General features: G+C 32.8%; 1 protein-coding gene across 1 annotated transcript; it reads right to left on the reverse strand.

The window, feature by feature from the left end:
- Positions 1-4362: 4362 nt before the first annotated feature.
- LOC143047358 (uncharacterized) lies at positions 4363-90590 on the reverse strand. Its single transcript, XM_076220388.1, has 5 exons — positions 90492-90590; positions 78936-79016; positions 77720-77842; positions 75931-76002; positions 4363-5107 (listed from the first exon to the last, which is right to left on the reverse strand). The coding sequence occupies exons 1-5, from the start codon at positions 90499-90501 to the stop codon at positions 4671-4673; spliced, it is 723 nt and encodes a 240-aa protein (XP_076076503.1). The 5' UTR covers positions 90502-90590; the 3' UTR covers positions 4363-4670.
- Positions 90591-124064: the final 33474 nt, after the last annotated feature.

The raw sequence follows: 124064 nt of genomic DNA on the forward strand, positions 1-124064 counted from the left end.
ATGGTCATTTTCAGAATATTTTTCGATTTCATAACGACCTTGAGAGGTAAGCATTGATCAAACTGTGCTTCTTTCTAATTCAATTGCAACCTTATCAGCAGTCCATCCATTCTGACTGGAAATAAATATGACAAGTGTCTTGCTGGGGAATTATTATTGGTAAGCCAGTGTTCGTTTTTACAGATTTCTGACAAAACGGTAACATATTTTTTACAAATCAGATTTCTTTTTGTTATCATATCCCTCTTGGTGTTCCTGTACCAGCTATACATGCATTTATGGTAGTCATCACGACTACAGGCAAGATTGGGCGAAGAGGTTTATCAAAATATACCGAATTTTACAGTCTCAAAATCATAGTTGTTAATATTAGTAATGTAAATAACACAAACAACATGTTTTTTTTATATTTATTCTCAAAACTTGTTATATCATCAACATAATATGATACTAATAAATAATGGCAGAATCATGTATATAACAACAGTATCGGCATTTTTCAACAATTTCATATTTCAATACATACAAATTTTAAGTAAAAAAAATATTCACATATCAACTTATGGGAATAAATTTCTTTCTTAACGCCCAAACGAATAATAAAAGGAAATCTCTGCCATAATATTTACATGCCTGGGAGGGCATAGGTATACAAAATTAAATATTGAGTTCTTCCATCTTATTGTTTATTTGAACACATTAATTCAAAATAAAACTATTTTTCCACTAAAAGACTTGTAACCAAAAAAGACAAAAGTCAAGTTCAAGAGACAAAACTTTATGAGAACCATAACAATGTGGTGTAGAATGGTAGCAGACGTTTTCACACTTATCATGTTTGGCAACGGACTTATTACGTTTTTGTTTCAAGACAGCAGGACAGACATTGAATGAGCCACATGAAAGATAAGAAGTTTTAAATGTTTGTATTTATATGATTACGGAAGCACCAATGATCTAAGTTTGAAATACTCTTCATTTTACTTCATTTTCACTAATACCTTTTCAATTAGCTTCACACAAAACAGGACACCAGCCAAACACTGTTGCCAATGATGTAGCCTCAGTTCAAATACACATTATTTGAGATTGTAGACTTTTTCATCTCTTTTATATAAAGATATATAGGAACAACTTGTGTGCATACAAAAACAAAAACATCTTCTATACTGTGTATTTGTTTTAAACATTCAGTATTAGTAACACTAACAGTGGTCAGCCAGTTGTTCATTGCAAAACCTTATTAATGCAGAAACGCCGAAACAAACCTCAATAAGGCTGTTACTATAATCAAAGACAAAACAATGAGAGCACATTTTAAGATGATATAATTTACTGAAATTGGGATGACAAAACAAAATTTACATTTATAATACAAAATACTTTTCTAAACGCTGCCATTTTAAAGAGTGTGATAAAAACATATATGAACATGACTGTAATCAATACAGATTAAAATATTTAATAGACCAATTTTTGATAGTCATGATTCATTGTTCCTGAGGAGATGTGAAATTTTCTTCCATGGTTATTACCTGTAAGATTATGTCAGTATTTTGAAAACAGGGAGTTAATGGATTGAATGTGAAAATACATTCCCTGCTAAAGCTTTATCAAATGCAAGGGGATATCAAATCTGATGAGTAGTTACAAATTAAAGTGATGAACCTATTATGAAACAGACAGAAGTAAACAGTTATTCCCTTCCTTAAGAGCGATATATAATAATAAAACAACATTAGATGTTTATCCAGTTATTAACTTTTGAGTATTAAAATGGATTTCAATTTTAAAGTATTTAAAAAACATTTCATGATACAATAATCAATGATAATAGCATGCAACAATATTCAAAGCAAATCTTTTTAAATCATTAATTATTCTAAATATGCATTATGTACATGGTTAAGATAATATCATTTGATAAAACATAAAAACATAAAAATATTTAAAAACAAATATCAGATCATGATTTGTAAAAAATTATAACCAAAATATTAAAAAGGAGGCAACATTTATATAAAACAAAACTGTCATTTTAGGGATTGATAAAACTAAACTAAATTAAGTATGACATTTCTAAAATACTTTGCAATTCATGATTTACTAAGCTGAATTGATGCAGCAGTACTAACCTTTTACAACTAACAAGTTTTACCTTGCAACAAAACATTCAGACATTAGCGATTTGATAATTTAAACAATACCAATAAATAATAAACTAACATGACAAAAACAGACATATACAACAATATTAATAGACAAAATACACAATTGATGTACGATAATCCCATATGGCCTAGCTAGCTGCTAATCTTCACATCTTCAAATGCCATGAACTGTATTTACACTGATATGTGTAAACAAATCATTAGGGAGCAACTATTTAACTCCAAAAAAGGGGGGTGTATGTTTTATTTCTGAGTAAAATTCCGAGTTTTGTTCATGCAGAATGCAAACATTTATATTAAGTTTTTTTTAACACATTTAATCATAAAAAAAATTGTCGCTTAATACTATTAAGTATGGGGAAAAACTGGTATCAGACTTTTTTAGTCATCTGCTTGACGAGAATTTTTATTATGATTTTTTTTTTAAACGTATCCCCTTCCCCCTCCCCCTTGAAGTTAAATGATGATTCCCTTAGCACTATTTTTTTCATTAAACATAATAATTCTTTATACACAAAATTTAGTGCAATTGAAGATTTGCAATATCTTCTGACTTTTTTAATGCTGACCACATGAATAAACATACCATTGTTTTCATTAACTGACCTTTACAAGTATAAATATATATAGAAAAATAAATATATAACAAAATGTTCACCGGTAATATTATACAATTACTGTCTTTTGATGAGGTAAATATGCGGTTTTATTGACTTTTGAAAAAATGATATTCACTGAGGCCGACGGCCGAAGTGAATATCAGTTTTTCAAAAGTCAATAAAACCCCATATTTACCGAAACAAAAGACAGTAATTGTTTTATTCCATATTCCGAGAAAAGAAAATGTATTTAATGACAAACATATACCAAAACAAATTTTTACACGAAACATTTTACCATAACGTTGCATGTAAAAGCGCGTGACGTTTAGCGCGGTGAATAACACTTTCTCAGGTGAATATGCTTTTTTATTCAAAATCCAATTCATATAGAGAAACCTACTAAAATAATTCCAATATAGAATAAATACCTTTTAACAGCATATAACTTTTATACTGTTTAATGTTAATTGCATAGTAAAACAGTTCCATTGTTCTATATATTGAAGAAACTTGAAACAAACTTCTGCACATGCCCTTTTGATTATTCCTTTTACCTGCAAGGAAGAAAATAAAAATATGTTATTTTTGGCAAAACATTTTACACAAAAATGGAGTGGGTTTATTAATGTTACATTTGGAACTAATCATTATTTATTTATTTATTTATTTAAACTAATATGAAACTACTTTTAACATTCAAGAGCTACAGAACCTGAGACTATTCATACTGCATACAGCATGACATTCCAAAGTGTACTTTTACTTGAGAGTTTTGTATGATAACTGGATTACAAGTAACAGATGATTCCTGGACAGCACTGTTAGATAATAACAAGAACATGTATTCCTAGAACATCATTCTTGGCTTGCATTATCACATATATCATCTTCAATGTATTTATTGTTGAAATCAGCATGGTTTTTCACAAATTAAGATTCTATTTGAACTAAAAGCAGCAATTTGCATCATCATCAAGGGCTATTACTCTTATAATAATGTATCATTGGTCATTTTGTTACTTTTTAATCATTTAGTGACGCTTTTGAATTGCAGATAATATTGCTGTTTAGTCTCTTTCTATGTATCTATTACTGTATTCAAGAAATATAAAAAAATTGGTACGCTTGGTCAAAGTTGGCAATAACTCCTTTAAATGATTGATAAGTGGTGGCAGAAAAATTTGTAGTATTACGTACAGGTTGTATTTACTGTTTATAGTTTTGTTAGTCTACAAAATATCAAGATTGGAGGAAAAGACTATGAGGCTGAGTAATCTACAGTGATCACAAGCACTAATGTCAACACACAGATATGAATTTAATCCCAATTTAGAGGGATTTTCTTTGATGTGATCAGTTTTTAACACAGGAAATGGTTTTTTTTTTAAATGACAACAGTAGACACTCAGTTATATTGAAATCTCACCATGTAAAATTTCCATTCTCAATTTTATTAGCTAACTTAAAGATAGGTTAAATAAGAAAACTATATCAACTTAAATATACATATATGCTGCTGTATGTTTTGTTAAAGGATGAATGCATTTGAATGACTTTAACAATTACTTTCAAATGTTAAACAATATGCATACCCTTCAAAGTATGTTGTTATATGTATCCTCCATCTAAAGAACATCTCTTTCATACCAGCTATCAAGTTACCAATAGTTCCATTCTTTTTAGTTTTCTCAGCTTTCAGTTTGGATATCTCATTAGCCATTTGCTCATTTTGGATAGCAAGCTGGTCCTTTTCAGTAGAAAGCTGTCCATATTTGGTAGCAAGCTGGTCATTTTCAGTAGCAAGCTGTCCATATTGGGTAGCAAGCTGATCCTTTTCAGTAGCAAGCTGTCCATATTGGGTAGCAAGCTGGTCCTTTTCAGTAGAAAGCTGTCCATATTAGGTAGCAAGCTGGTCCTTTTCAGTAGCAAACTGTCCATATTGGGTGGCAAGCTGGTCCTTTTCAGTAGCAAGCTGTCCATATTGGGTAGCAAGCTGGTCCATTTCAGTAGCAAGCTGTCCATATTGGGTATCAAGCTGTCCATTTTGGGTAGCAAGCTGGTCCTTTTCAGTAGCAAGCTGTCCATATTGGGTAGCAAGCTGTCCATATTGGGTATCAAGCTGTCCATTTAGGGTAGTAACCTGGTCCTTTTCTGTAATGAGCTGTCCATTTTCTGTAATGAGATGTCCATTTTGGGTAGCAAGCTGTCTATTTTGGTTACCAAGCTGCGTCTTTTCTGTAGTTAGCTGCTCAATAATCTTAAACAAAGCTTTTAAACACCTCTTGTCACTCTCCTTCTCAATTCTTAGATTCATGTTCTCCCCTGTAATCTCAGCTAAAAAATAAATATACTCTGTAGTAAAACTAAGAACATACATTGACTGACAAATCTTCTGAACAAAATGGCAAGTTTTATAGTTGTTGAATTTTGCAATCTTAGCCAGGCCCTTTAAACAACTCTAGCTTTTTCTTTCTTTTCAATAAACTGGTATAAGCCAAAAGCATACATTTTTTAGGTATAATAACAGAAAAATTTGACCATCTTGCAAAAGAAATTAAAAAGCTATACTATACCAAACATTAAATAAGTGTATGTTGTCATTTTATCGGTTTAGCTAAACAGTGAAAACTCTGGTCAAATATAAATTTAGAAATCATCTGGACACTAAGGTTTTTACACACTCATGCAAAGTTGACCTAACATAGATTTGCTATTATTTAGATCCTTTTTGGCTCTTCAGCTATTTCGATTCTTATACATCTTTGGCTTTCTAATATTTGGCATTGAGTGTTCCTTTGTTACTGGTATGATTTATAACAAACCTTTCTAAAATTGTCCTTATATAACTTTTGAATTTATTATAAACTGACATGACTAAGGTTTCAACTCTCTCAGGCAAAGTTGACATAAGATGGATAATCCGATTTGGCTATTTTTAGGTTCTTTTTGGTTATATAGCTTTTCAAATATTTTTGTTCTTATACATCCTTCGCTTTCAAATATTTGGCATTGAGCGATTTGGATGGAGGTAAACCCAGAATAGAGGTTCTGACACACGGAATTTATAACATGTTGTTTTCATTTCTTAAATACTTCCTGGATACAAAGCATTGTATAGTGTATGATGTTAATTTGTCCTCTTGATATACAGTTATACCTTTTTAGAGTCCCTTACCAATAGATTTCTTTAAGCATTTTATACCTTCATGAGTATGTATGAAATGCCAAAACTGTTGAAAGGTAGGTCCTGAAAAAAAATTGAATATTAAACATACTTCAATAAACAGCTGCATGCGCAAGGGCGCATCATATGCCCGTCATGCATGTCACATTTTCTAAGTAAAAACATGATAAAGTTCAATAACTTCACAAAATATGTCATATCAGAAATTTATGAAAAATAAAAGGGAAATTATCTTAATAAGATATATACCGGGCAACGAAGTTTAATGAAAACTATTTCAAGTATTGTAAAGGTTTTGTCTGAAAAATGGAAAATAACCCCTTCTTGATGAATAAAATCCTGTTACTAGGAAATGTAAAATGTAAAATCTATAAAATTTAAGGAAGCTTATGTCAATTTATGCAAACATTTCATCAAAGTTTCATAAGAATTGTTGAAAGCATTTTTGAGTTGTTGTCCGAAAACTGGAAAATCCCCCTTTTTTAATGTATGAAACTCCACAACTTGGAAACGTAAAATCTAAAAAAAGGGAGCTCATGTCAATAGATATAAACAATTCACCAAATTAAAGCTTCTTGCAAATTGGTAAAAGCATTTTTGTGTCTAAAAAACCTGGAAATCTCCCCTTTTTTATGAATAAAACCCCAAAACTTGAAAAAGTAACAAAAAATATAGGCTCTAAAGAGCCTGTGTCGCTCACCTTGGTCTATGTTATACTAAACAAAGAACATAAGTACATGTAATAGATCAGAATAGAATTCATGACAAAATAATGTTGATGTGTTTTTTCAATCTTACTTTACTGAACATTCTTGTTATTTACAATTTTCTCTATCTATAATGAACTTGGTTCAGTAGTATCAAAGGAAAATATCTTGTAAAGTTTACAAAAATTTACATAATTTATGAAAATTGTTTTAATTCTACTATAAAGAGCAATAACTCGTTAAGGAGTCAATTGCCTGTTTTGGTCAAGTTGACTTATTTGTAGATCTTACTTTGCTTTATATAGTTGCTGTTTACAGCTTATCTTAAATTTATCTAAGATAATATTGAAGTTAATAACCAAAAACTGAAATTTTGTCTTAAAATAACCAATTCAGGGGCAGGAACCCAACAACAGGTTGCTTGATTTGTCATAAAATTTCAGGACAGTTAGATTTTGACTAAATGAACATATTTTAATGAATGAGACTTGCTCTAAATGCTTTGAATTTAGAGATATAAGACAATAATTGCATTTTCCACCTATGTACTTTTTTTAGCCATGTCGGCCATACTTGTTCGTGGATGTGATCATTAGACACATTTTAAAACTACATACCCTTAAGATGGTGGTTGCCAAGTTTGGTTAAATTTGTCTATGTAGTTTCAGAAGAGAAGATTTCTTAAAAGATTACTAACATTTTAGAAAAATGGTTAAAAATTTACTATAAAGGGCAATAACTCCTTAAGGGGGTAAACTGACAATTTGGTCATGTTTGGCTTATTTGTAGATCTTACTTAGCTGAACATTATTGCTGTTTACAGTTTATTTCTATCTTTTATAATATTCAAAAATAACCTAAAAATGGTGCCCGTCTTTGTTTGTTGGTCATCGGACACACTTTTTAAACTAGTTACCCCAATGATGATTGTGGCCAAGTTTGGTTAAATTTGGTCCAGTAGTTTTAGAGGAGAATATTTTTGTAAAAGTTTACGGATGACGGATGATGGACGCGGGACGACAGACACCAAGTTTCAAAGGGTTCCTAAACATAGGCTTACTGTATGGCGTCCCATAAACTAGTTTGTTGTTGAACCATCGGACCAGCGTTACATGTTGTAGTTAATGTAGCATGTTGTAGTTTATGGATAACCAGGAGCTGATCAAGAATTTCCTTTCAGCTTTAAGGACTGAGACATGAGTTTATGTGAATGAATGATCTTTTGACAATCTGTCTAGATTTTAAATGCATGACCCTAATGTTATGGATCTACTGGTTTTGTTGTGTAGCAATTTTGTTTTGTAGCAAGAAAACGAGTTCTGTGACATTATTTCTATTTTATACTTCATTTGGAAAGTCCATTATAAGAGCCATTTTCTCAAATTTTACCTTAACAATTTCTATGATTTAGTTTTCTTTCTATCACACAAAATTGTGTTTTTCATGAATAATCTATACAAAATCTGACAATTTTGCACAACCTATACATGCTATAGTCCAAATATTTATGACTTCTTGAAAGGCTATTTTATTTTTTTTACTTTGATACCTATTAAACTGCACAGAGCAAAAAATCAAAATGTCATTTCAAGATGTCATAATTATTTGGACTACACCCCTGTAACTTCGAAAAAATCCATGTAACCCATACTTTTTATTATAGATTTAAGAAACCTATGAACTACATTTGGCCAGTTATTAAAAGTAGAGGCTCTAAAGAGCCTGTGTTGCTCACCCTGGTCTATGTGCATATTAAATGAACGACACCAGATGGATTCATGACAAGTGTGTTTTGGTGATGGTGATGTGTTTGTAGATTTTACATTACTGAAATTCTTGCTGCTTCCAATTATCTCAATCTATAATGAACTTGACCCAGTAGTTACAGTGGAAAATATTTTGTAAAAATTTACAAAATTTATGAAAATTGTTAAAAATTATGTATAAAGGGCAATAACTCATTAAGGGTTCAATTGACCGTTTTGGTCATGTAACTTATTTTTAGGAACTACTTTGCTGTACATTATTGCTGTTTATAGCTTATCTCTCTCTATAATAATATTCAAGAATTATACATGTTATAAGATAATAACCAGATATATTATAGTCAAAAACTGCATTTAACCATGTGTACTATTCATGCTATTTTTAGCCTTGTTGGACATCTTGGTACGCAGGCGGGGTCATCAGACACAATTCCAAAACTAGATACCCTATTGATGATTGTGGACAAGATTGGGTAAATTTGGCCCGGTTGTTTCACAGAAGAAGATTTTTGTAAAAGATAACAAATGAAAAATTGTTAAAAATTGACTATAAAGAGCAAAACGTAAAATCACAAAAATACTGAACTTAGAGGAAAATTAAGTCGGAAATCCATAATCACATGGCAAAATCAAATAACAAAACGCATCAAAAAGGAATAGGCAAGAACTGTCGTATTCCTGACTTGGTACAGGCATTTTCAATGGAGACAAGAGGCTGTCACAACGACAGCAAACCGGATTTATTAACATTTATTTGTGTCCTGGCAATATCACAAGAACCATTACTGATGAATGGTGAAAGTGAAAATCGACAATATCAAATTTGACCTCCATTTTGTCATCAGTATCAACATATTAAAATTTGAAAAGCTAAGATTGAATGGTTCATGAGTAAATGCAACAACGTGAATGGAAACGCCATTTTACGATCTTTCAAGAACCATAACTCCTGAACGGTAAAAGTCAAAATCGTCATTATTGAACTTGACCTCCATTTTGTCATCAGTAACAGCATATTAAAATTTGGGAAGCTTTGGTAGAACAGTTCATGCATAAATGCACGGACACGACTGGAAACTCCATTTTTCAATCTTTCAAGAACCATAACTCCTGAACGGTAAAAGTCAAAATCGTCATTATTGAACTTGACCTCCATTCTGTCATCAGTAACAACATATTAAAATTTGGGAAGCTTTGGTAGAACAGTTCATGTGTAAATGCACGGACACGACTGGAAACTCCATTTTTCAATCTTTCAAGAACCATAACTCCTGAACGGTAAAAGTCAAAATCGCCATTATTGAACTTGACCTTCGTATAGTTGACAGTAATAACATATTACAATTTTAAAAGCTTTGGTTGAACGGTTCATGAGGTAATGCACGGACATTATTTGATTGCCGCCCGGCCGCCCGCCGTACATCCCCAAATCAATAACCGACATTTTTGTCACAAAAATCCGGTTAAAAATGGTGGATTAAACCTGGTTTTATAGGCCTAACCCTCTCACTTTGATGACAGTCTCATCATATTTCGTTATATTTACATTGATGTGTTAACTAAACAGACACAATAAATAAAATAGTCAAAATATGAGTACATCAGTCATCATCGTATAACAATTTTAAAAGGAATAATTTAACAGAACACAAAAACATCTATCTACAAACACATTCATTGATTTGTGTGTCTGACGTCAGAAAATTTTATACGTCACATAGTTTTGTCGTTCAATGTGCATACAAACAATTTTAAAATTTACATAGGCAATGTTAGCATATATAGGGTTAAAAAATCAAAAGAATGTAAGAATAAATTTCAGAAATAGACCGAGATTGACTCTTGAGCATTTTTAAGGGGTCAATTGATCATTTAGGTCATTTGACTTATTTGTAGATCTTACTCTGCTGAACAAAATTGCTATTTACAGTTTATCTCTATCTATAATAATATTCTTGATAATAACCAAAAACGGCAAAATTTCTGTAAAATTACCAATTCAGGGGTAGCAACATAACAACGGGTTGTCCGATTCATCTGAAAATTTCAGGGCAGATAGATCTTCACCTGATAAACAATTTGAACTATGTCAGATTTGCTCTAAATGCTTTGGTTTCAGAGATATAAGCCACAAGAGTGCACACGCTGAACACACAAATTTAACTATAACCACTGAACCATGAAAATGAGGTCAAGGTCAGATGACACCTGCCAGTTGGACATGTACACCTTACAGTCCTTCCATACACCGAATATACTAGCCCTATTGCTTATAGTATCTGAGATATGGACTTGACCACAAAACTTAACCTTGTTCACTGATCCATGAAATGAGGTCGAGGTCAAGAGAAAACTGTCTGACAGACACGAGGACCTTGCAAGGTACGCACATATCAAATAAAGTTATCCTATTACTTATAATAAGAGAGAATTCAACATTACAAAAAATTTTAACTTTTTTTTCAAGTGGTCACTGAACCATGAAAATGAGGTCAAGGACATTGGACATGTGACTGACAGAAACTTCGTAACATGAAGCATCTATATACAAAGTATGAAGCATCCAGGTCTTCCACCTTCTAAAATATAAAGCTTTTAAGAAGTGAGCTAACGCTGCCGCCGTAGCCGCCGCCGGATCACTATCCCTATGTCGAGCTTTCTGCAACAAAAGTTGCAGACTCGACAAAAATCTACATTTTACCCCTGTTTTACTTTTAGCCAGGGCGGCCATCTTGATTTGTTGTTGTCGCCGGACACATTTTTGAAACATGATACCCCAATAATGATTGTGGCCAAGTTTGTTTAAATTTAACCTAGTAGTTTCAGAGTAGAAGATTTTTGTAAAAGTTAACGACGACGGGTGCCAAGTGATGAGAAAAGGTCACTTGAGGTGAGCTAAAAAAAACTCTTGTTTTCTTATAATGACCATTTTATTAAGTTACTGAATCTGATTAGTTCAAAGTGTATGATTTTGATGTTTGGTACTAAGTATGAGTGATACTTTATTATTCATTTACTTGTTGACATACCTGATCATGCAAATTATGACCTGGTATGAGAATGGCAATTTACAAAAATATGATTTTTATGGAATAAGTTGGTACCAAACACCTTGATCATGTTAAAAAGTAATATCCCAGTCATATCTTAATGGATAGTGGGAACAGACACTGAACGGATAACTATTTTTTTCAATCCGTTTACGTCCATTAGACGTCCATTCTTATCAGTTAGACGTTTGTTGATGTCTGTTCAGCATCTGTTTTATATGTCGACTTCCATTCTGTCCAGAGGAAAATTTTGAGCATGTTCAAAACTTTGCACGGATGTTCAACTAAAGAAGTGTCTGTTGTACATCCAGTAGGCATTTTTTACGTTGCTTGTCTGTTCAGTTTCTGTTTTGTATCAGTTTATTGTCTGTATTCATCTGTTAGAGGTCTTGTAGACAAATTCACCAACGGACTTCTACAGGACGTATAACAGATTATACGGATATTGAACAGATGAATGCCAATTGAAAATTTCACGTCAGAAATGTTAATTATTGGTATCTTAGATTTCTTGAGTGTCATGAATTTTTATTATTCATAACTGGCCTTCGAGTAAGAGCATGTCTTCACTATCAAGCAGGTCTTATTCAGGCCAGACCGTACCCTTTGGTGGTATTTTGAAGAACAAACCAAAACCAGTTACACAGAAACTTTTTGAATATTTATATGATTTACATGTATTATTATTATCGCCTTTGATTTTTCTACAACTTTTTTATTCGGTACGCTTCCATTAGGTGTCCATTTTATGTGGTACTTGTTTGTTGGATGTATGTTCTACATCCGTTCTGTCCAGTAAGTTTCCGTTTCTTGTACGTTGCATATTCTGCGGTGACCATTATGCATTCGTTACATGTTTGTTTTATTTGATCAGTACATCAACAGACTTCCAACGGATAACAATCTTGTCAACGAAAATTATTTTTTTCATCAGTTTAGTGTCCGTTTGTTCTATCTGGTAAGGAGTGACCACAGCTTTAGCATGTTTAGGCAATAATTTTACTTTATCATCATGATCATGTTTATCTGTACTGTACATTATAAAAAAGAAAATGTGGTATGATTGCCAATGAGACAACTATCCACAAAAGACCAAAATGACACAGACATTAACAACTATAGGTCACCATAGGGCCTCCAATGCATTGAACACATATATTCCATTTCAGCCATAGTGTCTACGTTTTTTGACGTACAAGGAAATACAATACAAAATTTATACAAGATTCATTTGAAAAGATTTTTAAATTTAAAAAACATAAACAACTTGTGTAAAATTATCCGTAGGAGCAATAACTCTTTAAGGGGTCATTGACAATTTTGTTTATATGAAACTTTTTTGCAGTTCTTACTTTGCTGAACATTTTTGCTGTTTACAGTGTATCTCAGATCAGTCTGTCTTCAATAATATTCAACAAGATAACAACCACAAGAGTGCACACACTGAAATGTCTCGCCTTCTTTACTAATCATTGATATTATGTTGATAGTCCTAAGTATAAAGCGTTATTACAACTGTCACATAAACTTAACATTAAACAAGATAGTTAAACGAAGACCAATGATGTAAAATTGTGTTTAAAGTGCAACAACTCCAATTGACATTTTGGTCATATTTTTTGTAGATCTTAATTTGCTGAACATTTATATTGTTCTTTACAGTTTATATATATAATATATATCTACAATAACATTCAAGATTATAACAAAAAAATGCAAAATTTCCTTAAAACTACCAATTTAGTGGCAGCAACCCAACAATCGGTTGTCTGTTTTATATGAAAATTTCAGGGCTGATAGATTTTGATTGAACTCTTTTACCCCCACATCAGATTTCCTCTAAAAGCTTAAGTTTTTGAGATATTACGCCAAAACTGCATTTGACACCTATGTTCTATTATTGTAAAAGTTAACCACGACAGAAGAAGGACGCCAAGTGATGAGACCAGGTGAGCTAAAAATACATGTATTGGTCTGAGTGGACATAGCAAGATAATCCCTATAATCTAAACTATAACAGTTTAATTTTTTTCTTATTTTAAAGCATGACTTTAATGGTTTCCATAATAAAACATGTTCTTAAATTCTAAGTGTTCTCACATGGGTAAAATAACCAACTGTTTATCAATTTTCAAGTTCTTCTCACAATAGCTGAAATTGACATAATGTTTTAAGTTTATTTCATCCGCCACATATCTCTTTGGCATCCTTTCTTTGCATTTTAATATTTACATTATCTAACTATTATTCTCGAGCATGAAATTCCCTCAACTATACTATAGTGAGCAATAATTTAACTTGGACTTCAAGTTGAAGGAGGGAGATTTTGTTTGTTTTTTTCTGAGATCAAAATATTTTTCAGTACAGGTGCAAACATTTTTATTTAGTCCATTGAGGCTTCCAATAAAATTATTTTTCTCTAAATTTAACAATTTAAAGCATAGAAAAAAATCAAGATTCAGTAAATTTTTTTTGTCATCTGCTTGTCCAGAATATTTGTTTTCATCAAATTGGGGATTGGATTTTTTTTATGAAAAAAACTTGACATCCCCACATTCTTGAAATTAAATGGTGGATCCCTTAATATAGGTATTAATGTTACAGGATTTGTAATATATGGTTAACATTTGTGATCTTCCTAATTTAAATACTTTTTGATCCACAGATATTTGACATTGTACTTATTTCACGTAGGTCCTCACAGAAGCATCTGTTTAACACACTTAAGGTGGTACCCAACACTTTCACTAAAATTAATTTGGCTCGTTTAATTTTCATAAAATTTTGTCAAAGTATTTACTTTGACCCTTTAACAAAAATATAAAAATTTCAAAAATTTTGAACCAACCATTTTGTCAGAAAAATTACACTTAGTCTGGTTATATAGCAGTTTGACAACACCAATTTTGATCATTGAGAAGCTTTATATTCCCTTAATTGTTTTTGCCCTATATCATAAGAACTTTGGTAGATGAGTAAAATCCTGTCTTTATTTTCCCTGTATTATGCCCGTTGCCATGGTAACCATCAAATCAACATTTTGCCTGAATATGTGAAAAAAGACCCTTTTGAAAATATAAAATAAGGGAATTTAAAGTCCGATAGAAATAAAGTTAATCAATTCAAACAATATGAATATTTACAGTATTGACAAACTAAACCCCAAACTATACAAAAACGTTAAAATTTTGAATTTACTAAATAGTTTGTTTCCATTTAAAAATGTGTTAAAATTCGAAAATGAAAAATTTCAAAAACACCTAAATTTTAAATCTGTTTATCTCCCAAGACCAACAATATTATGACATGTCATTGACAAATTTTGAAAGACCACATTCAATATATTAATAAAATAGAAAGAAAGTTGTGTGTGTTTTTTTTTTTTTTTCTTTAAAAAAATAATTTTAGTCAAAAATTGTCAATTTTCACCAAAATTTAGATTACCAAACAGATGAATACTGAAACATTTTGAACTTAAAAAGCTAAAACTTTGCATTTATACGTACATTTCTGACACAAATATGGTAATTTTAAACGAAAATATATGATAAATGAAGATATACTTGTACAAAATGAAAAGTCATTACTCTAGGTATGTGCAACTCCCTTTTTTTCGATTTTTTTTTTCAAATTATAAAATTTTTTGAAAAAATTGTGGTATCTCATAGTGTTTACTTGTGAACTAAGTATTTTAAGAATTTAAGCATAACACATCTTCTAAAGTTGAGGGCAGCATATGTACATGTACCCCTCCCTTCAATCTTATATGTAAGATTTGTCATAAGTTTTTTAAAAATGGTAATACGCAAAACCCGTTATCTTGCCTTAGACTGATGCTGTCAGTGAAAAAGAATAATGTTGAATCCAAAACTTAATTACTGGTAAGTCTATGTATAAAAATCAGAGGATATGTTTTAATTGTCAATGAAACAATTAACTCTCCACCAGAGACAAAGACATAGAAATAAGCAACCACAGGTCACCGTATAGCCTTCAACAATGAGCATAGCATGATTATCTATAAAACAAATCTTAATGAACATTTAAAAAAATAGCTCAGGATACTTTCTCTTTCAAAATGGTTATAAAGAAGTTACAGTAACAATTTAATGCAACTCATTGTTGGTTTTTGAAACAGATTGATTCTTTAAAAACTTTAACCCTAGGCTAAGATCTGCTAAACAAGAAGGCTCACCCTGAAATGTCTGATTGGTTTTATTTATCATTGAATTACTTTTACAACTCTGTAAGTGTTATGTAAAGATTATAGTACAATTATCATAAAACTTAACATTATCAATGTTCTAAGAAAATGAGGTCAGGGTAAGATTGACAGATGAAAAAGAGAGAACGGAAACGGAAAATTCAGCACCTTTTCCATTTTTAAAGGGCATAACTTCTTGACAGTACAAATAACACCAATAACATTCTTACTCTTCTGCATTTTATTGAAATAAGCATTGTGTATAAGTTTCAAAACATTTGGTTGTGGCAAACTTAAGTAAGAGAACGTAAACAAAAAAATCAGGATTTTTTTCCATTTGTATAAGGGTATAACTCTGGAACGGACGTACTTATGGACAAAGGTACAACGTAATGCCCCTTTTGCAACGGTGGGGGCATACACATTCTATATGTTCTATCTGAGGAAATATACACCAACGATTTACATTAAATTGTGCAAGAATTTGTCAATGTTTCTATTGTATATGGTGGAAAAGGACAGCTTGTCTATTATTTTTTTTAATAACCTAACTGAATTATTATTGGTATACAGCAGAATAATCGCATCTTTTATGGTCCTAACTATTATATACTGTTTTGATTCTAAAACCTTCATGACAACCATGTGCAATGACCATTCATTGAATTTTGCCTAATTTAATCAATTGTTATATATACACATTTTTATGCGCCGTCGTGGCGGAGTAGTCCGGCGGCTACAAGCATATTTCAGACGAATTGTACACATCCTGCTACAAGCATTAAATTTGGCATAGACCTTCCTCAACTATTACTCTTTCATTTCAGATAGGGAGGCATTTGAAAAACATGTCTCACTTCCGGAAAATCCCAAATGGCGGACATCATACTTGAATCAGCCTAATATCGAAGGCTAGTATCTGAACAGGTGTTATTATCATGCTACTAGCATAATATTTGGTACAAACCTTCGTTATGTACTACTTTTGGATATATTATATAGTTTAGATGTCTTCAAAAACCCTACTTCCGGTTAAAATCCAACATGGCGGACATTGTACTTAAATAAGCTTATTTTTTAGTGAGGGTAATTGAAATGTGTTTTAACGTATTGCTACTATCATAACATTTTGCAGGAACCTTTCTTTGTTGCTTCTGATGGATACAATATATAAGACATATGTCTTAAAAACCCTTACTACCGGTAATATCCAAAATGGCTGACATAGAAATATCAATTTATTATTAAAATATTCAACTTTATATGCCCCACCTACGATAGTAGAGGGGCATTATGTTTTTTGGTCTGTGCCTCCGTTCGTCCGTGCGTCCGTCCGTTCGCTTCAGGTTAAAGTTTTTGGTCAAGGTAGTTTTTGAAGAAGTTGAAGTCCAAACTTGAAACTTAGTACACATGTTTCCCATGATATGATCTTTCTAATTTTAATGCCAAATTATATTTTTGACCCCAATTTCATGGTCCACTGAACATAGAAAATGATAGTGCGAAGTTCAGGTTAAAGTTTTTGGTCAAGGTAGTTTTTGATGAAGTTAAAGTTACATCAACTTGAAACTTAGTACACATGTTCCCCATGATATGATCTTTCTAATTTTAATGCCAAATTATTGTTTTGACCCCAATTTCATGGCCCACTTAACATAGAAAATGATAGTGCGAAGTTCAGGTTAAAGTTTTTGGTCAAGGTAGTTTTTGATGAAGTTAAAGTTACATCAACTTGAAACTTAGTACACATGTTCCCTATGATATGATCTTTCTAATTATAATTCCAAATTATAATTTTGACCCCAATTTCACGGTCCACTGAACATAGAAAATGATAGTGGGGCATCCGTGTACTATGGACACATTCTTGTTTTAAAATGTAAAGAAAATTATTTTTTTTTTTGTGCTGGTCATTAAACTTTAGGCTTTAAGTTATCCCCAAAACCACTAATTCTATCATGTTGTAAATGTTTAAATACAAAGTTGACATTTCTGGTAAAAATATGACGTAAATTTCAAAGATGAGTCCTCAATCCATTTCTTCGATGTAGAGTTTTGGATAGATTGATTAAAACAAAATAAAATCACTATTGGACTAAAACATCTTTAAAATTAATATTATTTCGCCAAGAATACATGTTTATTCACAGTCACCACCACATGCACACAAGGCAGTGCACGGGAGACCCGATTTTCCACATTAACAATGACCGCGGCATCCTTTCTTACATCCACCATGTACCAAGCTTCTGACAAAATGATAAGACATCAGAAAGAGTTTTTTTTTAAGGGATCCTCTTTGTCCCTTCGCCATCCATGAGTGCCTGGACTGGGTAGCATAAGAGCCAGTCCCAAGCTCGTCCCCTAAACACCTGCATTAGTATATTGCACGTTTTACATGATTGAAAAGACTAGACCAAGTTGAGGGAACAGCCTCAATTATAATTACCCTTCCCTTTTGTGCAAACAGTTATTTTCTTGCTTCGTTAATCATGTTAGCTCCATCTTAAAAGTTTCTGCGATCTTACAGTAAAACCCCGGTGATTTAGGCTGATCAATCATCATTCTTTATTTTAAAGTCACATCTTCAAATGCCATTCAATGTCTCCCACGCAGTCATTTTTCCTTTTCAAGCAAAGAGAGAACCGTATCACAACCGGCAAAGGTATGGGTCACAATAAATGTGTGTGATCACTCATTGCCTAGTGTATTTGAAAGGCCATTGATAGATATTAATCCAAAGATTAGCAACAAATGCTCAGGATATTCTATCTTATCCACCACGTGATGTATTTCAAATTTAGCAACCAAGTTCACATTTAGAGGCAGACACTAGAATCATGGTGCATGTGTCTGATGCAGTGAAACACGAACTTACACGAGTCATGATTCGAACAGTCGTTAATAATGATGCTGTCATTACTGTTTCGCTATTCTGTGACATAGGGGTAGACGAACTATGGATTGTGTTTAGGAGGGCAAAAGACTTTGGATTAATATCTATCAATGGCCTTTCAAATACACTAGGCAATGAGTGATCACACACACTTATTGTTATCCATGTCTTTACCAGTTGTGATATGGTTCTCTCTTTGCTTGAAAAGGAAAGAAAAGACTGCGTGGGAGACATTGATGGCATTTGAAGATGTGACTTTAACATAAAGAATGATGATTGATCAGCCTAAATCACCGAGGTTTTGTTGTAAGATCGCACAAACTTAACAGATGGGTATAACATGGTTAACGAAGCAAGAAAATAACGATTTGCGCAAAAGGGAAGGCTTTTGAGGCTATTCCCTCAACTTGGTCTAGTCTTTTCCAGCATGTAAAAAATGCAATATACTTAGGTAGGTGTTTAGAGAGACGAGCTTGGGATTGGCTCTTATGCTACCCAGTCCAGGCGGGGACAAAAAGGATAACTTTTAAAAAACTATTTTTGAGGCCTCATCTTTTTGTCAGAAGCTTGTACATGTTGAATGTAAGAAAGGATGCCGCGGTCATTGTTAATGTGGAAAATAAGGTTTCCCGTGCACTGCGATGTGTGCATGTAGTGGTGACCGTTATTTTTGTCCGAAAATTGTAGTAATTTAAAAAAATGTTTTAGTACTTTAGTGATTTTATTTTGTTTTAATCAATCTATCCAAAACTCTACAACGAAGATATGGATTGAGGACTCATCTTTGAAATTTACGCCATAGTGTGTTTTTTTTTACCGGAAGTGTTACCTTTGTTTTTAAACATTTACAACAGAATAGAATTAGTGGTTTTGAGAATATAACTAAAGCCAAAAATTGAATGAACAGAAAAAACATTTTGAAAAAAAGTTGAATATTACAATAAGAAATTGATAATTCTATGTCAGCCATTTTGGATATAACCGGAAGTAAGGGAATTAAAATCATATGTCTTATATATTGTATCAATGTGAGAAGCACCAAAGAAAGGTTCCTGCACAATGTAATGATAGTAGCAATACGTTAAAATACATTTATTACCCTCCCTAAAAAAATAAGCTTATTTTAGTACAATGTCCGCCATTTTGGATTTTACCGGAAGTAGGGTTATAAAAGACTTCTTATCTTTTTAATGTATCCAAAAGTAGTAAAAAAAAAGTTTGTACCAAATCTGATGATAGTAGCATGATAATAACACCTTATTACACCCTAGCCTTCGATATTGGACTGATTTACGTATGATGTCCGCCATTTTGGATTTTACCGGAAGTGAGACATTTTTTTCCAAATGCCTCCCTATCTGAAATAAAAGAGTAACAGTTGAGGAAAGTCTATGCCAAATTTCATGCTTGTAGCAGGATGTGTACAATTTTTCACAAAGCAGCCGTACTAGAGGGGGTATTAAGGTTTATCCTTGTCCGTCTGTCAGTATGTCCCAAAGTTGGTTTCTGTTCTCTATCTTTATAAAAAGAAGATGTGGTATGATTGCAAATGAGACAACTGTCCACAAAAGACCAAAATTACACAGACATTAACAACTATAGGTCACCGTGCCTCAACCAAATGTTATGAAACTTGATCACATTACTTATTACCATAAAACACAGACTAAGGTTGAATTTTGGTGGTGTCACTTAAACCGTCCAAGAGTTATGCCCCTTTACAAATAGAAATATTACTGAATTTCCCGTTTCTGTTCTCTAACTTTAGTTTGTCTTTACCAAATGCTATTAAAATTATACACAATGCTTAAAACCACCAAATAAAGATCAAGTTTGAATTTTGGTGGTGTCACTTTAACTGTTCTATGCCATGCCTCTTTATAGAGGGAAAAAAGTTGCTGAATTTCTTGTTTTGTATTTATTTCTTTATTTTGACTCAACCAAATGTTATGAAACTTTTATACAATACTTATCACCATAAACGTTAGTACACAATTGGTGAGGGTCACTTTTACCGTACTTTAGTTATGTCCGTTTATAACTTTTATGATATGCAAGCGGGAGCATCATCTGTGTTCAATGGACACATTTCGCATTTATTTCAAATCTTTTGCATAAGTTAAGATTATTATATATTATAATAGAAAGAAAGGGTTTGTAGTTCTTCAATTTCTATTTTAACACAGTTAAATCGACATAGTGACAAATAAGTGTTTGCATAAAGGTTTCGATACATGTCGATTTACATGGGAGGTAAATTATAGTAACAGCCATTATGGGTACATAATCTGACTCTGCGCAAGAGTAAGTATACTAGTCAACAAAAGAAATGATACAAGGCAATGCATTTTCCATAGAGAATGAAATTGGATACACTGTACTAAACTTAAACTGTCCCATTGGTCTAATCTTTACAGAGTGTTATTTTCTTATCAAAACCACTGATTAAAGACCCCAAAAAATATTTGATTTTTTAAAATTTTTGTTAAATCAAAAATAGTATTTTTATAAACAAAAAATTCTAAATTAGAACGAATTTTTTAAAATTTAAACATGGTCTGCTTAACATTTTGATTGCCATCTGTCCTTGCGTCCATCGGGCTGTCCGTGTGTTTGTCTGTCCGGTCCTTGCAGCGCTCGCACAAGTACAAATCCTGTCAGATTTTTACGAAACTAATACTTTAGGTATAAGCAATATCTCAAACAAGTAATACATTGGTGGCCAATCGACTTTTATAAAAGCAGTTATAACCCTTGAAAATAATAAATTTATGGAAAATAGCCCCTAGCGCTCCCACAGGTACAATTCTTGTCAGATTTTAAATAAAACTTATAAACTAGTTTAACATCAACAATATCGCGGATAAGTTCTATAATGATGGACAATCATTTTGTGAACTTTTTTAAAAGAGTTATGATCCTTAAACATATTTAAATTTATGGAAAGTGGCCTCGTTAGCGCTCTCAATGGTACAAGTTTTTCATTTTTTATTTTCAGTTTATTTCTGATAGAACGGACATATTTTTTTTTTTAGATCACCGTTTCAAAGGAACTGTGATTTTTGCCATCACTTGGCGTCCGTCTTCTGTACGGTGTTAAATATTTGAAACATTTCCTCTGAAACTACTTAACCAATTCCAATGAAACTTAAACTGAATGATCCTTAGGATATCTAGAATAAAGTGTGTGTTTTATTTTCTATTTTGTAAAAAAACATGGCCGCTATGGGTTAAAATAGAACATAGGGGTAAAATGCAGTGTGTGGCTTATATCTCAAACACTAAAGCCTTAAGAGCAAATTTTCAGATGAATCTAACAACCCATTGTTGGGTTGCTGTCACTAAATTGTTGAGTGTACAGAAATTTAGCAGTTTTTGGTTATTATCTTGAATATTATTAATGACAAAGATAAACTGTAAACAGCAAACAATTCATCCTCTGCCATTAAAGCGGGAGGTTTGGCGTGCCACAAAACCAGGTTCAACCCACCATTTTTTCATAAAATGCCCTGTACCAAGTCAGGATAATGGCCATTGTTACATTATTATAGTTCGTTTCTGTGTGTGTTACATTTCGGTATTGTGTCTCTGTTATATCGTAGTTCTCTTATATTTGATATATTTCCCTCAGTTTTAGTTTGTAACCCGGATTTGTTTTTTCTCTATCAATTTATGAATTTTGAACAGCGGTATACTACTGTTGCCTTTATTATTCAGCAAAGTAAATAGTTATCAAAGGTACCAGGATCAAAATTTGGTACGCCAGACGCGCGTTTCGTCTACATAAGACTCATCAGTGACGCTCATATCAAAATATTTATAAAGCCAAACAAGTACAAAGTTGAAGAGCATTGAGGATCCAAAATTCCAAAAAGTTGAACCAAAGTAATATCTACAAATAAGTTTATATGACCAAAATTGTCAATTGAATCCATATGAAGTTATTGCACTTCAAAGAAATTTTTCACAATTTGTTCTAGTTTGCTTACTTTAAAAAAAATCTTCTTAATCTGAATATGCTAAATCAATATCAGCCCAACTTGGGAGTATCTTGTATAAATTTTGTATTTTATTTCCTTGGACTTCAAGAAACTTAGCCACTATGGCTAAAATGGAACATCGGGGTAAAATGCATTTTTTGCCTTTGAAGAAAAAACGACAGATACAAAGAACATTTAAATGGAATTTTTAAGCCACTCATTGATATATATTGAAAAGCACAGATAATCATTAATACAAGATTTAACCAAAAAATTACAGGTGATCGATTCAGTCTCTTTAAAGCCTGTTGTTTAGAATAAAAATTTAAAGACAGTCTGAGACTAAGTTTTTTTTTTAAATAGATTGAAATGAAACTTGGACAGAGTCTAATTTAAAAAACCATAAAATAGCATATAGAAGTTTTTAATTTCAATTTGCACAAAACAAGTGTATTTAGGGACGCAGCTATCCTTCATTCAGTCATCAGCTTTTCAGCTTTTTTCAGTTGTTTGTTTGGGTTGTTGTCTCTTTGACACATTCCAAATTTCTAAAAAAAAATCTTAAGATATAAAAATGGTGTAGGGGGTTCTATTGTTGCCCTCACCCTTTGAAGAAATTTCATGTTTTAAATTTTTAATATTTTTTTTAATTTTGAAAAAAAATGATTTTATTTTCAAAAAAAAGAGGGGCCCCATGCCCAGAGAGAAACATTTTCCTTCTCCACCAAAATATCTCTATCAATCATATATTTTCATTTATTTATTACCAAACTTATGTCAGAAATGCACGTATAAATGGAATGATTTACCTTTTTAAGTTCAAAATGTTTCAGTATTCATCTGTTTGGTAATCTGAATTTATGTGAAAATTGACAATTTTTGACTGAAATTATTTTTTTAAAGAAAAAAAAACACACGACTTTCTTTTTATTTTATCAATATATAGAATGTGGTCTTTCAAAATTTGTCAATGACATGTCATAGTATTGTTAGTCTTGGGAGATAAACAGATTTAAAATTTAAGTTTTTAAAAATTTTCATTTTCGAATTTTTACACATTTTTAAATGATTGCTATGGAAACAAACTATTTAGTAAATTCAAAATTTTAACGTTTTTGTATAGTTTGGTGTTTAGTTTGTCAATACTGTAAATATACATATTGTTTGTATTGATTAACTTTATTTCTATGGTTTTTTAAAATCCCTAATATTTCATTTTTCAAAGGCTACTTATTTACATATTTAGGCAAAATTTTGTAAGGATGGTTTCCATGGCAACCAAAGTTCAAAAGAAAAAAAATAATACATAAAACTTATTTTCATACCTTACCTTCTTTATAAACAAAATATAAAGACATTTGAAGAGAGGTCATGAATCGCCTATCAACAGGAACCTGCATGATTCTTACAAAGACCGGTACTTAAAACGTAAAGCTGACTTTACAGAGTTATCTCCCTGTAGTGTTAGGTACCACCTTAAATCATATCATGAACATATTACTCACAAATTCAGCCACTTATTACTATCCAATAAGAAAGATTGGTCGATTGATTTTTTCTCAATGTTCAATTGCAAATTAATATCATGCATGTTCAGCTCGAGAATAAATAAACAATAAGATATCTAGGTCATGTAATATAGGTATATAAGAGAGGGCCGAAGTTACATCTATCAACAGGCCACCTCTGGACCTCTAAAAGAGTTGTTGCAACGGATCTTTCCAATAGAAAAGTGAGGTGAAGGGTGTTACAATAATCCAGGCTTACTTAGCAAACTGAAAGAGAAATTTGTGTTGTTCTCTCCAGAACATACATTGAGTAGAACAAAATAGGAAATCTTAAAAATCAAATTAGAAGAATTGCACACCAGATAAAAGTTGCAGCATATGGTGAAATAAAAATAATAAAGCGTCAATGTATAAATTTGATGAATTTATTTAAATAAAACAACAGCACATTATATCTGGCAAATAAGCCTAAAAATATCATGTTAATAAATAAGGAAAAAATACATATATTATCAATAACTAAAAACAAAATAAGGTTTTACAATTCATAAAAATACTGAAATCTTATCAATATGAGAAATAAATAGTGCACATGCTGAAATATCTTGCCAGCATAAATATTATAATTAAATTCTGTGTTGTTAGTCTTTAGGCACAATGCCTTATTTCAGTTAAAACACAAAATCAACATTATAAATGATACATGGAAATAAGGTCACAAAAATGCTGTCAGATGGACACATTATAAACTTATTTCATTTTTACTCAAAATATATTTGACCTATTTATTATAGTATCAGAGTAACAGACATACCGGTAACCATGAAAAAAAACAATGTTGACAAAAGTACCATGAAAATGAGGTGAAAATCAGATGTACACCTTGAGACAGTTCCTATTCCTTATCAATTACGTTTGATGTGTATATATTATATATAGTGAATAATTCATATATACACATCAAAAATAATTGATAAGGAATAGTTAATGACATAATGATTGTATACTACCAAATATATTTAAGGAATGATTAAATATTTTTCTGTCTATGAAGAAATAACATAAAAAATGTGTTGCACACTGAATAACTTATTTTAAAGTAGGCACCACATTTTTTCTGTTATTTCGAATTGATAGAAAAAATATTACAAGCATTTCTTAGAATCTAATTCTAAATTCCATTTCAAATCGGAGTTAAACATGAAAAAACGTTGATGATGACACGGTCACATGACAAAATTATGTCTATGAGCTATTATACGGTTGAAACACTGTCAGCCAATCAGAAGATGTATTTCTTCCAGAATTAAATTATTCATAAACAATAAATAAAATCATGTGATAAATAATATGTATGAAAATGAGGTTAGAGAAGAAATATATATATATATGCAAGGCTAAAACCACTCACTATGCTGTATACCACATATGGGATTTTAAACCTTTCCACCTTCTGAAGCAGGACAAAACATTAAAGGTACCAATGTTTCCTAACCAGATGAACATTTCCACAATAAATATTTTCATGCTAGAACAATAGTACTGGCTACTAGGCTGGTGGCTGGTGATATCCTAAGAGACTAACAGTCCGCCAGGAGAGGTATCGAACCAGTCGTAGTTATAAAATTGATAGTACCAATTTTGTTTATGTGCATTTTTGACAATAAATGTCTCGTCATTGATGCATAAGGCCAACATATTTTAAAATCCAAAACTTTTCATAGAAATAAAGAACTTAAAAAGACAAAAATTATAGCTAAAGTGGACAAAGAAGCTTTATACAAAATTGGGTTGACTAAACTGACTAAGGATAAGAAATCTCTGTTTTCTCAAAATGTGAATTTAATGAAGAAAGAAACAACAAGAGTGCACATCCTGAAACGTCTTGCCTGTTTTACTGATCAATTATTTTATGTTGAAACTATCACATAAACCTATTTCTTATATTATTTTAAAAACAAATCAAACCACAAAAACTTACATTGACCAATGAACCATGAACATGAGGTTGAGGTCATATGAAACTTGCCAGACTCCATACACCAAATAGTGTTGACCTACAATGTACTGCTTAAGGTTTCTAAGAAACAAACTGAATCTCATAAATTTGACCTTTATCGCTAATCCATGAATTAAGGTTGAGGTCAGCTGAACCCTATCTGAGCAACAAGTAAACGTAGCAAGGAACCCATATACCAAATATAATTATCCTCATTATAAGGTAGAAATTCACGACAAAATGTTTTAGTTTTTCAAGCGGTCACTGAACTATGAAAATGTGGTCAAGGACAATGGAAACTTTGTAACATCAGGTATCTGCATACAAGGTAAGAAGCACCCATGTCTTCTTCCTTTTGGACTATAAATCTTTTAAGAAGAAGTTTAAATTGCTACATTGTACAGCTACAGTTTAGTAATAAATATGTCTCGCTTACTGTCTTCAACAATTAGAAACCCCTAAAAATGAAAAGCAACACCTTATACATAGGCTAGCACATACATAATTTGGAAGCAATTAAACATATTAAATTAAATATCATGATATCCATGTATAACCTTCTTTTTCACAAGTTAGTTCATGTATACAGGTAAGTCTGTCTGCTATACATTGTTTACTAAAAAATGAATTATACATTTTATCCTCCCTTTAAAATGACCGTATGCAATTTTCAACAATATTTTCATCACCATGTGGACATTTGACATTAAATGGCTGAGAAGGTTCGTGTGTATTGAAAGTCAAACTAAAGTCCTGGTTTTGAGTCCGATGTAAGAGAGATGATATGGTTTGTACATGATGTGGAAGAACTGGCCCGCCACCTCTAAAATGTGGACTTGTCTTATATTACCATCGACATCTGGTTGTCTGGCTATGAAATGTTTAACCTGAAAGATATAAATTTTCATGAATTGATTATACAACAAAAATAATTTGTAAGTATTGCAAAAGTATGCACAGAAGCAAATTGAAAAATATTTTGAGAAAGCTTTTTAAAAAAACAAGTTGGATGTGTAACTTTTAGAAATGAGATATTATAAACGCAAGGAATTTCATAGATTCCCTTTTTAACAAATATCATTAGTTCAGATTTCTGTTTGCCTACATTCATTTGGTCATACAAATTTTTTTTTTATATACATTGGATTCATTTATTTTCCTGGATTTAGCATTTTTAGGGAAAATTACATTTTTGATAGATAAATAAGTCATATCAGACTTTGACATGTTTTAAACATTTTTAATAATGGTATAAGACTTTTCCAACAAATTGTCGGCATTCCTATGGGAACAAACTGTGCGCCTCTTCTTGCCGACCTCTTCTTATTTTCTTATGAATCGGAGTTCCTCCAGACACTTGTCAAAAACAAGAGGATCAAATAAGCCAGATTATTTAATTTCACTTTCAGATATATTGATGATGTTCTTTCCATAAACAATCCGAACTTTTCTGATTGGGTTTCATTAAAATATCCCCCAGAACTAGAGATTGGAGAAACAACAGACACGGCTTCCTCCGCCTCACTTTTAGACTTATATCTCGAATTTGACTTACACAGTCATCTCAGTACCAGAATCTATGACAAACGAGACGATTTTAATTTTGAAATTTTTAATTTTTCCCCCACCTTAGTAGCAATATACCAACTTCACCTGCATATGGGATATATATTTCCCAACTTATTCGATATTCAAGAGCTTGCAGCTCCTACTCAGACTTTGTACAACGTCATCAGTGTCTGAGTAGAAGGTTGATGAACCAGGGGTATGTCAAAGAACGTCTCCTCCTTTTTCTACAAAAGTTCATCGGAAGGTACCAAGACTTTGTTGATAAATATTCCGTATCAACTTCACAAATAATACACGATGGTCTTGATGTATAGATTCTGAGTACTGATGTTGTTTATCATCTTAACAACGTGTTTTATAGTTCTTTCATTTGTCTTTGTTCTATTATTAATACTACTTCTACTGTTGAATGGTTTTATGTGATATCCGTTTGACGTGGCTCGGTACTTATACATCTCGTCAATGTGTTTGTATTGTCTTTCATTTGTTGGGGGCGTGTTTTGTATATGCGACTTTTTGTATTTCTTTGTTTCTTGTAACGTGACTCTGTACTTTAAAAGATCCTGTCAGTATGATATTGTTCTATTTTATGTCATTATGATATATTTCTATTATGAATTACAAAATACGTTGAACCATAAACGTCAAAATCATTCAATCGCGTAGTGGAATTAACTATTTGTGGATTCTTATAAATTCTATATATAACTTTTGGACTATTTTCAATCTCGGTCTATTTCTGAAATTTATTCTTACATACTTCTTTTAACCCTATATGCTAACATTGTCTATGTAAATTTTAAAATTGTTTGTATTCACATTGAACGACAAATCTATGTGACGTATAAAATTTTCTGAGGTCAGACACACAAATCAATGAATGTGTTTGTAGATAGATGTTTTTGTGTTCTGTTAAATTGTTCCTTTTAAAATTGTTATACGATGATGACTGATGTACCCATATTTTGACTATTTTATTTATTGTGTCTGTTTAGTTAACGCATCAATGTAAATATAACGGAATTTGATGAGACTGTCATCAAAGTGAGATGGTTAGCGCTATAAAACCAGGTTTAATCCACCATTTTCTACATTTGAAAATGTCTGTACCAAGTCAGGAATATGACAGTTCTTGTCCATTCGTTTTTGATGCGTTTTGTTATTTGATTTTGTCATGTGATTATGGACTTTCCGAATTGATTTTCCTCTAAGTACAGTTTTTTTGTGATTTTACTTTTTAATCAGATCTGCAATTCTCAGAACTAACAGTGTTCGTACGACTTGACCGATCGTCAAACTTTATTCGCTAGAGATTAACGAAGAGAAGCTTCCAAATAAAGCAGATGAGACGAATGAAGTCGATACCAGAAAAAAAGTGCGTATGCGAAAGGAAGCTATGCGTGCAAAGGAAAACATTATAACTTGGACAAATTCGAAGACATTAATTTTGTGTCCGATTTTTAAATCGTTATAGAGACTGCTAATTTTCAGTTTTATCATAGTGATTTCTGGAGACAGTATGTTTAGAATATAATGCAAATATTTAACATTATGTTTCCCGTATTTACATCTTATTTTTATGACGTTACTTTGTACCTTTGTATGGGCGCCTTAGATATAGATTCTGATTATAAAAGTAACATAACGCAAAGTATAGAGATTTATTCGTTTATTACAATACACTTACAGTGTTGTTCTGATGCTGTCAGCAGCAGCAGCTGATGTTGCTAAAAAAATAGTACTTTGTCCGCAAATTTTCTGTAATGAATGATGTCTAGAGTTTTGTGTTGGACGCCACAATACAAATAAGCAGTTATCTGCACACCACAATTTGCAATATCTTCTACAGATGATCACCTTCTAAGAAATGGTAATGCTAATTTACGAAGATCTTCATTTTTTGACATTTTTTTTAGTACGGACCTCTTTCAATAACATAGAGTCTCGAGGTAGTGTAATTTCCTGTCATTGAGTGAATGAATGGAAGTAAATAGCACACTTCTGGTCCCAACAATAGCTTATTTTTTTGTATATCCAAAACTTTAATCGAACTAAGTTTTTGATTGCTCTCATTAGATCTGTAAAAAGGTTCATGTGAACTAAGTCTACCGTGAAATACAAGAAAGAGTAGAAATTATGTGCCTCCCCCGATGACCACAGTAGGGAGTGATATTGATTGTTTGACAACCGTCTTTGCTATAAGATCATCAGCATCAGCATTTGCATCTGCATGTTCTGTTTATAAGTTGTTTCTTTTGCTAAGGCACAATTAGCATATTTATTAGATTTTGTTTATTTTAATTGTTAGTAAAAAATATGGATCGTTGTTTTGAAAACGATGTTAGCACCTTCTACTCCTTTTGGCCGGCATGTGTATATGATCCTTTGTGCGAGGTCTTGATGTGTAGACATCAAGTACAATAACTGCTTGGTCATATCTACGTTTTATGTAATCTACATACTTATCTCTCCAAAAGTTTTTACTTTATTCCATTGGAGGCGTTAAATAAATGAACCTACATCAATGACATAACGTAGCTCAAAGTCAAGTTTTCTGCTCACAGCACATTTTCCAATGTTACATACGGCATCAGTTAATGTTGCCTTTTGAGCTTGCCGCATTAGTCCTGACGGTTCAAATAATGCAGATGGAGTACTCGAAAGTTCAAAATTTCCGAAATATCTTGGGAAATGTTGTTTACCGTAGGAACAACACGTTGAAATAAAACTGGGGGTCAACAACCACTTCTTCGCCATCAATCTATATATTTGTTTTACTGGATAAAATTACCACCTGTTTGATATTCTTGAAAGCAAAATCATCTGCATTCTGATCCTCTATAGACTTTAAAATGTCTTTTATCTTTTCCATTGATCTGTCAAACTTACTTTTTCATCAGCAATGGTACCAGTCTCAACGTTCCGTAATATATCAAAACTCAAGGGATTTCTTTCCTCTAGAAATGACTTAGAAATTTGGTCATGCTTTTTCTCTTGGTCGATTCTTCTTTCCCCAAGTTCTTTATGCTGTTCATTTGTATTATAGTTCAGCTCAGTAAGCTTCTGCATTGCTTCATTCTTGTTTCAGTTGATTCTGTTGTTTTCAAACTTCGCGAAAGTAGCAACCCTCTATCAAAGAAGTCATAATTGAATTCGCATTCTTTTTTTTTAATTTGAGTGTATCATTTACCAGTTTTTCATAAAAATGCTTCAATTTTAATTTTATTAGTTCTCTTATATTTTTAGTTATCTTTTGAGAGGAATATGTTTACAAAGTGTCCAAATCCATACCAGTTTCTTCTACTATATGTTTCATAAATGAGAACCAAGGATAAATTCCTGCACAGTCTAAGTGTTGAGACAAAATAAAGGATTCTTTTAAGAGAGGATTAATTTCATCAGAATATAATCTAATAAGATACAATATAGATTGAAATTTAATATTTAGTCCAAGAGGAAATCTACCCAGAATCCCTTGCACCCAAATTTGATGCAGTTTTTCTTATACCAAGTGTATATTTACAAAACTGTAGGTGTAATAGTACGGTGACCAGACACAATATTGTTTAGATTTAATCGTCAAACATACTATATGGCTATATTATATATCATTGGATTCGAAAAAATGAGTACATTTCAAATATTGATGTCGTCAAAAGGGAATGTGGTAACAGTTTTGCATAAAATAAGATCAAAGATCAAATTCTGTTAATAATTTTTTTCTCTCTATATTTTCAAAATTTTAAGATTTCTAGGTTTTATTTTAGGTTAAATTTCAGAAACAGACATTTTTTTCAAATCAATTAGCAATGAATTATTTCGAAAATGTAAAAATAAAGAAATAAGGACGTTGACTTATTCTGAAAATTGGCGTTTTTCAAACACTTATTTTATTGCAAAAAAAAACCAACACCTATTCTATTAAAGTTAAAGTTGTTACCTTGCTGGCTGATATTCAACATCAGCAATACACAATACATATTATTTTTACCTGAAGCCTACTATCATGAAGGTGTATTTTGTAGTTCATTCAAACTAAAAACCACTCAATACCTCGAAAAAAGTTACAATTCAAAAATCCAATCAAAGAGATCCACACAACAAAATTAAGCCGTAGTATGCTCTTGTTCGTCTGTCAAGTAACGTGATTTGAAATAATTTCTACATCATTCTAATCCTTTACAGGAGCTAAGCTCTGTACATATAAGGTTTTATTGTGAACCAACTAATGACTTTTATAAAAAAAAAATCCCTCACATGAAAACACAAGATTCTGCAAGAATTCTGCTGACACCTGACTTTTAAAATACACGGGGTGTAATGAATCATATAACTCGCACCGATCGTATATATTCTAAGCGTGACGGAATAGGGGGCTCAGCAATGTGTAATGCGGTCCAAATATTAGTTTGAAACGAACCACGTAAAACATGCTGTTTCAGTTCCGCTTCACAGGGAGGTAACCTGACTTAACTTACATCTTCACTGGTGGCAACCTTGACGCACATTGTATAAATATCATGATGGAATGATTTAAAGAGATTTTTCTGATAATAAAGCTTTGAAATTAACTTTCAAGCCCAAACAAAGGCTTTATATCTATCAATATTAACGAAGCTCTGAAAACCAACGAAATAGTCGTGCGTGTTCTTCAACGTCTTGTAGACAGTTTGTTTACCTACTCAAAACAGAGACAAAGCTGTGTATCATTTGGTAAGTGCATGTTCAGGAGGCAATAGTTTACAAATGGTTGGGGAAAGTCACTAAGTTGGAATATGAGAAAAAATATCCCCCACCCTTTACTCTGCTTATGATCCCGATGTGCGCCCATAGCTCGTTTGTATATATGTGTCATATGTTGGTAGTACATGTAGTGAACGCACAAAGCAATCACATTCGTTCGTATGATTGTTTTTCCGCTCTTTCCCATTCCTTAAACTTCTGTCAAAGTTGTGTTGAGATTTAAACTTTGACTATTTCGGGACTTACAAACGTTCCGGCTAGGTATATGTCACAATCAAGTAGAATCATAGGGGATTTGTCAAAGTTTTGACGAATAAAAAGAAATTAAGGAGAGCCTGTTTGTGTTCTTTAACAGAAAGAAACTTCTTCCAATTAGGAATACTTCTCCCTTAAATACTTTAGTACTAGTAATCTGATACACTTTGGTGGAAGCTGTAGTCTATGTTCGTAGTTTTCTTTCAACAGACTTCAAAGAGTTGTTCATGTCGTAGCGGTCAAAAATATCTGCTACTGTGTGCGCTATAGAAAAGTATTGGCACACATTTTTGTGATTGTCAGCTGCAAGTCACCGAATGTTTTATTTTTTTTAACATCAATACATTGAACCAACTCCATACCATCTCTGCTGATAGTTTGAGTGATGGTACAAAAGAAGGTCGAGAAAGAAGCGCACAATCTGTGAGCACAAAATCTTGAATATCTATTGTAGTATGCGTTCCAGAAGAGATATTGATAAAACATAGAGAATGGGACACCACCTCAAAAGGATAAGTCATGGTTCAACCAGATGGTTTAAAATGGCAATAACATTTTTTTTCCGAAAAGGGAGAGGGTTTAGTACCTTTAAACCGTTATATCCCGCCGCAACTATTTGAATCTGTCTTAAGTCAGGAATCTGATGTTTAGTGGTTGTCGTCTGTTCATGTGGTTCATGTGTGTTTCTCGTTTCTCGTTTTTATATAGATTAGACCGTTGGTCTTCCCGTTTGGATGGTTTTACACTAGTAATTTGTGTTGGCATTTGTAACTTGATGTTCGATGTGATCCAAGGCTCCGTGTTAACGGCCATAAATTGACCTATAATGCTTAACTTTTAATTGTTACTTGGATAGAGAGTTGCCTCATTGGCATGTATACCACATCGTCCTTTATCTATCTTCATCTCCTTTCATTGCTGTTGGTTTTGCTTCCTCGTGTGAATTTGCATCTTACCAGCATTACACGACTAAGGGATTTTAGGAAATGTCTAGTAAGGGTCCATCTAACAAGCGCATACTTTTGATTTGATAAGCCTATACATCGCCACCGGATCCCCTTGAGACTATTATAATGGTCTTTTGTTTTCCATGTCGGTCCATATACCGTTGAAATGTCTAGGAGTCTGTCTAATAGCAAGATCACCATCTATAAAAGGTGTTCAATATTCTCAGAAAGTTAAAGCATATCGAGTATGTAAACTGGCATACACGTTCAGTAATTGGTACGGTTCGTTACAAAACAAATACGGTAACATTTGAAATGAGGATCTCAAACAAGTGACCAGCTACCCTCCCGTTATATTTGTTATTCTCATCGGATTGTGTCTAATGCTTAGTTCGTTTCTGTGTGTCGTATATTTTAATGTTGTGTCATCATTCTCGTATATTTAATGCCTTTCCCTCGGTTTTGGTTTGTGACCTGGATTTATTTTTTTCTATCGATTTATGAGTTTTGAACATCGGTATACTATATATATATATATAGCTACTGTTGCCTTTATTCTGCTCTAACATTTGACAGCAAACTGTTTATTGCTTCGAGGAACACATTTCAGTATTTGAATATAAGTGATACAACACAATCAAATGGCTTATATGTAACAATAAGAGGATGTATACGAGCTTAGAATAGCTCCCTATCTGACTGTTTGTGCCTGGCTTGAATTGCTGAAATAATGCTTCTGAGAGAAATGAAGTTGGTATTATTGATTATTAAAAGGTATGAAATATCACATAAATGTTGATTATTTGACATTTTGCGTAAAAACGAATGATGAAATTGAGTTGAAACGTACTCTAGTAAATGCCCAATATTCTTAGTGGCAAATTTTTACAAAAACTCCTTAATAACGGATTAATTTTTCTAAACTTTGTTTGAAATAGTTTAAATAAGGTGTAACAACAAAGTATATATTAACAGAAACCATATCACGGATGTTATTGTACAATGGGAACCTCAAAACTCTTCAAAGTCGATTTTTCTTTCAAGTAAATTAACTTACTTAAAAGCCCATTTTACCAAAATTGCACCGTACGATTTGTTGACGACAAGTCAAAATGTAAAGTTTAATCTTTGAACTACCAATACTGTGATTTGTAGCCATATAGTCCGAATGACGATTAAAGTCCTTAAATAAGCGACTTTTCCTTACTTGGTCACCGTACTATAACTTTTCTAAAGGTGTTTTATCAATTAACCGATCACTAGAAACAGTATATCGTAATATGATTTCTTATTTGAAACAGCTCTACAAAGTTGTCGACATTTATCATTTATTAATTACAACAACGTACGGTACAATTAACAATTTTAGAAAACACATTTTCAAATACGTATGTGTAGTCAATGAGAGGCTTGAAAAGTTAAAACAATGAATGTATATGACAACAAATTGAAACGTCAATTGGCAATACAAGCAGGGCAACTGCTAAGGTTCCAATTTCAATAATTCTATATGCATTGTCATTGACTGAATGTACAATAAGTCATCCAAATTCTCTTCATATTGATTTATAATTTCTCAATAGGCGTGATAATAATTAACTATGAACACAATTAATATTGTCTTAGTGAAATTATGATAATACGTATTGAAATATAAAGAAATATTCTTATGCGCATTGTGAAGAATATATGCTGACTTATAACAAACAACCTTAATAGGTTTCTGTACAGAAATGTTCCTAAACGCATTGGAAAGAATTCATGCTGACTCATAACAAACGACCTTAATATGTTTCTATAAAGAAATGTTCTTAAGCGCATTCGAAAGAATATATGCTGAACTATAACAAACAACCTTAATAGGTTTCTGTAAAGAAATGTTCTTAAACGCATTGGAAAGAATACATGCTGACTTATAAGAAACGACCTTAATATGTTTCTCTAAAGAAATGTTCTTAAGCGCATTGGAAAGAATATATGCTGACTTATAATAAACGACTTTAATAGGTTTCTCTAAAGAAATGTTAATAAGCGCATTGGAAAGAATAAATGCTGACTTATAACAAACGACCTTAATAGGTTTCTGTAAAGAAATGTTCTTAAGGGCATTGCAAAGAATATATGCTGAACTATAACAAACAACCTTAATAGGTTTCTGTAAAGAAATGTTCTTAAACGCATTGGAAAGAATACATGCTGACTTATAAGAAACGACCTTAATATGTTTCTCTAAAGAAATGTTCTTAAGCGCATTCGAAAGAATATATGCTGACCTATAATAAACGACTTTAATAGGTTTCTCTAACAAATTGTTAATAATCACATTGGAAAGATATATGCTGACTTATAACAAACGACCTTAATAGGTTTCTCTAAAGAAATGTTCTTAAGGGCATTGCAAAGAATATATGCTGAACTATAACAAACAACCTTAATAGGTTTCTGTAAAGAAATGTTCTTAAACGCATTGGAAAGAATACATGCTGACTTATAAGAAACGACCTTAATATGTTTCTCTAAAGAAATGTTCTTTAACGCATTCGAAAGAATATATACTGACTTTAATATAATTAACGACTTTAATACGTTTCTCTAAAGAAATGTTAATAAGCGCATTGGAAAGAATATATGCTGACTTATAACAAACGACCTTAATAGGTTTCTCTAAAGAAATGTTCTTAAGCGCATTGGAAAGAATATATGCTGACTCATAACAAACGACCTTAATTGTTTTTTCTAGGGAAATGTTCTTAAGTGCATTGTAAAGACTATATGCTGACTTATAACAAACGACCTTCATATGTTTCTCAAAAGAAATGAATTATTTTTCTTGTTAGCCTAGAACACAAAAAAATACATGTTACTTTATTTTGAATAAAAACCGCACAAATATACATCAATCAATCGGTTACCTGAATTTTAACATATAATATTAAATAAAAATGAGGTATAATTATTATGATAAGGGAATAACTCTAATTTGTGGATTTCGAAATTTTAATATTTTAAACAGAAACACGTACATTATATTATTATAATACATTATTATCCATATTTACTGATCACATTAAAATGGAAGATTCTGATCTGATACGATAAGACATAACCACGCCCAACATGCTCTAGATATAAGTTTAACATCGCACGATTGTTCTCGTCAAACCTTTATTTAACCTATGTACGCAACTCATAGTATACCCGGATATCTGTGAAGGCAGTGAAAGAGCCATTTTTTATTACTTTTCATATACAAGACAATCGATCATATTGTACGAAAAAAACTTCGACAGCTGAAGAACGATGCACAGAACCAAATTGATAAATGACACTGATAATGTTTACTCAACTCCAAAAGAAGTTGGTATACCAATGATCGTTATTACATTTTGTAGTATAGTTATTTCCTCTATAGTCTTAATTGTCCTATTGAAGACAAAAAAGGGAAATTTCTTCAAATGGAAAGTCATTGATAGATTTAGTGGATATACAGTTATCTGTGACATCCTGTTTTATCTTTCTCAAACAGCGTATGGAACTCATGATTGGTTAGAAAGATTCCTAAACATTGAAATCAGCAAGTTAGAATGCACAATTTACGGGGTATTCATCATGGAGTTTCAGCTTTCACAAGTGATTTTAAATACAACAACAGCCATTTATGCATTTAATCTTGTGATGAGAAGTCGAAATATGCCGTTAGGGAAGTGGGATGCTTATCTCCTGTGTCCTGCTTTCGGAATCCCTTTGGTTTTACTTACCATAGCAGCATTCTTTGATCAATTTGAAAGAAACCCAGTCTCGTAAGTACAGTAATTTTCTGATATTTGACCAATGTTATAAAAAAATATATGTCATTCCTATGTAAGATGCTGAATGAATTTATTCCAGATTGAAATGGACAGCATATTAACTTTTTAATGAAAATATATATGTTGAATGTGGTTTTTGGGGGGAAACGATTGATTAATGGCAATTGTTTGTTGTAATATACGGACGTATGAAGTAACAACTTATTTTAAAAGTCTATGTCACAAATAGATTCCAAATTTGGTAATGAAATATAATAATAATTAAAACATGATTGTAAATCTACCAAATAACATCATTCATGTGTTCATAAGACACGAGTCGGAGATATGTTAGTATTCAGTTTGGAATATTGTCTTACGTATTTGTATTATGGCTTAACACTTCTTCAATTGATTATAAAGCTGAAAAACTGCAAAAATGGCCTCATTTTGAGATCATGGAATTAATTTTCTATATTAGCCTAGGCTTTGTCAAAAAAGATAAGTAGATAAAGAATGTGTTTTTACAAATGTATTAATATAATAAAATCCTTCAGATGAACAAAAGACATTAGTCAGTCAGACATCAGTATTTAGATTTTTGAATTCTGTCTGAAATATTAGTTTTAAGGCTTTAAATGACTTCAGAGGTAAAAAGTAAAATCACAAAAATACTGAACTTAGTGGAAAATCAATTCGGAAAGTCTATAATCACATGGCAAAATCAAATAACAAAACGCATCAAAAACGAATGGACAAAAACTGTCATATTCCTGACTTAGTACAGGCATTTTCTAATGTAGAAAATGGTGGATTAAACCAGGTTCTATAACGCTAACCGTCTCACTTTGATGACAGTCTCATCAAATTCCGTTATATTTACATTGATGCGTTAAATAAACAGACACAATAAATAAAATAGTCAAAATATGGGTACATCAGTCATCATCGTATAACAATTTTAAAAGGAACAATTTAACAGAACACAAAAACATCTACGAACACATTGATTGATTTGAGTGTCTGACGTCAGAATTTTTTTTATACGTCACATACATTTGTCGTTCAATGTGCATACAAACAATTTTAAAATTTATATAGGCAATCTTAGCATACAGGGTTAAAAAAATCAAAAGTATGTAAGAATAAATTTCAGAAATAGACCGAGATTTAAACTAGTCCAAAGGTTATATAAAGAATTTATAAGAATCCAAAAAATAGTTGATTCCACTACGCGATTGAATGATTTTGACGTTTGTGGTTCAACGTATATAGTAATTCATAATAGAAATATATCATAATGATATATAATAGAACAATATCGTACTGACGGGATCTTTTAAAGTACAGAGTCACGTTATAAGAACAAAAGAAATACAAAAAGTCCCATATACAAAACAAACCACTAAAAAATGAAAGCCAATACAAACACATTGACGAGATGTATAAGTACCGAGCCACGTCAAACGGATATCACATAAAATCATTCAACAGTAAAAGTAATATTAATAATAGAACAAAGACAAATGAAAGAACAATAAAACACGTTGTTAAGATGGTAAACAACATCAGTACGCAGAATCTATACATCAAAACCATCGTGTATTATTTGAGAAGTTGATACGGAATATTTATCAACAAGGTCTTGGTACCTTCCGATGAACCTTTTTAGAAAAAGGACGAGACGTTCTTTGACATACCCCTGGTTCATCAACTTTCTACTCATACACTGATGACGTTTTACAAAGTCTGAGTAGGAGCTGCAAGCTCTTGAATATCGAATAAGTTGGGAAATATATATCCCATATGCAGGTGAAGTTGGTATATTGCTACTAGAGTGGGGGGATTTATAATTTCAAAATTAAAATCGTCTCGTTTGTCATAGCTACACTGTCAAAATAGACTCATTTTGGAATCGTGTCATTCATATTAAGATATGAGCAACAGATTTTCCCATAAAAGATATTTTGCCACAAGATGTATTTTACAAAGGTGTAAATATTTCAACATATCTGTTTTGGTTAAAGGATTGCTCATATATAATTTTACCAAAACATATATGTGAAAAGGACATTTAACAAAATCAAAAACTCATTTGATATACCAGGCTTATAGTTGGTACGCCGGACGTCCATGTTTTGACATGCGTATGACGTCATAGTGACATGAGTCGTCAACTTTATGCACTGAAGTATCCAGTTAAAGTAACCTGCTCATCTATCAATGAAATTGAAATAAATTTGAAAGGTTTGGATAAGTTTACTATTTTTGCTTTTTCAGGGGCCAAAACAAGGCTCGTATTTAACATGGTCCTTTCTGTTGAATTGTTAAATGTTGTAACAATGATCTATTTGATTAATAGAAGTTTTAAATTCATGAAGGGACAATTTTGCCTATTTGACTGTTGGTTTTCCAGTTTGAATGGCTTTACACTAGTAATTTTGTGGACCTATATAGCTTTTTGTTCGGTGTGAGCCAAGGCTCCGTGTTGAAGGCCGTACGTTGACCTATAGTTGTTTACTATTATAAATTGTTATGTAATGGAGAGTTGTCTCTTTGGCATTCACACCACATCTTCCTATATCTATAGATTAGAACATTCGTTTTCCTGATTTGATTTAAAATTTTATTTTTTTCAGTTGTTTATTGAAAGAAGAGCGTGGATTTTTGACCTCCCATTTTCTACAAATTGGACTGTTATTCCTTGTTTCACTAGTCTTAATTACGGCTTTGTACATAATTATAATGATTTATATTATAAGACAAACAACTGCGATGAATGCATCTTTCGGGCAACAATCAGCTGTCAACGCTAGACGTCTTGCTCTAAAGCTGTCCCTTTATGTGTTGATCCACGTGATCCAGTTTGGTGCGGGTGTCGTCGAAGCAGTATGGATAGCGATTGAGGAACCACCAATTGGTGTTCGATATGCAACAGTATTTATTGGTGCAACCGGGGGTATGATGAATGGAGCTGTGTATCTGAGAGTGTATAAAAACTAAATTGAAATGACAATTTGATTTCAGACAATGACTCAAAGTCAAATATGTGTTGCTGCGGCTGTCGTCTACAAAAAAAAATCTGTTTAAATGTCTGCATGTTAAACACGTGTCTGAAGAATACATTTAAGTCGTGTTTGTGACGGAAACATTCATTGGTCCGTTTATTCGTGACCACACTGTACATTGATGTTGGTCACGTGACTATAATGTATATCTATGTTGTTAATTTGAAGGTAGTGTGCACTGATGTTGGACACGTGACAGTAGTGTATATTCATGATGTTAATGAGAAAGTAGTGTGCACTGATATTGGTCACGTGACTGTAGTGTATTTCCATGTTGTTAATGTGAAGGTAGTGTGCACTGATGTTGAATGAGAAACGACTGTGTAAATTATCATAGGGCAATGGGCGAAAATGGCCATTTGTGGCCACATCCCAAAATTTCATTTTATTTGTCATGTTGTAACTTTATACCAATCTGAAAAATGTGGACTTTTGGGTCTATCTCGTATATCGTTTTGCCTAGCAACGGATTAATGGCGCTGATAAACTTAAGAAATACGCAAAAAGATAATATTAATATTTCAAATCCAACTTGTTTAATAGGAAATTTATACATTTATTTGCTGTAAAAATATTAGTTAAATGCACATTTTATAAAACAAAATCATTGCTATTGCTACCTAGCAACCACATTTTGTCCAATGACAATGCATTTTATATTTTACAAGATATAATTTTAATATTTTGCATTAAAACAGATAAATTTAAGATGCATATCGTAAACTATACCAAACATGCCGAAGTCAAAGGAAATGTCAAATATAAAAACCATATATCAATATTATCAACAAACAAAACTACACGTAAATAACTGTAACATTCAAGAAAATTTAGTAACGTGATGGGCTTCATTAGGCCCTCTTTGGACTTGAATATATTCCTTTGCTCTTATTGTAAAATCGCTCGTCATTACATTAGTTTCATGAATTATTACATGATCACAATATCATTTATATTATAGTCTTTTAATTATAATCGTGAGATGGAAGATTTTGTCGCTCGTGCTAGGTGTTGTCCCTTTCAAATCTTCTCATGCTCGAGGTTTATACTCTTGTTTTTTTCTACTGTTCTTTCTCTCTTTCGACCTATTAGTTTATCAACAATGTAATTAAACCACTATATAAACAAATTATATTAATTTCCCTTTTCATTATTTCTATCCAGAGTTGACTGAGGTATAGAACTATGTTGATTCCTTGTCTTCTCCCGTCCGGCAGTGAAACCTTTCTAAAGTCGGGCATCAGGTTGTTTAAAAACGCAGCCACATAAAATATTAACATATTATATTAATATGTCAATACTGTTGAATATTTTATCAGTTTTTGTGTATTTTATTAAGTTAAATACGTTGAATAAAAGTCCAAAACAAATTTTGTGTAAGTATTTGGTATGTATTGCCCTCTAAAATTTCAACTTTTTTGCTTTGTTAGTTGTCCCCATTTTCAGTTAGATTTTTTTTATGGGCACCATTTGTGTCATACATTTGGGTAAATATTTTTTTGACATTGTATTCGAAATCGTATTATTGAACACGTTTGTGTTCGTTATCGTACGTAAGGTTGTTGTATGTTGTCTTTTGTAGTTTTTACCTTTTGACTTCCAATAAAGATGTGATCGAAGAACAGTGTGCTTTTTTCAATGCATGTTGGATTGACAAGGTTTAACTAACTGTCATCCCCGGTATAGGACAGACGATTCCAACTTTTGGAAATATGTTGTTTTCTTTCTATTCATACAAAAAAGATTTGTTAATCTCTTTTGCCAATTCATTTCAGATACTTTCGGCAGTGATTAAAATTCTTTATTACAGTATCAAAACAAATAGTAGGGTGCCCAATCATCAAATTTGATCGATTTGCCTTAACGGAATAACAAACGGCTATATTTTATATCATTGGAAAGAGGAGAACAAACCTCATCGAAATACCATTGTCGTCGTTGTCTGCCGTGGTCACGTTTTTTTTAATTAGGGTCAAAGGTGAAAGCAAAAATTCCATAAAAATGCACAGTCACATTTAGATAGCTTATTTCTCCTACATATATGCGTTTAGAGCAAAATAAAAACAACTGATTTATAGCAAAATATCTTTTGTATCTACATTTAGAACTTATTTTATATTTTCATCGCCAAAAATGACTTTAGATTGACTTTTCTTGCATATAGGGTGCAAATTTGACCTTGACCTACTTCATTTCTAAATTTGAAATTTTTGTGTTCAATTCATTACAAGTAAGATCTAAAGATGTTTTTAGATCTTATCTTTAATAATTTGTCGAAAACAAAAAGTGTTTTTCACGTCTTTTGATAGTAAGGTGTTCGTCAATTTCTAGGTAAATATCAAATTTCTGTTATTGAGTGTGAAAAAATATATATATCAAATGATTTGTTTCGAAATTTGTGTAACATTAACGTCGAAGTTGGTTGAATTTAAAGCTCTGTGTATAGCTTTGCTTTACAGAAGTAAAAATTACTGCAAACGGGAAAAAAAGAGGGTTAAAGTTATGAAAACAAAACGTCTATTAGAAACAGGTAAATCACCCCATCCTACATAAACAGATGACTAAATGAGCATCAATTATCCATAATGTTTACAAGTATTCCAAAATATTATGAGGGAGAGGGTTATGTACAGCACCGATGAATTTTACAAACAATTGCAAACAAAAAAGGCTTGTTAAACCAAAGGGACATTAAAAACTTATAAAATGAGATAGACTGACAACAGCATGACAAAAACACGAAAAAAAAGAACAAATGCAAATAGAAAATTATGATCGAAGCTAGTATTACCTACTACCTTCTATGGTCTCCTGTAGTTTAAGCCCACCAAATACGTTAAGGTCAGAGACCATATGACAGGGTTTTTTGTTGTTGTTTTTTAACATATCTTTCCCCACTAGATAGATTATTACTATATTTCCCACGATTTCAAAATTGAGTAGATGTTTTATTTATTGTTTAGAAAATATTATGGACTGCTTAATTTTCATTCAATAGCTAACAATTATTCATAAGGTACAAACAGAAAAATGAAATCTAATACATCGTCATCTTCGTCGTCATCAATGTTTTTACCTGCAACCAGACGAGTATTTACATTTACACATGTGTAATTTGCCAGACATGGGCATAAATATGTGCATGATAGATTTTGTTCGAAGCAAATGCAACCCTTTGAAAACACAGATTTCCCCTTACAAGTATAAACTAAATCTTACAGAAATCCATAAGACATCTGACCTTCGAGATAGACAAGAACAAGTCATTTTTCTTTTCTCATCCGAACTGAAGAGGAGAATGTAGGGTTATTTTGCTATATGGGAAGACATCAATTATGTCTCGAGTGAAGCTCTTATTACATGTTGTTTGAAAGTAGATTCACAAGGAGGAAGTTTGACAAGGTAGAAATTTTAAATTGTAAAATTGAGAATGGAAATGGGGAATGTGTCAAAGAAACAACAACCGGACCATAGACAGACAATTTTAGCCATGTTTTCGCTCAATTGGTTTAGGTCACAATGATCTATTTTGAGTTATGACTTGAGATCATTCAACCTAACAAAACGATCTCGAGCTGCATCTATCGATTCATCAATGTCAAACTTCGAAAGGTTTGACAAATCTATGAAATCATCTGGGTTGTCCTTCAAGACTGAGAAACAGTGCGCTTACCGATCCTAACCAGGGATGACGTTGTATCGCATCATGTTACAGTATATGCGGCAGGTAGAATGTTACAGATGGCAAACCCCAGAATTTTACATATTTTGTGGACCAGTATATAGTGGCACAAATCTTGTGTTCAAGTGATAGTGCCTGTTTGAAACCATATCTCATGCGTATGCTGCATGGAGGGGAAGTAATGAACGCATAAGCTCAGAACATCTGTATCTTGTGACTTTATTATCATTATCCTAGTACCGTTGATTCCTTTCACATCGAACTCTTTGTCTACATGAATAGCATGTAAACTCATGCTGGTATTTACCTCATTGGGCATACAAAACAATTCTTAAAACCTGAATACTCCTTCTGAGCAGATTTATGGTCCTTTGAAGTGCTAGCTAGATAAATGACTTCCTCATATATCATAGAAAATGTTGATCTACCTCGATGCTGAACAATCGATTCGCCAAGAAATCTGATTCAGGCCTGCTGGTTCTCACTGACAAAAATAAACTTTTTCTAGACCGGAATTTGACGACCTTCTATAAATGACCTGAAACACTTTTACAGACGAACAAGAACTCGATTCAGCTTTAAAATAACCACAGTTGTGTCTGCTAGTGTAAGATTTATAGCAGGAATGGTGGTACAATATTTTGTAATCATCAGTACGAAGATGGTCTAGGTCTGAAGCATCATGCAATATACTATGATCTTTCCGTGCTCCCATAGCCTCGATAAAACTTTTGTTTGTGCTAATTCCTCGCATATTAATAAGCAATTCAGTAGAATAACTCTGACATATAACACACATCATCTCATTGTATTTCATTCCTACTTCATTTAGGGCTTGTTGCGCATAGTTTAACAGGAATGTGAATGTGTGCTATATTCCCGGTCTGAAACGTGACCGAAGGATTTGATTTGTATATTACAATTATAGCAAAACTATAAATTAAAAAAACAATTAAAGTTATAAAAACCAACAAAAAGAATATTTCGTAAAACAAAAAAACGAGCTTCAAACCAACTGGACTATTCAAAATATACAAATCGACCATACATCAAGCAAAAAAGAGAAATTAAGTTAGTGACAATTGTCCTAGTTAATGACCTGATAGTGTAAGTTACAAAACGATTAACGGCACGAGAAAGGCGTGTTTGAATCATGGCAGAATTATCACTAAATTTGTGTTTTGTGCTGGTTCATATTCTGGACGCCAGTCTTTGCTCCTTTCTTATAAAATCCACATACCAAAAAACAAATATTAAGCTTAGAAATGGAAAAATATTAAATACTAAACTCGTTCAAAGGATATCTACACGTCTCAATCTTCAAAATCGCTTATCTAAAAATACTACCATCGCTAACATTTTTAACAAAAATCGTGGTTACCCTTCTATCGATAAGTGTCATGCCAAAAAATGACTTACATGTCCCCGTCTTTCCACCAACAATACGGTTAGGTCCACGTTTAATGGTCGCACATTTATTTTCTTTAAATTTTGAAACTGATATTACTTGAAAAACAAACAGTATTATTTATTTACTCACATGAAACAAACCGGGATGCGGTATTCAGTACGTAGGTGAAACTGGACGATATTTATCTAAACGCACGCAAGAACACCTGTATCGTTTTATATATCATATATGTCATATAATATCAACATCTTAAGAAGCAAAATCATCCTATTAAATATTTAACAGTTCAACCTTTAGAAGTAGTAAATAAGTAGCCTGGTGAATATCATTCAACTTTTATACGATCACGGAAAATAATTGAATTAAATTGGATTAAAAAATTACAGACAGTATACCCTCTCGATCTTAATGATAATATCATGGGATTTGGTAATATATCAAAAACCGATTCTGTTAACACTTTGGATATAGTTGCTAAAACTGTTCGTAAAAATCTTTTTTCATGGAAGTAGAAAAAAATCGCAATCAAAAAAATGTTTGTACCAACCATACAAATATTTCGGACTCAATTTCTATTTCAAAAAAGAACGGCAGACATTATCTGTTAAGGTTTATGTACCCTTCTGTAGCCATTTTTGTACGAATTTTTCAAACCTCAATTGTATCAAAACTAAAGATATAATAAATAATAGAGATAGGCCGTTTAGTACATGTTCCAAGGGGAAACTTGATGCAAAGCATTATTTTTTACTGTTTCATTGCATTTGATAGAAAAAGAGGACTTTGTGGCAAATAAATCAAGATTTTTATAGAAAATCCACAGCCTTTAATACAGAGATTTTTGTTATAAAATTTGAAACATAAATTACTCATTTGATTTTCTATGATGTGCTAGTATTTATTTTTTACAAAAAGCTTATAAGTAACCTGTAAATTCCAAAACACCTCGTGCTGAGTCATTAAAGTCGGGTGCACCCTAAAAGGTGTACTAGATTTTGGCCATATTTATACTTGTCTTAACCAATAACTACATTTATAAACTTGTTTTAAGGAAATCAATGCTAGCACTGCATGCAATAATCCTATATCTATCAGTCATCAAATTGCCAAATATGGGAGTACAAGGATAAAGGCTGTGGATTTTCTATAAAAATCTTGATTTATTTGCCACAAAGTCCTCTTTTTCTATTAAATGCAACGGCACAGTAAAAAATAATGCTTTGCATCAAGTTTCCCCTTGGAATATGTACAAAATGGCCTATCTCTATTATTCATTATATCTGTAGTTTTGATACAATTGAAGTTTGAAAAGTTCGTACAAAAATGGCTACAGAAGGATACATAAACCTTAACCAAACTCTGATCTTTACCTATAAATAAATTAAATAAAATTTTAGAGGATTGCAACACAATTCTATATTGCAGTCCTACGTATGAAATCGTTCAAATTATAATGGCATATTGTTATTCCAAACTGTTTTCCAAAATTGATCGACCTGAAGATCATAAAAAACATTTCATTAAAATAAAGTATGTCAATAATGTTTTGATTTTGTAAATATTGCCGGCATTTTTAACGAGCATTCTGTTAAAGATCAAATTCATGGATATTTTGATAATACTGAACTCCCTCTTATTTGTTATATTTACAAGAAATCTACCCGGAAATATGTGTTTAATTATAGCCAATTGTGTAAAGATGTAAATATCAGTGAAAATACACCTATGTCATGTAATTGCAGTAATTCCGAATACACTTTACACTTACACGAATGACCCCATTTCCCATGTCATAAGAGGAGACCTGAACATCGTTCGCGACCGAGAGTTAAAATAACTCCTCAGTAAAGGACCTATATATCGTCCCCCGTCAATTATTAATTGGAATGAGTGTCGTAATATCATCCACGACTCACTCCGTACCTACTGCTTGAAATGGGTAAAATGGGAAAAAGCTGACAAAAAATCTTTGGACTCTTTTTTTAATTCAGTAATGAAGATAATTGATATTCGAATACAACATTTTAAAGAACCTTTTACTCTTAACAACAACCATAAAAACTCTATTTCGCGTATCAAACATAAACAAAAATAACTAGCCAAGGAATTTGTGTTTGTCCCGGCTGATAAAGCTGCTAATAATATCATTATTGTTTGACGAAAATTTTATATTGAGGTTCTGCAAAAGGAAATCACGAATTCACCAACATTCCAACTCGCTTCATTTTCAGAAAACGACACCTGTAACAAACACAAACTTTTAACTACTTCTTCACAAGCAGAACCAAATACAATGAAAGTCCCAACTATGAACTGGCTTCTGAAGCTACACAAAAAAAGCTTACAAATATCGATTTATTTCATCTTCAAGCCATTATTCCACTTCTAAATTGTCTATTCTACTTACTAGTACACTTGGTACAATAAAATACCTGATAAAACATTGTTCAAATAAGGCCTTTGCAAATAGTGGAATTTATTACTTTTGGAGTGTCAAAAACGCGTTGGAAGTACTTGATAAATTGCATGCATATATTGGTTTGAATCTGTTCAAAGTTTTGATTTTTCTACCCTATATACCACTTTGCCTCATATTCTTATTAAGAAAAAATTCACATCCCTAATTAACTGGGCGAGTACATATGTTCAAACTCTTTTAGGTCATTTTTTAGTAGCAATAAACAATAGAACTATGTCAATTGGACATGCTTTGATACTATATATGCGCTTGAATTTTTACTTGATAACATTTTTGTTCGCTTTGAAGATTCCGTATATCGTCAAGTTATTGAAATTCCAATGGGTGACTAAGTGTGCACCACTTATTGCAGACCTGTTTTTGTATTGTTATCAGTTACAATTTATGACTAAAATTAGCAAAGACCCATCGAAACAACATTTGATACAAGAATGTAACAATACCTTTAGATATTTGGATGATATATTGGCTCTCAATAATGACGACTTCAGTACGTTTACTAAAGAAATGTATCCTGTTGAACTTCCTTTAAATACAGATAATACTAACAATGACCACTGCCCTTTCCTCGATCTTGATATCTATATCATTAACGGGAAGCTTAATACAAAAAATGTATGATAAAAGAGATGATTTTTCATTTCCTATCGTTAATTATCCATTTTTAGATGCTGACGTTCCCTTGTCACCATCTTATGGTGTTTGTATATCTCATCTTGTACGATTCGCTTGTGTATGTAACAACGTATTCGATTTTAGCGAGAGAAATTTATGTATTACTGAAAAATTATTACACCAGGGTTTTCGATATCACAAATTAGTCAAAATATTTACTAAATTTTATCATCGGTATAAGGAAAAAATTCGTAAATATAACTTAACATGCAGACATCTTATACGTTCATGTATTTCACATCCAATCTTTTATGGTTATATTCTTTAACAAGCACAAAAATGTAAGTATTCACCTCAAAAGCTTACAAAACCTTTAAACAGACTTATTAAGAAGAGATATACATTTAGTTACGATACTGTTGTCAGGTCATTAAAGATTGCATATTTTGGCTTTAATATTGGTTCACTTATAGGGTCTTTGCATCGGACCTAAAACACATTTATTTAAAAAAAAATACATGTTGGCATGACACGGGTTATGTTCTTCTCATATATTTTATGATAGTATGATACTAAACCCCTAACGGGAGGGATTGTGTCTGATATTCATATGATGAAGATATAATCTTTCAATCAGTTTAATTGAGGTCTGGAACTGGCATGTCAGTTAACTGCTAGTAGTCTGTTGTTATTTATGTATTATTGTCATTTTATTTATTTTCTTTTGTTACATCTTCTGACATCGGACTCGGACTTCTCTTGAACTGAATATTAATCTGCGTATTGTTATGCCTTTTACTTTTGTATATTGGCTAAATGTAAAGGGGGAGGGTCGAGATGTTTAACCCCGCCGCAATTTTGCGCCTGTCCCAAGTAAGGAGTCTCTGGCCTTTGTTAGTCTTGTATGCTTTTTAATTTTAGTTTCTTGTGTATAATTCGAAGTTTAGTATGACGTCCATTATCACTGTACTAGTATACATATTTTTTAAGGTGCCAGCTGAGGGACGCCTTCGGCTGTTGTCTGCTCTATGGTCGGGTTGTTGTCGCTTTGACACATTCCCCATTTCCTTTCTCAATTTTGTGAAATATTGACATGCAAGCAAAATGCAAAACAACGCTTGAGCGTATGTTGTCAATCTGAACCAAACTAGCTATTACGAGCACAATAGTATTTCACAATAATCATTTTTTATAAATGTTTGAAACTAAAAGAATCATATGTATATGTTAGTTTTAGTGTTGGTTAATGTCTCTTTTGAAAAAAATAATCAAAATCAAAGAAATGAACAAAAGAGAACACATAAATATCTGATATAAGTAAAATGATTTATGACTTTACATTGCACAACACTTAAGCTAACCAAAATTAACCATATCATTTTTTATTTTATTTTTTAAATTTCTTCATATGAAAATTGTACCAATTCAGAAATTAGACCGTTGTTTTCTATTCAGTTGATGTGTTTGTGCTTTTGATTTTAACATTTGATAATGGATCGATTTGAATTTTCCTTGAATTTCGGTATTTTGTTATTTTTGTATTTTAAGGTAGATCATAAGTATAGTCTTTTTGAGAGAGAATTTTCTTATAATTTGCCAAAATGAAGATTTTACTATGCTTTTTTCAAAAATATATTAAAAAGTATGGGTCACAGTGCTATTTTTCAAGCTATGAGCCGTTGAAAATTGCCTAAATTTGGTTAGATTTTTCATAAAATACACATTTGTGTGCATAAAAAAAATTCTATGAGATAGAATTTTGAAATAAATTGTGAGAAGATATGTTTTATCATATGTTTTAAGAAAATAAAAAGAAAAAAATGGTGTCACCAAACTTGTTTTCTTGCTACAAGTAAAAATTAAGAATTTCCCTATTAGTCGAGTATATTATATTTACTAAAAGAGTTATCTCCCCTTAAATAACTCATTTGAAAAAATGTTTCTAAAAACAAACAAAAATCAAATTGTTTAAGTATTTTTTATAATACAATAAATCACCGAGTTTTCTTAAATAAATAAACAGTATTACCGTTAAATTGCAAATCTGTCTCCAAATTTGCAGATTTGGGCAAATAACTAGACCGATTTTGTAATGTGATTGTACAATCCAAGATGGCGGGATACCATTAATCTACTTTAACTGATCACGTGCATAATGATTTTCTTTGTTTTACCATGGATGAATATCCATTGCAGAATCTAATTCAAAATTTGAAATACTGTAGACTCATATTACAAATTGTTATTATAGAAAAGACAAAGGAATAAGTACAAAAGATTTGTTTTTAAATAGAAATCAAATGATTACAAAATACGTTTAAATTATTAGTTCCACGTTTGAAAGGGAGCACTAATAACCGAAAATCAAATTGGAGATGCAAACTCGTTAGCTGTTATTATCTTAATATGCTATAGATAAGTAAGAAGGTCATGTTGATCTCAGTTATATGAGTACAATGTGGTTGCTCTTTGAAACATAATATTTTATTAAAATAATTAAGGTAGCATTTCCAATTGTCATAATTAACTTGAATGTTGTCATTTGATAATATAATCGTTTTAAAGCAAATGAGTAACATAGATTTGCATTGAACTGAGTTTGTCAAGGGTTCTATTTCATGAATTGAATTTCAAAGAATCAATTCCAATCAATTTCAATTCTCTTAAGATTTTCAAATTTTAAAATACAGTTATAAAATAAACTTCTTTGATATCTGGCACTAGGCATTACTATTTCTAGCTGTTGACTTGTTAAAAAAAACTAATGTTGTATAAAGTTACGCAACAGAACGACGGCATTCCCGATATTCAGTTAGAATGTAATACACCCAAAAATAGCATGACATCTGGTAGAAGTTTAGTTTTGGTGTCGAATATTGCCTTATCGTTATGTTTTAATTCACGCATAATAATCAAATGAAAAATTGCAATAAAAAGCCTAAATAAGATTAATGTGTAATAATTGTTTATGCGACTTTCGTCACTGTGGTCTTTTTGAGGGAGGACAGGTTTTTTTATGAAGGAATACATAGTACGTTCATAGACTCGTTGACTTTTGTCGGTGGAAATGTCCCATGGCAACCCAGGAAAATTTACATTGAGCTGGGTTCAACCTCACAACATCAGCAGATTAGTGATCACTGTAGTAATTGAAATAATTAGAATACATGCAATATATGGCAACCAAAGCCAGTCGAAATCTTACGCATTTACAATGTGTTCTGATATATGACGTATTTGAATTAACGTTTTACTATATCAATTAATCACATGAATCTGCGATACTGTCAATTTGTGTTATTAAAATTGAAAGCGTTCTGAAAACGGTGTTTGAGTAGGTTTTTTTGTAGTTCTTTTTAGTATTACTTTGAGCGATAGCAAAAAGAATGGTATTTACCAAAAAAACATACTAGATAGATTTAAGATATAGGCTACAAAGTATAAGTACTTATAACTATGTACGTATTCTGTAATTATCAACTTTTGTTTTGTTTTATTATACCCCCGCTTTAAAAAGGGGGTATACTGTTTTACCTCTGTCTGTCCTTCCGTCAGTCCGTCAGTCCGTCCGTCCCATGAATATTTTTCGTCGCATTTTTCTCAGGAACTACAATATAAGGATTTCTGAAATTTGGTTTCAGGGTTTATCTAAGTCAGCTATAGCGTGTGATGCGTTTTCAGATTGATCACTTGACAACTTCCTGTTTACCGAACACTTGTATGATTTTACACATGATAGCCAAGTTGAAAATTTTCGTCACCTTTTTCTCAGGAACTACAATACAAGGATTTATGAAATTTGGTTTCTGGATTTATATAAGTCAGCTATACCGTGTGATGCGTTTTCAGATTCATCACTTGACAACTTCCTGTTTACCGAACACTTGCATATTTTTACACTATTAATATTATCCACTTGCGGCGGGGGTATCATCAGTGAGCAGTAGCTCGCAGTTTCACTTGTTTTTATTCAGGGTTTAGTTTTTTTCACATCATTATCTTGAACTTTGATGGATAGTTGTCTCACTGGCAATCATACCACATTTCCTTACTATCATATTTGTATAATTTGTTTCATTATTTAGAGAAGTCCGAATAACTCCAATGTCAATTGTTTTTTCTTTCTTAATCACACAGCCATTATTTTTACAGATAAAAGGCAATCTCACATTTCAACCTTTTTGTCTAGATACAACGAAAAACCTTACTTAAATTAAAAAGACAAAGCAAAATTATCTTTTTAGCTACTTATAGCTTATGTTCCCTGTGATGAACGTACGGTGACCTTTATAGTCATAAACATCTACATCATGTGAACTGTGCTGGATAGTTGTAACAATAGCAATAATGCCACTTGTCCATTTGATTTGAAAATAAATATTCTAGTTCTTCAGGTCTATTATTTATGTTTCATTACAACGTACAATTATCCTTAAATTAATATAAGTTTTTAATGCGTAACGATTAGTTTCTGAAATTACAACTTCTTCTTGGTTTCCCAGGACTTATTGTTTAACTGGTGATAAGCTAACAGTTTTCCAGATGTGAAATCTATTGACTAGTATTACAGTGTCGGATTACTTTTAAGCACCTTAAACCGTCAACCTGTCATTTGTAGGATGCATATATCTACTATGAACAAAAGCAATCAAACAACGAGTAAAGATATAAGAGGTCAAGACATTATGAGTATGGTCGACAAAAACTTAATTGTAAACTGCAAATGTTCAAGCCATCGTCTATTTTGATCTACTAAAACAAATCTAAGTGCATTGAATAATTTGATAACAAGATTATCAAAAATCTGAAATAAACGCAAAATTTTCAATAAATAAACTCATTATAGATACCGGGATTGAAATTTTATATTGACGTCTGACGCGCATTTTGTCTACAAAAGACTCATAAGTGACGCTCGAATAAAAAAATGTTAAAAAGGCCAAATAAAGTACGAAGTTAAAGAGCTATCTATCCCTGAGGTAGAAAAGCCTTAGTATTTCAAAATTTTGAAAATAAATATGTGTCATGTAATGTTCTTTGTTGCCATGTAATGTTCTATGTTGCCATGGTATGTTCTATGTTGCCATGTAATGTTCTATGTTGCCATGTAATGTTCTCTGTTGCCATGTAATGTTCTACGTGCCATGTTATGTTCTATGTTGCCATGTAATGTTCTATGTTGCCATGTAATATTCTATGTGCTATGTAATGTTCTATGTTGCCATGTAATGTTCTATGTGCCATTTTATGTTCTTCTATGTGCCATGTTATGTTTATGTTGCCATGTAATGTTTTATGTGCCATTTTATGTTCTATGTTACCATGTTATGTTCTATGTTGCCACGTAATGTTCTATGTGCCATTTTATGTTCTATGTTGCCATGTAATGTTCTATGTTGCCATGTAAAGTTCTATGTTGCCATGTAATGTTCCATGTTGCCATGTTATGTTCTTTGTGCCATGTGATGTTCTTTGTGCCATGTAATGTTCTATGTTGCAATGTAATGTTCTTTGTTGTCACGTAATGTTCTATGTGCCATGTAATGTTCTATGTTGCCATGTCATGTTCTGTGTTGCCATGTAATGTTCTATGTTGCCATGTAATGTTCTATGTTGCCATGTAATGTTCTATGTGCCATGTTATGTTCTAAGTTGACTGTTAATATCACATGAATTCAACACTAAATTAAATAAAAGGTTTTGGAAAACTGTAAATTTTATAATGTAATCGCACAGAGAATCGACAGTCATTAATCACATAATTACTCTAAATACTGTATATGTTTGTCGGCTAGATATCTATATGTCGTTTACACATTGCGATTTTGCACATGTTATGACATATGCAGAAATATGGTACATGTTATCAATGCTCTTCAATTTTGTACTTATTTGGCTTTCTATCTATTTTGACCTGAGTGTCACTGATGATTCTTATGTTGACGAAACACGCGTTTGGCGTATTAAATTATAAGCCTTGTACCTTTGATAACTAATTATGACATGTATCGAAAGATTGTACATGTTATAACTTTCACTTCCGACGTATGAAATTATTAAACGTGTTGTTTATAATTTTTAACTTCACTGGGTCGATACCTCTACTGGTGAACTATCAGTCCCCGAGAGTATCACCAGCTCTGTATCAGTACTTCGATACTGACATGATTTATAACAAACCTTTCTAAAATGTCCGTTTATAAACTAAGGTTTCAACTCCCTCAGGCAAAGTTGACCTTAGATGAATTTGGCTATTTGATTTAGGTATTTTTGTCATATAGCTCTTCAACGGTTTTAGTACTCATACATCCTTCAAATGTTTGGCTTTGAGCGTTCCTGGTGACAGTAACTCCATAAAAGTGCTTCGGACGGATGCTATCATTAAACGTGTTGTTTTCAATTTTTTACACTATGCATCAATACAATTGTGTTTTTATTTTCTTTGGTAGTGAGCCAGAATAGGTCCATTCCTGATTATATTAGTTTTCCTTTGGAGGATCTTCTTCTCTTCAAATAGCTAACTTAGACGGCAGACGCACATAATTATATATACGGAGTATATATCTCCCAATTGATACGATATTCTCGGGCTTGCATTTAAGCTATTAAACGAAGAGTTCCAAATCTGGTTGGATAGTTATCAAAGGTACCAGGATTATCCCTTCGTTAATTTTACGGATGCCATCACGAGTTAGTTGACCATTATGGAATAACCGTTTCAAGAAGATATCCGATGTTCCTTATGTCGTAACTACAATCACTTACCCTTTTAACGAATGTGACCTACCGAATTAGACTAATTACAGGGTGTGTAATAACATGAGCAACGCGACGGGTGCCACATGTGGAGCAGGATCTGCTAAACCCTCCGGAACATCTGAGATCACCACCAGTTTTGGCGGGGTTCGTGTTGCTTAGTTTTAAGATTTCTCTATGCTGTGTCTTGTGTATTATTTGTCTGTTTGTCATTTTCTTTTTTAGCCATGGCGTGTTCAGTTTTTTTTTTATCTATGAGGTCGTCTATCCCTCTGGTATCTTTCTCTCCTCTTCTTTAACAAACATGGAAACATGGGGTCGTTTAATTCTAATTGACATTAAAACATTTATGACCGCTGATATATTTAAATGATAGTTGTGTGATAAACATTTTTAATTAATATATCCTCAAAAAATATTAAGACACGGCTTCCATTGCTTCATTTTTACACATATACCTTAAGCTTGAATTGACATAAGCGGTCACTTCAGTACCTGAATCGATGACAAACGAGACGATTTTAATTTTGAAATTATTAATTTCCTTCACACATATTGAATATACATTTTCCAACTCATTCAAAAGCTTACAGCCACTGTTCAGACTTTGTAATAAGTGACAAGAATCTAGGCAGAAAGTTGATGAACAAAGGCCATGTCAAAGAACGTATCGTCCTTTTTTTTTAAAAAAAGGAAAATAACCAATACCTTGTTGATAACTATTCGGGACTAACTTCACAAATAATACACGATGGTCTTAAAGTGTAAATTATTTTAATGAATTGTTATAGTTTTCTTTGATTTGTCTTTGCAAATTATTACTTTTACTGTTTAGTCTATTTTTAGATATACCAATTTGATGTGGCTCAGTACTTATACATCCCGTCATTGTGTTATTTGCTACGGTTGTACCCAAGTACTGACTACTGAGCTGATGATACCCTCGGGGAGTGAAAGTCCACTAGCAAAGGTATCGCCCCAGTGATGTAAACAATTTAAAACAACGTTTAATAATTTCTTGCGTCCGAAGCGCTTTTCTGGATTAACCTTCATCAGGAACGCTCAAAGTCAAACATTTGAATCCGAAAGTGTATACGTATCGAAAATGTTGAAGAGCTATATGTCAAAAATACCTTAAATGAATAGCCAAATTCATCTAAAGTCAACTTTACCTTCGGGAGATTGCTTTGTCTATAAGAATGGTTTTTTTCTCTGTTGACATATAAGATTATATACAATTATGAGTGCTGTAACCCTATTTTGACATATTATGTCTATTGTTTTTTGTTCACACATCGTTGTCAATATAATGGGATTGTATTCGACTGTCATACAAGTGAGAGGCTTAGCAAGCTTTAAAACCAGGTTTAATCCGCCAAGTTCTAAATAAGAAAATGTCTGTACCCAGTCAGTAATATGACAGTTGTTATCTATTCGTTTGATGCGTTTAAGATTCTGATTTGCATTTGATAAGGGAGTTTCCGTTTTGAATTGTATTCGGAGTTCGGTATTTTTGTTATTTCATTTTTGCTTATCTTCCCATCAGTTTTAATCCATATCTCATCCTAAATTTTTCTGCGCATTCTCCTCTATTTCTCTTGCTGTTTTCTAATGTAGAAAATAGTGGATTGAACCGGTTTTTATATCTAGCTTAACCTCTCACCAAACAGCGAGAAGATGAAGGAGCTAGGCTTGGATGATCAAGAATACTTCTAAATCTTTTTTCAGAAACAACCCATCATCTGTTTTATAGAAAATGGTGACATCAACTAGAATAATCAGGGATGCAACATACAATCACACTGTATCGTATGGCAACAGTAAATGCCTACACAACCTGCATTATAATTCACGGGTTACCAGAAATGCCACGCTTATAAGTTATAGAAGTCGGTAATGCACTGGTGATGGCGCTCAGGAATAAAATCTTCACTTGGCTGTTGAAAAGGCTCATGGGGAACAATTCCAAAGGAATTCATGATGCATTGGAATATTCCACCTGCCCCTGACGCACTGCAGATAGGATATATTTTTTGATTTATGAAAGTTAAATAAGACTGAAAAAGTGTATCACAACTACAATGGCTTTCATTCAATAATCATAATGGACCTAGGCCTTGTAGATGCAGATTATAATTTCTGTGGAACGACGTTTAATTTCGTGGCTTTGGATGGTTCTCCATAATCTTAGCTGTAAAGATATGCAAGCTCCTTTAGAACGATGTTAGTCAATCTGTATACATGATTTTGTTATGATTTATGAGTTTGTCCTAGTTTCATATTTCTTCAACTTTGCTGGCTTCAATTGGTTTCTAGATTTGTTCATTTCTTTCGGCTATATTATAACTCGTGGCGTTCCTGTACCGCCCATGATTGCATTTATGAAAATAGGTAATACCTACAGCCTTTACCATTTACGTAGGACCATCAAAAGATTCCAACCACATGATTTTGGCTACTTTTCAGTTTTTTTTTCCAGATTTTGAACTCTATAAAGGCCATTAAGGTTGTCATATTTTCACAAAACACATTTGAGAAGGGTTTATGAACTATGAATAGCATGCTTAAAGTCCCTGCTGTCAGGACACTTCAGTTGGAAAAAGTATGGAGGGTCAAATGGGCCATTAAAGAATAGTGGTAGCCATCACGACTACAGGCAAGATTGGGCGAAGAGGTTAATCAAAATATACCAAATTTTACTGACTCATGTGACTCAAAATCATAATTTCTTCTTAATCATGTTAATATTAGTAATCAAAATCAAAACGACATGTTTTTCTCATTTAATCTCAATTTGTTTTTATATCATCAACATAATATGATACATATAAACAATGGCAGTATCATGTAATTATATAACAATAGTATAGGCATTTTTCAACAACTTCATATTTCAATATTAACAAATTTAAAAAGTAAAAAAAAATTCCTTCTTATCGCCAAAATAAATAATAAATGAAGGAAATCTCTGCCATAATATTTACATGCCTGGGAGGGCATAGGTATACAAAATATTGAGTTCTTCCATCAAAAGACAAAAGTCAAGTTCAAGAGACAAAACTTTATATGAGTACCATAACAATGTGTAGAATGGTAGAAGACTTTTTTTCAGCGATTTCACACTAATCATGTTTGGCAACAGACTTATTATGTTTTTGATTCAAAACAGCATGACACAATGAGCCACAAAAAAAATCAGAAGTTGTAAGTTTATATGCTTACAGAAGGCACCAATGATCTTAGTTAACAATATTCTACACTTTGCTTCATTTCCACTCATGGCTTTTCAAACAGCTTCACATTAAACAGAACACTAGCCAAACACAGTTACAAATGGTATAGTCAAATACACAGTATTTGAGAATGTAGACTTTTTATTCTTCTTTATTTTATGCAAAATACATATATGAACTACTTGTGTGCATAAAAAACACAAAATATTATATACTGTGTATTAGTATTTGATTTGAACATATACCATTTGTAAAACTAACAGTGTTTGGCCAGTTGTCCATTGCCGAACCAGATTAGTGCAGAAACGCCAAAAAAAAAATAAGTCTGTTACCATAATCAAAGACAGAACAATGAGAGCACCTTTTAAGATGATATAATTAACTGAAATTTGGATGACACAACAAAATTTACATTTACAATACAAATTACTTATCTAAATGCTGCCATTTTAAGGAGTTTGATTAAAATATATATGAACATGATTGCAATCAATACAGGTTAAAAATAATTAATAGACGGAATTAAAAAAAAAAGAAAAACAGATTGTTTCGAAAAAATTAAAGAAATAATCTTTTGCTGATCATTTGTGAACTTTTTATTTTAAAATGCATCACAGTACTAGAGCAAAGATTGAAATGTGTACAAAAATTATAATAAAAAGTAAGTGCATTATTGATATAAAAATCATAAACAACCTTGAAAATGTATCTCAGTAAGAAATATTAAAGAAATTTTTAGATAAGCATTCATTAATGATACTGTAAAAAACTCATCATAAATACATTTATCAAAATTATGTACACTTGACACTTTTTGTTAACAAAAGATGCTCAGGTAAAAAAAGTTTTTAAAAAAAGTACAAAGTTGAAGAGCATTGAAGACCAAAAGTTCTGAAAGTTTAAATTAACTTATTTTTAGGGATATGTTTTTGCATTTAACAGTTTCAAGCTAACTTCATAGCAATTTAATTTCTAGTCAATTTGCTTTGTCAAATTATTCTTCAAAAAAACATCAATTCATAGAAAATAAGTTTGTTGACAGTTCTCCAAAAATAATAACGAAAAGCATATTTGAGTAAAATTGACTGTTAGCTATTGCCAATAAAATTGAGAAAGGAAATGGGGAATGTGTCAAAGAGACAACAACCTGACCATAGAGCAGAGCAGACAACAATACATTTCTTCTTAGAATTTGGTAAACAGGATGTTGATGAGAAATATAAGAATTCATCACAGTGTATAGAATGCAGAAAGCAGCTTATGGCCAATTTTTTGATTCATTGTTCCTGAGAAAATGTGAAGAAATTTTCTTCCATGGTCATTACATGTAAGATGATGTCTGTACTTTGAAAACAAGGATTTAATGGATGATTGAATGTAAAAATACATTACGTGCTAAAGCTTTATCAAATGCAAGGTGATATCAAATTTCAGATCAATCTTATGTGTAGTCTCAAAGTAGGTTAGGGTTAGGGTTATGTTTAGTGTTAGTGTTAGGGTTAGGGTTAGGGTTAGGGTAAATACGATGAAAATTTATGAAACATTACCACAATTTTTCCCTTCCTTAAGATCCAATATATAGTAAAAACAGCAATAGATGAATATCATATTATCAACCTTTGAGTATTAAAATGGATTTCAATTTCAAAGAATTTAAAAAAAAAAAAAGAGTGAAAACTGAATCAACAGTTCATGATACAATATAAGCATGCAACAATACTAAAAAAAAGATCTTATTAAATCAAATCTTCTAAATATGCATATGTACATGGTTAAGATAATATCATTTGATAAAACATAAAAATATCAAAATATTTTTAAAACAAAATATCAGATCATGATTTCTAAAAAATTATAACAAAAATATTAAAAATGAGGCAGCGTTTATATAAAATAAAACTGTCGTTTTAGGGATTGATAAAACTAAACTAAATTAGGTATGACATTTCCAAAATACTTTGAAATTCATGATTTACTTAGCTGAATTAATGCAGCACTAACCTTTTACAACTAACAACTTTTACCTTGCAACAAAACATTCAAAAATAACGATTTTATAATTTAAACAATACCAATAAATAATATACGAACAGGACATAAACAGAAATATACAACAATATTAATGGACAAAATATACAATTGATGTATGTTAATCCCATATGACCTAGCTAGCTGCTAATCTTCACATCTTCACATGCCATAAACTGTATATACACTGATATGTGTAAACAAATCATTAGGGAGCAACTATTTAACTCCAAAAGGGAGGGGGGTGTATGTTTTTTTTCTGAGTAATTTTTTCTGAGTCAGAGTTTTGTTTGTGCAGAATGCAAACATTTATATTTAGTTCTTTTTTACGCATTTAATCCAAAAAATATTATTGTCGCTAAATACTATAAAGTATTGGGAAAAACTGGAATCAGACTTTTTTTGTCATCTGCTTGACCAGAATATTTTTTATGAATTTATTTTTTTGTTAAAAAACGTATCCCCTTCCCCCTCCCCTTGAAGTTAAATGATCATTCCCTAAGCACTATTTTTCAGTAAACATAATATTTCTTTATACATAAAATTTAGTGCAATTGAAGATTTGCAATATCTTCTGACCTTTGTAATGCTGACAACATAAATAAACACACCATTGTTTTCATCAACTGACCTTTACAAGTATAAATATATATAGAAAAATAAATATATAACAAAATGTTCACCGGTAATATATACTTTTTTAACAGCATATAACTTTTATACTGTTTAACATGTTTAATGCTAATTGCATAAAAAATCAGTTTCTTTGTTCTATATATTGAAGAAACTTCTGCACATGCCCTTTTGATTATTCTTTTTACCTGCAAAAAAGAAAATAAAAATATATTATTTTTGGCAAAACATTGGATTTATTCAAGAGCTAAAGAACCTGGGACTATTTATACTGCATACAGCGTGTACTTTGACCTGAGAGTTCTGTATGATAACTGGATAACAAGTAACAGATGCTTCCTGGACAACACTAACAGAAAATTTAAGCATTATGCGCGTATTGCATGGCAATACCAGTTAAAAATTCTTTGTAATTGAACAAAATTCCAACTTGATCTATAACTTTGTGTATAAAAATATCAAATCAAAATCTTCAAACATGACGAAAAAAACTTGAAAACTTATTATTTCAGTGCATTTTTTGTGTCCAAAGACCATAACTCTGCACAAATTATCAGACCAGAACAAAATTCCAACTTGATCTGTAACTTGTCATGATAAAACTATATACTAGTTATCAAATCATTATCTTCAAGAATGACGAACAATCCTAACACTTAATTCTTAAAACAATTTACCAAAGAAAAGGAAAAAAATACAAAATGTCATTTTGTCTTTTTTTTTAAATTTGTTATTTACCTTTGAACAGAAATTTACTAATTAATAATAAGTATTTCTTCAAAAATTTAATTCTAGGTAAGGGTATTAACTTAACAAAGAGAAAATCTAAAATCTTGAAATTGAACTTGACCTGAACTTGACCTGAACTTGTCATGATAAAACAATACACTGAATATCAAACCAATATCTTCAAGCATGAAGAAAAAAGTCTGTAAAACTGATTTGCGAGACTGATAGATGGATAGACTGACTGAAAGAGAGACAGACAGAGTGCGAACCTAAAGTTCCCTTCAATTTTGTCAGTAGGGGACCAATAAAAAAAAATTATGACACGGGTTATGTTCTTCTCATATATGTTATGATGGTATGATACTAAACCCCTCACGGGAAGGATTGTGCCTGATATTCATATGATGAAGACATAATCTTTCAATCAGTTTAATTGAAGTCTGGAGCTGGCATGTCAGTTAACTGCTAGTAGTCTGATGTTATTTATGTATTATTGTCATTTTGTTTATTTTCTTTGGTTACATCTTCTGACATCAGACTCAGACTTCTCTTGAACTGAATTTTAATGTGCATATTGTTATGCGTTTACTTTTCTGCATTGGCTAGAGGTAAAGGGGGAGGGTTGAGATCTCATAAACATGTTTAACCCCTGTCCCAAGTCAGGAGCCTCTGGCCTTTGTTAGTCTTGTATTATTTTTAATTTTAGTTTCTTGTGTACAATTTGGAGTTTAGTATCTGGCGTTCTTTATCACTGAACTAGTATATATATATGTAGGACTCTAAAGTGTGATGGTACTCTTAAGGGCAATGGTCACACTAAAGTGCGATGGTCTACGCTAAAGTATGATGGTGTTTCACGCTAAAGTGCGATGGTTGTTTGTTCGCTTAAGTACGTCAATGGTATATCGCGCTTAAGTGCGATTGACCTAACCAAAAGGGTACGAATCGTGGGATTAAAACATTGAAGTTAAAAAATAGTCTTTTTACAAAAGATAATTGGTGTAGATTGCCGTTCACATAGTCTATCACTAATGGGAACACCTCCTCATATAGTCGTCATTGTTAATTACAAATACAAAATTAGATTATTGTCGGAATATGCAATATTTTTTTTAAAGCTTGAATCTAAGAGAGAGAGAGAGGCGATGTTCGCTGACTTTTCTTCTTTTTTATAGTGACATTACAAACAAGTAATATTTTCCTTCAATATACGAACTAACGTTTTAGCCGACTATATTTCAAGGGGAACAGTTTCACTGAAAAGTAAACTGCAACATAAAAATGATTCAAATGTATCTGTTTGCTTCCAACAAAAGCAACTTACATGATATCCATGCGAATACTATTTTTATTTATATACTAGAACTAAATAGGTGGACTGCAGGATAGAATAAAATTGAGAATGGAAATGGGGAATGTGTCAAAGAGAAAACAACCCGACCATAGAAAAAACAACAGCAGAAGGTCACTAACAGGTCTTCAATGTAGCGAGACATTCCCGCACCCGGAGGCGTCCTTCAGCTGGCCCCTAAACAAATATATACTAGGTCAGTGATAATGAATGCCATACTAATTTCCGAATTGTACACAAGAAATTAAAATTAAAAAAATACAAGACTAACAAAGGCCAAAGGCTCCTGACTTGGGACAGGCGCAAAAATGCGGCGGGGTTAAACATGTTTATGAGATCTCAACCCTCCCCCTATACCTCTAGCCAATGTAGAAAAGTAAATGCATAACAATACGCACATTTAAAATTCAATTCAAGAGAAGTCCGAGTCTGATGTCAGAAGATGTAACCAAAGAAAATAAACAAAATGACAATAATACATAAATAACAACAGACTACTAGCAGTTAACTGACATGCCAGCTCCAGACTTCAATTAAACTGATTGAAAGATTATGATTTCATCATATGAATATCAGGCACAATCCTTCCCGTTAGGGGTTTAGTACCATACCATCATAAGTTCTTCCAGCTACAGAAAGAAAAAAAAACCACATGTGCCTCAGCCGACAAAGCACGGTCAGGTTTAAATAAATTCAGTCATTGACATTTGGTTTAAAAGGTGTTTTAAAACAACATATTTGTAATTTATCTTCCAACGTGTTCAATTTTTAGTTTGTATAAACTCGACTGTTAACGTCATAATCAAACCACGTTTTTACGTCTATATTTTCCCGTACCATCGCACTTTAGCGTACGGAAGAATCGTACTTTAGCGTGACCATCGTACTTTAGCGTCCCCATCGCACTTTAGAGTCCTACATATATATTTGTTTAGGGGCCAGCTGAAGGACCCCTCCAGGTGCGGGAATTTCTCGCTGCATTTAAGACCTGTTGGTGACCTTCTGTTGTTGTTTTTTCTATGGTCGGGTTGTTGTCTCTTTGACACATTCCCCATTTCCTTTCTCAATTTTATATCAACTTTGTATGAACAACTTCAATGTATACTGCTGAATGTTTTGTTAAAAGTAGATTGCATTGGAATGACTTAAAAAATTACTTTCAAATGTCAAACAATTGTGAATACCTTTCAAAGAAAGTTGTAACATATGTCTTCCATCTAAAGAACATGTCAGTCATACCAGCTAGCAAATTACCAATACATGTATTCTTAGCTTTCAGCTTGTTAATCTCATTAGCCATTTGCTCCATTTGGGTGGCAAGCTGATTCTTTTCAGCAGTTAGCTGCTCATTTCCCATTAAAAGCAGCTCATTTTCTGTAGTTAGCTGCTCGTTTCCTATTACAAACTGCTCAATAACCTCATTATTATGCACAGTTCTATTTTGGAGCTCCTTAAATAAAGCTTTCAAACACCTCTTGTCACTCTCCCTCTCGAGTCTTAAATTAATGTTCTCTCTTGTAATCTCCGCTAAAAAATAAAAATACTCTGTTACAGATATTGTAGGAAGTATCATTTAGCACATGGCATGATGGTGAATGCCAACATCTGATTACCAACTGAAAAATGTCTCACTTGTGTTGTATGTGTGTTTTTCTTAAATCAATTTGTTTAAGAATTAATTGATGCAAGCTATACTTTATTGTAGTTTTAACATTGGTAGGCATTACATTTGTGATTATTTTTGCCCTAGCGATAGTGAGGGCTAAAATAACAGGAATATAATACCTAACCATGTTAAAACTACAATAAAGTATAGCTTGCATCAATTATTTCACTTCTGAATAGGACAATTAAGGTAATTTCCATGTCCAATGTGTATAAGTGTAGATCATGTATGTAGGCTCATCCATAAACCTCCCTTTCCTTGTTTGTAAAAAAGCAAACAACTGTGATTTTTCAGAGGGAGGAGTTTGAACAGCCAACATGAAACCTTGTCGTATCTAGGTCAAATATGTCAACTTCGTAATGCAACACATAACAGTCATAATAAATAAATTAGTAACAACATGTGCATCATTTAAGAGATTGGAAGTGTTTTACTGTGAGTTGACTATGGGTGTTACTGTAAACTTTACCTATTAGCTCAACCTGTTTTTAAAATTGACAATACAATAGGGACATTTAAATTAACCAGTTGGTATTGTTAGATTTAAATCTATCTTGATTCTACCTGTATTTTTTTTATTTACCAGTTCCAACCTTACAGCATATGCTTTTTTCATGAAGTTTTTCTTTACCTAGGATTATTCCATTCAAAAATTGATAGGGAAGAAAATAGTTTTGGTTTACATTGTTTTAAATCCACGATATATATGATTTATCTAATTTTTACCTAAATTTCCAAATCAGTAAAAGATTGGAAATGAAATAAAAATTGAATTGATGCAGTGGATATAGTCTTAATCTAGTGATAAAGTGAAAAATGAAAGTAAAATATTATACAATTACTGCCTTTTGATGAGGTAAATGTGTAGTTTTATTGACTTTTGAAAAACTGATATTCACTGAGGCCAACGGCCGAAGTGAATATCAGTTTTTCAAAAGTCCATAAAACCACATATTTACCGAAACAAAAGACAGTAATTGTTTTATTCCATATTCCGAGAGAAATGTATGTAATGGCAGTTATTAACCAAAACCAATTGTACATCAATCGTTTTTTTTACCAAAATAGTGCAGGTAAAAGCACGCGACGTTCTGCACGGTGAATATCCTTTTCCGCAGGTGAATATGCTTATTTATTCAAAATCCCATTCATATAGAAAAACCTACTAAAATAATACCAATATGGAATAATCTAAAATATTCCTAACGTGAGGATATGTTTTAAGTGAATGTGAAATTGGAAATAGTCATAATAAAATTCTGGATCAAATACTGTTTATTATTTGGAAATTTATCATAGGAAATGAAATAAAAATGTATACTTTGGATATAGTAAAATCAAGTGATATAGTAAAAGTATGAATGATATTTAACAAAATATTTGTAAAGTGAGGATAACTATTTGAAATATAGTAATGGAAATGATAAAAAAAATTACAAGATTCTGAATAATGTAAAGATTCTGCACCTGTTTAATTAGGACATATATCATGGGAAGTTAATCAGAATATATACTATGGATTTAGAAAAAAATCAAGTGACGTAGTGAGAAATGAATAAAATTGGGAATTATTTTAAACCTTTGGAATTCTGGAAGAGATGTCAAATATCAGTGCATTAAATAAATAAAATAGTTTTGGTTTACATTGTTTTAAATCCCTGATATATATGATTTATCTAATTTTTACCTAAATTTCCAAATCAGTAAAAGATTAAATTAACTACATGTTAATATGTTTGAAAATTTTAACTGTTTTTACATGCTAAATATTTCTTTAAAATCCCTGATATATATGATTTATCTAATTTGTACCTAAATTTCCAAATCAGTAAAAGATTAAATTAACTACGTGTTAATATGTTTGAAAATTTAAACTGTTTTTACATGCTAAATATTTCTTTAAATATTCTTTAATATTCTAATGTTTATTCAACTATGATTTTGATACAATGTATTTCAATATGCATAAACAATTTGTACAAGGAAGATGTCAATAAGTTATTCATCAAATTATGGAAATAATAAATTTATTAAGATTTCCACAAGAGCAAAAGCAAATTATATTGAGTTATCTCCCATTAGAAAAGGCCAAGAAAAGATAAAAAAAGAAGGTTTTTTTCAACAATACAAATGAAATAATGTAGCGATTAAAGTGAGTGAAATATTACGACTGGATTATTCGGGGTATTAAACACTGCTAGTATCTGGCTATGAAAACATTAAGATGAAGTGTAGTGCCTTTTAGGCCATGCAATTTTAAATACACTGCAAGAAAATAACATATAGACGTTCTTGTTTGGCTTGATCACTCCTAATATTTTAAATGACAGTAAAATAAAAATCTCTCTATTTCCTTCTAAATATTGTTTCTTTGGCAATTGTATGACCAATTACTTCTAGGAATACACGCATTTCAATAATAAAAAGATTGTAATTGCAATGTTTATTTGCTTTACTTGTTTAAGGATTCTAAAAACAAAAACATGGAAAATGATTTTTTTTTTTAAATCTGACACACAGAAATATTTATCAAATCTTTTACTGATTTAGAATTTTAGGTAAAATATAGATAAATCATATATATTGGGGATTTAAAACAATGAAAACCAAAACTTTTTTCTTTCCTATCAAAAAGAAAAATCTTAGGTAAAGAAAAAATTCATGAAAAAAGCATGCTGTAAGGTTGGAACTGGTAAATAAAAAACTAAAATACAGGTAGAATCAAGGTAAATTTAAATCTAACAATACCAACTGGTCAATTTAAATGTCCCTATTGTATTGTCAATTTTAAAAACAGGTTGAGCTATAGGTAAAGTTTTACAGTAACACCCATAGTCAACTCACTGTAAGTTATTGAAATATATTAAATCCATGCCAATTTGATAAAATTCATTATTCTGCAGTAGTCAATGTACACATGTGCAAACAAATTTTATTGGATTTGAGTATGGGTTTGTTCACAAAGGGAAAGAAGCACATCATATTAGAATTTAAATTAGGCCGTGTCTGCATCATTTATGTCGAGACCTTTTATAGCAAACTATGATGTTTGGGTTTTTCTCACTGTTAAATGGCTGTATAAGGTAACTCTTACTTCATTTGAACTCTGATGAATAGTTCTCTCATTGGCAATCATACAACATCTCCTCATTTTAATATTATATATCTGCATTTCATGGAATCTTGTGTATCTTTATCATTAAAAGGAACCTGTTTCAATTGATGCCTAAACCAAAAGCTTTTCAGATAAAATAATAATTCCATAAGGCATGTAAAGAAACTTATATTTAGTTATGTTAAATGTTTGTTGTCAAGAATGATCAAACATGTCATTACTATGCTAATGTTTTACACATCATTATATTCAAAAGGCAATGAAAAAGTGAAATATATGTGCAAAATAAATGAAGAATGTGTCAGTTGGAAACAGATGATGCCCCCCCTTTTTTTCCATATAACGTTATGAAGGGACATTGCTAAAGAACCGTAAATGTAACGGCACCCAATTTCAATTTGATCTGAGGTTTGTGGTAATAAGCAGTGTGTTAAGTTCATAACATTTGGTTGAGGCAAACTAAATTCAAAGAACGAAAACCAATTTTGATATAATTTGATATAAAAAATGGGTACCATCATGCATGTTATTAATGTTTATAGTGATTTCCTTATAGGCTCTTTGGTTTATAATAGATATTTGGCATTAAAAACAGAAGTTTTTTTGCTATTCATAGTAGGTCTGAAAACATAATTACTGTCCTTTAATTTTACCTATTGTGGACAGTGTATAACTTTCTTTAATTTTGTTATCATTTGTCTGAAATTTAGTACACTACAGGTTGAAAATCTTATGAAGAAATTGCAGGTGGGCTTCTTTTTTATTTACATTTATTCATGTAAACCTGGTAAATGTTCTAAAGAAATGCACTATAAAATAACTGTTTTTCAGATGTACATATTTTCACACAGAATAAACCTGATACTTGTTCTGACATTTTTTTTAACATGGAACAGAGAATGATTTATAACAGTATTTAAAAGCAATCAAGTGTTTATTTTATATGTATTTCATGATTTTCTGGTTTCTTGTTCTTCAGTCAATTAGCTATTATTGATAGAAATACATTCATGTGATATTACTCTTATGCTACAAAAGGAAAAAGGGTTGTATTATCTTTACATTTGGGAGGCATCAGCAATGCACAGGTGGTTGTGCTAACCATACTCCCACTGTTAATTTAAAGCATCAGCAAAGAGGAAGTACAATGCAACTGTTATAATAACAGATCTGCAAAAACACACACCCATAACAAGGTATCACTGTTGAGCTGCTGAATCTTTTTTAATAGAATGAACTTTTTCCGAAATATTTGGTGACTACGGACATGTCAACAAAACATTGCCAAATTCTCTTCCTGAACTTTAGATACGAAGATACTTGGACAAACTTAAACTAAGATATGCCTTTTCATAAAACTAGAGGCTCTAAAGAGCCTGTGTCGCTCACCTTGGTATATGTGAATATTAAACAAAGGAAGCAGATGGATTCATGACAAAATTGTGTTTTGGTGATGGTGATGTGTTTGTACATCTTACTTTACTGAACATTCTTGCTGCTTACAATTATCTCTATCTATAATGATCTTGGCCCAGTAGTTTCAGTGGAAAATGTTAGTAAAAATTTACAAATTTTATGAAAATTGTTAACCAGGTGCTCCGCAGGGCGCAGCTTTATACGACCGCAGAGGTCGAACCCTGAACAGTTGGGGCAAGTATGGACAAAACATTCAAGCGTGATACAGCTCTGAATTTGGATTGTGATCAAATTTTTGACATTATATGTTTTTTTTTTACACAAAACAAATGTCAAGATGTTACAAATCAATTAAAGATTTCTTCAAACTTTTTAAATCTAAAATTAAATAGTTGACACAGCATAGGTTTCTGACACAGAATGAATGTGGTCTAATGAACTTAAAAGGTTTTTTTTTTGCCTTTGAGCAATTCACTATGCTGTTGAATATTAATCCTCTCAAAAAAATGTTTGAAGAAATTTTCTTTTTATTTATGAAATCTGAAATGAGAAAAATTTAAACCCCCCCCCCCTTTTTTCACATCCCCGTTTCCCTTTTTCCAAAACTGATATCAATTCAAATTTCTAATGGAGTTTGCAACAATAACTACTCTTTTAAATACATCATAAGATATTAAAATGTAAAATAAAGTGCTTGTTATCACTGAATGGTAAAGATTGGTTGGTAGTAAAAGTGAATATACATTGTTTATTGTATAAAACAATAAAAAAAACTTCATCAGCAACATTTTATATTGGCAAATTTCCAATGAAGTTATTTACATAAAGTTATTGGCAAATAAAAATAGAAAATGACATCATAGTCATGTCTGGCAAATGTCCAACATACATTATCTAAAAACATTTTAGATAAGATAAGGAAAAAAAGCTTCATCAGCAACATTTTATATTGGCAAATTTCCAATGAAGTTATTTACATAAAGTTATTGGCAAATAAAAATAGAAAATGACATCATAGTCATGTCTGGTAAATTTCCAACATATATTATCAACTACTATTCTATACAAAGAAAGATAACTCCAATTGAAAATTAATTGCTATTGCACAATATTGTGCAATTAGATATTTCTTGCTATTGTGCAATACTGTGCAATTGAAAATTTCTTGCTATTGCACAATACTTGATATGGAATCCTGATTTGGACCAACTTGAAAACTGGGCCCATAATCAAAAATCAAAGTACATATTTAAATAAAGCATATCAAATAAGCCCAAGAATTTAATTTTTGTTAAAATCAAACTTAGTTTAATTTTGGACCCTTTGGACGTTAATGTAAACCAATTTGAAAACGGGACCAAAAATTAAGAATCTACATACACAGTTAGATTTGGCATATCAAAGAACCCCAATTATTCAATTTTTGATGAAATCAAACAAAGTTTAATTTTGGACCCCGATTTGGACCAACTTGAAAACTGGGCCAATAATAAAAAATCTAAGTACATTTTTAGATTCAGCATATCAAAGAACCCCAAGGATTCAATTTTTGTTAAAATCAAACTAAGTTTTATTTTGGACCCTTTGGACCTTAATGTAGACCAATTTGAAAACGGGACCAAAAATTAAGAATCTACATACACAGTTAGATTCGGCATATCAAAGAACCCCAATTATTCAATTTTTGATAAAATCAAACAAAGTTTAAATCTGGACCCTTTGGGCCCTTTATTCCTAAACTGTTGGGACCAAAACTCCCAAAATCAATACCAACCTTCCTTTTATGGTCATAAACCTTGTGTTTAAATTTCATAGATTTCTATTTACTTATACTAAAGTTATGGTGCGAAAACCAAAAAAAATGCTTATTTGGGTCCCTTTTTGGCCCCTAATTCCTAAACTGTTGGGACCTTAACTCCCAAAATCAATACCAACCTTCCTTTTGTGGTCATAAACATTGTGTTTAAATTTCATTGATTTCTATTTACTTAAACTAAAGTTATTGTGCGAAAACCAAGAATAATGCTTATTTGGGCCCTTTTTTGGCCCCTAATTCCTAAACTGTTGGAACCAAAACTCCCAAAATCAATCCCAACCTTTCTTTTGTGGTCATAAACCTTATGTCAAAATTTCATAGATTTCTATTTACTTAAACTAAAGTTATAGTGCGAAAACCAAGAAAATGCTTATTTGGGCCCTTTTTGGCCCCTAATTCCTAAAATGTTGGGACTAAAACTCCCAAAATCAATCCCAATCTTCCTTTTGTGGTCATAAACCTTGTGTTAAAATTTCATAGATTTCTATTCACTTTTACTAAAGTTAGAGTGCGAAAACTAAAAGTATTTGGACGACGACGACGACGACGATGATGACGCCAACGTGATAGCAATATACGACGAAAAATTTTTCAAATTTTGCGGTCGTATAAAAATTGACTATAAAGGACAATAACTCCTTAGGGGTCAACTGACCATTTTGGTCATTTTGACTTATTTTTAGGTCTTACTTTGCTGTACATTATTGCTGTTTACAGTTTATCTCTATCTATAATAATATTCAAGATAATAACAAAAAATGTCAAAATTTCCTTAAAATTACCAATTTAGGGGCAGCAACCCAACAACCGGTTGTCGGATCCATCTGACAATTTCAGGGCAGATAGATCTTGACATGATAAACAATTTCACTCCATCAGATTTGCTCTAAATGCTTTGATTTTTGAGTTATAAGCCAAAAACTGCATTTTACCCCTATGTTCTATATTTAGCCGTGGCGGCCATCTTGGTTGGATGGCCAGGTCACTGGACACATTTTTTAAACTACATACCCCAAAGATGATTGTGGCCAAGTTTGGATTAATTTAGCCCAGTAGTTTCTGAGGAGAAGATTTTTGTAAAAGATTACTAAGATTTACGAAAAATGGTTAAAAATTGACTATAAAGGGCAATAGTTATCAAAGGTACCAGGATTATAACTCCTTAAGGGGTCAACTGATCATTTCGGTCATGTTGACTTATTTGTAAATCTTACTTTGCTGAACATTATTGCTGTTTACAGTTTATCTCTATCTATAATAATATTCAAGATAATAACCAAAAACAGCAAAATTTCCATAAAATTACCAATTCAGGGGCAGCACCCATCAACGGGTTGTCCGATTCATCTGAAAATTTCTGGGCATATAGATCTTGACCTGATAAACAATTTTACCCCATGTCAGATTTGCTCTAAATGCTTTGGTTTTTGAGTTATAAGCCAAAAACTGCATTTTACCCCTATGTTCTATTTTTAGCCATGGTGGCCATCTTGGTTGGTTGGCCGGGTCACCAGACACATATTTTAAACTAGATACCCCAATGATGATTGTGGCCAAGTTTGATTAAATTTGGCCTAGTAGTTTCAGAGAAGAAGATTTTTGTAAAAGTTAACGACGACGGACGCAGGAAGACACTGGACGACGCCGGACGCTGGACGCAAAGTGATGGGAAAAGCTCACTTGGCCCTTCAGGCCAGGTGAGCTCAATAACCATTACCCTGCAGAGCAATGCAGAGGCGGATTTAGTTTTTTAGGGGGCCAGGGGGAAAAATTGAATTATTATATATTATATCCCTGAAGCATGTCTGGAGTGGGCCACTCTTAGGCAGTAAGTGACCCCCCACCCCCTTTATGACAAATTTTGGATCCACCCCTGCCCTGTGTTAGAACATAAACTTCTGAATCATATCTAAGTGATTTTTTAAATCAGCAACTTCCAGTTTAACAGAGGTGACCTTGAACTTGATGTTTAACCTTTATTATGGTTTCATAAAGAAGTCCCTACAATTATCAGTACCTTAGCCATTTACTTTCTTGAACATTGAAAGTATTTATCTTGGTCAAGCCAAAACAACAGGCTGAAAGGAACTCACATTATTCACTTGATACGTTAGCAGACCAGGTCATTTCAGAAACAATTATGGTAAACATCAAGTCTGCATTAGAAGTAAAAACTAAAGGCTCTAACTAGCCTGCTTCACTCAACTATCTGTGTTAATCTTTAACAAGTACCATTCTCCAACATTGTTGACTAAAAACAAATAAATGACAATAACCTCTTTTTTGGTGATCTTGTACTGCTTACCATTTATTCTGTTATCATTTTTATCTATCTTGCATAAATTTTGCCCAAAGCACACAAAAGGGTAAAACAAAATTGAAATTTATAAAGGGTAATCAAAAAGAGTCTACCAATGACTACTGCAAAATTTCAATTATGCAATAAGGTAGATCTTGTATGGCTGATCATTATTGCATTTTTAAATTATTAATCTAACTTAAATAGTTTAAAGATAACATGCAAACATGCAAATTTTGGTAAAATCTGGCATAAAAGAGCAAGAATTCCAATAAGTAGATGACTGACGATTTCAGATCTTCTCTTGAGGATCATTAATGATCTTAATATTTCTTTATCTGTAATAGTTTTTTAGAGATAGGCCAAAAATTTGTTAAAGATCTTAATCAAAGGGCAATAACTCTAATATGAAGTCATAATTTTTTTTTTAGCCATGATGATCATTTCTGCAGTCTCACCATCTCCTAAAGGTTTCAGGAAATAGGCAAAAATGAAAATTAAATGATAAATTTTGTAATTTAAGGCAATAACTCCTAAATTAAGTCATCTGGTAGTTTCCATGTAAATGTACAATAGGTAGATCTAAACTTTCTAAACATTTCTGTAACATTCAAGATTTTCTCTATTCATAGGTGTTTTCAAGACAAAAGGCAAAACTTGCATTTCACCTAGATATGTTCTATTTCTATATGTAGCCATGTTGGCCATACTGATTGGCAAGTAGCACTGTCTTAGAACAAATTTTCAAAACCAGTTACCTTAATGATCATTGTGGCAAAGTTTGGTTAAATTTGGCTCAGTCCTTTCAGGAGATGATTTTTGTTGCAGTTAACAACAACAAAAGAAGGTAAACAACAGATGATTAACGCTAAGTGATGTAGAAAGGTTCACATGGCCTTTGGACCTAGGTGTGCTAATAAGCATTTTTTAAAAAGGCAACAACTCCTTAATTTTTTTTCTTTCCCTTCCTAACTCATTTCTTAGATTTTTTTTTGGTGGAAATGAAAGAAGAGAGGTGAAATAAATTTTTGGATGTTGTATTTTAACTGATTTTGATTTGGAATGAGTGATTAGGCCAAGTGCAAAAAGGTAATATTTACAGTTTTCGGAACATCTCTTGACTTGTCAATAGGGGTATGGATGTGTATTGGCTAAATTTGTAAAAGTGCTTGCGTCAATCTTTCTTAATTTTGGATATATATTTGGACTAGGACTATACATTACACACACAAAAAATTGGACAAAAGTGCATGGTGCAATTTTTTTAATGATGCAAAAGGTTATAAAGAACTGATAGAGGAATTAATTGTGGTCTGTGGCCAGTAACAAAACTTGGTCATCACCTCATAAGGAACATTCATGCTATGTTTGGTTTCATTCCATTCAGTTGTTCTCTAAAAGAAGTCATTTGTATGAATTTCCCATAGAGTCCTATGTTAAACTAAGTCCCCTGCTGGCGGCCATCTGGGATGACAGATCGGCTACACAGTAACAACAATTGGTCAGCACCTCATAAGGAACATTCATGCTATGTTTGGTTTCATTCCATTCAGTTGTTCTCTAAAAGAAGACATTTGTATGTATTTCCCATTGGGTCCTATGTTAAACTAAGCCCCCCACTGGCGCCCATCTTTGATGATGGATCGGCTACAAAGTAACAACACTTGGTCATCACCTCATAGGGAATATTCATACTATGTTTGGTTTCTTTCCATTTAGTGGTTCTCTAAAAGTCATTTGTATGCATTTCCCATAGGGTCCTATGTTAAACTAAGCCCCCAGCTGGCGGCCATCTTGGATGATGGATCGGCTACAAAGTAATAAAACTTGGTTACCACCTCATAAGGAACATTCATGCCATGTTTGGTTTCATTCCATTCAGTGGTTCTCTAAAAGAAGTCATTTGTATGCATTTCCCATAAGGTCCTATGTTAAACTAAGTCCCCTGCTGGCGGCCATCTTGAATGATGGATCGGCTACAAAGTAACAACAGTTGGTCAGCACCTCATAAGGAACATTCATGCCATGTTTAGTTTCATTCCATTCAGTGGTTCTCTAAAGAAGTTCAAAATGTAAAAAGTTAACGATGATGACGGATGACGAAGACGGACGCCAAGTGATGAGAAAGGTTTTGGTAAATAGTTGTTTTTTGGGGATTTTTTTTCCTTTGACTAGCCTCTTATATTTTCAATCAACCTATCTTTCTGGGTTTCTTCTTGATATCGTATATAATACAACTATATTTCTTTTTTGTAGTCCCTTACCAATAGATTTCTTTAAGTATTTTATACCTTCATAATCATGTATGAATTTCCAATACTGTTGTAAGGTAGGATCTGGAAAAAAAATCAGATTATCAAACATATTTCAAAAACATTCTCAAAGTAAATTACTGTAAATTTAGAAATTAGTGTGTGCATTTATGTTGCAATATAGTCATTTTAGACTAAAATGTGATTTTAATATTTTGCGATACAGAGACAAATTTTGTTCAACACTTAGAAAAAAATTCAAAATGCAAGTTTTAATTATTGAGATTATAACCCTGTTGCTTTTTTGGCAATAATAAAAACATCTAAATAATTTCTGAATTTACAGTATATGATATATATATATATATATTTTGTTATATTTTATTGTAGTTATTGAATCATTACCTTTTTAAGTTTCATCAAACAAACAAACACAATTAATCATTTATCTACTCGGTTGCAGACTAGTTTGTTTTTATTACGAAATATTATCTTGTCAAATATTCCAGGGGAAGTTTGTTTTGAAACATTGTAACTAACAATCCTGTAGACAAACATTATTTGCTTTAAAGGAACCTGGGGTACAGTTGGGTGGCAGACCAAGCATTACTTAGAGTAAATGCAAGTTAACGCTGTGTGCACATATTTCTTTATTTAACTTTAATATTTCGCAATCATACTACATCTTCTTTTTTATATTTTACTTCATATTTCACAACTTTATCTTTATGTGCACTTAAAAGTAAACAGGCGTTTACACAAGATTTCACAAGTGTATTTTAACGTGCAATTGAAAGTTAACTGTGTTCAAATATTGCTGTCATTTGTATCCTGATAAAAATATAACTGATTCACTATGCCGCTATTCAGATTTACATAATAAAGGGCAAATATGGTGAGTTTTGGTTGGTGCGGACAAATAATTTTGTTATACCAGTCAGTCAGCGCTATTCCAAATTGTTTATGATTCAATTTTGAATAAAACAAGGACATGCTGGCACTATAAATTGATGCAAACAAAGTTTTGTGGTCATTGTTTTCTAATAGTACTGTCATTTATATTATACCATCCCTCCTGACCTAAAAATATAACTGATTTAGTATGCAGCTATATAGATTTGCATGATATAGTGCAAATATGGTCAGTTTTGGTTGATGCAGACAAATAATTTTGTTATGAGTCAGTTTGTATACAATTCAATATTTTGAATAAAATAAGGACGTGCTGGCACTATAAATTGATGGGATCCAAATGTTTTAGTCATAGGTATTGGACTAAAACTAGAGGCTCTAAAGAACCTGTGTCGCTCACCTTGGTCTATGTGTATATTAAACAAAGGACACAGATGGATTCATGACAAAATTGTGTTATTGTGATGGTGATGTGTTTGTAGATCTTACTCCGCAACTTCGTTGCATGGGATATAATTAGGATCTGTAGTTATATGGCTGCGGGTCTGCACTATTGTTGCAAGTTCAAGTGTAAGGCACCGAAGGGATGCATACCCCTTCAGAAAACCCAGTTTTATCCGATTTCAATTTTCCAAATCGATTGATTATAAGAAGGATTCTGACGATCTCTTAACAGAAATCTGAAGATTAAAGTGTAGGTTTTTGTTATTTGGTACTAATATATACTATCAGAGATACTTGAATATTAAATACTTGCTGACAACCCTAATGACCTAGTATGAGACTGACAATATATATATATGGATTATAAAGTATGGCAATTATTATGCTTTATCTGTACTGTACATTGCATTTTTCTAAAAAATAAAATAAAATAAAGATTATGTACCCAGCTGTATTTCCTGTATCTTATGGAGTAAAAATATAAGACTTTCATCGGTGAATCTAGTTTGCATCAATCTTTTCATCATCTCTACGTTTTGATCAGTCATCTGGAGATTCCGATCTACCACTGAAAAAAATTGTTATATTTAGTAACTAATAAATCATTGTTAAAGAAGTGGTATGCATTCTTTCTAAATTGTATTTCAGTAAATTATAACTAGCATGATTTTTTGTAATCAAATCAAGATTTATTCTCAAGGTTTCAACTTTTTATTAATCAAGATTTGTCATAGTAAGGACAAATGAAATAAACAAATTGTAATGGTTCTGCAGACCCAGTGTCTCACCTACTTTTGCTTTTAATCGCAGGCCCAAAAAAAAATGAGGAAAAAAAACAATAAAATTATTCCTCTTGACATGCTAGATATCATCTTTTGATTGTATGAAGATTTTGTCCAAATTTGGTAAAAATCCTGGACAGTTTATGAATCTAACAAATGTTTTAAAATCTTTAACAGCAGACTGTATGTAATATATGTTAACTGGAAGAAATAATAATAAGTAAAATATGGGAAAAATGGAATTTTATTTTTTTCAAAATTTACTTCTGGATACTTTCTTGGATCACAAATAAGCGGCTGTCCAAGTTTGGTACAAACCCAGAATAGTTTAAGAAAGTTATTAGAATTTCAAAAACTTTATCCACAGAGTGAATGCAATGTTTCCTGACAGAAAAACTAAGTCCTTTTATAAGTAAAATATTATATGAATTAAAACAGGATTTTTCTCAATATCGCAATAATAATTACATGAACACAATTAATTCTGAATTTACAGTAATAAAATACTGATTTTAAGTTGATGCTACCAATGCCGTTGGAAAAATTATACCAAAGTCTCACGTTTTGACTCTGTCAAGAAAGGTAAAACAAAAACTATAGGTTATCTAAGAGCCTGTGTTGCTCATCTAGGTCAATGTACATCTTCACCAATGGACACTTTTCTACATTGTGGACTTGAATAGAATTCATGATAAAATCTCTTTCTGTTCAACTTAATATATTGCTGATAATTTTTTCTGTACACATTATATTGAATGCTACAACCATGAAATTACAAAAATTTCTATGCATTATTCATATATTTGAAAATACTACTGTCTTCAGTGGATAAATATCGTATTTCACTCAATGCAGTGGTAGAATATACATTTTACTCACATAAATGATCTAATAACTCCCTTCCTGCATCAATATCAGCTGGATTGACGCTTCCACTTGAATCAGGCAGTACTACATTTCCTAAAATGATTTATACATGTGATTTAAATGTGTTGTATTACGCGACATGAGATTAAATAAATGGGGAATGTATCCATAGGACAGTGCAAATGATGCCCCCTCTTGAAATTATAAACATGATAAAGTTATAAAGGGAGTCTGGACATAACTCAAGAAGGGCAAAAGTGACGCTAACCAAAATGTCATTGTGTATCAGTTTCATAACCTTTAGTTGATTCAAATTAAATTTTGGGATGTACACACGTACAATGTACGTTCAAATGGACAGGGGTAAAATTTCATGCCCCATTGGCAACGGCAACACAGCAAGAAAATCCTGCATCTGGAGGTAGACTTCAGCTGTTCCCTAAACAAAAAAGTGTACTAGTTCAGAGAAAATGGACTTCATATTAAACTCCAAAATATATAAATGACCTAAAATCAATAATAATACAAGACTTACAAAGACCAGAGGCTTCTGACTTGGGACAGACACACAAATGTGACGGGGTTAAACATGTTTGGTGAGATCTCAACCCTCCCCCTTTATATCTAGCCAATGAACATGATGTAGTAGATTAAACAAACCCACATCAATGCACACCGTTAAACTCAGTTAAAAAGAAGTCTGAGTCTGATGTCAAAACAAAAGACCTAAGCTTAATGACAATGATGTATGCAGGCGCGTAGCTTCCTATACGCTTACAGGCAGTTGCGTGCACATCGATTCGGCATGCAAAAAATAAAAATGACCAAAAAAAAATATATAAATTGAATGTTAAAGGAAACACCTATCTTCTCTCATTTTTAATTGATGAAATATCATTAAATAACAGCATTTGGTTTCAAAATAAAAGTTTTATTGGAGATTATGACAAAATCGGACAGGAACTTGTATCTTTTTTTTTATTTTGCAAGATTTGAATTTGTAATACTCAGTCTAAGACATGTAGTTATGGAGCACATTTTTCAGTGTAAGGTTCATCAGTTTGGAATGAGATGTACCTATCGAAATTAGAATTATCAGAACCCTTTAATATCGTTAAAAATATGAACACTCTGAGGCGATGTGGTCGACAGACTAACGGAGCCAATCACCCTGCAAACACGCCAAAAAAAGTATTGGAAAGTCTCATTATTTGTTGCGTTCATAGACCACATGATAACGGTAACTGGAAACTGGAGAGTGGAGTCGCATCTAGTACTGGTATTATCAGGAAATCGATTATTTGCGCTGTATCTGCTGCATCATGTAATTGTAGGAAATATAACAAACGAACAGATCTCAACATTGTCTGAGACATGTATAAGAAACTGACCTTGCATGTAATTTTGACAAATTCGATTGGGAGGTCGCTCGATGCCGAACACGTACGCTGTTTTATAACATCTTGCGAGTGCTGCCATGGAGATCTATCAGTGTACTACGTATGTTGAAAACAAATGTACGATCAACAATGAACAACGACAGTTACTAGCATTACTGCATATTCATCAGGATTTCAGTGTGAATATTGACAAAGTAAAAGAGAAGTTTGTTTCTGCCTAGACCCGAAGAGCAGATTTTGGACAGTTTTGAGTAAATTCTGTATCACATATGTGGGTCATTTTAAAACTAGAGGCTCTAAAGAGCCTGTGTCGCTCACCTTGGTCTATGTGACTATTAAACAAAGGAAGCAGATGGATTCATGACAAAATTGTATTTTGGTGATGGTGATGTGTTTGTACATCTTACTTTACTGAACATCCTTGCTGCTTACAATTATCTCTATCTATATAGAACTTGGCCCAGTAGTTTCAGTGGAAAATGTTAGTAAAAATTTACAAATTTTATAAAAATTGTTGAAAATTGACAATAAAGGACAATAACTCCTTAGGGGGTCAATTGAACATTTCGGTCATGTTGACTTATTTGTAAATCTTACTTTGCAGAACATTATTGCTGTTTACAGTTTATCTCTATCTATAATAATATTCAAGACAATAACCAAAAACAGCAAAATTTCCTTAAAATTACCAATTCAGGGGCAGCAACCCAACAACGGGTTGACCGATTCATCTGAAAATTTTGGGGCAGATAGATTTTGACCTGATAAATGTCAGATTTGCTCTAAATGCTTTGGTTTTTGAGTTATAAGCCAAAAACTGCATTTTACCCCTATGTTCTATTTTTAGCCATGGCGGCCATCTTGGTTGGATGGCCAGGTCATAGAACACATATCTTAAACAAGATACCCCAAAGATAATTGTGGCCAAGTTTGGATAAATTTGGCCCAGTAGTTTCAGAGGAGAAGATTTTTGTAAAAGATTACTAAGATTTACGAAAAATGGTTAAAAATTGACTATAAAGGACAATAACTCCTATATGGGTCAACTGACCATTTCGGTCATGTTGACTTATTTGTAAATCTTACTTTGCTGAACATTATTGCTGTTTACAGTTTATTTCTATCTATAATAATTTTCAAGATAATAACCAAAAACAGTAAAATTTCCTTAAAATTACCAATTCAGGGGCAGGAACCCAACAACGGGTTGTCCAATTTATCTGAAAATTTCAGGGCAGTTATATCTTGACCTGATAAACAATTTAACTCGGTCAGATTTGCTCTAAATGCTTTGGTTTTTGAGTTATAAGCCAAAAACTGCATTTTACCCCTATGTTCTATTTTTAGCCATGGCGGCCATCTTGGTTGGATGGCCAGGTCATAGAACACATATCTTAAACAAGATACCCCAAAGATAATTGTGGCCAAGTTTGGATAAATTTGGCCCAGTAGTTTCAGAGGAGAAGATTTTTGTAAAAGATTACTAAGATTTACGAAAAATGGTTAAAAATTGACTATAAAGGACAATAACTCCTATATGGGTCAACTGACCATTTCGGTCATGTTGACTTATTTGTAAATCTTACTTTGCTGAACATTATTGCTGTTTACAGTTTATTTCTATCTATAATAATTTTCAAGATAATAACCAAAAACAGTAAAATTTCCTTAAAATTACCAATTCAGGGGCAGGAACCCAACAACGGGTTGTCCAATTTATCTGAAAATTTCAGGGCAGTTATATCTTGACCTGATAAACAATTTAACTCGGTCAGATTTTCTCTTAACGCTTTGGTTTTTGAGATATAAGCCAAAAACTGCATTTTACCCATATGTTCTATTTTTAGCCATGGCGGCCATCTTGGTTGGATGGCCAGGTCATCGGACACATTTTTTAAACTAGATACCCCAAAGATGATTGTGCATAAGTTTGGATTAATTTGGCCCTGGAGTTTCAGAGGAGAAGATTTTTGTAAAAGATAACTAAGATATACGAAAAATGGTTAAAAATTGACTAGAAAGGGCAATAACTCCTAAAGAGGTCAACTGACCATTTCGATCATGTTGACTTATTTGTAAATCTTACTTTGCTGAACATTATTGCTGTTTACAGTTTATTTCTATCTATAATAATTTTCAAGATAATAACCAAAAACAGCAAAATTTCCTTAAAATTACCAATTCAGGGGCAGCAACCCAACAACAGGTTGTCAGATTCATCTGAAAATTTCAGGGTAGATAGATCTTGACCTGATAAACAATTTAACCCCCAGGTCAGATTTTCTCTTAACGCTTTGGTTTTTGAGATATAAGCCAAAAACTGCATTTTACCCGGGTCCCCTATGTTCTATTTTTAGCCATGGTGGCCATCTTGGTTGGATGGCCAGGTCATCAGACACATTTTTTAAACTAAATACCCCAAAGATGATTGTGCATAAGTTTGGATTAATTTGGCCCTGGAGTTTCAGAGGAGAAGATTTTTGTAAAAGATTACTAAGATATACGAACTAGAGGCTCTAAAGAGCCTGTGTCGCTCACCTTGGTCTATGTGCATATTAAACAAAGGACACAAATGAATTCATGACAAAATTGTATTTTGGTGATGGTGATGTGTTTGAAGTTCTTACTTTACTGAACGATTTTGCTTCTTACAATTATATCTATAATGAACTTTGCCCATTAGTAACAGAGAACTATATTTGGTAAAAATTTACATAAATTTACCAAATTAATGAAAATTGTTAAAAATTGACTATAAAGGGCAATAACTCCTTAAGGGGTCAATTGACCATTTAGGTCATGTTGACTTATTTGTAGATCTTACTTTGCTGAACATTATTGCTGTTTACAGTTTATCGCTATCTATAATAGTATTCAAGATAACCAAAAACCGCAAAATTTCTTTAAAAATTACCAATTGGAGGGCAGCAACCCAACAACCAGTTGTCCAATTCATCTGAAAAATTCAGGGCAGATAGATATTGACTTGATTAACAATTTAACTTCTTGTCAGATTTGCTCTAGATGCTTTGGTTTCATAGTTATAAGCCAAAAACTGCATTTTACCCCTATGTTCTATTTTTAGCCGTGGCGGCCATCTTGGTTGAATAGCCAGGTCATCGGACACATTTTTCAAACTAGATACCCCAAAGATGATTGTGGCCTAGTAGTTTCAGTGGAGATTTTGTAAAAGATTACTTAGATTTATGAAAAATGGTTAAAGATTGACTATAAAGGGCAATAACTCCTAAAGGGGTCAACTGACCATTTTGGTCATGTTGACTTATTTGTAGATCTTACTTTGCTGAACATTATTGCTGTTAACAGTTTATCTCTATCTATAATAATATTCAAGATAATAACCAAAAACAGCAAAATTTCCTCAAAATTACCAATTGAGGGGCAGCAACCCAACAACCGATTGACCGATTCATCTGAAAATTTCAGGGCAGATAGATCTTGACCTGATAAACATTTTTATTCCATGTCAGATTTCCTCAAAATGCTTTGGTTTTTGAGTTATAAGCCAAAAACTGCATTTTACCCCTTTGTTCTATTTTTAGCCGTGGCGGCCATCTTGGTTGGTTGACCAAGTCACGCCACACATTTTTTAAACTAGATACCCCAAAGATGATTGTAGCCAAGTTTGGATTAATTTGGCCCAGTAGTTTCAGAGGAGAAGATTTTTGTAAAAGACTACTTTAATTAACGAAAAATGGTTAAAAATTGACTATAAAGGGCAATAACTCCTAAACGGGTCAACTGACCATTTTGGTCATGTCGACTTATTTGTAGATCTTACTTTGCTGAACATTATTGCTGTTTACAGTTTATCTCTATCTATAATAATATTCAAGATAATAACCAAAAACAGCAAAATTTCCTCAAAATTACCAATTCAGGGGCAGCAACCCAACAACCGATTGACCGATTCATCTAAAAATTTCAGGGCAGATAGATCTTGACCTGATAAACATTTTTACCCCATGTCAGATTTGCTCTAAATGCTTTGGTTTTTGAGTTATAAGCCAAAAACTGCATTTTACCCCTATGTTCTATTTTTAGCCGTGGCGGCCATCTTGGTTGGTTGACCGGGTCACGCCACACATTTTTTAAACTAGATACCCCAATGATGATTGTGGCCAAGTTTGGTTTGATTTGGCCCAGTAGTTTCAGAGGAGAAGATTTTTGTAAAAGTTAACGACGACGGACGACGACGGACGACGGACGCCGGACGCAAAGTGATGGGAATAGCTCACTTGGCCCTTTGGGCCAGGTGAGCTAAAAATGGTTAAAAATTGACTAGAAAGGGCAATAACTCCTAAAGAGGTCAACTGACCATTTCGATCATGTTGACTTATTTGTAAATCTTACTTTGCTGAACATTATTGTTGTTTACAGTTTATTTCTATTTATAATAATTTTCAAGATAACAACCAAAAACAGTAAATTTCCTTAATATTACCAATTCAGGAGCAAGAACCCAACAATGGGTTGTCCTATTTATCTGAAAATTTCAGGGTAGATAGATCTTGACCTGATAAACAATTTTGCCAATCGTCAGATTTGCTCTAAATGCTTTTGTTTTTGAGTTATAAGCCAAAAACTGCATTTTACCCCTATGTTCTATTTTTAGCCATGGCGGCCATCTTGGTTGGATGGCCAGGTCATAGAACACATATCTTAAACAAGATACCCCAAAGATAATTGTGGCCAAGTTTGGATAAATTTGGCCAAGTAGTTTCAGAGGAGAAGATTTTTGTAAAAGATTACTAAGATTTACGAAAAATGGTTAAAAATTGACTATAAAGGACAATAACTCCTATATGGGTCAACTGACCATTTCGGTCATGTTGACTTATTTGTAAATCTTACTTTGCTGAACATTATTGCTGTTTACAGTTTATTTCTATCTATAATAATTTTCAAGATAATAACCAAAAACAGTAAAATTTCCTTAAAATTACCAATTCAGGGGCAGGAACCCAACAACGGGTTGTCCAATTTATCTGAAAATTTCAGGGCAGTTATATCTTGACCTGATAAACAATTTAACTCGGTCAGATTTTCTCTTAACGCTTTGGTTTTTGAGATATAAGCCAAAAACTGCATTTTACCCATATGTTCTATTTTTAGCCATGGCGGCCATCTTGGTTGGATGGCCAGGTCATCGGACACATTTTTTAAACTAGATACCCCAAAGATGATTGTGCATAAGTTTGGATTAATTTGGCCCTGGAGTTTCAGAGGAGAAGATTTTTGTAAAAGATAACTAAGATATACGAAAAATGGTTAAAAATTGACTAGAAAGGGCAATAACTCCTAAAGAGGTCAACTGACCATTTCGATCATGTTGACTTATTTGTAAATCTTACTTTGCTGAACATTATTGCTGTTTACAGTTTATTTCTATCTATAATAATTTTCAAGATAATAACCAAAAACAGCAAAATTTCCTTAAAATTACCAATTCAGGGGCAGCAACCCAACAACAGGTTGTCAGATTCATCTGAAAATTTCAGGGTAGATAGATCTTGACCTGATAAACAATTTAACCCCCAGGTCAGATTTTCTCTTAACGCTTTGGTTTTTGAGATATAAGCCAAAAACTGCATTTTACCCGGGTCCCCTATGTTCTATTTTTAGCCATGGCGGCCATCTTGGTTGGATGGCCAGGTCATCAGACACATTTTTTAAACTAAATACCCCAAAGATGATTGTGCATAAGTTTGGATTAATTTGGCCCTGGAGTTTCAGAGGAGAAGATTTTTGTAAAAGATTACTAAGATATACGAACTAGAGGCTCTAAAGAGCCTGTGTCGCTCACCTTGGTCTATGTGCATATTAAACAAAGGACACAAATGAATTCATGACAAAATTGTATTTTGGTGATGGTGATGTGTTTGAAGTTCTTACTTTACTGAACGATTTTGCTTCTTACAATTATATCTATAATGAACTTTGCCCATTAGTAACAGAGAACTATATTTGGTAAAAATTTACATAAATTTACCAAATTAATGAAAATTGTTAAAAATTGACTATAAAGGGCAATAACTCCTTAAGGGGTCAATTGACCATTTAGGTCATGTTGACTTATTTGTAGATCTTACTTTGCTGAACATTATTGCTGTTTACAGTTTATCGCTATCTATAATAGTATTCAAGATAACCAAAAACCGCAAAATTTCTTTAAAAATTACCAATTGGAGGGCAGCAACCCAACAACCAGTTGTCCAATTCATCTGAAAAATTCAGGGCAGATAGATATTGACTTGATTAACAATTTAACTTCTTGTCAGATTTGCTCTAGATGCTTTGGTTTCATAGTTATAAGCCAAAAACTGCATTTTACCCCTATGTTCTATTTTTAGCCGTGGCGGCCATCTTGGTTGAATAGCCAGGTCATCGGACACATTTTTCAAACTAGATACCCCAAAGATGATTGTGGCCTAGTAGTTTCAGTGGAGATTTTGTAAAAGATTACTTAGATTTATGAAAAATGGTTAAAGATTGACTATAAAGGGCAATAACTCCTAAAGGGGTCAACTGACCATTTTGGTCATGTTGACTTATTTGTAGATCTTACTTTGCTGAACATTATTGCTGTTAACAGTTTATCTCTATCTATAATAATATTCAAGATAATAACCAAAAACAGCAAAATTTCCTCAAAATTACCAATTGAGGGGCAGCAACCCAACAACCGATTGACCGATTCATCTGAAAATTTCAGGGCAGATAGATCTTGACCTGATAAACATTTTTATTCCATGTCAGATTTCCTCAAAATGCTTTGGTTTTTGAGTTATAAGCCAAAAACTGCATTTTACCCCTTTGTTCTATTTTTAGCCGTGGCGGCCATCTTGGTTGGTTGACCAAGTCACGCCACACATTTTTTAAACTAGATACCCCAAAGATGATTGTAGCCAAGTTTGGATTAATTTGGCCCAGTAGTTTCAGAGGAGAAGATTTTTGTAAAAGACTACTTTAATTAACGAAAAATGGTTAAAAATTGACTATAAAGGGCAATAACTCCTAAACGGGTCAACTGACCATTTTGGTCATGTCGACTTATTTGTAGATCTTACTTTGCTGAACATTATTGCTGTTTACAGTTTATCTCTATCTATAATAATATTCAAGATAATAACCAAAAACAGCAAAATTTCCTCAAAATTACCAATTCAGGGGCAGCAACCCAACAACCGATTGACCGATTCATCTAAAAATTTCAGGGCAGATAGATCTTGACCTGATAAACATTTTTACCCCATGTCAGATTTGCTCTAAATGCTTTGGTTTTTGAGTTATAAGCCAAAAACTGCATTTTACCCCTATGTTCTATTTTTAGCCGTGGCGGCCATCTTGGTTGGTTGACCGGGTCACGCCACACATTTTTTAAACTAGATACCCCAATGATGATTGTGGCCAAGTTTGGTTTGATTTGGCCCAGTAGTTTCAGAGGAGAAGATTTTTGTAAAAGTTAACGACGACGGACGACGACGGACGACGGACGCCGGACGCAAAGTGATGGGAATAGCTCACTTGGCCCTTTGGGCCAGGTGAGCTAAAAATGGTTAAAAATTGACTAGAAAGGGCAATAACTCCTAAAGAGGTCAACTGACCATTTCGATCATGTTGACTTATTTGTAAATCTTACTTTGCTGAACATTATTGTTGTTTACAGTTTATTTCTATTTATAATAATTTTCAAGATAACAACCAAAAACAGTAAATTTCCTTAATATTACCAATTCAGGAGCAAGAACCCAACAATGGGTTGTCCTATTTATCTGAAAATTTCAGGGTAGATAGATCTTGACCTGATAAACAATTTTGCCAATCGTCAGATTTGCTCTAAATGCTTTTGTTTTTGAGTTATAAGCCAAAAACTGCATTTTACCCCTATGTTCTATTTTTAGCCATGGCAGCCATATTGGTTGGATGGCTGGGTCATCGGACACATTTTTTAAACTAGATACCCTAAAGATAATTGTGGCCAAGTTTGGATAAATTTGGCCCAGTAGTTTCAGAGGAGAAGATTTTTGTAAAAGATTACTAAGATTTACGAAAAATGGTTAAAAATTGACTATAAAGGGCAATAACTCCTATATGGGTCAACTGACCATTTCGGTCATGTTGACTTATTTGTAAATCTTACTTTGCTGAACATTATTGCTGTTTACAGTTTATTTCTATCTATAATAATTTTCAAGATAATAACCAAAAACAGTAAAATTTCCTTAAAATTACCAATTCAGGGGCAGCAACCCAACAACAGGTTGTCAGATTCATCTGAAAATTTCAGGGTAGATAGATCTTGACCTGATAAACAATTTTACCAATTGTCAGATTTGCTCTAAATGTTTTGGTTTTTAAGTTATAAGCCAAAAACTGCATTTTACCCCTATGTTCTATTTTTAGCCGTGGCGGCCATCTTGGTTGGTTGGCCGGGTCATCGGACACATTTTTTAAACTAGATACCCAAAAGATAATTGTGGCCAAGTTTGGATAAATTTGGCCCAGTAGTTTCAGAGGAGAAGATTTTTGTAAAAGATAACCAAGATTTACGAAAAATGGTTAAAAAGTGACTATAAAGGGCAATAACTCCTATATGGGTCAACTAACCATTTCGGTCATGTTGACTTATTTGTAAATCTTACTTTGCTGAACATTATTGCTGCTTACAATTTATTTCTATCTATAATAATTTTCAAGATAATAACCAAAAACAGTAAAATTTCCTTAAAATTACCAATTCAGGGGCAGCAACCCAACAACAGGTTGTCAGATTCATCTTAAAATTTCAGGGTAGATAGATCTTACCCTGATAAACAATTTTACCAATTGTCAGATTTGCTCTTAATGCTTTGGTTTTTAAGTTATAAGCCAAAAACTGCAATTTACCCCTATGTTCTATTTTTAGCCGTGGCGGCCATCTTGGTTGGTTGGCCGGATCATCGGACACATTTTTAAAACTAGATACCCAAAAGATAATTGTGGCCAAGTTTGGATAAATTTGGCCCAGTAGTTTCAGAGAAGAAGATTTTTGTAAAAGATTACTAAGATTTACGAAAAATGGTTAAAAATCGACTATAAAGGACAATAACTCCTATATGGGTCAACTGACCATTTCGGTCATGTTGACTTATTTGTAGATCTTACTTTGCTGAACATTATTGCGGTTTACAGTTTATCTCTATCTATAATAATATTCAAGATAATAACCATATAACGGCAAAATTTCCTTAAAATTGCCAATTCAGGGGCAGCAACCCAACAACTGGTTTTAAGATTCATCTGAAAATTTCAGGGTAGATAGATCTTGCAATTCTAATAACAGTGTTATAATAGTTTGTTTTGATTTGCTTGTGTAGAGGGTTGTTTGAATAAGTAACTTTTAATAATTTTTTCAATTTCAAAATTCAACATTTTTTGAAAATGACCCACATGTGTTGTTTATGTATTACTCAATTCAAAAGATTTATCTAATAGTTTTACATTCATAAATTTTTTATAAGTCCTATCTACATATAGCTCCTCTTTTAACCGTCCTATGACCAAAAACCGAAAGAAAAATAATTGCTGTATAAAAGGGTCCAAAATTTTTTTAGTAGTTGCTTGCACATCATTTCTTTCTAGCTACACCCTTGGTATGAATTAACAAAGGACTACAAGCACTGTAGCAGTAACTGACATGCCAGCTCCAGACTTCAATATAAATTGAAAGAAAGGTTATGTTTCCATCATATGATAGACAAGCACAATACCTCCTGTTACACATATTAGGGGTTTAGTATTATACCATCAAAAATTGTGTGAGAAAAACATAACCAGTATCATGCAAACAACTAGTCTTAGAATAAATGTGTTTTTTTCCAATGCAAAGACCTTATGAGTGAATCAATATTAATACTAAATTTTCCATCTTTAATGACTTAACAACAGTTTCATAACTACCATGACTACTGTATATCCCTTCTGAAAAAGTGTGTTTAAAGGTTTGGTTAGCTTTGGAGGTGAATGCAGACATTTAGTGTTTAAAGCTGTCACTGAAGACAGTTAAATGCATGAATGTATATACATGTACATTCATATAAATTTGCACATGAAATGCTACTTCAAAAATGATTAATAAAATATAAATGTTACACATGTTACATACCTGAGTTCATAGCTCAACTTCAGATAATTTCAGATAACCACTAAAACAGTTAAAGAGATTTCTTAGCCTTTCAGGTATAGTGTTTGGTCTGGAATCTCCTGTAGAATATCATGAATATAATGAGTTGGATTGCCATATTATAACACTGTTATTAGAATTGCAAATTTTATAAAAATAAATACATTCTATTCTAAACTTGAAATAAACTGAATAAAATGAATTGTATCTTTGTGTCCTTTATATATTTGAACAATAATACTTACATGGTAACCTAGTAAACCAAATCAATCAACATGCTAAACAGCTTATTCCATTAAAATAATAAAGATAAATGAGAGTGTACATACTGAAATGTCTCTCACAGAGGCTGATTAAGAGGGGGGCCCAGGGGGTCTTGGCCCCCCTTTTTCTGGGAAAAATTTGGTTGATTATATAGAGAATCACTGAAGCATGACCGGAGCTGGCCCCCTCAGTGGGCCCGCATTTATGAAAATTTCTGGATCCGCCACTGTTTTAGATGAACCCTGCTGTACAGATATTCCCCCTTTCATGCCTTTACAATCATTGAATATATACCAAAATTAAGTATGTGAGAAACTGACTTGACCAGGAAAACTCAACCTTACACAAGCATTCTGAGAGTATTGCATTGCAAAATTGATTAATTACATGAAATTTATTAGTCCAAAAACCATAACTCTGCACAAAATCATCAGACTGAAAACAAATATACAAAACACTAACAATTTTCACCATGTTCACCAGGCATAATTAATGTTCTTTTTGACAATTTTTATTACATTCCTTAGTGATAAAAAATCTTTAAAATTTCTGATATTAAAGTTTGACACCGGAGAGGGACAGATGACGTCATAATGGAATTTGTAAAAGGATAGATCACCGATTTCGCTAAATTTTTAATTCAAATAGACTACATTTTATTTTCATATTACCAACTTTTGACTCATTTTTTCAATTGACTGTTGTGATCTCAAAAATCTGTTACGAAAGTATCAGTTCATTATGTAAAGCCTTTATTATAGCATTTTTTCAACTAAAATAGAATTTGTAGCCAAATGATAGCATCAAAGGCATAAACTTTACTACTTAAAAGAAGCAAAAAGTTCATTTTTTTAATTTTACTAATGAAAAGATATTATTTAAGCCTATATGTGTTTAAACTTTTAGATAAAACTACAAAATCACAATTTGTGACAAAACTTTGAATTTGCTACTCAAATAAGTGATTTAAAAATCACTTATTTCAATAAGTCCCCTGACTGGCTATATAGTACATGATATATATTTCAACCAAATTAAATTGAAATTTTATATTATCTGTGTTCACAGCAAGAGAAAACAAAAACAACTGTAGACAAAACTATGAACAAATAAACAAATATGCTCTAGACAGTTCTCTAATTCAACAATTAATTCCTTCAAAATATTTTTTTGTAAAAAAATGCTTTTACCATGTTTACAATGTACAAATATATATGAATTATCAGAGCCAAAAAATATGCAGGTGGCGAATGTACTCTTGGTCATGGAACTGTAGCTCCAATTAGAAGTCTAGTATCAACTGTTTATAAATCTTGTCTTTCATCATGTTCATTTAACATTTGTATAATTATACAAGTAACATATATATGAGGTAAGGTTCCATAACTATAGAAATTTAGATAAGATTTACATGTATATATATATATATATATATATATATCATATATCATTTTTGTATATATACAAGTCTAAATTGAAAACAATGTTCAAACCTATGATTGCATTGGATAAAAACCGCAATTTTAATATGTGTGCATGTAAAACAAATTTCGTGGTAGATGGGTCTAAATACAGCGCAAAGCAACATTTTCCAAAAGACCAAAAATGTGAAAAAGTATATGTTCTTAAACCCTGCTGACTGCCATTGACAATTGCCAAATAGATTTATCTTTATACCACTAATTAATAACCTAATAGAAAACAATAAATATTCAACAGGTCAGGAATAACCATTAATTGGTGGATTATATCTTTTTTTTTTTCAATTAGTCCAAAACCTGACATTTCTTAACACATAATTTACAAGAAGTGTAAGGGAGGTAAATCAGAACATACCTAACATTGTAATGTTAAATGTTTTTGAATTACCTCCCTAACACTGCTTTTAAATTGTCTTAATTGTCCATTGACCAGAAAAACCTAGTTTTTCCCCTTTTTTGGCCCTTTTGGCAGATTCCAAACATGAGGCTCTAAAGAGCCTGTGTCGCTCACCTTGGTGTTTGTGAATATTAAACAAAGGAAGAGGGTGAATTTATGACAAAATTGTGTTTTGGTGATGGTGATGTGTTTGTACATCTTACTTTACTGAACATTCTTGCTGCTTAAAATTGTCTCTATCTATAATGAACTTGGCCCAGTAGTTTCAGAGGAAAATGTTAGTAAAAATTTACAAATTTTATGAAAAATAACTCCTTAGGGGGTCAATTGACCATTTCAGTCATGTTGACTTATTTGTAAATCTTACTTTGCTGAACATTATTGCTGTTTTACAGTTTATCTCTATCTATAATAATATTCAAGATAACAGCCAAAAAAAAACGGTATAATTTCCTTAAAATTGCCAATTCAGGGGCAGCAACCCAACAACCGGATGTCCGATTTGTCTGAAAATTTCAGGGTAGATAGATCTTTACCCGATATACAATTTTACCCCCGTGTCAGATTTGCTCTAAATGCTTTGATTTCAGAGTTATAAGCCAAAATCTACATTTTACCCCTATGTTCTATTTTTAGCCATGGCAGCCATCTTGGTTGGTTGGCCGGGTCACGCCACACATTTTTTAAACTAGATACCCCAATGATGATTGTGGCCAAGTTTGGTTTAATTTGGCCCAGTAGTTTCAGAGGAGAAGATTTTTGTAAAAGCTAACGATGGACGACGGACGACGGACGTCAAGTGATGAGAAAAGCTCACTTGGCCCTTCGGGCCAGGTTAGCTAAAAAGGAATTGTAATAACTTTAACTAGAGGCTCTTTGTGTCGATCGTCTAGGACACAGATGGATTCATAACAAAATTGTGTTTTTCTGATGGTGATATGTTTGTAGATCTTACTTTACCATTGTTTACTGAACATTCATGCTGCTTGCAATTATCTCTATAATGAACTTGGCCCAGTAGTTACAGTAGATAATGTTAGTGAAAATTTACAAATTTTAAATTGTTAAAAATTGACTATAAAGGGCAATAACTCCTTAAGGGGTCAATTGACCTTTTTGGTCATGATGACTTAAATTTAGGTTTTACTTTGCTGTACATTATTACTGTTTATAGTTTATCTCTGTCTATAATAATATTCAAGATAGGGGTCAATTGACCTTTTTGGTCATGATGACTTAAATTTAGGTTTTACTTTGCTGTACATTATTACTGTTTATAGTTTATCTCTATCTAGATAGGGGTCAATTGACCTTTTTGGTCATGATGACTTAAATTTAGGTTTTACTTTGCTGTACATTATTACTGTTTATAGTTTATCTCTATCTATAATAATATTCAAGATAGGGGTCAATTGACCTTTTTGGTCATGATGACTTAAATTTAGGTTTTACTTTGCTGTACATTATTACTGTTTATAGTTTATCTCTATCTATAATAATATTCAAGATAATAACAAAAAACAGCGAAATTTCCTTAATATTACCAATTCAGGGGCAGCAACCAAACAATGGGTTGTCTGATTCATCTGAAAATTTCAGGGCAGATAGATCTTGACCTGATAAACCATTTAAAATGTTTCACCCATGTCAGATTTGGTCTAAATGCTTTGGTTTTTGAGTTATAAGCCAAAAACTGATTTACCCCTATGTTCTATTTTTAGCCATGGTGGCCATCTTGGTTGGTTGGTCGGGTCACCGGACACAATTTTTAAACTAGATACCCCAAAGATGATTGTGGCCAAGTTTGGAATAATTTGGCGCAGTAGTTTCAGAGAAGTTTCACGGACGACGGACGACAGACGACGGAGGCCAGACGACGATGGACACCGGACGCCAAGTGATGAGAAAAGCTCACTTGACCCTTTGGGCCAGGTGAGCTAAAAAAGGATTATCTTGGATTTGCTAGCATAAGATTTGACAGACATGAACAATGCTGCTAACATAAGATTTGACAGAAATGAAATTGTTGCTAACATAATTTTTGGCAGACTTTTTTGTTGCTAACTGTTTAACATAATATTTGACAGATTTTTTTGTTGCCAACATAAGATTTGACGGACTTTTTTGATGCTAACATAAGATTTGACGGACATTATTGTTGCTAACATAAGATTTGTCAGACTAAATAGTGTTGCTAACATAAGATTGTGCTAACATAAATGAATTTGACGGACAATATATATTAGAGATTTTTAACTACATTGTAACAGTGGAGATCTTATCCTAGTTGAAAGTCATATTAAGAACTCCTGCAAAATACCGCCGCCTGACATTTAACAAGATTTCAACCCAGGACAGATAACTCTAATTTTTAGCACATCCAAATGTTGCTAACATAAGATGACAAGTTTGACAGAACTTATGTTCATGATGTTAGCAACAGATTTGATAAAACTATTGATTAAATAAAGTGAATTGAAAGATCCAAAATGTGTATGTTTAATGTACATTATGAAATACAATTTTAACAGGCTTATATACATTTTGTAAGTACCTACAATGATGTGGCAAGGTTTTATGAACATGTTGCTATCATAACATTTATTGACAGACGAGCATCTAATAAGCAAGGTTTTTGAAACTGAAAAAAATAAATATCACAGATGTTTTTAACAAAAGAAACTCAAACGATTTGGAAACTGGGATGTTTGAATAATCAGACTACACTAATAAAAACCATTATACCAGTGTCAACTAAAAGCATTGTAAAACATAAACTGTGTGTCAAAAAAGGGGAAGTAATTTCTGTCAAACATACATGTATCACATTTTTCAACTTGTTTTGATCATTTCTACTTTTAAAGGAAACAAGCATATCCAATGATTGGTCTTCTTGCTTTATTTAACATTACTATTCAATAAAACATTCAAATATTATCATTCAAATAACAGTTAGTATTATTTTTCTTAATTTGTTCTTTTTGACTTTCTTTATGGAATCTGCCTTTTGCCCCTACTTCTAAAAAATGTTGAATGATAACCCCCAAAGTCAATACTAACCATCCTGATATGGAAACTTGTGGTATAATGTCAAAGAGATTCATACACTTAAACACAAGTTATTGTTTAAAAACTTCAAAAATGCTTATTTTGGGCCCCCTTTTTGGCCCCTAATTCCTAAACTATTGGGACCAAAATCAATCCCAACCTTCCTTTAATGGTATTGAACCTTCTGGTAAAAATTATAGATCCATTCGCTAAAACAAAAATTATTGTATGTACTCGAGATTCCGCCAATGTAGACGCACCCCTTGATTGACTGCAAGGGTACAGCGGATCCATGTACACTCCCTAAGGATTAATGGAGATGTGTCCTTTACAATATTATCCCACCACCAGAACAATCCCCACCCAACACCGCCCAAGGGAGCGTGTAGGACACCGGGAAGTCTGTTATTATGGTGGAGGAAGCCGAAGTACTCGGAGAGAACCACCGGGCCACTCGGTGGAAACAGACAAACCAGAGAGATATCAGAAGATTGATCTCCTGGTCAAAGTAGGGGACAACTTTGACCAACCGAGGCCCCCAAAGTACCCATTCTAGTTTAAACTGCGGTGTGGGTACCAGAGATGTGTGTGAGAGGGTGAAAATTACCCTTCTGATGTACTGATATTTTTAGCACCCCGAGTGAGAATCGAACTCGGGACCTTCAGCACTGTAGCCATCGGTCTTAACCACTAGACCACGAACTCACACAAGTTTCCATATCAGGATGGTTAGTATCGACTTTGGGGGTTATTGTGCAGAAACAAAATGTGTTTTCAGACAACGCCGCAGACGACGATGTAGACAACATGATACCATTATACGACAATTTTTTGGGGTCTTATAAAAAGCAGACGTGTAGGAAAGTAGCATACATATCCCTAGTCCAAATAATTATCACGTCTGGCAAGGCTATTTTGCCATAGTCATAATTATTTGGACTAACATATCCCTAGTAAGATCAACAATGTAATATGGACGGGGACATAGAAACTGAGTATAGAAAAACTCACATTTTCACAAAACGCAGCACTGGAAGTCAGAAGCAATTACATGTCACTAATGAGTACTTATCAAAGCTTTATAAAGTTGGTAACTTATAAATATTGCATTATACATCAATTGGTCTATCTCGCTATAATATGGTGACAACAAATGAAAAATGAGACGTTCAACGTACCTAGCTGTTAATTCCGAATAAATGTGATAATTATTCAATTTCTTCAGACGATATATTCACAATCTGTTTGAATTTGTTGTCATTAATCTTTATTTCAACAAGAAAACATGGAAAAAGCTAGTTCTGTTGTATGGTGTTCAGTCTTCAATCCTTTTTATAGCTGGTAACCTGCTGCTTGATACTTCAGATAACAGCGAAACATCAACAGTGATCCAGTTTGTTATTTAATTTTAGTTGGGGTTCAACTGAAGCAAGTGAACCGTGTGTAAAGAATAGCAGACGCTAAATGTCAATAATTTATTTAGTTCTAAATATAATTACACCTTATGTAAGAATTCGGGGTTTTGATTGGTTAATAGCCAGTGTATTTTTCACCAATTTACTGTTATCAAATGAATATCGTTCATTTTTAACGCCGCCGGGGTTTTTGCTAAAAGGATATGCCTTTTTTACCCTCTCTGCCGTGGTATTTGCCAAAAAATACTCTATCCGACTGGACGCTTGTAACGTCACGATCATCAATGCGTTTTAGTACATTAACATTCGGTGTAATTAAACAGATATACATTGTATCTATATCATGTTATTGAGGGTTATTTGCGAAAAATACCAGTCTTGAGAATGAATTCCCTGGGGGCCTCGCCTTACGGCTCGTGAAATTTAACATTCTCTCGACTGGTATTTTTCGCAAATACCCCTCCTTAACATCATATATCTGTTCAATATGATATCTAACTTGGTTTAATGTGTTCTCAACTAAAATTTGTAATTCTCATATGCTTAAAGAGAATTTTTTGACAATTTTTGAATTTTTAAGGTAAAATTATGTTGTATTCTAATAAATTTTTCAATGTCCAGAGAAAATGTTACGGCCATGTTCCATATTCAGAATATTTCTACTATATTGCATTTGTCTAAGTATCAACATATGCTCATTTTACCAAAAATCATAAAGATTCATTTATTTCTATGAATAGTAGATGCTACATAATGAATTTTATTGGGTCTTGAAGATTATGGATGCTCTCTCGATTATATTAACAACTTTTGTAGTTGTGAAATTGTTTTGTATAAAAAGCACTTCTTATTTCTGTACATAGCATATTTCAAAAATGTGCCTGCGGATAATGAAGAAAACGATTAAAATTGCATCTTCGCCTTTGATAGATGCTGATGTAATTCTTTTAATTTCATATTGAATACCTCAACGTTTGGATGCTGACTTCCAATTATTTATAGATTCTGGCATCCCAACATATCCGGAAACTGACATCCCAACATATCTGGATGCTGACATCCCAAAATATCCGGATGCTGGCATCCCAATATATCTGGATGCTGGCATCCCAATACTTTTGGATGCTGGCATCCCAAAATATCCGGATGCTGGCATCCCAATATATCTGGATGCTGGCATCCCAAAATATCTGGATGCTGGCATCCCAAAATATCGGGATGCTGGCATCTCAATATATTTGGAAGCTGGCATCCCAAAATATCCGGATGCTGGCATCCCAATACTGTTGGATGCTGGCATCCCAAAATATCTGGATGCTGGCATCCCAAAATATCGGGATGCTGGCATCCCAAAATATTCGGATGCTGGCATCCCAATATATCTGGATGCTGGCATCCCAAAATATCTGGATGCGGGCATCCCAAAATATCGGGATGCTGGCATCTCAATATATCTGGATGCTGACATACCAAAATATCCGGATGCTGGCTTCCCAAAATATAGGGATTCTGGCATCACAACCTTGCAGACATGTACCATTTTTCATTATGACACGAATCTAAATGCTGCTTTCTAATCAATTGGATTTTAGTATTAATCCACCAATATATCACGCAGTACATTTCCTCAGGTTTTGATGTGTGTTGAATGCATATGAAAACAATCAAGTAAACATAAAAAAAAGCTACTGATGAATGCCGGGAAGATTATATTTTTAGTCTTTGTTCATGTCCAGTGGCCAGTTAAATGCATATTGAGAATGTGACATCATAGGTCAGAGTGTGAAATGTATACTTGACCAACAAACTGAGTCTGAATTGTAAAGTGCGAGTTAACCATGTGAATGCTGATGTCAACAATTTGATATTTATAAAACTATGTCAATGTACTACCGGTAAGTTTCCAATAATTAGCCAATTTTAATGTTATTTTTCTGAATTTGATTACCATTATGTAAGACATGAGGTATACATGTTATTGACTATTGTGGTCTCGAGACAATACATTTATATATGATGACATCAGGACTATAATTTTCAAATCTGATATGCTCATGTTTCGAATGTTCATAGAATTTTTTTTTTTTAAATAAGCTTATTGCAATTGCCAGCTAAAATCATATCAAGTTTAGTAGTTTCCAAGGCTTTCAGAAATCAACTGGAAAATATTTAAAAAAAAATGCTGCTCATCTTGTATGGCATTTTATCAATCAAATGAATTTGCCCAATGACCATCAACCTTTGGAATTTCTGATGAACTAAGTCATCCAGGACAAACACTCTTCAAACCGGATTGGTGACTGTACCTTTATTAAAATGCTAAATATGAGGTGCGTTATATTTAAACCTGCATAATAATTTTGTTTTGTGTCTATGAGAAACCCCATTGGCATCCAATGTATAAATTAAAGATATTTGTTTCCCGCAATTGCCTGTATACAATAAAACGGGTACCACAATGCAATATTTAAAAATAATCTATTATTGATACTAGTGCACAGTGTATATGATCTGTACGTACTGGATATTGTCAGTATCTCTGGACTTGCTGTATACATCTTCCAATGAGTCAGTACATCATGTCAGGATCTTCTAGTACTTGAGCCTTTCATTTTATTAAAAAAACTTACATTTTCTTTATTACAATCATTATTAAACTTGTATCTTTTTTCTGTATTTTAAAATTTCAATATTTGTTAATCATTTAATCAAATCAGTTACATGAACTGGAACTTTCAAACTTTCTATTATCATGTATTGCTAGTTATCTAAAATCAGCTGGAATCACAAAAGATCTGGTGCTGTTTGGATGATTCGTCGTCTGAGTTTAACCTGTCCAATAACTATAAAGTGTTGCGATACATTAATACACAACACATGAATAGTAACCAGAAAGGTGAAGCCACTTCTTTACAAATGCTGAAAAGAGAAATAAATAATCATATGAAATATTATCAACAATAAATTTTCGTTGTAACATCACACCACTAGGGAACGAAAAAACGCATTATTATTCGAAGAAAACCTTCATTTAAACTTCTTTTAAATTAAGTTTTCCACACAAATATATGCCTGTTGTTACTATTCAAAACACATACATTTGACATATGAACCACTAGTTCAATTGATTTTTTTATGGAACAACATCAAGGTCTATACTGTACATTATGAAAGGGAGAAAAGTGTTTTTTTTAGAAATACATCCTACATGTATTTAGCGACTTTCGTGAAATTTAATTCCCATCTAAGGGTGTATTCGGTTAACACCTTTTTTGAATTTGTGTGGTTTTTTTTTTTATTTTAGCCTAGTCCTGGAACACAAAACTCTTGTAGCGATATTTACATTTTCCTTAATTTTCGTATTTTCTTTTCATTTATTTTGCAAATTTGCTATATATATGCATTGCTTTTATTATCAAGCTTCCACCGAACTTCGTTTAAAAAAAAGAAATAAATCACGAAAATATCAGCTTAAAATCATTTATGAAAAGATGACTCCGAGGCATATTTGTAAGACTAGCTTGACCCATAAAACTATACATGTAACCTATTATTATTAATTACTGCCAGTAAGCTAAGTACAAAATGTATATATATTAGAGTAAATTTATTTTGAAATCGGTAAAGCTGTTATGTATGATAAGCGTTTCTTTTTTTTAAAACATAGTATTTCAAATTTTACATTCAATCTGATTCATATATGACTATGCAGTATGAGTTTTGTTCATTGTTGGAGGCCATATGCCGACATTTAATTGTAAACTGCTTAGTCATATTAGTGCTATATTATTTGGTCTCAGTCCGGTGGAGAGTTGTCTCGTTAGCAATCATACCATTACTCAAATATTACTCGGACTCCAAACTGCTGTTTTGCAAGACAAGCTAGGCCCATGAGCGTAGGAAGTCAAGACTCCGAGTAATCTCGGACGGGCACAAGTTAACTGGTTTTAGACCCTTGCAAAAAAAAGGCAAACACATTCAATTTTCTAGACCGAAAATCAATCTGAAATTAAGTTTTTCATACTTTATTTTTCTTGAACTCAAAGGACTCTTACCAGTGATGCATTTTAATGGTTTTCTTATAGGTTGTCTAGGGGTAAACAAATTAATTTTGCGGACCCAATATTTTTACTGGCCATGGCCATATTGATGGTGGTTAATCGTCTCGGTGGGGTTTATGTCGATAATATTTTTGTCAAAACTATTCATAACTTCATGAAAAAGTACATATTTCCATAATGCAAAATAAAAAAAAATATATGTGTATTTCCTATTTCCATACCTACTCTAAAATAGAAATAGTCTTCCTTCAAGTTTTTTTTGTAATTTGGCACTAAGCACTGTTACAGTCATAATTTCTATCTCATAGACTCGATGGGAAAAAAATGGTAAAAACTCTCATAGTCATATTAAAGTATGTCCGTCTTGGAGGCTCATCGCTACCATAGGCGGATCCAGCCCCCCTCCTTTTTCGTGTGAAAAAAATTGGTTTATTATACAGACTGAGGTAAACACTAAAAGATGACTTTAGCGGGTCCCTTTGTTATGGCAGTCAGTGCCCCCCCCCCCCCCCCAAAAAAAAAATCTCATTTATAGAAAGTTCTGGAATCACCATTGGCTACCACAAACGGATCGAAACTTGTGCATCGGCCTCCCCGCAACATGGGAGAATCTGGCGACTGACATTAATCATTGTTGCCTAACCATTTAAGCCTGTAATTTTCCCTCTGGAAGTAATCAGAATTATATTATCCGGCTGGCGTTAAAGTCACTGAAATGCGTCCGAGATTGCTCGGACTTCAAACAGCTGTTTTGCAAGACAAGCTAGGCCCATGAGCGTAGGACGACAGAGTAATCTCGGACGGGCACAAGTCAAATCGTCTCCTATAGAAAAATTCGACATCTGATAATATATATATGAAACCATTACAGACATACAGTTGTCGAGTTGAGTAGAATATTCCTTATGAATGGCTAAATCTGAGAAATCTCGGACTACGAAGTGCATGTAAAATATAAGCAAATCTACTTTGTCTTACCTGTATGAGTAGCGTTCTAGTGCGTATATGTTTCTGTTATATCAAAATGATAATAAATTGCGGCATACTGGCCAAAGAAGTGTTTCTCGTCCTTCCCCTTGCAACCATGTCCACTTCGCCGATTTTAAACATTCTTTTTACATGACGTCATGCGGGTGGGATTTGCCGCAATAAGCGTAGAAAAATAGTGCAAGCGCTTTCAGTATTAAACAAAAGAAAAACTAACAAATAAGAGAATATTAAAAGGTTTACCTGTTTTTATTACTTTTCAAAAAATATTTATATCGGTATAAGTGATTCTTGAGATTTGATTTCTTATCATGTTTACTGTCTCTGCATGAATCTCTACGCATGATGGTAAAACACCTCTTACGTCATAATATCCCTGACGTCATTAGATAAAGTGTTGGGAGGAAAACAACAAACGGATTTTTGTTGTTGTTTTATTTTTTGCATTACACAAAATTATGCAATGGAGTACATCTATAGAAATTCGGCCAACAGTATATCAAACATAACTTGTAGGATTACTGCATTCGGATATTTTGCGATGTCTGCACTCCTACAGTTTTGGATGCCAGCATCTCAATATAACGGGATGCCAGCATCCCAATAAAACGGGATGCCAGCATCTCAATAAAACGGGATGCCAGCATCCCAATATGACTGGATGCCAGCATCCCAATATGACTGGATGCCAGCATCCCAATATGACTGGATGCCAGCATCCCAATATGACTGGATGCCAGCATCCCAATAAAACGGGATGCCAGCATCCCAAAATAACGGGATGCCAGCATCTCAGTAAAACGGGATGCCAGCATCCCAATATGACTGGATGCCAGCATCTCAATAAAACGGGATGCCAGTATCCCAATATGACTGGATGCCAGCATCCCAATAAAACGGGATGCCAGCATCCCAAAATAACGGGATGCCAGAATCCCAATATATAGGAAATCCAGCATCCCCAAAAAATAAAAAAATATTTAAAAAAAAATATATGCAAAACTAGCATCCTAGTAAAAGTAAGATGCTCCAGTACATTATTATTTTAACAACAGCATCTACATCAAATTTTAATGCTGGAAGCATATAAAATCAAACAGACAGCACATGTACTATAAAAAGATGCTACCTTATACAAAATATGAAAGCAATTAAAAAATTGAGAGATACTTTGACAAATAATTCAAAATTAGCATCTTTTCATTGACATATGCTATTTCCTAGTTATTTCACGGAATGTATGAAAAAAACTGTACATGAGAATTTGAAATTTTAGTTGAGAACGCATTGTTTAGTACTTCGATTTTGTAAACAAAAGAAGAAAAAAAACATTTAAACTTTATCTAGTATTGCATATATTATAAAACCACTGATGTTTTAAAAACACATGTTATGAAATAAACGTATAATTATGTATACATTCATTTGTTTTTTTAACTTATCTTTTATCTGAGACTACTATAACTTGATCTGTAGCTTGATCTGACCACTTTTTTTACTTTCAACCATGATATATATATATTTATATTCTTTGGTTTAATAGCCATCAACTGTTTTTCACTTATAGTGTTTGAAATATCCTCTCCTTTGGAATTGGAAGGAAATCATCGTTTGTTTGCTGTCTATTTCTATCTTCTTCCCCTCAGGACCTGTATGGACAATGTTTGTATTTTTCTTTTAATGAGAGTTTGTATTTTTATGAGTTTTATCACTATACCTCTTTTACAAAGTTTTTAATAATTTTTACAGGTTTTGTAATGAAAAAAATAGAGGATTATTATGCCAAGTGTAAATAAATTGACATTATACCAGATGTTTTATAGCTTTGAATTTGGAATGAAATCTTAACTGCTTCTATTTTTCTGTCAATCAATTGATACAATTTTATCAGTCCTTTTGTATGGAAATAGGAATCACTGCCCTAGTACGTGTATTTTGTTTTTTACTCATCTAATAGCCAACACCTGAACTTTTTGCTGTTTGTAATAATATTTATACAACTCAGAATAATACCAACACAGTTATAACATTAACTTTAATTTTAACTATTTGTTTTAGCGGTATTTTAATGACTTTGATGCTGATAGAGGCGGATTTAGGGGGGACAGGGGGCCCGCCCCCCCCCCCCCTTTTTAGGAAAAAATGTTGGTTGCTTATATAGGGAATCACTGAAGCGTGACTGGAGCAGGCCCCCTCTTAGGTCAGTCAGTGGGCCCCCACTTATGAAAATTTCTGGATCCGCCACTGGCTAGAGTTGGACCTGTATATACTCATAAATATGTCTGCATGCATGGGAACAGTTCTGTAAACAAAGTTTTACTTTCAGAGACATAAACCAAAATTTATATGTGTAACATCTCCAGTGTATTAGGCCATATTCAAGCCTTTTCTATTTAAATAGCACATCCGAGCTCATCCATGAGCATGAATGTTACGGGCCCGGTGCAGGGCAGGCAATTTACGGCCTTATCATTTCCCTCAAAATATATATATGGAAAAACACGAACGAGTTTTAACAGCCAGGTACTTAAAAATAGGTCATCATCTATACATTTATTACTACAATGTACTTTGAAACCACCAATGAGTAAACTCAAAGCAATGGCGGATCCAGAGGGGGCGTAGAGGGCGTACGCCCCCCTTTTTTTTTTTTTTTAGCTTGGACTGATTTTAAATCAGACAAGACTTCGAGAAATTTACCATTTCCCGTGTATTTATTTTTTATGCGACAATTCTTTACTTATAATGATATTTTTTGCTGGTATTTACTGATTATGTCAAACTCATGTTATTCGCTATGGTGGAGTTGACCAGTTCGCCGTAAAAACGTCACTCAGTAATTTTGAAATTCAAATTACAGTAACACATGGATAGACTGAGGATGAAAATCATGACACATTCAAAGCGAAACAGGATTGAGCAAGAGCGTATTGACTTCTATTTCACAATTCCACGAGACAGAAAGTTATACTCTATTAAACTTTGTTGATAAAAAGTACACAGCAATATTATTTACCTACGAAAACATGTGTAAAATTGAGAAAGGAAATGGGGAATGTGTCAACACAGTGTGTGTCAAAGCGACAACAACCCGACCATAGAGCAGATAACAGTCGAAGGCCACCAATGGGTCTTCAATGTAGCTAGAAACTTCCGCACCCGGAGGCGTCCTTCAGCTGACCCCTTAAAAAATATGTACACTAGTACAGTGATAATGGACGTCATACTAAACTAAAACTAACCCCAAACGCCCCAGCCTGTTTAAATTAGAAATAACATAGCTGAATGATGATCCCCAGTCAGTATAAGCTCTAGATAGATTTAAAGTCTAAGGTACGAACCATTTGTTTGAGAAGGCAGTCTGGAATATTTGAAAGAAAAAATCTGACTCTAGTTATTGTCCCTTTAAAAAAAAAAGGGCTGGCCGTATCTGGATTGAAAACAATAATCTTGTCTACTTTTTTGCTATTAGAAACTAAAACTTCCTACAGAATTATTTAGCATTAAATAAAAATGATGAATAAAAAAACGGACAATTATTTTTTTGGGGGCGGGGGTTTGTATGTGTGACTGGAATGTCTGTTTTGCCGAACTGATATATTAAATACTTTTTTCAAGACCAAACTGCAACCTGTCACAGTGGGTGTGGCCTTTATGTCTCCATTTGTCGACCGTTATTCATAAACTCGTTGTCATTTTAGACTTATTCGTAGCCTTTGATTAATTTGGAACCCCTCACTTCCCTTAATTTTGTTCGGTGAAACATATCAACCAAATATTTGGTTAAAAATTGCTTTTTTGTCTTTCTTAAATCGTGTCGGTCGTATTGTAAATTTCATTGAATACCCCTCCGTATATCTGCTTTACAACAAGAAATATGTGAGGTTATTCTATCTTAACGAGAATTTTCCATGTCTATTTTTTTACTGACAAGTCCCACATGTAATATAGCAGTACATGCATAGCCCCTCGTTCTAAATTTCATAGTAACTTTCTATACACTAACATAAAATGATAGTATGGATCCAAAGTTCCGTTGGTGGCGTCGGCGTCGTCTGCGGAGTCCATAAATATTCACTCTGTAGTAAAGTTTTTTTTCTTCAAATTTTGATAACTTTTTTAAACTACCCTGGATTTCTACCAAATTTGGACATAAGCTTGTTCATGATAATAAGATAATATTCAAAAGTCAATCCATATGTCCTTCTGTTCGTAACAAATTATGTCGGCTCTATATCTGGAGAACCATTATAATTCCATACTGTATTTTAACCAACAACTGAGAGTGTGTCATATTGTCTGTTTAACTTCCTAGCTGAGAGTCCAAGGTCAAAACTTTGGTTTCAGTTGACAACTGCGTGTCCTATGGTAAATATTGTGTCCACTATATATTTGAGAACCGTTATGATTTCAAGTTTATACTGGAAATGTATACTAAACAGCACCAGAGTGTGTGTCATAATGTATGTGCAACTTTTTAGATCAAAGGTCAAAAACTTTTCAGTTGACAACCCCATGTTCTATGGTACATATTTGCTTTACATCTTGAGAGCTAGTATGAATTTAAACCATGCAGTCATATCACTATTGTTTTATGAAAGTAAGTTCAGGATACATATAATGTTAATCAAATTGTCAAATATAACACTTCAACTAAATAATTGAGGAATGTGTCCATGGAACACACATGTATGCCCCGCCCCCTCTTGCATATCATACATTTACAAAGGGACTTAACTGAAGAACGCTACCTAAATTTGTACTTGATCTATGTTTGTCAGTGGTAAGAAGTATCATGTATAAGTTTGACAACATTTGGTTGAGGCTAACTTGAAGTATAAAGAGAAAAGAAACGAAAATTTCAGCTAATTTTCCATTTTAAAGGGACATATAAAGTCTAGAATCATTAAAGTGACACCAACAAGACAAACTTGATCTGTATCTTTTGGTAACCAGCTTTTTGTATATGTGCTATAACATTTGGTGAACGGAAACCAACTTTGGGACGTACGGACGGACGGACAAGGGTACGCATGCCCCTTTCACTATACAGCGGTGGCATAGAAACACGTAACAAATCACTCTCAGCACATAACAAGCTTAAGACTATGCGATATTAACTTAAAAAAGTGCTTCATATGATCATATCATGCTATCCATACAATTTTTTTACCACACATTATTTACAACAGGGCCTACAGAGATGGCTCCAAACTCAATGATGACTAGTTTATCAAAATCCTCATCTCTGAACTTCAAGTGCAAATGATTTGTTACTTGGTACACATGATGGTTGTCGGGTCTTCAACATAAACTACTAAATTCGTCATAATAAATGAATTCTATTTCTTTATAAGTTTTAAATAAGTAAGTCTCTTTTGACCCATATAATACGTAACAATTTAATCTGGTTACCTTGTACCAGTGGTATATCACCGAAACCAAAATATCAGTATGCATTTCGCACAGCTTATTATAGAATCTTTATTTTTCGATCATATAAATATGGCGCTAAAGTGATATAATGGGTTCGTCTATGATAACATTTTAATCCATTTTCTGCTACTTTTCTATTTCAAGGTATTTTAAAAACATCTGAGATTGGCTAAAGTGTGCTAAATAAATAACAAAAGAAAAAAAACTTAACAGAAACTCTTCATGTTTCCTTAGTATTTTTTTTTTATCATCAATTAAAAATTAATTAAATCTAATCATTGTACTTTTTTTCAAACATTTTAATAACCTTTACAAGTGTGGACACAGATGAGTGTGGATAGTATGTTTGGATGTTTGACAGTGTTTTATGATAAATGTAGTTCTATGATTTTCCTATATGTGTTATTAACTGTGTTGCACGATGACAACCAACCGGAGCATTAGGAGTATTGTTTATTTTATATTTAGTTTAGTTTTTATGTTCAAGACAGGCATGGGAGAGACACTAATTGCATTAGTTACCAAATGATTATCATGATAGAATATGTTCCACATCTTTGATTTTGGATACATTTTATAGCTAGGAGAGCAACACATTATAGGTTCAATTTTTCGTGATTTTTTTAAATTGGGAGATGATATCTTATCTGAGAACATGATATAAGGAGCCTGTAATTCAGTTGTTGTCGTTTGTTTATGTGTTACATATTCGTTTTTTCTTTATTTTTTGTACATAAATAAGCCTGTTATTTTTCTCCTTTGAATTGTTTCACATTGTCATTTCGAGACCTTTTATAGCCGACTATGCTGCATTAGCTTTGCTCATTGTTGAAGGTTGTGCGGCGACCTGTAATTGTTAATTTCTATGTCATTTTGGTCTGTTGTGGAGAATTGTCTCATTGGCAATCATAACACATCTTTTTTAATATGTATTTGCTAACTATTTGTATGGTTCTATTTATATATACTGAGTGCCAATGAAAACGCAACACTTGGTTTTTCAAAAATAAAATTTATATTAGAAATCATAATCTTTCGAAATGAATTGTTCTTGAAAATTAACAATTATAACAATAGATCGATATCAAACAAAAATGTTTCATTGTCATCTTTCGGGCGCAATAGATACACGAAACATCCAATGTCGAATCATCAAATCACAGTCCTAACTAAAAATGTTACAACCCCGTTGTGCAGCGCAATCTCGACAGCGGCGTGGAATTGATCATCCTGGACGTTTAATTTGATCTTGAGGAATGTTATTCCACTTGTCCTGTAAAGCAAACTCAAGCTGACTTTATGATATTGGTGGTGGTTTTCATCGTCTAAACCCATGTCAAATCTGATGCAAAATTTGCTCTATTGGACCTAAATCTGGCGAAACTCACGACTTTTGGCCAAGGCTGGTGCCAAACGTCTATGTAACCACCACTGATGATTTTTGGTACATAATGAATGATTTTTGGTCTACAGAATTCGATGTTTACACCAGACAGCCGTTTAGATGTCGACTGTGGTCCTCTTTAACCGTTGAATTTCTGTGCAAATAATGCTTTACTGAAATTGCTCCATAGGATCTACCGTGACCACCATTGAACTCACGTGACCTTTGGACATCCATCAGAGTCGATATCGGATATGTTAAAGACCAAATGTATCGGTTTTGCTGAGCGTTTCTTGCTTTTTGAACCCCGGGATGTGGCTTATCATTAATTGATCCATTTTTGTTGAATTTGTGGATGATTTGGGTTATTGTATGCTGTGAAAGGCTTCATTGGATCATGCCCAAAACTGCATGTCACTGGTTGTCAGAAAGTCCTGGCATTTACTCAGATGTTTATTGCAGTTTCCTTATAATAAGGGCGGGAAAATTCATGACATTAGCCAAGCTTTAAATGACAAAATCGTGAAAATGGTGCGTATGTTGAAAAGCAGTGAACTCAGTTTATGTCCGTTCAAAATAACCCTTACTTTGCATTTGTTCCAAAAATCACCCAACCGTAAAGTTGTCGACAATTGTCTTTAAAGTCATTTTCAACCAACTTTACAAAGTTCTAATATAAAATAAATAAAAATTATCAGACTTTTTTGAAAAATAAAAGTGTTGCGTTTTCATTGGCACTCAGTATATCTTTGCGGTGGCTTGTCAGTATCATTAGTAAAACACCTGAAAATGTTGAATTGATCCTCAGATTAGAAGACATTTATTGGTTTTTAGTAATGACAACATGATGCTTGGGCCTGATGAGCTAGAAAGTAAGCTTCTGTGCTGTTTTCTATCAATTCTTTGATAATATCTCCTTCAAAGCTGCCTGCTGGTGAAAGCAAAACAAATTTGGTCAATGGACAAATAATGTTTGGTTCAAACAAAAAAAAAATGCTTTTATTTCCCTGTTACTTACATTGTACATAGAAATGATAATACTTGGAGACATCCTTGTACATGAGAGTATAAAATGTAAAATCTTTATTTCACAAAGAATGAATTGCATAACAATGAACCGAGCTCAAAGCAAAGCACTTTAATAATACACTTTGACCGAGAGCTCAATCCAGTGATATACTTTGTACTACAGGTCCTTCATGAACATCCATCAACCAGAACCATATCTCAATAACATGCCATTCTACATGGTTGGATCAGAAGTCCTGAAAAAGACATGATTTTTTTTTATCGTATTTAAAGTATATATGCATAGGTTAAAACTTTCACAAATTTGTAGTATAATCATCATTCAGTGTCTGGCAACTATCAATCGCTTCATGCACAAACTGATATAGGTTGAGCATGAGTGCCCCTCTGTTGGAAATAAAAACATACCTCCACCTAATTTTAGTCAACTGATGAAGAAACATGCAAAACTATAAAATGTTATCTAAGACTTGTCAGTGTCTATATATAGCTATTCACCATCGCCACTGAATCAGTGATATATGTACACATAAATACATGTAAGACTAAAATTAAAGTACATATATAAGACTAAAACTGACATTCGGTTTTACCTTCATTCCCCAAGTCGTGTTCAAATCTGATTCATGATAAAATAAAAATTACAACCAATGAAATCAAAGGCGAATTAAGAGGCCCCCCCCCCCCCTGTCTGGAAAAAAAAAATGGTTGATTATTTAGAGAAACACTGGAGCATGATCAGAGTGGGCCCTCTCTTAGGCAGTCAGTGGGCCCCCACTTATGAAAATTTCTGGATTCGCCACTGGAAATATCCCTCTAATAGACTAGCGTTTAAATCCCAGTTTTCTAATATGGTAGCTAGGTGAAACCTAAAACTAAAAAATTTGAAAAAAATATTTTAAATATATTTCAAATGCATGTACATGTGATAATATAAATTCTCCAAATTTCACTGTATTTTCCCTTTTGATGTTTTTCAACTACAGCCAGTTTGGTGTGGGTTGATGTTAGCTGCGGAACCCGTAGCTCTTAGGTCCTTATGTTATTTTTTGACTATTTGCGGACCATAGAGCTACGGATTTTTCCTATTTCAAAACGTTCGGAATTGCGACCCAGGTTCAGGTCGCACTTATTTCTCAAAACAATATTGTTTATAATCCATGTAAAACTTGTCAATATTATATATACAGTTCGTTTCGTTAGATATTTTTCTAGGATATGACGTACCTACTTATTTTTGAATATTCATTTCCTTAACACTATTATCTAATTATTTCCATTTGTATACATTCTCCGCCTATTTTATTCGGCCACGACGAGATTCAATATGGCCGAATAAAATAGGCGGAGAATGTTAAATAATGACTTATGAAGTTATGTAGACTTAACTTCTAACAGTTTAATTTAAAAAAAAAAACCCACAATACTCAGAACTATGTCTAATTACTACTGATATGCAAACCTAAAAACAGAAAAACATATCATAAAATAGTGATTGAAAGATTCATAACACTTTGAAAGGATAATTCAGACACGTGTTAGACGGGGAGCATGTTTGTTTACAAATAATGTCACGTGATCGCGCAGATCTCGCATGTTGCATCGCCCTTACAATCCACTAATACATAACCCATTAGTATGCAAACATGCAACGTGAATGTGATTGGTTATCAAATAATACAGAAATATTGCATGTACAGTTTATGAAGAAATTAGTTCATCAAATAGATCGATTTTCACTTTTGACACGAATAGGTCGGGTTGACATTTTTGTCATCGGGGATAATATTGAGATAAATGGGATAAAACTGACCGTCAAAAAGGTCTAGAGAAGCACATCAGTAGAACCTTAACATTAATAAGTAATACTTACCAAAATTTCTCTAATTAATAAACTATATAACAGAAATTTCACAAAGATAACGGTAAATAATTTTGATGGTGATGGTGATTCTGGTTAAATTGGCGCGAAATAATATTCTTACTCCTTTTGCTTTACGTAAAAAAAAATGTATAGAATTGAATTTGACTAAAGTTGAGCATAAAAAAACGTGAATATGCAAAAGCCTGGTAATATATTAATAATAAAGTGTGTATAAATTTCCGTAAACGAATTTACCCGTATACTTCACTAAGAATTACATTTGAGCGCAAGGAAATCTATTTGTGAAACGGTTTATATAACCCCGGTTGAACTCAGGGTCGTATTAACGGAATTTTTTGCGTTGCTTTTAAATCATTGAGGCCATCTATTTTTATTACGGGTTTCCACATCTTTAAATCGGAATTATAGAAAAAATGGAATGTTGTTAGCAGAATCAAAACAGAAATGATGAACACTGCAACATTTTCAGCAAAAACATAAATAGGATAGAGGATCTGTGTATTCACATTATTTGTAAAACTCTCCTATTCCTGTGAAGCGTGTGCTTTACATCGAGGCTTTCTATGCTTATCATCGACGCCACAGTACTTCAACCAATCAGACAACGTTTATTTGGGGCATTCGACCTTTTTTAACTCAGATTTTGGAATTTTTTAATCGAAATTATAGAAAAATGGAATGTTGTTTGTACATATAAAATAGAAAAAGATGAATACTATTAGCTAAAGCAAGTTTGGATGGGGTTCTGTGTATTTACATTGTTTGTATAACTCTCCTTACTGATGCCATATTTTGGAATTTCCGTGACCTAAATGGTTCGCGAAAATTAATATTTTTATATATAGTATAGTAACAAAGATGATAATTTTGTCAAAAACATTTTTAATTGACGTATTTCTATATATAAAAAAAAAAAAAACAAGCTATTAAACTACTAACAACTAACAACTAACAACTGTCAACTGCTGTAATACTCTAACTGTGTCACTTCCTGTATTAAGGTATCATAGATGTGTCGCTGGAACCGGCTTCCTTATCAACTTCGCAAATATATTACTGTCACTTGGCAGAAAATTTCTACTTTTAAATATTTAACCGGGGTCAAACTTAAGACTAAATACATGAAATATAAGACGGTGTTGAAAACTTTATACTAATAGTGTCCTGGGCCGCTAATTTTGAACTAAATGTATAATGGGAGAAATGGTTTGACACCCATTATTCCTTAATATTATAATCTCAATATGAAAATTTCAGAAAAGAATGTAATTATCTAATGATGTTTTAATACAAGAAGCAAATGGACGAACAATCTTTATTTATTTGGCTCCTGAGTAATAAAGATAACAAAATGTTTTATTATATCATATTTGTACTTTGCAAAAAACAAGCTGAATGAAAAATTATTTTAAATGAGTCACTTAATTAATGTATACTATATATTAAAACTATGTTGAATATGCACTATTCTGTAATCAAATATAAAGGAATTACCCAGAAAACTAAACGAGGACCTTAATTCAAATACCAATATTTCAAACGTACGTAGTCAAGAAGGCAAAACTAATACTAGGATTCCTGATAAGAAATTTGAGATATTGTCCATCGGAATGCAAGAAAACCGCATATATTTCAATGGTCAGGTCAATAATTGGATATCATATGGTCAATAGTATGGGACCAGTACACATCTACAAACATCAAAAAGCTTGAAAGAATACAGCGACCACCCCTGCGAGATTTATAACAGGAGACTACAAATCCGCACTTCAAACGCGCACCAAACTGAAACTACAAGACATACAGACAAGACGCTCAAGCCAGAAGCTAATATTTCTGTACGCGGTAGTCGAGGGGGCTGGTTTCTCAGTGCTATAGAACCAAACAATCAAAAAAAGAAACTCGTCCAAAAAGAACACTGAATTGCTGCCAAGGGCCCGATTTAACAATTATCAGTTAAGAACTGTTGTGAAAAAAAATGCATATCAAAAACTACACAAAGAGATCTCAACGAGCCAAAAAAACCCAATATTCCAACTCATTTTTCGTAAGAACAGTATTCGAATAGAACCACCTTGGAGAAACTGTAGTGCGCACACCGAGCGTTGACAGTCGTTCAGAAACTGATCTCGTGCACCGTCAACACATCGACGGCGCTCTCTCTACCGTTGTATTAAAGCCAGTAGTTCTATCCACAATGTTTTCCTACAGATACAGATACAGATCTAGAATGATCATGGTACTAGATCGAACTATATTAGGAGGTGTCCCCTCTGGATATTTTGTTAATGACCATGATCATAAAACTATGAAACTGTTTATTTTGTTACTACACGCGTCACCTACATAAAATTTATAATGGAAATGGGGAATACAACCCGACCATAGAGCAGAGAACAGCCGAAGGCCAGCAATGGGTCTTCAATGCAGCGAGAAACTCCTGAACCCGGAGGAGTCGTTCAGCTGGCCCCTTAACAAATATGTTTACTAGTTCAGTGATAATTGAAGTCATACTAAACTCCGAATTGTACACTTACTTACTTTCATAGGTCGACTACAGTTACGAATTATACACAAGAAACTAAAATTGAAAATCATACAAGACTAACAAAGACCAGTGGCTCCTGGCTTGGGACAGGCGCAAAAAAGTGGCGAGGTTATAAACATTTTTTTTTTAAATCTCATCCCCCTCTCTATTCCTTTGACTTGTCAGAGAAAAGATCTCGCCATCTCGCCATTACCATGACAGCGGCAAATATCTCCAATATGCTTACACTTATTTTATTTCTCCATGAAAATATTTGCACATGATTTGGGGTAAGGCCCAGGGGTATGTATTGGGTAATTTTTAGAGTAAAATGGAAGCCTGGGATTCTGGTTGACTGCTCGACAGAAGAGCCAGGCGGAATACAGCATGGTTTGTCAATTGAGTTAGGATTATATTGTTACGAATTCATTGCAACTGATTTTTTAAATTTTATATGACATGCAAATTTAAAAAAAAATAGCTTTATTGATTAAGATCTTGAATCATTTTAGTTAATTAACAAAAGATCGACAAAATATTAGATTTGGTAAGGTTGCCGGGCAATAAGGAGGTGTGGCACCGGGTGGGGTTCATATCGGGAATGCTGGGCGTTAAGCAGCTGTTGAACTCGATCGAGGGACTCGTGAACATTTTGGTCTTTTTTGGTTGTTAACTGTTACAGAACGGAAATCTGGTAAGCTTCTTGACCAGAAAAAATCAGTAGGCATATATATTAAATTATTAATATTATTAATATATATATATATATATATATATGTGTCAGCCCTTTCCCCTCCTGTCAGAATAAAATGGTTCGATAATAGCATTTTAAGATTAATAGGAATCGTTTATTACTAGTACCTGGGTTTTCCAGTAATGATGTAACCTTTTATAGCCGACTATACGGTATTAGGTTTCCTCATTGATGAAGGCCACATGTTGCCTATACTTGCTTACTTCGACTTTATTTGAACTTCGCTTTGGTGGATAGTTGTCTCATTGGCAATCATACGGTTTATTACCACATCTCCTTATTGTATTTACCTGAATAATCCAGTCGTTCTTTTCCACTGACCAATGACTATTTCATTAACCTCGCAATTATGAGAGATCGATTACGTCTAGGGACTGGACTAGTCGGGATGTATTTTCATATAGTTTCCGTTCTCGAACGAAAGTCCACGTTAGTAAATAAAATAAAACTGGGATCCTGTAAACATGCAATTTTTGCTTTGCTTTCTTTTAGACGCATTTGCTGTAACTACTTTATTTAAAATATTTTAGGTATATATTCCATATGGCGATGCTCCTACTTACAGGAGGCTTATACACCGAGGAAGAAACCGAGCGCAATATAGTCTCCTTTTACTTAAAGTGTAGTTTTTCTTAATTGTTTTTCTTTCCCTTTCTCGTTCTTTTCTTATTTTTTAGGGGTTTGAAATGAAAGAAGAGAGGTGAAATAAATTTTGGATGTTGTATTTTAACTAATTTTGATATGGAAAGAGCAATTCTAATGTGACGTCCTTATTACGCTTTGTAAATAAAGCCGTGTTCTAATGAGCACAAAATATGTTTCACACATGCGCACGAACTTACTGTTTATATTAACGTTATTTCCATCATTATCCTTTAAAAAGTAAAAACACAAAAATACTGAACTCCGAGGAAAATTCAAAAAGGAAAATCAAAAATGAAAAGGCAAAATCGAAAGTCCAAACACATCAAACGAATGGATAACAACTGTCATATTCCTGACTTGGTACAGGCATTTTCTAATGTAGAAAATGGTGGATTGAACCTGGTTTTATAGCTAGCTTAACCTCTCACTTGTATGACAGTCGCATCAAATTCCATTACATTGTCAACGATGCATGAACAAAACAAACATACTCAAAGAGTAAAATATATACATTTAAGCAGCTAAGATAAACTTTTATTATATAATTTTATCAAACATTACGACCATACTCGTAGTTTTTAAACTTATCAAATATGAAATGTAATGTACAGACTCCTCGGGGAGGAAACAGGAACAGCCAAACATTTTTTCAGTCTTTTCGTACGCATTCAACCTATAAAAATACTGTATTTGTCCTATTAGAATCGAAATAGTTCCTTCATGTCATGCTCTATGCTCATTTTAACATGGGTATATATAGGCATTATATTTGTCGATATTTTACACTGAGCGTTAGCTTTCTGAATTTTCCAATCGTAACTACTCGGCCATTCTCGCTACGCAGTACAATAGTTATTTCTTCGTGCAACCAGAAAGGCCGAGTTGTTCCGATTGTGAATTTTCTTCTCAATTTTCTTTTTGTGACGTCACATGATGAAAAAAGGCGACCATGCCTGATGACGTCACATCAAAAGTACACAACTTTCCTCAAATCTTTGAAAAGGAAGGATAAAAATCATAAGAGAAACAGATTCCACCACTGTAACTCGTGTATTACGATATTTCTCCACTCTCGACAGTTAGATTTTAATTATTTAAAAAGCTCGGCAAAACTCGCGCTTTAAATATCAAAATTTAACTGTCTCGAGTGGAGAAATATCGTAATACACTTGTTGCAGTTGTGGAATCTACATATATATATATAACTGATTTTGAATAAACATATGTTAAAAAAATCTAGCGAAAGTTATTTTCTAAAAATTGTACTGTACCAGAAACAAACAAAAAAATTATATATTTATGATCACAATTTATTTTAAGAACTTAATTTTGTATTGCTTTTCTCACTTGTTTGAAATATCTTTTTAATTTGATTATCATCTAAAAAAAATATCATACAGGGGCGTAGCTACCCGGAGGCACGACAGCACGTGCATCCACGTCGTTTTCACAAAAAACAAAAAAAAAAAAAAACAAAAAAAAACCAGAAGAGAAAGATGAGTTGGTCAATCGGAATCAGACAGCGTGGTGCATGTATTATCATGATTATGATATTTGTTTAACGTTTGGAGACTGTTAGTGTTGGTGTCTTTTCCGTCTATCCTGGATATTAGTTTGACAACCTAGATACAAGTGTTGATGAAGTTATTCATGCAGAAAAAGATCGTAGCTCCGCAGTTGCGTGCACATTGATTCGGCATGCAAAAAAGAAATGGCAAAATAATTTTTTTTTATAATATTAAATGCTAAAGGAAACACCTATGTTGTCATTTTTTTAATTGTTGAAATATCATTAAATAACGACATTTGGTTACAAAATGTTTTTTTGTTGTTGAGATTATGACAATATTGAAAGGTAACTTGTATCTTTTACAAGATTTGAATTTGTAATACTCAGTCTAAGATATGTAGTTTTGGGGCACATTTTACAGTGAATAGTTCATCAGTTTGCAGTTTGGAATGAGATGTACCAATCGACATTAGAATTATCAGATCCCTTCGATATCGTTGAAAATATGCCGAGGCGATGTGGTTGACAGACTACCGGAGCCAATCACCCTGCAACCGTGCTGCAACCACGCCAAAACAGTATTGGAAAGTCTAATTATTTTTTGCGTTCATAGACCATATGATAAGGGAACTGGAGTGGAGTCGTCAAGTTATCAGAAAATCGCTTCTTTGCGCTGTATCTGCTTCATCGTGTTGTAGAAAATATCACAAAAGAACAAATCTCAATATTGTCTGAGACATACGAAACGGACCTCTGGCATGTAATTTTGACGAATTCAATTTGGAGTTCGCTCGATGCCGAACAAGTACGCTGGTTTATAACATCTCGCGAGTGCTACCATGCCATGATGGCCCTGAGATCTATCAATCACGGTACTACGCATGTAATTGAAAACAAATGTACGATCAACAATGAACAACGACATTTACACAGCATTACTGCATATTCATAGGGATTTCAGTGTGAATATTGACAATAGAGAAGTTTGTTTCTGCCCAGACCCGAAGAGCAGATTTTGGACAATTTTGAGTAAATTCTGTATCACAAATATTAGTTGTTTATGTATTACTATATTCAGAAGATTTATTAATAGTTTTACATTCATAAATTTTTATCTACATATAGCTCCTCTTTTGACCGTCCTATGACCGAAAACAGAAAAAAAAAATTCTGCATAATAGGGTCCCAAAATTTTTTCTCCTCGCTCCACTCGGCGGTACTTGCTTCCACATCGTTTCTTTCCAGCTACGCCCCTGTCATATATAGGGCCTATTCCATTATCAGGCGCGTAGCTCCCTATACACCAACACGCAGTTGCGTGCACATCAATTCGGCATGCAAAAAAAAAAAATAATTGCAAAATAAAAATTTAAGAGATACACATACGAGTATATGCTGTCGCTTTTTCAAAGATGTAATGTCATTAAATAGCGGCATTTGGTTTCAAAATTAAAGTTTTATTGCAGATGACAAAAACGGACAGTAACTTGAATCTATTACAAGATTAGAATTTGTTATACTCTTGTAGTTTCGGAGAACATTTTACAGAGTACGGTTTATCTGTTTGGAATGCGATGTTCCAATCGGCCATTAGATTTATCAGAAACCTTCGATATCGTTAAATATGCCGATGCGATGTGTTCGACAGACTACCAAAGCCAATCACCCTGCAAACACGCAAAAACGTTCTTGGAAAGTCTCATTATATTTTGCGTCCATAGACCACATGATAATTTATGGAACTGGAGTCGCGTCTGATATCCGTCAGAAAAATCACTGCTTTGCGCATATCTGCTTCTTCGTGTTGTAGGAAATACAACAAACGAACAAATCGCAGCATTGTTTGAGACATACGAAACTGACTTGTCATGTAATTTTGACAAATTCAATCGGGAGATCGCTCGATTGCGAACACGCTGGATTTACATCTCGCGGGTGCTACCGCAGAGAGATCGTTCAGTGTACTACGTCTGTTGAAAACATATGTACGATTAACAACGAACAACGAGGGTTTAGCATCGCTAGCATTGCTGCATATTCATCGGGATTTTTGTGTGAATATTGACAAAGTAATAAAGAAGTTCATTTCTGCTAAGACCCGAAGGGCAGACTTTTGACAATTTTGAGTAAATTCCATAACACAAAAATGTGTTGTTTATGTATTCAATTAACCATGCTTTATTCTATTTAGATGTTCTATTCAGAAGATTTTTGAATAGTTTTGCATTCATGAATTATACTATTTCGTGGAAAAAATTTGGTTGATTACATAGGGAATCACTGAAGCATGACTGGAGCGGGGCCCCCTTAAGTCAGTTAGCTGCCCCCCCCCCCATTATGAATAGTTCTGGATCAGCCAGTGCATATTACATGTACATGTATTAGGGTTGTAGTAAAAATAAAATTGGCATTGATTTTTTTTTTCAAAGTAAAAATTTTGACATTTCTAATTTAATTAAAATCAATCTCTGTGAGTAGTCAATTATTTTCACTAATTGTGATAATTTCCAGGTTTATTTCACTTTTTATTCCCTGATCCAATGACATCAGTTTCATAATTTAATGTCATTGGATCAGGGAATAAAAAGTGAAATAAACCTGGAAATCAGCCTACGATGAGTGACAATTGCTACGCGTAACCGCATGCTGGTACGCCCAGACACTGACTTCAGAAATTACAGAGTAGGTATAATAAAGAAAGTATGCTAGGATTCGGAACTGATTTCCGTAAGAGAAGGTATTAATGCCCTTAACTGTCAGGCTTCAAACGGTCATTTTCAGCTACAGTTAGCATCAAATTGGTTAAAATTTGCTGTGATTCGTCCAACTAAGCGTCAAATTAGTTAAAATTTGCTGTGATTCGTCCAACTATCCTTATCATGTTCATCAAGGGTCTCAAATAAATATTGTTACCGTCATTTTGGGGGGGAAATTTAACGTGATTCGTCATAATCAGTCAATTTTTTTATCGTCTTAAAGAAAGTACATTTTATCGTCACGCACCAAAAATTACCAATACCATCATTTGGCAAGAATTTTTACTGTTTTTCATCATGACCCCTATATAATACCACGTTCATAAGAGAGGGCCCGCTTTGCTTCAATGATTTCTTGAATAATCCGCCACTGCAAACGTAGAGAGTTCACTTCTATATATTGTACAAAGCACTTACCCTTAATGCCACTATTACTTAGAACCATGGAGAAAGGTTATCCTATTCTTCAGGAAAATACTTTGGAGTATTGGAATCAAAACCTCAAACTAGAGGCTCTAAAGAGCCTGTGTCGCTCACCTTGGTCTATGTGCATATCAAACAAAGGACACAGATGGATACATGACAAATTGTGTTTTGGTGATGGTGATATGTTTGTAGATCTTACTTTACTGAACATTCTTGATGGTTACGTGTTTATCTGTATCTATAATGAACTTGGCCCAGTAGTTTCAGTGGAAAATATTTTGTAAAAATTTTTGAAAATTGTTAACTAGAGGCTCTTAAATTAAAGAGCCTGTGTCGCTCACCTTGGTCTTTGTACATATTAAACAAAGGACATCTATAATAAACTTGGCCCTTTAGTTAGAGGAAAATATTTTGTTAAAAATTTACAAATATTTACCAAATTAATGAAAATGTTAATAAACTGATATCACAGAGAAATGTCTCGCTTTTTGATAATTTCCATAATGCAAATGTTTAAATTAAAATAGCAACACTTTAATGTGTAAGATTTGGGAATATCCAAAGTCAATGAACCATGACTGAAGGTACATGGCTAAACAATCTCCATGGAAATGAGATGTGCCAATGCTAATACAACGCATACCAAATACCATTGACTTATCATAAGTAGTTCCCTTTAAACAAACCTACATACCAATTATTTCATGTAAACTAAGCAAAATTTCAAAGTCAATAAACCATAACTGAGGGGGCATGGTTAAATAATCTCAATAGTAATGAGATGTGCCAATGCTAATACAACTGCATACCAAATATCATTGACCTACCACTAGTGGATCCCCATAAATAGACCCAATCACAAACTAATACATGAAAACTATACAACAGTTTCAAAGTCAATAGACCATGCCTGAGTGGGCAGGGCCAAATAATCTTCATTGCAATGATATATACCAATGCTTATACAACGGCATACCAATTATCATTTACTTACCACTAGTGGTTAGCCATAAACTGACTTTTAAATCACAAACTAATACATGAAAACTAAGCAAAAGCTTCAAAGTCAATAGACCATAACTGAGGGGACGGGGCCAAATAATCTCCATGGTAATGAGATGTGCCAATACTAATACAACTGCATACCAAATATCATTGACCTACCACTAGTGGATCCCCATAAACAGACCCAATCACAAACTAATACATGAAAACTTTACAAGTTTCAAAGTCAATAACAACAGTTTCAAAGTCAATAGACTATACCTGAGTGGGCTGGGCCAAATAATCTTCATTGCAATGATATATACCAATGCTTATACAACGGCATACCAATTATCATTTACTTACCACTAGTGGTTAGCCATAAACTGACTTAATCACAAACTAAAACATGAAAACTAAGCAAAAATTTCAAAGTCAATAGACCATGACTGAGGGGGCAGGGTCAAATAATCTCCATGGGAATGAGATATGCCAATGCTTTTACAACTGCATACCAATTATAATTAACTTACCACTAGTGGTTCCCCATAAACTGACCTAATCACAAACTAATACATGAAAACTAAGCAAAAGCTTCAAAGTCGATAGACAAATAATCTCCATGGTAATGAGATGTGCCAATACTAATACAACTGCATACCAAATATCTTTGACTTACCACTAGTGGTTCACCATAAACTAGACCTAATCACAAACTAATACATTGTTGACGCTGCCGTCGTCGTCATTGCAGACGCCGGAAACAGCATGCCTATGTCTCGCTTTTTTACTCCATCAAGCGAGACAAAAATTGACTATAAAGGGCAATAACTTCTTAAGGGGTCTACTGACCATTTTGGTCATGTTTACTTATTTGTAGATCTTACTTTGCTGAGCATTACTGCTGTTTACAGTTTATCTCTATCTATAATAGTATTCAAGATAATAACCAAAAACGGCAAAATTTCTTTAAAAATTACCAATTGGGGACAGCAACCCAACAACCAGTTGTCCAATTCATCTGAAAATTTCAAGGCAGATAGATATTGACTTGATAAACAATTTGAACCCATGACAGATTTGCTCTAAATACTTTGATTTCAGAGTTAGAAGCCAAAATCTACATTTTCCCCCTATGTTCTATTTTTAGCCATGCAGCCATCTTGGTTGGTTGGCTGGGTCACCGCACATATTTTCTAAACTAGATACCATAATAATGTTTGTGCCTAAGTTTGGTTAAATTTGGCCCAGTAGTTTCAGAGGAGAAGATTTTTGTAAAAGATTACAAAAATTTATGAAAAATTGGTAGAAATTGACTATCAAGGGCAATAACTCCTTAAGGGGTCAAATGACCATTTTGGTCATGTTGACATATTTGTAGATCTTACTTTGCTGAACAATATTGCCGTTTACAGTTTATCTTTATCTATAATTATATTCAAGATAATAACCAAAAACGGCAAAATTTCCTTAAAATTACCAATTCAGGGGCAGCAACCCAACAACCAGTTGTCCGATTCATCGGAAAATTTCAGCGCAGATAGATCTCGACTGGATAAACAATTTTACCCCCATGTCAGATTTGCTCTTAGATTAAATGCTTTGGTTTCATGGTTATAAGCCAAAACCTACATTTTACCCCTATGTTCTATTTTTATCCATGGCAGCCACCTTGGTTGGTTGGCTGGGTCACCTGACACATTTTTTAAACTAGATACCCCAATGATGATTGTGGCCAAGTTTGGTTAAATCTCTGGCCCAGTAGTTTCAGAGGAGAAGATTTTTGTAAAAGTTAACGACGACGACAGATGCTGGACGCCAAGTGATGAGAAAAGCTCACTTGGCCCTCTGGGCCAGGTGAGCTAAAAAAATCAAAATTGGAATTGTGTAAAGTTGTATAAAAGAAGTTCATAAAAAATCACTTATTGGTCTGAATGGACATTGCAAAATAATCTCTATGATCTAAACTATTACAGTTTCATTTTTTCTCATTAAAGCATGACTTTAAAAGATTTCCATATCAAAACGTATTCATCGAGAATAAATAACAATAAGATATCTAGGTCATGTTATATAGGTATATAAGAGAGGGACCGAAGTTATGTCTAGCAACAGGCCACCTCTGGACTGCTGAAAGAGTTGTTGCAAGGGATCTTTTTTTTTTTTATAGAAAATGGAGGTAAAGGGTATTACAATAATCCAGGCTTACTTAGCAAACTGAAAGAGATAGTTGTGGTGTTCTCTCCAGAACACAAAACAAAATAGAAATGCTTGAAAATTAAATTAGAACAATCATCAGATTAAAGTTGTAATAAATATGGTGAAATAAATATAATAAAGCATCAATGCATAAATTTGATTAATTTTAAATAAAACAACAGCATATTACATCTGGTAAATAAGCCTAAAAATATCATGTTAATAAATTAGGGAAAAAAACATATATTATCAATAACTAAAAACAAAATAAGGTTTTACAATTTATAAAAATTCTGAAATCTTATCAATATTAGAAATAAATAGTACACATACTGAAATATCTTGCCAGCATAATTAATTATAATTA

This window comes from Mytilus galloprovincialis, chromosome 10, assembly GCF_965363235.1.
Source record: "Mytilus galloprovincialis chromosome 10, xbMytGall1.hap1.1, whole genome shotgun sequence".
In the NCBI taxonomy this organism is placed as follows: Eukaryota; Metazoa; Mollusca; class Bivalvia; order Mytilida; family Mytilidae; genus Mytilus; species Mytilus galloprovincialis.

Coding starts and splice junctions, on each gene's coding strand:
- LOC143047358 (XM_076220388.1), bottom strand. Junction 77,843..78,935: donor GGAGTTATTAGATCATTTAT/GTGAGTAAAATG, acceptor AATTTTTTTCAG/TGGTAGATCGGAATCTCCAG. Junction 5,108..75,930: donor ATACTTAAAGAAATCTATTG/GTAAGGGACTAC, acceptor TTTATTTTTTAG/CTGAGATTACAGGGGAGAAC.